The sequence below is a fragment of the Melanotaenia boesemani genome, chromosome 13 (assembly GCF_017639745.1).
Source record: "Melanotaenia boesemani isolate fMelBoe1 chromosome 13, fMelBoe1.pri, whole genome shotgun sequence".
NCBI lineage: Eukaryota > Metazoa > Chordata > Actinopteri > Atheriniformes > Melanotaeniidae > Melanotaenia > Melanotaenia boesemani.
Genome location: NC_055694.1, coordinates 35,363,596 through 35,483,770, shown reverse-complemented (window position 1 = coordinate 35,483,770; position 120,175 = coordinate 35,363,596). Strand labels below are relative to the sequence as shown.

General features: G+C 41.8%; 3 protein-coding genes across 14 annotated transcripts in view; 2 read left to right on the top strand and 1 right to left on the bottom strand.

Annotated features, from left to right (window-relative positions):
- Nucleotides 1–15,178: 15,178 nt before the first annotated feature.
- plagl2 (pleiomorphic adenoma gene-like 2) lies at nucleotides 15,179–90,214 on the bottom strand. 5 transcript variants are annotated; one of them, XM_042003128.1, is made up of 5 exons: nucleotides 90,015–90,214; nucleotides 33,537–33,611; nucleotides 23,640–23,775; nucleotides 23,067–23,554; nucleotides 15,179–22,264 (listed from the first exon to the last, which is right to left on the bottom strand). In XM_042003128.1, the coding sequence occupies exons 4-5, from the start codon at nucleotides 23,399–23,401 to the stop codon at nucleotides 20,830–20,832; spliced, it is 1,770 nt and encodes a 589-aa protein (XP_041859062.1). In that variant the 5' UTR covers nucleotides 23,402–23,554; nucleotides 23,640–23,775; nucleotides 33,537–33,611; nucleotides 90,015–90,214; the 3' UTR covers nucleotides 15,179–20,829. The 5 variants fall into 5 exon arrangements, with proteins under 5 accessions (XP_041859062.1, XP_041859063.1, XP_041859061.1 ...); XM_042003129.1 differs by lacking the exon at nucleotides 90,015–90,214 and adding an exon at nucleotides 33,720–33,853; XM_042003127.1 differs by lacking the exon at nucleotides 33,537–33,611.
- A 5,567-nt stretch (nucleotides 90,215–95,781) lies between these two features.
- On the top strand, nucleotides 95,782–109,213 carry pofut1 (protein O-fucosyltransferase 1). Of its 3 annotated transcripts, XM_042005024.1 has the most exons (9): nucleotides 95,782–95,932; nucleotides 101,796–101,878; nucleotides 102,403–102,472; nucleotides 102,814–102,935; nucleotides 104,217–104,399; nucleotides 104,579–104,691; nucleotides 104,816–105,008; nucleotides 108,294–108,536; nucleotides 108,615–109,213. In XM_042005024.1, exons 3-9 carry the CDS (start codon nucleotides 102,469–102,471, stop codon nucleotides 108,807–108,809), a joined length of 1,053 nt encoding a protein of 350 aa, XP_041860958.1. In that variant the 5' UTR covers nucleotides 95,782–95,932; nucleotides 101,796–101,878; nucleotides 102,403–102,468; the 3' UTR covers nucleotides 108,810–109,213. The 3 variants fall into 3 exon arrangements, with proteins under 3 accessions (XP_041860958.1, XP_041860957.1, XP_041860956.1); XM_042005023.1 differs by lacking the exon at nucleotides 101,796–101,878 and having other exon boundaries at nucleotides 95,785–95,932; XM_042005022.1 differs by lacking the exons at nucleotides 95,782–95,932; nucleotides 101,796–101,878 and having other exon boundaries at nucleotides 102,272–102,472.
- Nucleotides 109,214–114,701: 5,488 nt separating this feature from the next.
- The window catches only part of kif3b (kinesin family member 3B), a 12,132-nt gene continuing 6,658 nt past the window's right edge, over nucleotides 114,702–120,175 (top strand). Inside the window, exons 1-7 of one of the 6 annotated variants that reach the window (XM_042003837.1) lie at nucleotides 114,702–114,813; nucleotides 115,489–116,955; nucleotides 117,753–117,854; nucleotides 118,115–118,237; nucleotides 118,654–118,772; nucleotides 118,869–118,985; nucleotides 119,296–119,401. In XM_042003837.1, the coding sequence (XP_041859771.1) occupies nucleotides 115,555–116,955; nucleotides 117,753–117,854; nucleotides 118,115–118,237; nucleotides 118,654–118,772; nucleotides 118,869–118,985; nucleotides 119,296–119,401 (1,968 nt within the window). In that variant the 5' untranslated portion in view covers nucleotides 114,702–114,813; nucleotides 115,489–115,554. The other 5 variants (XM_042003833.1, XM_042003831.1, XM_042003836.1 and 2 more) reach the window with 5 other exon arrangements.

The following is a 120,175-nucleotide window of genomic DNA, read 5'->3' as shown; positions in this document are numbered from 1 at the left end:
TGACGGACATGATAATAGACATAATGAATAACATGATAGACATGTTGGATGCACATATTAATAAACAAAATGAAGGAAATAGTATTAGACATGATGATAGACATAATGCAATACATGATGAAGGACATGGTGATAGACAATGATGGACATGATCATAAACATAATGATAGACATGATGAAGGACATGGTAATAGACATAATGACAGACATGATGAAGGACATGAAAATAGACATGATAATAGTCATGATGAAGGACATGGTAATGTACAATGATGGATTTGATAGACATAATGACAGACATGATGAAGGACATGAAAATAGACATGATAATAGTCATGATGAAGGACATGGTAATGTACAATGATGGATTTGATGGACTTAATGACAGACATGATGAAGAACATGGAAACAGACAATGATGGAAATGATGATCGACATGATAATGACGAAGGACATGGTAATAGACATGATGAAGGACATGGTAATAGACAATGCTGGATATAATGATAGACATAATGACAGACATGATGAAGGACATGGTAATAGACATAATGATGGACATGATGATAGACATAATGACAGACATGATGAAGGACATTAAAATACACATAATGATGAACATGATGATAGACCTAATTATAGACATAATGGACATAATGTGGGATGCACATAATAATGAACATAATGAAGGACATGGTACTAGACATGATGATAGACATAATGACAGACATGATGAAGGACATGGTAATACACATGACGATAGACATGATAAAGGACATGGTAATAGACAATGATTGACAAGATGAAGGACATGGTAATAGACAATGATTGCCATGATGATAGACATAATGATAGAAATGATAAAGAACATGGTAATAGACATAATGATAGACATGATGATAGACATAATGATAGAAATGATAAAGGACATGGTAATAAACAATGATGGACATGATGATAGACATAATGACAGCCATGATGAAGGACATGGTAATAGACAATGATGGACATGATGATAGACATAATGACAGACATGATGAAGGACATAGTAATAGACAATGATGGACATGATGATAGACATAATGACAGACATGATGTAGAACATGGTAATAGACAATGATGGACATGATGATAGACATAATGATAGACATGATAAAGGACATGGTAATAGAAAATGATGAACATAATTATACACCTGACGATAGACATAATGGACATAATGTCGGATGCACCTAATAATAATCATAATGAAGGACATGGTACTAGACATGATGATAGACATAATGACAGACATAATGACAGACATGATGAAGGACATGGTAATACACATGACGATAGACATGATAAAGGACATGGTAATAGTCATAATGACACACATGATGAAGTACATGGTAATAGACATGATGAAGGACATGGTAATAGACAATGATTGACAAGATGAAGGACATGGTAATAGACAATGATTGCCATGATGATAGACATAATGACAGCCATGATGAAGGACATGGTAACAGACAATGATGGACATGATGATAGACATAATGAGAGACATGATGAAGGATATGGTAATAGACAATGATGGGCATGATGATAGATACAATGACAGACATGATGAAGGACATGGTAATAGACAATGATGGGCATGATGATAGACATAATGACAGACATGATGAAGGACATGGTAATAGACAATGATGGACATGATGATAGATACAATGACAGACATGATGAAGGACATGGTAATAGACAATGATGGATATGATGATAGACATAATGACAGACATGATGAAGGACATGGTAACAGACAATGATGGACATGATGATAGACATAATGAGAGACATGATGAAGGATATGGTAATAGACAATGATGGATATGATGATAGACATAATGACAGACATGATGAAGGACATGGTAATAGACAATGATGGACATGATGGTAGACATAATGACAGCCATGATGAAGGACATGGTAATAGACAATGATGGATATGATGATAGACATGATGAAGGACATGGTAATAGACAATGATGGACATGATGATAGACATAATGATAGAAATGATGAAGGACATGGTAATAGACATAATGATGGACATGATGAAGGACATGGTTATAGACAATGATGGATATGATGATAGACATAATGATAGACATGGTGAAGGACATGGTAATAGACAATGATGGACATGATGATAGACATAATGACAGACATGATGAAGGACATGGTAATAGACATAATGATGGAAGTGATGATAGACATAATGACAGACATGATGAAGGACATGGTTATAGACAATGATGGATATGATGATAGACATAATGACAGACATGATGAAGGACATGGTAATAGACAATGATGGACATGATGATAGACATAATGAGAGACATGATGAAGGACATGGTCATAGACATAATGTTGGACATGATGATAGACATGATGACAGACATGATGAAGGACATGGTAATAGACAATGATGGATATGATGATAGACATAATGACAGACATGATGAAGGACATGGTTATAGACAATGATGGATATGATGACAGACATAATGACAGACATGGTGAAGGACATGGTAATAGACAATGATGGATATGATGATAGACATAATGATAGACATAATGACAGACATGATGAAGGACATGGTAATAGACAATGATGAACATAATAATAGACATAATGACAGACATGGTGAAGGACATGGTAATAGACAATGATGGATATGATGATAGACATAATGATAGACATGATGAAGGACATGGTAATAGACATAATGCTGGACATGATGATAGACATGATGAAGGACATGGTTATAGACAATGATGGATATGATGATAGACATAATGACAGACATGATGAAGGACATTGTAATAGACAATGATGGACATGATGATAGACATAATGATAGACATGATGAAGGACATGGTTATAGACAATGATGGATATGATGATAGACATAATGATAGACATGGTGAAGGACATGGTAATAGACAATGATGGACATGATGATAGAAATAATGACAGACATGATGAAGGACATGGTAATAGACATAATGCTGGACATGATGATAGAGATAATGATAGAAATGATGAAGGACATGGTAATAGACGTAATGACAGACATGATGATAGATATAATGATAGACATGATGAAGGACATGGTTATAGACAATGATGGATATGATGACAGACATAATGACAGACATGATGAAGGACATGGTAATAGACAATGATGAACATAATGATAGACATAATGATAGACATGATGAAGGACATGGTTATAGACAATGATGGATATGATGATAGACATAATGACAGACATGATGAAGGACATGGTAATAGACAATGATGAACATAATGATAGACATAATGACAGACATGGTGAAGGACATGGTAATAGACAATGATGGATATGATGATAGACATAATGATAGACATGATGAAGGACATGGTAATAGACATAATGATGGACATGATGATAGACATAATGACAGACATGATGAAGGACATGGTAATAGACAATGATGGATATGATGATAGACATAATGACAGACATGATGAAGGACATGGTAATAGACATAATGATGGACATGATGATAGATATAATGATGGACATGATGAATGACATGGTTATAGACAATGATGGATATGATGATAGACATGATGAAGGACATGGTAATAGACAATGATGGATATGATGATAGACATGATGACAGACATGATGAAGGACATGGTAATAGACAATGATGGACATGATGATAGACATAATGAGAGACATGATGAAGGACATGGTAATAGACATAATGATGGACATGATGATAGACATGATGACAGACATGATGAAGGACATGGTAATAGACAATGATGGATATGATGATAGACATAATGATAGACATGATGAAGGACATGGTAATAGACATAATGATGGACATGATGATAGACATATGATAGACATGATGAAGGACATGGTTATAGACAATGATGGACATGATGATAGACATAATGACAGACATGATGAAGGACATGGTAATAGACAATGATGAACATAATGACTAGACATAATGACAGACATGATGAAGGACATGGTAATAGACATAATGATGGACATGATGATAGATATAATGATAGACATGATGAATGACATGGTTATAGACAATGATGGATATGATGATAGACATGATGAAGGACATGGTAATAGACAATGATGGACTATGATGATAGACATAATGACAGACATGATGAAGGACATGGTAATAGACATAATGATGGACATGATGATAGATATAATGATGGACATGATGAATGACATGGTTATAGACAATGATGGATATGATGATAGACATGATGAAGGACATGGTAATAGACAATGATAGATATGATGATAGACATGATGACAGACATGATGAAGGACATGGTAATAGACAATGATGGACATGATGATAGACATAATGACAGACATGATGAAGGACATGGTAATAGACATAATGATGGACATGATGATAGACATAATGACAGACATGATGAAGGACATGGTAATAGACAATGATGGATATGATGATAGACATAATGACAGACATGATGAAGGACATGGTAATAGACATAATGATGGACATGATGATAGATATAATGATGGACATGATGAATGACATGGTTATAGACAATGATGGATATGATGATAGACATGATGAAGGACATGGTAATAGACAATGATGGACATGATGATAGACATAATGATAGAAATGATGAAGGACATGGTAACAGACATAATGATGGACATGATGAAGGACATGGTTATAGACAATGATGGATATGATGATAGACATAATGATAGACATGATGAAGGACATGGTAATAGACATAATGATGGAAGTGATGATAGACATAATGACAGACATGATGAAGGACATGGTTATAGACAATGATGGATATGATGATAGACATAATGACAGACATGATAAAGGACATGGTAATAGACAATGATGGACATGATGATAGACATAATGAGAGACATGATGAAGGACATGGTCATAGACATAATGTTGGACATGATGATAGACATGATGACAAACATGATGAAGGACATGGTAATAGACAATGATGGATATGATGATAGACATAATGACAGACATGATGAAGGACATGGTTATAGACAATGATGGATATGATGACAGACATAATGACAGACATGGTGAAGGACATGGTAATAGACAATGATGGATATGATGATAGACATAATGATAGACATAATGACAGACATGATGAAGGACATGGTAATAGACAATGATGGATATGATGATAGACATAATGACAGACATGATGAAGGACATGGTAATAGACAATGATGATAGACATAATGATAGACATGATGAAGGACATGGTAGTAGACAATGATGGACATGATGATAGACATAATGATAGACATGATGAAGGACATGGTTATAGACAATGATGGATATGATGATAGACATAATGATAGACATGATGAAGGACATGGTAATAGACAGAATGATTGGACATGATGATAGAACTAATGATAGACATTATGAAGGAACATGAGTAATAGACAATGATGGATATGATGATAGACATTAATGACAGACATGATGAAGGACATGGTTATAGACAATGATGAACATGATGCAGACATAATGACAGACATGGTGAAAGGACATGGTAATAGACAATGATGGCATATGCTGATAGACATCATATGATAGACCATGGATGAAGGACATGGGTTAATAGACATAATGATGGACATGATGATATGAACATAATGATAGACATAATGAAGGACATGGTAATAGACAATGATGAACATAATGATAGACATAATGACAGACATGGTGAAGGACATGGTAATAGACAATGATGGATATGATGATAGACATAATGACAGACATGGTGAAGGACATGGTAATAGACATAATGATGGACATGATGATAGACATGATGAAGGACATGGTTATAGACAATGATGGACATGATGATAGACATAATCACAGACATGATGAAGGACATGGTAATAGACAATGATGGATATGATGACAGACATAATGACAGACATGATGAAGGACATGGTAATAGACAATGATGGATATGATGATAGACATAATGATAGACATAATGATAGACATGATGAAGGACATGGTAATAGACATAATGCTGGACATGATGATAGACATAATGATAGACATGATGTAGGACAACCCTATTCATTTAGCGGCCCGCGGGCCGCATGCGGCCCGAAAGCAACCCTGCAGTGGCCCGATAGCAAATGCCAAGTGATTGGAATTTGGGTCCGAGGACTACAGGAAAACACCTATTAATAGCAGTGACTTCCATAAAATTCCAACAGTATCACAAACATTGAACGCAACGTTTACTGTAACCTAGCAACTATCCCGCAATGCATTGCGTTGTTAAGAAGGCGCGTTTGAGAAGCAATCCGCAATAATTAGCATTAGCAATTTTACAGCATGTCCTTATCTACCCTGAAACGACGTATTGGCGAGGAAAATCGTCAGTTTAATCCTGCGTGGACCAACAAGTATTTGTTTATTTTGCCACCTAGTCCAAACGCCAAGCCGATGTGTTTACTCTGCAATGAGTGCGTTGCAGTGCTGAAAGACTATAATGTCCGAAGACACCACGTTGAAAAACATGCCGCGTTTCGGAAAAACTTTCCTGAGGGATCACATGAGAGGGTGGCTAAAATCCAGAGTTTGACTGCATCTTACAACCGGAGCTGTTCTACAATGAAGCAGACTTGCACAGCTCAGGAAAGGGCCACAGCAGCTTCGCTTCGCGTGTCATGGATCTTGGCAAAGAAAAAGAGACCCTTCACAGACTCAGAAACAGTAAAGGACTGCATGTTGGCTGTCGTGGAAGAAGTTTTAACTGACGAAAAAATGAGGACGAGTGTGGCATCTGCTATCAAACAGGTACCTCTGTCTGACACTTCAAACATTCGCAGGGTTGATATTCTTGCCACAGATGTATTCGAGACGCTACTAAAAGAGCTCAGAAAGGCTGATAATATGGCTGTAGCAGTAGACGAGTCTACAGATAAAACCGACACAGCCCAGCTTTGCATGTATGTCCGTTTTTTTGACAGCAACATTTTCAAAGAGGAACTGCTGGGTTTATTGCCATTAGATGGGCACACAACAGGCGAGGTACTGTTTGAAAAAATATCATCATTTTTTGAAGATAATAATCTGGACATGAAGCGCGTGTGCATGCTCGTAACGGATGGGGCTCCATCCATGGCTGGAAAAATTAGCGGCTTGGCTGCACGTTGGTCCGCTGTTGTGCCTCAGCTGACAACCCTGCATTGTATCGTGCATCAGACTGTGTTGTGCGCAAAACTGAGTGGTCATCTTAAAACGACAATGGACAATGTGATGGCTATTATAAACTTTATTCGCTCAACATCGAGTCTCCAACATCGTTTATTTCGCCAGTTGTTGTCAGAGATGTCTGCTGAGCACCAGGACCTGTTGTTGCATAATGACGTAAGGTGGCTCTCCAAAGGCAAAGCACTGGAGCGGTTCTGTGATCTCAGGGAGGGAATAACAGCTTTCCTCCGCAGCAGCAAGTTAAAAAGAGCAGAGACATACTTAACTCAAATATTGGATGACAACTTCATGGCTGATGTCTGTTTTCTGTGTGACATATTTCGACATCTTAATGATCTAAATGTGGGATTGCAAGGAAGGGATAAAACTGTCATTGATCTTGTAGAACAGATGGGTGCCTTCCAAGTCAAACTGGACATTTTTACAACTGACTTAAGCACTGGCAGAATGCTGCATTTTCCCACACTACGCAAAGGCATCACATCCCCCTTGCAAATCACTGAAGTGATAACAGGTTTCATAGCCCGGTTGAAAGAGAACTTTAACAGTCGTTTCGAAAGGCTTGCTCTGCCCACAGATGTGATGAGTTTTGCCAAATATCCCTTCACTGCTGCAACACACCAGGACTTGTCTGCCAGAGCAAAGGAAGTGGTACCCTCTATTGATGAGGGGAGATTCATACTGGAGCTTGTGGACATGCAGTCATCCCGAGCAATGGCTGACGAGCTTCACAGCAATGGACCAGCAAGGTTCTGGTGTAATGTCAATGTGCACCAGTTCCCTAACGTCAAGAAAGTTGCAGTCCACTTGCTCAGTATGTTTGGATCAACCTACACATGTGAATCAAGCTTTTCACACATGAACATGATAAAAAACAGCTCTCGTTGCTCTCTAACCAACAGTACTCTTCACCACTGCCTTCGGATTGCATTGACATCTTACGAACCAAACATCCGTGCTCTTATTCAAAACAAGAGGTGTCATTTCTCCCACTAGAAAAATCAAACAGGGAAGTGTTTGACACACATCTACATAAGTTGAGATGTAGTGCCTAATGTTAACTGCAACAAAACACTGTGTTGTAGCACAAACTAAATGCAGTTTTATGTCTTTTAAGTGACTGTTTTTTGTTAACTTATTATAGGTTCAATATTTAGGAAAGATATTTTGTTTTCAATTATTTAATTTAGTTGCACTTTATTATACACTTGGATGTCAGCTTTATTTCATTTAAGAACAATAGTAAACATGCGCTCAAGATGAGATCTGTCTCAGATGAGATCAAATATGGGCAGGGAAAAACTATTTTTGTTATTTCAAAAGAAGAAAAATATATCAAGTTCTGAAAAGTTGCTGTTAAGCAAGTTACTTTTTTATGCACTTTAAGAAGTAGCCAAAACAAATGTTTCTTATCTGCACATTAACATGTGCTCAAAATGTGTCAAAGTTATGTGTTTTGAAATGTAACATAAAGAGGCAGTATTTCAGCATGTCTAGTTTTAGCATTGCTCTTCTATTCTGTGCTTTTGGATGTGGCAATATGTTAATAAACATCCAGTATGTTTATCTTATCTATTTGTATTTATTCAAAATGGTTAACTTTACTCGCTGTCTGCTAAAATTGTGCGGCCCTGTTCATATCTTTAGTCCGAAAATCTGGCCCAAGTGAATTTTTAATTGAATTGCCCTGATGTAGGACATGGTAATAGACATAATGATGGACATGATGATAGACATGATGAAGGACATGGTTATAGACAATGATGGATATGATGATAGACATAATCACAGACATGATGAAGGACATGGTAATAGACAATGATGAACATAATGACAGACATGGTGAAGGACATGGTAATAGACAATGATGGATATGATGATAGACATAATGATAGACATGATGATAGACATGATGAAGGACATGGTTATAGACAATGATGGATATGATGATAGACATAATGACAGACATGATGAAGGACATGGTAATAGACAATGATGGACATGATGATAGACATGATGAAGGACATGGTTATAGACAATGATGGATATGATGATAGACATAATGATAGACATGGTGAAGGACATGGTAATAGACAATGATGGACATGATGATAGACATAATGATAGACATGGTGAAGGACATGGTAATAGACATAATGATGGATATGTTGATAGAGGTAATGATAGAAATGATGAAGGACATGGTAATAGACATAATTGGACATGATGATAGATATAATGCTAGACATGATGAAGGACATGGTAATAGACAATGATGGACATGATGACAGACATCATGACAGACATGATGAAGGACATGGTAATAGACATAATGAAGGACATGATGATAGACATGATGAAGGACATGGTTATAGACAATGATGGATATGATGATAGACATAATGACAGATATGATGAAGGACATGGTAATAGACAATGATGAACATAATGATAGACATAATGACAGACATGGTGAAGGACATAGTAATAGACAATGATGGATATGATGATAGACATAATGATAGACATGATGAAGGACATGGTAATAGACATAATGATGGACATGATGATAGACATGGTGAAGGACATGGTAATAGACAATGATGGACATGATGATAGACATAATGACAGACATGATGAAGGACATGGTAATAGACAATGATGAACATAATAATAGACATAATGACAGACATGATGAAGGACATGGTTATACACAATGATGGACATGATGATAGACATGATGACAGACATGATGAAGGACATGGTAATAGACAATGATGGGCATGATGATAGACATAATGATAGACATGATGAAGGACATGGTTATAGACAATGATGGGCATGATGATAGACATAATGATAGACATGATGAAGGACATGGTTATAGACAATGATGGATATGATGATAGACATGATGACAGACATGATGAAGGACATGGTAATAGACAATGATGGGCATGATGATAGACATAATGATAGACATGATGAAGGACATGGTTATAGACAATGATGGATATGATGATAGACATAATCACAGACATGATGAAGGACATGGTAATAGACAATGATGAACATAATGATAGACATAATGACAGACATGGTGAAGGACATGGTAATAGACAATGATGGATATGATGATAGACATAATGACAGACATGATGAAGGACATGGTAATAGACAATGGTGAACATAATGATAGACATAATGACAGACATGATGAAAGACATGGTAATAGACATAATGATGGACATGATGACAGACATGATGAAGGACATGGTTATAGACAATGATGGATATGATGATAGACATGATGACAGACATGATGAAGGACATGGTAATAGACAATGAAGGACATGATGATAGACATAATGATAGACATGGTGAAGGACATGGTAATAGACAATGATGGATATGATGATAGACATAATGACAGACATGATGAAGGACATGGTAATAGACAATGGATGAACATAATGATAGACATAATGACAGACATGATGAAGGACATGGTAATAGACAATGATGGATATGATGATAGACATAATGATAGACATGATGAAGGACATGGTAATAGACAATGATGGATATGATGATAGACATAATGACAGACCTGATGAAGGACATGGTAATAGACATAATGATGGACATGAGGAAAGACATGATTATAGACATAATCTTGATAGGCAACACCTTGAACTGGACCAGCAACTAGTTTTTTGGAAAACTGAGACTTCTCACTGATCCCAGTAAATCTGAGCTTTCTCTGTTCTAACTTGACTTTTTATGGAAACCCTTTTACTAGATGAAACCTACTTTCAAATTTTTGAAGTTTGTATATAGTTTAAGTTCAAAAATGAGCTTTTGATTGCTTTTATTTCCATGTTGCACTGCATCAATTCCACATCATCTACAAAGCCTTTTTATTAGTGAAATACTAGAATGTTCAACTGTTATGTCTAGACCACATTAGACCAGGTGGAGATGAGAAACAATGAGTACCATCAGATAGTAACGTGTACTCCTCATGTTTTCCTAAATTCTGTTCTTTGATGTTGTTGGAAGAATTGCACGATTAAAAGAAGAAGAAATTTAGAAAAGACAACTATGTAGCAAAGAGAAGAACATGTTTAAAATAAAAGGCTGTTCGACAAGTGTTTCAGAGCCCGTATAGACAATGTATCATCAGCATCTTCAAAATCTAGAAGAAAATATTAGGTTATTATCATACTTGGTGAATAAAAAAAACCCCAGAAAAGTGAAACATTTCACTTTAACCTCTGCATTTCTTGAAAATGTGCTCCAGTCCAGTGCAAACGGGCTATGGGCGGGCCGTGGTCAAGCTCTGCCCATTCACAAATCAGGCCATCCTATCCAACAACCAGCCTTTTAATCTTAATCGGTATACTTAAAATAAAATTTCATTTATTTAACAGCTAGAGGTACTAGATCATCATGATTAGAATCTGTTCCTGTTAGTGATCGTTCAGTGCTAAGAAAACTGAGTTGATCCGTCCATCCATCCGTCCGTCCGTCCACCCATCCACCCATCCATCCATCCATCCATCCATCCATCCACCCGCCCATCTGTCATCCATCCATCCATCCATCCATATCACAAAATCACACAATAGCGTACAGGTATATTATGCTCTCCATGTTACTGCAATGTTTGGTGTGAAAGCTAGCTTTAATGAATTACTACGGACATCAGAAAGTGGTTCAACAATAACATGTAGAAAGGAACATGTTTCAGGTGTCACGCTGCAAGGCTAAACCTCCTCCAGCAGTTTGGATAATTCTAACAATAGTACACGACTTAGCAAGATCGTAGCCATAGCAACCACAGGTTCGTGTTTCTCTCTCCATCCTCTGCCTCTGGAGATGCCGTCTGCAGCTGGATGAAATTCTGACCGACTCTGATCCATCCTCACTAAGTGCAGTAAGTCACATTTTACCACCAGTATTTTTAATCTGCTGCAGATGTTTCCTGATGTTTTACAGAATTGGATTAAGTTGCACAAAATGAACCAAGATCAGGTTGTTTGAGCTCACGTAGCCTTTCTCTAAAATGATATCCTAATCGACTACCTGTACAGGTGAGTTACTGAGTGTTCCTCTTTGGACGAGAAGTGTGTTGAGTGGAAAGATCGTGATGAAAACATGTTCTTGTGTCATGTACTTGGTTTACGGCAAGGTTTGGGTTCATGTTCTTGGTTTATGTTCATAGTTTAGATTCTTGGTTTCTAGCATTTAGGGTTCTGCTAGTCCTGTGCTGCTTCACCTGGTCTGATTTGCTTGTTCACCTCACCTGTCTAGTTTCTCCTTCTGTGTATTTAAAGTCCATGGGTTTCAGTTCTTCTCGGGCAGTCCACTGTTAACTGTTAGTTGATGTAGTCCAAAGCTGTGTCCCAAATCAGGGTGTGCCCACTTCGAAGTGCGGATTCGTGGCTACATGTGTCGTCATGGCACCAAGCACTGTCCCAATTCACAGAATTCAAAGGAACCTCTGAATCCAGCCTTCAGATCTGCACTTTGTTTGGCCCCCCACGAAGGCTGCTGGTGATGCATCCTTCACGGCCTCTTTTCTACCAGAATTCATTGCAGACAAGACGTTGAGCACAGAAGAGTACATTTTAGGTTTCAATAAAGTATATATATATACACTTTAGTTGAAACGTTACTAAACCAAGTACATTAAAAACATGTTTGTTAAATGGTGACATTAAAATTCTGTAATATTGGATATTCGTGGATTTTTAAGGGGTTAATGAAGTGTATACCGGCTGGAAAACAACCATGTTTTTAATTTTTTTGTTGTTTTTTTCTTCTTGACTAGGTAGGCTGTCCCATTTCATGAACGTTAAGCGGACATCGAAGTGTGTAGACTACGGAGGACACTGCATCGGCTACGTAGTCTACGCACTTCAAAGTGTGCAGACCCTGAATTAGGACACAGCCATAGCCACTTTTCCATCTTTTATCCACTTTTAATAAAGGCTTTTCATTGGTGACCAGCAGTGCCCTTGGTCACCTTTTTATTTTTTTTTATAGAATTATAAAAGTTATAGTTAAAGTATTCTATAACTAAAAATCTATAATTGTGGGTGAAGTATTGAATTATTAATCTGGACTTTGGCCTCTTAGAAATTCAAACTTCACAAGATAAGTGGGGCCCACAGCGATCAGCTGCCCGGCCTGGTCCTGGGTGTGGGTCCTGGGTTTTGGGACCTTGGTTCTGGGTCCTGGGTCTGGGACATGGGTTCTGGGTTCTGGGACCTTGGTTCTGGGTCCTGGGTGTTGGTGCCGGTGCCGGTGCTGGTCCAGTGTATCCCATGTGAAATTAAATATGTCAGATCTGGACATCAGCGAGCGTACCCTGGAGCGGTGTTGGTTGGACTGCGGTCCAGCCGGCCTCTTCCTCTCTGCTGAGCCGTGTCCTGTATAAGGAACAAACGGGCTGTGTTTCCAGACCGGATCTCCTTTATTGAGTTTAACTGAAGTTATTTACAACCTGCATCTTAGACCAGCCTGTTCATAGTTACAACAAAATGATAAAAAAAAAAAAAAATTACAGAGGAAAATTGCAAGATAGTTTTTTTCTGTTTTAAGTGAACAATGATAGTTAACAGAAAATTGCCTCGTATTGCCTAAAGAGGGACAGTAAAGGAATCATCGTAGCCTTCTAATGTTTTAATGAGCTCCTAAAGTGTCTGTAAATCCAGGTCGTTTTACTCAGTTAACTGGACCCTGTTATCTGGGACTGGTTCAAGCTTGACTCTTTAAAACATGGTTGTGCTTGTTAAAATATTGAATATTAAAGATTCTATGGTTGTTTTGATTGAAAAACTTTTTTAAATTCTTTCCAGGTGACCGGCTGAGGTAAAACCAACATGATGGATAAGGGAAGATAAATTAAATCCACTTTACATTTTCTCAAGATGATTTTCATGCACATCAGAGACGGGGAGGCTCTTCTGCCTTCCAGCTTTGTGGATGTGCAATGAGAAATCATCAGACTGGCCCTTTAAATGGAAAGGTGTCCCGTCCTGGTTAGTCCTTATTTCTGAAATGCTGAGGTTCTGGAAGTCTGTGTTGTGGCATATCGTCCAGGGTCCTCTGAAGAAAATTCTGATGCTAAAGGAGTTTCACTTTCTGAATTATGGCCTGGTTGGCATCCCATAAGTGTATGTGCAGGAGTAAGCATAGGTTTGCTATAATTAGGGCAGTCTTGACACTCAGCTATGCATGCAGACACGGGTGCAGCTCTGAGACATAATCCAGATGCTGGGTCAGTGTGTTGTGCTTGCTTCGGGACACACCACCGAGTCTGGATGGTATTTTAATCTTCTTGTGGAGTAATGTCTTTCGAGTTTGTTCCACATTAGTGACATGAAACACAGCTCGCATCATGTGTCCCCCTGCGCTTATACATGGCTTTGTCTGTCTTGTACGGTCTTATATCCTTTCCTAGACTGATGGGGAGCAACAACAGCTGATTGTTATCATTGCCGATGTCTTTCTTCCTTAAAACACACCTGCAGAATGCTGCAGACCAGCTAACTGACCAAATGTCAGCTTTTATAGACATGATCACACCGATGACGCAGCGTGATGTGTTGTCATTCATCTCACTTCAAACTCTGATGAAGGACAACTTATGTAGCTTAGTTTTGTAAAAGCTGAAAACTGCAGCATTTACAGTCTATCATCTTTAGGTCTGACTTTTCCTGAATGCAAGACAAGGTCTGACCATGTAAATTTTCCTTACATACGTGAAGAGATTTTAAAATAAAAGAAGAATGCAAAGAGGGTATAAAACTGCTGGTTTGTCTTTTAATCATTTCAACATAACACATGACAAGTCAAAGATACACGGTACTGTACAATACTCAGAGTTCTGTTGATGTGTTCTTTATCTCTTTGGATCAACCAATATACAAATCTGTCACTTAAAGATTGCAGCAACTGATTGCATGTGAGATATGTAACAAAAAGCAAGACGTATTTCTTTCTTTCTCCCAATCGTTTCCATGACTCTCCCTGTAGAAGATAAACTCCATGCTATGAAACATCGGGTCAGTGAAAGCAGACAGTTTTCAGTCACCGTGTTTATTCAAGAGGTGGCTTTAGTAGCAGGTGATAAAAGTAAAATGAGCTACGTCACTTAACAAGATAGACAAAGAGTTTGGAATGCAAGACTTACATGAAGCTAGAAATACATAAAACTACATGTGGATGTTGCCTGCAGCAGACATACCCAGTTCCTTACTAAAGGCAAAACAAAGGGGAGGGAGACAGAGCAATAAAAATCAAACTTTTCTCAGGTTTAAAGTGAAGAACAGATTCCCTTAAAATACGAGTACTGCACCTACTAGTAAAGAGGAAAGGGTGAAGGATAAGTGCATCCCTAGTAGGTGCAGGTGGAGGTAACGGAGCTACAGCCCGGGTGGAGAGCAGAACAGCATCCCTGTCAGAGGTCAGAGGTCAAGGTCGCTTTTTTTTTGCTGTTTCAGCCCAAACTACAGAAGCACATTTCCGCCAAAATGACAGAACTGGAGGGTTAGACGCGTAATCCAAAATGACGGAAACATTAAGTCTTCATTTTCACAATTTTGGTATTTTTATTCAAACCAAAAATTACATTTTGATTGCGACAAAAAAAGTTGAACTATTTCTTATTTAACTAGTTACTATTTGTAGTTACTCAGAATTGTTACTAGGTGAAAAAACTTTACTACATTTACAAAATTTACTCACAACATACTGGGGCAGGAACTAAAACTGAACTACTTTCCCAGGAATCAAAGCTTTTCCCTAAACATCCTAAAAACAATCACAGTTAATTCGCATTTTAGCCCAATTTAAATTCCCAAGCGGCGGATTCTCATTGGCTACAGAAAACGGGACTTCGTGGCATCCTGTAGATTCTTCATGGAAGCTAAGAGTCAAGACCTGTAAGTTAATTTAAAAACTACAAATGGTTAAATTAGCATCAATAAATGCTTTCTGTGATACTAGTATCAGATTTTTCTAGAGCTGTACCGAAGCTTAATGAATTAGAAATGAATGGGCTGGTTCTGGTCCCTTTTCCAGCCCAGTTTTCAGCGAACGTCTGTTTTTAAAACTTGTCCTGTGAAAATTAAATATGAAATTATTTTTTATTTCTGCAAACTCGCCTGACTGAGTCATTTCAGTCCTACGCCATCAACCGCCTCCGCTGGATTTACTGTGAAACCTTTATGCTTTATTTTTGTTGGTTTTTCTATCGCTGCTGTTTTCCGTCTTGGTTCGTTTGGATGAGTCATAAGAGATCCTGCAGCCGGAAAATCGGATGGAACACCACAGAATTCATCGTCCAATCTGTCCATCTGAAATGGATCCATCCGGGGCTTTACTGAATTTAAGGTATCTTATTATTTGGATTTAATAAAGTCACTTTCTAGCCACTTTATTTCCTTTTCTGTTTGCTATAAAAGGAGCTCCGTACGTATCCGGCTGCACCGTGTAGCAGCTACGAGTTCAACCAGACCACACGTCCATGTTCTTTAAATGTAGTTTATTACTAAATGTTAAGCAGCAACAATTAAAATTTCACATCCAGTTTCTCCCGTTGCAGTTAAAGCTGCAGTTCTTACATCCGCACAGCCGTGTTCTGACAAATGAGTCAGCATGAAGTCATCCCTTCAGACAGGTGGGTTGCCAGACTACGTGCTTTCATGCGGGCGGCCTGCGCTTCATGCTTTTTGTTACGAGGCGGAAAAATGGCCGGCATTGTTGCAGCAGATGTCCAGCGAGCGGCTCAGGGATTCAACGCTCTACTGAAAACGATGCTGTTGCTGTTTTCTACCAGGCTGCAGTTTGACATGATATATTCATGAAAGCAAAGCTGGTTAAAGAAAAGGAACAAGGAGAAGGGGGAGGGGCTTATGCAGGAGGATATTAGTGAAACATATATCAAAAATACTGTTATTCTTTTGGAGAAGAGAAATACACAAAAGTTGATAAAGTCTACACTTCAAACTAATGGCACATACATATACAGGATCAATACAAAATTAAAAACATATGAACATATAAGGTGAAATTTTAAAAGAAAAAAAATACTCTTTTTTTTAAGGTTGAAAGTGCTAGAATTCAGATTAGCTCACAGAAACCCGGGGAGGACAAACTTTATGCCAAAAGCTTTTCTTTCCTTTCTTTTTAGGACAAAATGAATATTTGCTATAAAAATATAAATGCTCAATTTGATTGCTACAGATTTGGCTTTAACCAAAGAAGGTTTTTCTTAAAAAACTACCTTTTATAAAGATCAAATTTCACTCGGCTTTTTTCATTTTTTACTTTTTACTGTAGAAAATTCTCAGAAAGGTGCTGACAGCTGATGTGTTGAGGATCAATCTAAAGTTCATCATTTTACACGAGTGATCCTTTTTCCATGCTGAGATTCAGCTTAAACCCAGATAATAAAATAGACGGGGTTAAACAGTCAGACTGTGCGGGAGCTTTTTCTACATCAGTGCTTATTTATTATATTCAGGGTGTTCCTGGTCGAATGATCATCAGCTGCTCATTGTCAGAGTTTGACTTCCCACAGTGTATATATATATATATATATATATATATATATATATATATAATGTAACATACTGTAATAAGCTAATGTTCAAAAATGTAGTTTCTTCTCCCGAGGTTTTGGTAAGAAAAATAAAATAATAAAAATGAGGTGATGTGTTGTGTTGTTTTTGAGGTCCTGTTTTATACAAACAGAAAATAATATATCATATGACAACAAACAAATAAACGAGTATAAGCGATGCGCCACGCCGGCAGTCACGTGACCCGCCTGCTGCTTTGAATGTCAAAGCTGAGGGTTTGATGGCTGCGCGCGCCCGCCCGGGTGTCACCGTATTTTCAGACCCTTTACCTTTCACTCTACGAAGCAGCTGAAAGCAGAGCAGGAGGAGAAGGAGGCAGAGGAGGAAGAAGAGGAGGAGGAGGAGGAGATGGGGCTCGGGTTGTGCATGTTGTCAGATCATCTTCGTAGTGGTCTACAGCAGCAGTGTGTGTCTTTTTCTCTTAATTTTCTATGATCTTTTCTTTTCTTTGATTCTTATTTGATGGTATGTGGGTCACCATGGCAACCACTGAAAACTAAGAAAGCGGGTTTTCTTCTAAAAATCAAATAAGGTTTCCAGATGGGAGACGAACACTGTCTGGCATTTAACTCTAAAAACTGCTGTTTGTTCAGCCTGGAATCTTCCTCATTAACATCGTGCTTGTATTAAATGTACAACTTTTGGAAGACAAGATCGAACAGACCGAACATGCAGCCGTTCCCACGGTAACTGGTAGAAAAAGATCACGCTGATATATGTTTCATGTTAAATGAATATTTTTCAGGTTTTGTTAAAGTAAAACAGAGTTCCTGCTTGTTTCCTGACTGAATAACAGAGGAGAGAAGTAATCATCACACCTGAGCAACAAGCATATTAATGGAAACACAGTTCAGGGATGCACGTTGATATCAGTGAGCCGTCATCTGCAGGACGCATCTCGTCACGAACATGCACAAAGGATCAAATTAGACTGTGGTTGTGGATAATTACCGGAGCGGATCATATGAAAATATACTTGCTTTTAATTGTGTGTGTACACTTGGTAATTTCTGCATCAGGTCATTTGTATTTGTTTAAAACATTGTGTGTGCACAGCCTCGGAAATTGACGCTATGTGTTCACAGGCTGCAATATGTGAGTAACCACTAGGGGCAGCGTTGGGCCCAGTTTGACAGAAGGTAAGTTAAGAGGACTGATAGTGGTAAAAATGGTGAAAAGGCTTGGCGTGCTTTCTTTAATGATCAATGAGCATGCCAGTATCAGTTAAAATCAGTCAGAAAATATCGTCACATTAGATATTGGCAAACATTCAATATGGTGCACCCCTGAAATAAATCAGAATGATCATTTAAGTCTAACTTTAGGTTTTACAGGCTGTAGGTGAAGGGTCACAGCTCCAGGTGCATCCCTAGGACACACCCTACCTACGTAACTCAAATCCTGCCTTCTATAAATACTTCCCATCCACACTTCTGATTTTACTAAACAAACTCACGTACACGAAGAGGAAAAGTTTGGGTATGACAGAGAAAGCTTGAGGGGAAAAGCTAATACTTCATCCTTTTGTTGATCAAAAAAAACAAAAAAAAGCAAGATACACACAAATGTAAACCTGCCGGACATCAAAACATCGTCACTTAGTTTTAATACGTCTAAAATACACCTTTACTGAGATAAGCATTTATAATATTCTTTTTTGAGATATTTCGTACACTGCAAGAACATTCTTTAACTCATTTTAACTCATCTGTCGCTCTTATTTATATTTTTTAAGCCATTCACATATCTCAGGGTTCATCAATACCATGATGATGCATCTTTTTAAAAGACTACCAAAAGATGTGTTTGTGGAAATGTTCCTAACATATAGTAAATCATGTGTTGGCCAGGTAGGAAATAGCTGCAAGTCTGATGAGCACGGAAACGTTTAGAGGGAAGACGATTTGAGGACGTTTCCGTTCCAGGCAGAGAAACCTCAGATCGTACGAGGAGGGCGGGAGGAGACCAGAACTCAAGTGCCTTCTGCTAAAAATAGCCTTTTTAAAAAAAGTGCTTCTCTTGAGGAACAGTAAAAGAAAGCAAGCGTAAAGCTCACACTTTCACATTTATTTTTCTGTCTTTTCTTTAGAAAAGGTGTTTTTAATCACTCACTCTCAGTTTTCCGAGGCGACCTGGCTCTGGGAGCTGGCCGACAGCACTTTTCCTGAAGGCGTGGATCAGCCGTGTGGCTAAACTCTCTCCTCTCCTCAGCCCGGTGGTTAGCATGCGCTGGCTCAAAGCTCAAGATGAGACACTTTCTACCAACTTCTTACATTTGGAAAAGAAAAATAAAACAAAATATTCACTTCAAACTATATTTTTTTTCCTGGGTCACAAGACAGATAATCTTCACTAAAACTTATCTTTGACTTTTTTTATATTATTACTTTAGAAAGTACGCAGTACCACGCCTTTTGGCCTACTGATCCTGCCTCTATACTACTAAGAAGGGGGTGGAAGGGAAGATAAAAGGGGAAATAAATGGAAATTAAAAAAACGTGGGTTAATACATTGTTATATCTATAGCATAAAGGAAAAAAGCCCAAATAAAAGCTGCTTCAACTTCTTTTCTCACCTTTTCCTTTTTGATCAAACGGGTTAAACTTCCTTTTAAGGCTCAATCAAAAGCTTTTGTGCGCACTTTCATTTAAGGCTTCTAAGTGTTCATGTACGTATTTATTTATTTTTTACTCCAATTCTCCAACTTTTTGATCAAGTCCTGTAAAGAACCGCCGCCCGACATATCTAAGGTGAGCCCGTGGAGGAGCCCATGTGGAGGCCTTCATGTCTGGGCAGCAGCTGCTTATCTTCACTGGAAGGCCTGGTGGAAGCGAGGCAGTGTGGTGGTACTAAGGCTGGAGCTGAACACTGGTGGGAGGGGGTGCAGGGGTCCGAGGCCCAGACCCCCGCTGGAGCTCTGCTGCTCCTGAGGTTGTGGTTGCAAAGAGGTAAGAGGTGCGGCATGGGGCTCGGCAGCATGCAGAGATGAAGAGGAGGAAGAGGAGGAGGAGGTCGCAGATGAGGTGTAGCCCATGACCAGTCCTCCCGTGCTCATGGGGGCACTGTAGGGAGGAAGGTTTAGGGGCAGAAAACCCAGCAGGTGGGAGAAGTCCATGTTAGCAGCACACAGAGACTCGGCGATCACCGCAGGGCTCTTGGACAGGAGGGGATCCCCGCAAAGCTCGTCCGCCAGGCCCGAGTTGGGCTCCAGTCCGTCCTTGGGGGGAGAGGCAGCAGCGTGGGGCTCTGCAGAGGGAATTGGGCCTGGCAAGCCACTCTGCAGATCCATGAGGAAGCTCTCCATCTCCACTTTTAAAGGCTTGTCCAGCAGGTATGAGGTAGATCCCAGCTGGTATTTGGGAGTTGGCTGGGGCTGGTGCTGGGGAGCCGCAGGCTGGTGGTGGGGGGGCAGTGGAGGGGAATGGTGATGATGGTGGTGGTGATGATGGTGGTGGTGATGGGAGTGTGGGTGGATTGATGCTGGGCTTTCCATGTGACAGCCCATGCCCATAGCTGCAGACAAGGAGCTGGGCATCAGGGAAGGGTGTGGGTGACCCACCCCAGAATTAGACATGGCCTGGAGATGGTGAGGGTTGTACATGCTCATCGGAAACGGTGCTCCACTGGGGAACGATTTGCCCATCATGGGGTCTTTGTTGGCCCCCATGCCGCACATCATGGGGCTAAGCTCCTCCTTCACAGAGCAGGGTGGAGACCCCGTAGCTAGAAGACCTAACATATCCGGAGGCTCCGTCTTAATCTTCAGCAGCTCCTGCGAGTGGCTCTTCTTCACATGGCGCGTCAGGTGATCTTTCCTGCCAAAGCGCTGGGCACAGTACTGGCACAGGAAGTCCTTTCGGCCCGTGTGGACCACCATGTGCCGTCTCACATCTTTCCGTGTGTAGAAACGTCGGTCACAGTGGTCGCAAGGGTGTTTTTTCTCCTTGGCGCCGCCTGAGGACTTCCCAGAGTGGCTCTTGAGGTGCTCCAGGAGAATTGGCGTGCTCTCATAACTCTGCATGCACACTTTACATGTTAAATCCCCTGCAGTTGCAGAGTGCATGGCCACGTGGCGCTTGTACCCCAGCTTGGTGTTGTAGTGCTTCCCACATTCCTCACATTTGAAGGCCTCCTTGTTGGGGTCATGGGTCTGCAGGTGGTTCTTCAGGTGGTCTTTGCGGTGGAACATTTTCTCACAGAACGAGCACTGATGGGTCTTCTGTGGAGAGTGTGTGGCCATATGCCTGCAAAGACCAAGACACCATGAAGGTGTTTATGATGATGTTGTCAGTCAGTAAACATTAACTTGTTAACTGTATAATATAATATTGTATCACGTTCACTGAAACCCTTGTCTTCATTAACAGTTTATTTCTCGCATGGCTATGCACAGACAACACAAAACTATACATAACAAATCAAAAGTACACCTTAAAGCACCACCATGCTTGAAAAGGAGCAGGAAGAAGAAAACTTATAATATCTGCCCCTTTTTAAAAACATAACACACCAATAAAAGATTTGTCAAGTTCTTGACAATACATAACGGAGATACTCATTTACAGTCTTAGCTGTGATTCAGCAAGTTCATATGTGTACATACATACACATACATACACCTTGCCTTACTGTGTCAGGGTAAATTCACCTGGAACACAGCAGTAAATTTTAATGGTTATCTCCTTTTAAAAGCAGAGGCAAACAGCCACGTTCATGTAGGAATGAGTAGAACAGACTGACTATAGGAGCAGCCCTCAAGCAGCGACAGAAACCTCCGTCCACGTGTTTGGGAAATGGTAGGTGGGTTTACCAACGCTGCACAGCTTACAGCGGGAAACCAAAACCGGAAGCTGAAATGAACTAAAAGTGTCCACAGAGTCGTGGAAGTCTGCATTCCGCCACTCTGAGTGGAGCTTCTTCATATGGCTGAAGGCCAACTGGACCCCTTTATTACAAGTAATCGATGTTTCAGGTTTACATGCATAAAATAAATGTGCAAATTGTTGAATAAAAGGATGTGAAGTGAGTGATGACGTTTGTAAGTACCTGAAGAGTTTGTACTTGGAGCTGAAGGCTTTGGGACAGTGTGGCTGCGAGCAGTGGAAGGGTTTCTCTCCCGTGTGACTCAAGGCGTGGAGGCGGAGCTTCTCCTGTGAGGCCAACAGGGCCCCACACACCAGACACTCGTTCCCGCTCGCCCTTCCTACCTCCTCTTCTTCCTCTTGCCCCTCTCTCTCTTTCCCCCTCTCTCGCTCTCTCTCTCTCTCTGTCCGTGGCAGCGGGGCGGTGCTCCCGAACAGCTTGGCGGCAGTGCGTCGTCCCTCTTCCTCCGGCGTCAGTGCGGTAATACGGTGTGAGGCATCGGCGGCAGCAGCTGCCATGGCAGCCCTAGAGTGCCGCTGCCATGAAAATCCACTTGTGGCTCCCCTGCCTCGCAGGCTCAATGTGGGTGCGGGAGTTTTCTGAAAAACAAGAGACTCAAAGCTCACAGGAAGGGCCGAGAATCCAGCGGGAACATGGAGGTAAGCTGGAATCTGTGTGAAGAGAAAAAGGACGGGCTTTCATATCAAAGCATTTGTGCCAAAACTCAACGCTTTTTCTAGCTAAACCTACTTTTACCTGTTGGTCAAAACGAGCTTCCTTCTCTCTCCCGCGGTTGCTCCTCTTCTTCACTGTGGTTTTCGCTCCTCCTCAACCAGTCCCAACAGCTATGGTTGGCGGTGAGTGGGAAAGACTCTTCTGCATCTTTACTGTCCTGTGAAGGAATTTAGAAACGAACAAACATCAACATCTATGATAGATCCAGCGTCACAAAACTGACTTCCAGCTACAGAACCTGCCCTCGTTTCTTTACATACTGGAAAGAAACTGGGAAATAAATGCAGTGGTTTGTTCAAACGATTGCAGGTGCAACAGTTTTACAGCTAACTAGCTTCAAAGCCAGTGTCTGATCAGATCAGGGCGATATGGCCTAAAAATAAAAGCTCTAATTTTTTCAAACCAAATGCATTGTCTGATTTTAAACAGTTTTGGAAATCCTTCCATGGAGAGCATTTTGGATGAGGTTTCAGACAACGGGAAGGTGGATCCTCAGAAGGCCCAGATGCATATCTCAGATCCTGCCTCAGGATTTTTTCTTGTCCAGTTTCTGATACACTGCACAGCGTGCTCAGATAAGCCGAGTTTTCAGCTCTTTCAAATTCAACTTGCTGCTGCAAAAACATTATTATTTCATATCTGTCAAACTGTTGTATTTGGTATTTTTCATAGATGCAACTAAAGAAATTTGAACAAATGACAATGACAAATGAATGTCTTTGTGACAATCTGTGGGCAACAGAGTGCCAGAAGGTCCAGTTTCAAATGGGGTCTTTCCACAGTTATCCTATGTGTCAAAACAACATTGGCCCATCCCTTGAGCTGGCTGCAATTTATGTGTTTGAATCATTCACAGATCAGTGTTAAAATTATCAAAATGATCAGGAATGCCAACCAGACTGAAGAGAAAAACTTTGAAAGATCTTCAGAAGGTCTGGATGCTTGGAAAGAAAATCCGAGGGAATGAGGGATGGCTCATTGCTTCTGAACAACATTGAAATGAATCACCAGCAAACTTCCCCTGAGCTCACTAGAGGGAGCTGAACAACCATTCACACCAGCATGAGGACAAGCCATCCCTCCACCATCGGATAAAAGTTGTGTTTGTGGAAAGATACGTAAAGACCTAGCACAAACACACAGCCTCATCGTGTGTCTGAAGATGACAGAACAGGGAACAAAGCCTTTTTTCTAGGTGTGTACAAGTATGCAGGTGTTATGAAACAGGATAAGGCCGCTGTAATCCTTGGGACAACACAACAACACACGCCCAGCTAGAGGGGAGGGACTGGGGGCGTACGCCACAGGCCCAGCGGCCTCCTAGAACCAGCTCTGCCCACCACGCTGAATTCAGCTCATTCCCACAATAACGGTGAGAAGTGCCGACCGCTAAAGCTGAAGCAGGGATGAGGTAACAGGAACCTGCACTACAGCCGTTATTAACCAGCTCTGCCATGGCTGACAGGACGGACACAGAAAAGAATAAATCTGGAGAAGAATAAGGAAATAAATGAGGAAAAATATAGAACAAATTTAATGTTTCTTTATGTCTTCATCTTTTTCTGTTGTTAAAAGAGTGTCTCATTATACAAGCTTCTGCTTCTGTCCATAACCTTTTGGTTCATCTAGTTTTTTCTATTTCTTTTTTTATGTTTTGTTTTGTATTTGCTTCCATTGGAGGAACCAATTAACAAATCAATAAAGAAGTAAAGAACAAATGTATGAAACAATAAATAAAATAAAAAATTAAAGAAATAAAAGACAAATAAACATGAATATTCTAATATTTCTTTCATTACATTATTTTTATTCATTTTTGCTCTTATCGCTGTTCTTTTCCACACACACACACACACACACATATATTTCCTTGTTTATTTCCAGATCAGAGTGACGTTCATGGCTGCACGCAACCATCAGCTGAGCAACGTTACGATAACTGGAGGTGCAACAGAGCGCCGCCTCACAAACATCAGAGCGAAATCTTAACACGAGGGGTTATAGGTCTAAAGAGAATTACATTGCTCACTTTTAGCATAAATTAGATTCTAGAAACAGATAAAAGCACAAAATTTGATTTAAACACTTAAAAGTTCAGTCTACACATGCTGAAATCCCATTGGCTCAGAGCAGTGAGCTGTCATCATTTATGACCTCTCAGTGTGGACAAGAAGCCCCGCCCCAAAGCAGATGATTGACAGCTTGGACCAGAGGAAATAAACAGAGAAATGAATAAAGAAATTTATGTAAAAGAATAGAGAAAAGAAGAGGGGAAAATAAATGAATCAAGTAAAAGAATGAAATTATGTGAACATAAATAAAAATATTAATATTTTGTGGCACTCCGATTGTTCCATATCATTTACCCCCGGTGACCTGTGCCCCTCTCTTTTTTCCAACCTCTGTGATTGCAAACACATTCCCCGGCTTCGCATGCAGAACGTTAAATGCTGTGTGAGGGTCAGTGAGTTAAGAAAGACAGGAATATGTTGGAATGTGCTTCGAGCTGTTTCACAGACGCTTCTTTTATTTGTTTACATAGAAATATAGGTGCAGGCACGTTTCCACAGACTGGGGCTTAAGCATGAGGGATACGTGTGTGCGCAACTAGTTCTTTTTTTCACACTTTTCAGCACATTCAGGCCTGTGTCTTCACGTATCTCAATGTGCACACGTGCATGAGTGTCCTCCTAATGTATGTGTGTTTACAGTGGTGGTTAAAAGGACCTGACAGCTGTGGCGTTGTGTGGTGGTCATCACCCAGCAGGGAGGGTGCAGGGGGGTGACACCCGTCCCATTGACCACCCTCAGGGAGCCCAGCTCTATTGTAGAGCCAACCCACGTCGCACATTCCTGGCCTGAACCATGCCGTGTCGCTCTACTCAGCGCACAACATCACATTACAGAACACACAAGGTCCCAGGCAAACCAGTACAGCATCACGGCAGAAACAGGACAATACAGAGAATTTACTGGGATGAGTTGAAACCTGAACACGAAGGGTAGCAAGCCATGTGGAGCTGAAGCTTCACACATGGCCTCTGCCTCCATGACGCATTTTAACCCACGTACAATTACTGCATGCATTAACATCTCCTCTCAATTTAAAATGTTTTAGCTTCCCAGTGTATTCATTAGACCACCTCAGTTATCCAAGTATCTTTACAGCTTGTGTTTTATGTTGACTCAAATTACTTCACGCAAACATGAACTGACTTTTTTTAAGAGATAAAAATTACTAGTATTGTAAAACAAAACGGAAATGTTGTATTTTATATATTAGCCACCTCTAGAGTCACCAGTACATGAGGAGCCAGCTGAATGGACTGCTCCTACCTTAAACACACTAATTTACTTTCCCTAATATTTATTTTATAATATCTTTAATTACAGATGAAAATGTCTTCAGCTAGCTGAAGAAAGCTAGCTGGAGACAGCCACGGTTAGCTAGCTGCACATGCCTTTCTTCCCTTTTGTTTCTCAATGCTATTTAAAATTTCTATGAACTTAGATCATTTCAACTCTCTGGCTGAAATTACATCTAATTCAAAAAAAGAAAATAACAGCTAAATTAGCTTAATATGTAAATAAATGCCAGCTAACTTTTTAGTCATTATCAGTGCTAGCTAACATCTCGTGGTTACTTTTGAAATATTTTACCAAATAATAATACTACTGGGTGGCTGGCCAAATTAGTTTTCTTCCTCCTTCATTTGACCGGATCAGTAGCTGCATGAGAGCCTCCAGCAGCTTCTCATCAGTCCCAGTTTTATTCCTTCTGTTCTGCTGTAGATAAAAAATAAATAAAGGAGTATATTGGAAATGTTCTGTGTGGTGCTGTCTGCAGGACAGCTATCACTGACATCACTTTGAGCTTTTTAAGACACTAATTTGGCTTATTTTCCTCTTGGTCAGTAATATAATTTTTCTCAGTTTTTAAAAAACACATACATCAGGTTATTCTGATCATCCCCAGAAACCTCCTGCTATTGTGTTGCTGCAGTAAATCCATCACCAGCGGTTTGCAGCGATGAGCATCACCTGTAATTTACATCAGTAGCTCCAGATGTTTCTCACACAAACACCTCAAACGCCTTTCACATAAATAACCTATTATTAGTACATAATTCCTCATGCTAATTCGTGCAAGGCTACAAATGATGAACATATTAATTATTGTCATTTGGATGATAGTTCAACCACATTAAACCTGGAACTGCTCTGTTAAACTAGTTTTTCTTGGTTTTGTTTTTTACCTGTATGAATTAACACTGGTTCAGAAGAAAAGTGAAAACAGGTAAACACAAGTAAATTGGGTTCATATTAATCTGTTAATTACAAAAGTACACATCTCTAAAAGTATAAATATTTATATGATCAAAAAATTTTTTAATTTCCTCACCTATGGACAAATTTATAAGATATCTCAACCAGCTCTGACGGGTTTTGTAGGTTTTGTGTTACTAATTCAAGCATGTAACATTACAACACATCATGATTTTTCAGCACTGAGAATGTGAAAAGAAAAATCAGAATTTGCATCATAATTATTGCATCGGGTGTTAAACAGCTTTTACCAGCAGAAAGAGGTGGTCTATTCTTGTCACTACTTTAGAGGAGGTGAGGAGAGACATTCGTAACGGATAATATCCGATGGTGATCAGTCTGGTAGAAAATCCTTCACTGTCCCTTTAAAACATGAAGGTAGCACCATGTCCAATTAGATTATAGAGCTACAGTCTGCTCCCTAGCGCACATAAAATACAGAAAACAAGGTTTGCGTGGTGAAGAAGGTGTTAATGATGTTACTTTATTCGGCTCTGAATCAACTGAGTTGTTATCATTTTCCTCTAAAGCAAAGTTCTAGCACCAATCAACTTTTTAAAAAGAAAACTGTTCTGCAACAACTTCCAGAAATGGTTAATAATCAAAACACAATGTAAAAAAAGTTTGCTGCTCTGATATCTTATTAAAAAAATATTAAGGAAAGAATTAATATAATTAATAATCATAAAAACAAGCAGTGCTTTCATTCCTAAATCTCATCAATGGATAATGACCATTTTGTTGGGTTCATAACTACATACACAAGTAGCAGGTTACAGGTCAGAGCACACAGCGCTTCATAACGGGCCTTTCAGTTTCCAGCAGCACAAACAGCACAACGTCAGCCACTAGTCGCTCTGCACCGTCCCATCACAAAGACACGAACGCTGCTCCAGGCCGGAGCTTCAGATGCCTCTGCAACATCCACCAGCACATCCACCAGAACATCCACCAGAACATCCACCACCAGAACATCCACCAGCACATCCACCACCAGAACATCCACCAGAACATCCACCACCAGATCATCCACCAGAACATCCACCACCAGATCATCCACCAGCACATCCACCACCAGAACATCCACCAGCACATCCACCACCAGAACATCCACCAGAACATCCACCAGCACATCCACCACCAGAACATCCACCAGCACATCCACCACCAGAACATCCACCAGAACATCCACCAGCACATCCACCACCAGAACATCCACCAGCACATCCACCAGCACATCCACCACCAGAACATCCACCAGCACATCCACCACCAGAACATCCACCAGAACATCCACCAGCACATCCACCAGAACATCCACCACCAGAACATCCACCAGAACATCCACCACCAGAACATCCACCAGCACATCCACCACCAGAACATCCACCAGAACATCCACCAGAACATCCACCAGCACATCCACCACCAGAACATCCACCAGCACATCCACCACCAGAACATCCACCAGCACATCCACCAGAACATCCACCACCAGAACATCCACCAGCACATCCACCAGCACATCCACCACCAGAACATCCACCAGAACATCCACCAGCACATCCACCACCAGCACATCCACCACCACATCCACCACCAGAACATCCACCAGAACATCCACCAGCACATCCACCACCAGAACATCCACCACCAGCACATCCACCAGCACATCCACCACCAGAACATCCACCACCAGATCATCCACCAGAACATCCACCAGCCACACATCCACCAGCAGCCTCTGCTTACTTCCCCTAATCAAAACGTTGAAAGCAGAACTGAACTGCCACTTTCCAACCGCCTGGGTGTCTTTGGTTTCTGTCCTGGATGAAAGAGCTTCCACATTCCTTTCCTGAGGGGTCAGAGGTCAGCCTCTGCACTGCCTGTCTGCCTGCCCACCACGGCTCCCACATGCTGTGTGACTGGTATTAACCCCTTTGCCGCCAGCCACAGCCACACAAAGCTTCAGGGTTGGTCAAACTCTTTGTGGTGCTGGTGGCGCGACTCTAGGCCATACTGGGCTGGACCAGAGCCTCTGCAGACCTGAGCTCCACAAAGCAGGACACAGCAACTGCTCACGCTGCCACACTTAACTCTATCAACAAACTAAATATAGAAAGTGAGTTCAGCGTCCTGAGCTTTGGTGACAACAGCCGGACGGGTGTGGAGAGGAGGAGGAGGGTGAAGCGCTCTGCTGCACCAACAGTTCGGCTGAAATTAGGAAAATGATGGTTGTTGACCTGAGAAACGTCCTGCAAGGTTACCCATTATAAATAACTGCTTCTTAATGTGAAAGGACGAGAGATTCTTTTTAGGCTTAAAATCACATTTAATGTATTTGAAATAAGGGTGGGACTTGATTAAAAAATGATCTAATTAATTACAGCCTTTGTAATGAATTACTCTTGATTAATCACATTTTAATCACATAACAATTTTTGCCTCAAAAAGCAACATTTTCTTTATTTAAATGTGTTTTAGTGGAAGACTGAATCAAATAACAGACACAGACATTAATATTATAAACTCAGCTCTAGTAATGTCTTGAGAAATGCATTTAATCACATTTCAGTTCAAAACAGTAGAAACAGAAATAGAAAACATCCCTGGTCCAAACTGAACAGACCTAAAGTTAAAGAGTCATTTTAGGTCCTTTAATCAGCAGCTCCAGCTGTTCTCTGGTTAAGAGTCTACAACATGTTACAGAACTTTAACTTTCTACATGTTCTCCTCCACACGCTTCATTAACAGCCATTAATATGTGACAGTAAGCCAGGACGTGATCAGCCAGCAGCAGCTTCCAGTCTGGTCCTGGAGCAGAGGGAACGTCTCTGGATCTGCAGCTAGAAGCTAATGGACGGGGAGGGGTCTGTGGATAGGGGGAGTGGCCTGAGGATGAGAGAGGGGTCTGTGGATAGGGGGAGTGGCCTGAGGATGAGGGAGGGGCCTGTGGATAGGGGAGTGGCCTGAGGATGAGGGAGGGGCCTGTGGATAGGGGGAGTGCCCTGAGGATGGGGGAGTGGTCTGTGGATAGGGGGAGTGGCCTGAGGACGGGGGAGGGGTCTGTAGATAGGGAGAGTGGCCTGAAGATGGGGGAGGGGCCTGTGGATAGGGGGAGTGCCCTGAGGATGGGGGAGGGGTCTGTGGATAGGGGGAGTGGCCTGAGGATGGGGGAGGGGTCTGTAGATAGGGAGAGTGGCCTGAAGATGAGGGAGTGCCCTGAGGATGGGGGAGGGGTCTGTGGATAGGGGGAGTGGCCTGAGGACAGGGGAGGGGTCTGTAGATAGGGAGAGTGGCCTGAGGATGAGGGAGGGGTCTGTGGATAGGGGGAGTGGCCTGAGGATGAGGGAGGGGCCTGTGGATAGGGGGAGTGGCCTGAGGATGAGGGAGGGGTCTGTGGATAGGGGGAGTGGCCTGAGGATGAGGGAGGGGTCTGTGGATAGGGGGAGTGGCCTGGGGATGGGGGAGGGGGTCTGTGGATGGGGGAGTGGCCTGATGATGGGGGAGGGGTCTGTGGATAGGGGGAGTGGCCTGAGGATGAGGGAGGGGCCTGTGGATAGGGAGAGTGGCCTGAAGATGGGGGAGGGGCAGCTCACTGAGAAGTAAACATGTTTTCACCTCAGTTTCCAAAGGTCTCCAATATCACCAGAAAAAGTTTCTAGATTTGTCACTAGTCGCTTCTTTGAGTCGCTAGCCATGTCTGAAAACTCACTAAACGTAGCGCCAACGTAACGTAACAGTGATTTAGCTGAGCTCTGATGTGTGTGTCAGTTTTGTCAGTGTACCAGAAATCGTGCACTGACAAACGTTCCGCGTTGTTTGGAACACAAACTGCGATTAAATGCGTAAATCTTTTCAACTTGTTAACTTTTTAGTAATTGACGCGTTAAGTCCCACCCCTAATCTAAAACATCATTTACTTGCATCTTTTGTTTTTCAGAGTTGATCTAAGGTTCCATTTATAGTGAATTTAGGCTGAAATATCTCTTGGCAGGATTTTCTGGTCTAATAGTTGATATTTTATCAAACTTTTGTTGTAACTCGTCAATAATGATGCTTATCTTGGCCAGACATTTACATTTCGACCTCATTGGGGAAAAAAGTGGGACCACAACAGTTAAAAAAGAAATGGCACAACGCTGCTTTTAAAAAGCTTCTAACAAAAGGAATCCCTGTTGCAAGCCTATGGGAAAAAGGACTTTAAAACATTTCACCACAAACGTTCCAAAACATGGATGTAAAGCAGCTGGATAAGGAGAGGAAGAGTGTGGGAGAAAGCTTCGGTGAATCGGGGGATCTGGGAGGGTAAAAACAGGACGAGGATAAAGGGATGATGAAGAAAAGGGAGGGAAAGCTGGAGTCTTTTGCAGCGGTGGAGTCAGGGGTCTTTGCACCAGTCAAGTGACTCCAGATAGAGGGTGAGCTGAAGATGGAGGGGGCGGGAGGTCATGCTTTACTAACTATACTGACCTGGATGAGAAGCCGGGAAGGGTTAGTGAAGGCAACATGGCCGCTCATATTCATATTGGTTCATTGTATAAAGCAGGTTAAAGTGGAAAAATGGTGAAGTTATGCTGGAAAACAGAGACCAAGCATGGGTAGGGGAGACTAAAAGGTTCAAACCTGTAATTAAATCTTTGTTAATCTGTACTACTGCCGTTTCCTCATATCCAAACAGTAGATCAGATCTATTTGTTACAAGTCAGGTTTTTGTTTTTCTAACCTGGACATGTTAAAATAACATAGACCTGGTTCTGTAGTCACAACACTGAGCCACACATTAATAAAACTGCATCATTTAAATGTGAATGTGAACTTCTTAGTAGAGGTTTAAATCACAGGTTTAATCACAATGTGCAATTCAATATTATATCAATTCAATAGGTAACTAACTGATGAAGCTGCTCATAAAACCAACTAATACAGAATCAGGTCTGGGTTAGAGTAAGGGGAAGAACTTTATTTAGATGTGTAAATATCAGTAAATGTGTTCCCGGTGAGGACGGCACAGAGCACAAACGACAAAGTTTCAGGCTGAACGTGAATCTCTGTGTGAGGAGGCAGCTGTAGCTGTAGACCTCTATCGATATGGGGAAATTTTCTCTGCAAAGACCAACTCTGATAAAGAGAAGCAGAACTGAATGAGAGGTTTAAGTCCAGACCACATCCCAAGAACGGCCATTTTACTTCAGTTTGGTCCCATCTCTTCTCATAGACCCCCACTAGGAGAACCTCAGGTTTCAAGAGGTTAAAAAACAGAAAGTCCAAAACGAGGAAAATAATTTCTGATAAGTAAAAAGTTATTATTGTTCTCCCTCACTCTCGCCATCCTTCCTCCCTCAGTTTCAGTTCCTCTCCTGGCTGAGGGTGAAGCTGGGGGGGTGAAAGGAAGAGCCTCTGCCATGCCGTCCCGACAGTTAGTCACATGGAGGGCGGCGGTGCTGGGTTCATGGCCACATTGAGCTGGGATGTGGCCATGAACCCAGCACCGCTGCCTGGTATCCTGGCTAAAGATAGCTGTGGTGTGTTGGGGGGGCACAACTGAAACCAAGAAACACCTTCACTGCAGCACCAGTGAAAATAACTTACCTTCCTTTAACTGACATTGGTTTCTCAGATTTCATGGCACCACTACAGAAAATAGAAGCTCGTTTTTCTGACGTTCTAAAAGAAAGAAGAAAGAAAAGATATTTGGTGGCCGTTGAAGTGGCGGGACCTCCATTTACTGCAGCTCACATAAGAGTCATTTTCTATGTTCCAAAGCGAACTTACAGCTTCATGTTATGATGCTTATTTGCTCCGAAAATCCTTGTTTCAGCGATTGGAACCAAACATTTCTTCGCTTTTTAAAATGATCATTGCGATCTGCAGATCAGCTGGTTTTCTGAGACCTTCTGTGACTTTCTAAAACGAGTTTCTCTGTGCGTCTGTCTTTATCTGCAGAAACCGGCCTGTTTAATGGCGTCCCTGATAAGGAAAGCCTTTGATAGCCGAGGAGTTGACGCCAACAACCTCAGCGCTGGTCACAAGGGTCTGTGCCACATACGCATTTCTTTCATCTGCTGGAGTTAACAAGGGTCACAAAGCTGACCACATTCAAAGCTGACCCAAATGTTACACCTGTACATAAGTGTTGAACCTCACCAGCTGGTCGGCTGCCTCTATGCACCAAGCAGTCTTATGCATGCTGCTCTCATTTCTGGTTGCATGATGGCGATTCAACCGGCTGAACGTGCATCTCTACCTTCATCTCTTCTGAGAGTGTCTTCTGCCCAAATGCCTCTGCTGCCCTGGCACACCTTCCTTACATGCAAGATGTAGCACTTCAAGTATAAACCAGCATTTCCCACCGCACTAACACGTTTCTTAACTAACCATGCTGGTTCATCCAACAGGTTACAGGCACTTCATCCTTTAATGATCCAAAAATCAGTGTTGAGTAGAAAAAAAAAAATGTATTTCTAAACAAACACCAAAAAAAAAAGCTTTCAGACTTTTGGAAACCCTGGAGAACTATCATTCAGGACAACTTTTAAAGATTATAAGAAAGTCTGGTTGCAAATATAAGGAAATGATGAGTACACAGAGAGACGACCCACAATCAAGTCTGCGGATTTTAAAGTGTGAGCTTGAACTTTCTATCAGTCTGCAGAAGCACTGCCTCCTCTGGGAGGCCGGACTGTTCTAGCTGAATGCTTATATCATTGTGCCAACACTGTGGTGCACGCTACATGTTCCAACATGCTCAGAAGTACAGTGTAGGCTTATGTTTGGCAGGAAATATTTACACTCCTGGTTTAACCCGTTAACATTTGATAATACTTATCATTTAAGAGATGAGAACTGGGGCTAATGGGAGCATTATTAGTTCTGCTGCCAGAAACCTAAACACTGGCTCAGTTTTGGAGGACCAGAAATGTTTTAATTAAACTTATTGGATTCAATCAACAGCTTCAGACTTTTGCACACTGGTGGACCAACGACCAGCATTTGCATTTCTAGAAACATCCTGCAGGTCATGGTCCTAGAGACCAGCCAGACGGCCTGAGAGGATCTGGGAACTTTATAGTTCCGATAGTAAGAACCACCAGGTGAGGTTTTACTGTCTGTATGTGGTAGGAAGTTGTGGACCAGTCTGGGGCTCAAAGCGCTTACCGTCTGAGATCCCTTTATAAACTGAACGTCTGCTCACTGTACAGAGATCAGATGTTTACTGACCCTGCTGGTTTTCACATTACTGTTGTGTTTAAAATCATTTTAACCTGTGGTAATGTCAGTGTTTAAATACGAGTGTGTGGTTTCACACGTGTGATGATTGAATAATAAAAAAATAATAAAAATCAAGGTGGGGTTTAATTAGGCCCGAGCACTTAAGGCGGTGCAAAGGCCTATTGTAATGCAAACGTTTTTCTTCTTCTTCTTATTCTTCTCTGAACTCAAACGCATTTTGGGGTACTGGTCATGCTCGAAAACTCACCAAATTTTGCCTGCCCCCCCAAAGGAATGCGTAAATTTACAATATGGTGGGGTGCTCGGGACTGTTTGGGCAAAATTGAACGAGAGCGCCACCTATTTATGGTGCCCCGCCACTGCATGTCATCAAACTTTATGAAATTCGCTACACATGTTCAAGTAAATCCTAATTAAAATCTAAGTTAAATCTAAATAAAAATCCTCTTGCAGTACTGCTCTAAAAAAAACAGGAAGTCAGCCATTTTGGGTCAAAGTCGCCATTTGGCGTTTTACTGACCTCGCATTTGATATGAACTCCTCCTAGAGATATATCGTACTGACACCAAAAGGGCCCAGGATCTTCAGAAGGCATGGGTGATCAAAAGTTATCAAAACTTTCTCAAAGGAGTAAGGGTGTACAGGGGGCTGGGCCTCAAAGTTTGATGTGTCGCCATGAAAGACGACATTGATATAACTCCACCAATAAATCAACATATCTGAACCAAAATGGCCATGTATGATGCTAGTCCCATCTTCAAGACAACTAGTTGGTCATTATTGGATTATGAATAGGCACGCCCGTGGGCGACAGGAAATCATGTTTTTTTACTCCAAGACCCACTTACTCAGACATTTTGAAAACAACCAGGGTCAAACTGGGTCAGACACCTGAAAACAAGTTGGTGATTATATCCGGTGAAAACTGTTGCTCTACGCTGCAAGGTGAGACTGTGGCGCCATCGCGAACTTCGATAAGACGCCATGACATCATAAATCATTATAAGTTCCTGAAATTTTCACCCAATCACCACCAAACTCACAGGGTTTAGTCAATGGTCCGGTCCCGAACACCACCATATGACCACTTCCGGTTTAGCCCTAAGCCCCGCCCACTTTAAACAGGAAGTGCTTTTTTGCAGTTGTCGTGGTCCTTCTCCTCAGGCATGAACCCCAGACACTTGAAAGTGCTTCACAACAGGTCAAACCCTTTCATGATACTACAATAAAAATCTCAAGTTCCTTCGCCAAACGTAACCATGGCGAATCTTGGTCCGACGCCATCAAACAGGAAGTACTTGTAACTCACCCGGTGTACCATCGATCTCCACCAAACTCGGCAGGAAGGATCGTATTCAGACGTGGAACTGAGCCAAATTGACATATGCTGGAATAGTGACATAGTGGCTCTATAGCGCCCCCTACAATATTTTGATCAACCAGCCCCGCCCCCTACGTGGACCGACATGCATGAAATTCACCACATTGATTTACTATGCCAGGATGCACAAAACTGTCCATTAGACCTATAGGCTAATTTCAACAGGAAGTCGGCCATTTTGTAAAACGTGTCATTTTCAGGGTCATTTTTGCCTGTTTCTTGCCATTGCATTTGAACGAACTCCTCCTACAGATTTTATCGTATTTACCTAAAAATCACTCTGAAGCTTCCAAAGGCATGTGTGATCAAAAATTATGCAAAACTTTCTCAAAGGAGAAAGGGCATGGCGGGGGCGTGGCCTCAAAATTTGATATCTCGCCATGAGAGACGAAACTGATATAACTTAAATATAAAACAACCTATCTTCACCAAAATGGCCACGTATGATGCTTTTCCATGCTGACCACATCTACATGTCCAAGATGTTGTCAACGCCATAGCCCCGCCCCCTGGAAACAGGAAGTACCACATTTTTTTACCATTGAAAACTTAAAAAACCTAACTCAAACTCATCAATATCATTCTTGAGACCTCATGAATAAAAATATCACAATCTTCTTACACCATCATGATTAAAATGGCTGACTGGGAGGTGGGAGGTACTGGTGAGCTGGAACGATTACAGACCGGTGGCACTTACTCCCAGCAAGCTGATGAAGACCGATGGAGCGCTCATCTTCAATCTCCTCAAGCCCCAAGTTGCAACAGGCCCAGGACCCCCTACAGTTTTGCCTGTCGCGCAGGTGTGGGTGTGGAGGATGCTATTCTCTACCTCCTACACCGTGTCCAAGTTCATCTGGATAAGGGGAAAGGGCACAGTTGAGGATCTCTTCTGGATTTTTCAAGTGCCTTTCAACACAATCCAGCCCCTGATGCTTCTGGACAAACTGAGAGAGATGCAGGTGGACCCCTGCTTGGTGTCCTGGATTGGTAACTACCTCACAGAGAGACCGCAGTATGTCAGGCTAAAGGACACCACATCTGACACTGTTATTAGCAGCACAGGAGCACCCCAGGGGACGGTGCTGGCCCCCCTCCTCTTCACACTCTACACCTCAGACTTCTGTTACAACTCAGAGCTGTGTCACATCCAGAAGTTTGCAGATGACACAGCCATCGTGGGGTGTATCAGGGATGATGGTGAGGATGAGTACAGGAATCTGGTCAGTGACTTTGTCTCCTGGAGTCAGATGAACCATCTCCAACTTAACACCTCAAAGACTAAGGAACTGGTTATTGACTTCAGGAAGTCCAGCCCACAACCACGTCCAGTGACCATCAGGGACAATAAGGTTGGAGATTGTAGACAACTACAGGTACCTCAGGTTGTGGCTGGATAACAAGCTGGACTGGACATGCTGTACAGATTACCTGTACAAGAAGGGCCAAAGCCATCTGTACTTCCTGCGAAGACTGAGATCTTTTAACATCTGCAGGAATCTCCTGTGGATGTTCTATCAGTCTGTGGTGGCTAGTACGCTTTTTTATGCTGTTGTCTGCTGGGGGGATACATGACAAAAAGGGTGTGCTAACAGGCTGGAAAAAACTCATCAGGTGGGCGGGCTCTGTGGTTGGCATGAAGCTGGACTCCCTGGTGACAGTGGCAGAAGAGGAGAACACTAAAAAAAATACTGGCTATTGTGAATGATGCCAGTCACCCTCTGCACCACTGTCATCAGTGCACAGAGAAGCCCTGACCAGTAACAGGCTGCTCCTCCCCAAGAGTAGGACCAACCGGCTCAGAGACTCCTTTGTCCCCCGAGCCATCAAACTGTACAACTCTGCATTAGGCAGGAGGGGGAGAAGGAGGGGGGAGAGGGAGGTGTGCAGTCCGCCTGATACAACACATGCACAGTAACCGATACAAACAGTTGTAATAACTTATACGTGCAATAGTGAACTGGGAATCTGTACCACCTCTACTGTGTGCAATGCTTGTTTATATTGTTTTATTTAACTTATCTTATTGTTATTATTGTTATATTTATTGCATTCTATTTGCCTCTATTTGCTTTGTACCTGTATATATTGTGTCTTGTGCTTGTCCTGCTTTACTGTTGGTGTTGTATTGCTACTGGTACCCAAATTTCCCTGAGGGCTCTCTGAAGGGATTAATAAAGCATTTCTATTCTATTCTATTCTATCCATAGTTATGGTGATGTAGCCATGCTACTAGCATCCATAGCTACAGGATATAGCCATACTGCTAGCATCCATAGTTACAGTAATGTAGCCATGCTGTTATCATCCATAGCTACAGTGATGTAGCCATGCTGCTAGCATCCATAGCTACAGTGAAAATAGCCATGCTGCTAGCATCCATAGCTACAGTGATATAGCCATGCTGCGAGCATCCATGGCTACAGTGCTACAGTGAAAATAGCCATGCTGCTAGCATCCATAGCTACAGTGAAAATAGCCATGCTGCTAGCATCCATAGTTAAGGTGATGTAGCCATGCTGCTAGCATCCATAGTTACGGTGATGTAGCCATGCTGCAAGCATCCATAGCTACAGTGAAAATAGCCATGCTGCTAGCATCCATAGTTACGGTGATGTAGCCATGCTGCTAGCATCCATAGTTACGGTGATGTAGCCATGCTGCTAGCATCCATAGCTACAGTGATATAGCCATGCTGCAAGCATCCATAGTTACGGTGATGTAGCCATGCTGCTAGCATCCATAGTTACGGTGATATAGCCATGCTGCTAGCATCCATAGCTACAGGGATATGGCCATGCTGCTAGCATCCATAGCTACAGGATATAGCCATACTGCTAGCATCCATAGTTACAGTAATGTAGCCATGCTGTTATCATCCATAGCTACAGTGATGTAGCCATGCTGCTAGCATCCATAGCTACAGTGAAAATAGCCATGCTGCTAGCATCCATAGCTACAGTGATATAGCCATGCTGCGAGCATCCATGGCTACAGTGCTACAGTGAAAATAGCCATGCTGCTAGCATCCATAGCTACAGTGAAAATAGCCATGCTGCTAGCATCCATAGTTAAGGTGATGTAGCCATGCTGCTAGCATCCATAGTTACGGTGATGTAGCCATGCTGCAAGCATCCATAGCTACAGTGAAAATAGCCATGCTGCTAGCATCCATAGTTACGGTGATGTAGTCATGCTGCTAGCATCCATAGTTACGGTGATGTAGCCATGCTGCTAGCATCCATAGCTACAGTGATATAGCCATGCTGCTAGCATCCATAGTTACGGTGATGTAGCCATGCTGCTAGCATCCATAGTTACGGTGATATAGCCATGCTGCTAGCATCCATAGCTACAGGGATATGGCCATGCTGCTAGCATCCATAGTTACGGTGATGTAGCCATGCTGCTAGCATCCATAGTTACGGTGATGTAGCCATGCTGCAAGCATCCATAGCTACAGGGATATGGCCATGCTGCTAGCATCCATAGCTACAGTGATATAGCCATGCTGCTAGCATCCATAGCTACAGTGATATAGCCATGCTGCTAGCATCCATAGCTACAGTGATATAGCCATGCTGCTAGCATCCATAGTTACGGTGATGTAGCCATGCTGCTAGCATCCATAGCTACAGTGATATAGCCATGCTGCTAGCATCCATAGCTACAGGGATATGGCCATGCTGCTAGCATCCATAGTTACGGTGATGCAGCCATGCTGCTAGCATCCATAGTTACGGTGATGTAGCCATGCTGCAAGCATCCATAGCTACAGGGATATGGCCATGCTGCTAGCATCCATAGCTACAGTGATATAGCCATGCTGCTAGCATCCATAGCTACAGGGATATGGCCATGCTGCTAGCATCCATAGTTACGGTGATGTAGCCATGCTGCTAGCATCCATAGTTACGGTGATGTAGCCATGCTGCTAGCATCCATAGCTACAGTGATATAGCCATGCTGCTAGCATCCATAGCTACAGGGATATGGCCATGCTGCTAGCATCCATAGTTACGGTGATGTAGCCATGCTGCTAGCATCCATAGTTACGGTGATGTAGCCATGCTGCAAGCATCCATAGCTACAGGGATATGGCCATGCTGCTAGCATCCATAGCTACAGTGATATAGCCATGCTGCTAGCATCCATAGCTACAGGGATATGGCCATGCTGCTAGCATCCATAGTTACGGTGATGTAGCCATGCTGCTAGCATCCATAGTTACGGTGATGTAGCCATGCTGCAAGCATCCATAGCTACAGGGATATGGCCATGCTGCTAGCATCCATAGCTACAGTGATATAGCCATGCTGCTAGCATCCATAGCTACAGTGATATAGACATGCTGCTAGCATCCATAGCTACAGCGATATGGCCATGCTGCTAGCATCCATAGCTACAGTGATATAGCCATGCTGCTAGCATCCATAGCTACAGTGATATAGCCATGCTGCTAGCATCCATAGTTACAGTGATGTAGCCATGCTGCTAGCATCCATAATTATGGTGATGTAGCCATGCTGCAAGCATCCATAGCTACAGGGATATGGCCATGCTGCTAGCATCCATAGTTACGGTGATGTAGCCATGCTGCTAGCATCCATAGTTACAGTGAAAATAGCCATGCTGCGAGCATCCATAGCTACAGTGAAAATAGCCATGCTGCTAGCATCCATAGCTACAGTGAAAATAGCCATGCTGCTAGCATCCATAGTTATGGTGATGTAGCCATGCTGCAAGCATCCATAGCAACAGGGATATGGCCATGCTGCTAGCATCCATAGTTACGGTGATGTAGCCATGCTGCTAGCATCCATAGCAACAAGGATATGGCCATGCTGCTAGCATCCATAGTTACGGTGATGTAGCCATGCTGCTAGCATCCATAGCTACAGGAATATAGCCATGCTGCTAGCATCCATAGTTACGGTGATGTAGCCATGCTGCTAGCATCCATAGCAACAAGGATATGGCCATGCTGCTAGCATCCATAGTTACGGTGATGTAGCCATGCTGCTAGCATCCATAGCTACAGGAATATAGCCATGCTGCTAGCATCCATAGTTACGGTGATGTAGCCATGCTGCTAGCATCCAAACATTTTTTAATAAGATGCTGATGATCTTAACTACTTTTCTGTTCTATTCTTTACTTGATCTATACTGAAGTAAAAAAAAAAGAACCCTTAGGTAATAAGTACACAAACTAGTGGTTCAAGTTTTTAGTTAAATATTTTTTGCTCTACAGTGACCAAACAGTTTGAGAAGATTATAGCTGCATGAGCTAATAGAGCTCCAAAACATAAATTAGTTATTTTACCCACTGTAGAATCAATAATAGTATTGTATGTGATAAGCTTTATGCCACTGGGGAGCGAATCTGAATTCTTTATATTTGAATTTGAATCATTCAATTTGAATCTGAATATGCCTGTTTGAATAATTGCTTCAAAAAACTGAATCCAAATGACCATATTTGATATTGAATCTTTGTTTTTTTTAATGTGTATTGTGGTAAAGTTGAAACTTTTGTATTTGAAAAATTCAGATCTGAAATTCAAATTCAGATCTGAAATTCAAATTCAGATCTGAAATTCAAACTTTTGTGCCACACATCCGGGACCTGATGTGAGGCAAAACTAGTCGATCGTAGATGGAGTAACGTCAGTTTTGTGCAGTTGTTCTCAACAGCTACAAGCAGAGGGAGGGCGAGGGGAGGGTGGCGGCGGGGACACGGTGGACATGCCAGTATCTTTATGAAATGTTGCATTTAATTTTAAATAGGTCGTCAACTGTCTTTCTGTCTTAGCAAGCAAGTAAGGTCACGTATCCGTTGATCGTGACATTTCATAAAGATACTGGCATGTCCACCGTGGTGTTTGAAGGACGGAGATTTAACGTTTGTGGACCCTGACCACTGCTGGTTGGGACGTTGCGGGACGACAGAATGTTTCTCCATTCTCGTCTCTCCTGGACTGACGGAGCCCAATAAGCCTGCAAGCTGCTTTAACAACGGTGCGCCGTCACAGACGTGATCTGGTGTGTCTGCAGCCCGGCGAGTTTCTGTTGCCACAGTTACCAACTAGCGTTAAAACAACAATTTACAACAATAAGGCTGTTTGACCGGAACTTCTTTTATAGGTGTCCATATGGACACCCTGCAGCCAAATAAGAATTGAGTATTCACCCAGACCATTCATGTTTTAATCACACAAAACAACTAAATGATGTCCCAAATACAAAACGGACTTAATCTTCCAAGGTTGCGCCCTCCTCTGGCATATGAAGGTCGCAGAAAGAAGTACAATGAAGGGGCTTATTCAGCCTACATTATGGTTATTGCATTGATTATTTAATATCAAAATGGAACAGATCTGGAAAGTTACTATATATATATATATATATATATATATATATATATATATATACATACACATATATATGTAGTATATTTTTATGTGTTAAAAAAAATAATGACACGTTTGTTGTTATCAATAAGCGATATTACTAAAATGTTTCCAAACCAATGCAAAAAAAAGCTGGTCCGTTATAGCTTACATGGTGTATGTACGTCACTTGAGGTGCAGATTAATCTGTGCAAACTTACACATATTTTTCTTGTATTAGGAGTTACCACTAATGTGAAAAGTCTGCAACCAGCCCACAGCAAACTGCTGAGACCGTTGAGGAAACGGTAACTACCGCTACAGAAACGGTAACTACTGCTACAGAAACAGTAACTGCTGCTACAGAAACGGCAACTACCGCTACAGAAACAGTAACTGCTGCTACAGAAACGGCAAGTGCCATTGCAGAAACAGTAACTGCCATTGTAGCGAAAGTGGTTGGCCTGAATCTTAGCGTCTCTCTCTCTCTCTCTCCCCGCCGCCACCCTCCCCTCGCCCTCCCTCTGCTTGTAGCTGTTGAGAACAACTGCACAAAACTGACGTTACTCCATCTGCGATCAACTAGTTTTGCCTCACATCAGGTCCCGGATGTGTGGCACAAAAGTTTGAATTTCAGATCTGAATTTGAATTTCAGATCTGAATTTTTCAAATACAAAAGTTTCAACTTTACCACAATACACATTAAAAAAAACAAAGATTCAATATCAAATATGGTCATTTGGATTCAATTTTTTAAAGCAATTATTCAAACAGGCATAATCAGATTCAAATTGAATGATTCAAATTCAAATATAAAGAATTCAGATTCGCTCCCCAGTGGCACAAAGCTTATCCCATAGTATTGAGTAGTACCGTGACCACCCTAAAGACACAATATTTGTTTTAATTTATTTAGTTTCACTTCTGAAAAAAAGTTAAAGATAACAGAGTTTAGCTGACATTAAAATTATTTTTGCTGCAACAAGGTGATTCCTAAAGAGCAACGTCTGCATAGTGGATGTTATGTCTTTTAACATTTGAGGAAACTGGACAAGTTGAGGACAAAATAAGAAGTGTCAGACCTTTAAAAAAAAATCTATCTATAGTAGATAAAGAGTATCTAAAAGTGATTTCCTTAAGAAGTAGGAACAAATCCAGCAAGGACCTGAACTAGGACCTCAGAGATGTAAATGTGGTTGTTCCTGTTGTCTTGGCAACATAGAAACTCAAAACTTTTGCACAGCCCTGTTGCAAATGATGCGCCACCATCAGTCGAGTGATGACACAAATGTAGTGAATTGTTTTTTATCCACTGCTGACATAATCACTCTGTGCTGTTTTACTGAACCCGTCGTGGTGCATTCAAGTACAACAATGTTTTTTTAAAACAGTAAAACCCATTTTGATCTTCATTAAATGAAATGTCACTTTGTTCTTGTTGTTCCTGCTCACAGAGACTTTGTATATGAATGAATTTTTTAAACAGATAAATTCAGACTTGTCTGCATCTGAAATGTCATTTTCATTACTAAAGCGGCAGAAAAGTACCAGAACTGGAATTGTTAGTACTGATTACCAGGTACCATTGCATTGCTACTGGGGACACTGCCTTTTCCCAGCAGTGACGATGTCCATCTTTAATGCCTTATTTAATAACCAGCCTTGCTGTTGGTATCTAAAAATGACCATCATCATTGTTCAACTTATTCTTTCCTCATGATAAAACAACTCAATGTGTTTTTGTTCTTTAAAGTCATTAAAAGCCTCATCTTCCCTTCCTTCTCCATTCACTCCTCTTCCTCTCTCTCCGGCTGTGGTAACTACAGACGGCACCTATCACAGTAAGCAGACTAGTTTCAGGTCTTCCACCGTAACAGCTGGTACACACAGCAACACACCTCCTGCAAACATAAACCACATCAGCCTAATGTCATGTTAACAAAGATGCTAAGTATCATCATCATCATCATCATCTCAGCCACAACTGAACTTAGCATAATCTGTTTCAATCTGTGGTATCCAGGCTTTGGGGCACATCTGGGTAACACACATCCTTTAACAATGACGAAGCTTGGTGGAGACTAATTAGAAAATTAACTGGCTCCACAAACAAGGACTTTTTCCCTCTTTGTCTCTCTCAGCACTAATTTTCTAAGAAAACATTTGGGGTGGTTTTAGGAAGAGGGATTTCTCTAGCTGACCACCTATCATCATCAACACGTCAGCTCAGGCTTACCCTGGAAAATGATAGCCTGCGCATGTGCGTGACAAAGCAGTCCTGCCTTATGCAGCAACACTCGGGCCTCAGGGTGCACACGTTTCTGGAGTTTTATGACTGAAACTGTGTACATACTACATACCTATTATTTAAATCTCAGCTGTAATGAAGCTGAACTCTTCCATGAAGCTGATTTTCACTCTCATTTTAGCAATTAACTGATTCATTTGCAAATAAAAACAGTTTGAAAAACAACTTTGTACATATAACAATGAAAGCAACAAAGCAGAAGCAACATTTTACTGACGTGAATCTGAGAACTCAGTGAGAAAGAAACAAATTTCAACAAAATCCATCGTTACTGAAAAGCTGAGAGAAAAAGACGCTGCAGAGGTTAAAAAAATTACAAACAAGATGCTAGAAAAACACAACCCATCTAAGCTGGTAGAGAAGGGCCGGACGAACACATGGCCTTTATACTGGGCTCTACAGAGCTTTATGAAGATGATCAGAACTCAGTCACGTGTCCAGATAGATCATGATATGTTGGCTATACTTTAAACAGCCTTTAAAAGACCTGAAACCCCAGATGGGCCGGAAAATATGAACTTGTTCTGTTTTTAAAGTCCAAGTACAGCAGGATCAAAGATTTCCACGTGCATGTTAAACAGTGGTTATTTAAACATGCTAAACCTTCAATATTTTCCCAAATCATGGATTTCATTGTTTTTTTCTGCTCAGATTTTATAATCAGATCTAAAATGACAAATCAATGATACAGTGGGAGTGTATAATGCTAGTACAAATCACTCCCCTCCTAAAACTAGAACGTTATAAACAGACTCTACGACGCATTAGCTTCAGATTAGCAGCTAGCGAGCTAACTGTTCAGTCTTCATTATGGAAATGCATCTTGCCTGATCCTGATGTGGGCTAGTTCAACGGCACAGAAAAATACAGAAGGAAAAACTGGTGAAGCTGAAGCATCAAATCAGACCTTGCAACACAACAGCTATGCTAGCAGCACATCAGTGAAGTCTGAGGGCGGCAAACCGACAAAGAGAACTGGAGTTTCATGTTTAACTACGGTCAGAGGACATAGTGTGGACTAACGCAGACAGCCCTGACCTCCTGTCTCTGTCTTTGCAACACCGCTGGCAGACTCACGCTTTTGGAAAGAAATAAAAAACAAAATAAATAAATAAATAAAATTAAATTTTAAAAAATGTAGGACCTGTGGTGGTCTAGTAGCAGGGTCACCATCAGGAAGAAGGATTGTTGGATGCTTTGCAGAGTTTGAACAAACTGTTTTTCTTAGAGCAATGAATGATTATTTATTATAAAAGGTTTGTAAATGTGATAAAGAGGCAGATATAAGTTCTTCTTTCTTTTTCTGCTCATTTTCATTGCTTCAGTTTATTGACTTTCTGCAGATTTTATTTCATGTATTTGTCTTTTAATTTAGTCAGTTTGCTGAAAATGAAAATGAGAAACCTAAACCTGCCAGCCAAATCCTCCACAGGGAGGACATCACAGCAATGTCCCTTTCACACTTTAACAATGTTAATAACTTCCTCCACAGCTTGATGGTGACTGAAAGATTTACATCTCCAGGGCATTTCACATCTATGCAGATAGTTTTTACTTGTTCGTGTCCTCATCATATCAGAGACAGATTGCGCTAAAAACAACTGAAGAATGAGTGAGGTGTCTACCATCTTCCTTTTTCATTACTAGTTTGTGCACAGAAGAAGCATGTAAATGGTTTAAAGGTATTTGCAACTTTCAACTCATCTGCATCTTTTTTAGGCCAGCTGAAATAAACGTGCACTCTCACGTCTTTTCCAACAAACAGAATCCTTCTTTTACTTTCTACTCGTAAACTACATGCATCTAGTTCTGCTCATCAGTGACCCTCCAAAAACTTCACAGGGAACCTCAAAGCTGGAGCACTGATATCAGTTAAACTACTACATCTGCTCAGTTTGCACAGCCAGTTTGCTCATTTTAAATCTTTTATATGAGCATTTGTTTTATGCAGAGGTGCATTAAGCTCATAAAACCCCATAAAACCAGAACTTTAAAATAAAATGCTCGTTATGCCTAGAACGGCTGAAGATTAATTTAGTGAACGGTAAGAAAAGCACAGGATATACATTTGCTTTACGAAGCTTTATCAGAATGTTGACATAAACCTACAAGCAGGATGAATATGAGGCGTGTGTGCACGTGTTAGGGTGTGTGAAGGAATGTGTGTGTGTGTGTGAATCTGGGGAAAGCCCTTCTGGCAGGGAGTCCTGGCCGTGACACGGAGCTCCACAGCAGCTGGAGATGTGGGCACGCCGCCAGTGGGCGTCACGCCAATCGCCCTCACCCGCTCTCTAACCCTCGCTTTCTTGCTATGTCACGTCTAAAGAGCAGAGCTTCTACAGACACAACAAACATGCTGACTCTTACAGTCGCTGCCCTCCTGCTTATGAACATACACACCACAGTATTTAATGCATTTAATAGTGTAGTTTCATAGAGCCAAAATCAGAATATCTGTTTGGTCTCTTCACCAAATGAGAGACCGAACATTAAGTCTCAACGTAAAGCATGAAACAAGAACAAAAAGAAAAAAGAAAATTCATGCAAATGGAGTTTTTGCATCATACAGCGTGAATATTCATCCATCCATTTTGTTTTCCACTTAAATTCTGTTCAAGAGCTGGAAGCTGAAGCCTATCCCAGCAAATAGCAGGGAGAGGCAGGTACACCTGGACAGGTACACCTGGACTGGTAATCCGTCCCAGAATGAACATTTTAAAGAGAAAGTACTTCAGAGGAAGATATGTGTGTCAACTGGTAAAAAATGGATTTATAAGAACTACTATTTGATCCTAACCATCCAGGTTGAAATGATTAGAAGTGACCAGGTGTAAGAAGTGAATTTACATCTTACGCTGCACCTTTCCACACAAAATATGAACATTCTCACTACTTAAAACCGCCAGTTTCAGCAAATGCTCTCAGACAACGTTCCTGTATGTAGTTGTGTCCATGTGGAGGCCAAGCGGCAACCTCCGGCGGTAAAAGGTGAAGCCTATGTGGAAGTCCAAAAACTGCAGTTCCCCCCTCATCCACTAGGTGCTCCAAAACAGAGCAAATCCCCATAGACTCCCATGTTAAAAAGACCAACTTCACAGCAGAAATAAACATGTTTAAAGCCTGGTACAAAAATCCATTTTAGGATTAAAAGGTCAAGTTTACCTTCATGACAACTGTTGGGGGGGGGGGGGGGCATAATTAGAGGCGTGTCCTTTAGATTGACAGGTATCCAATATCCGTGGCAAGAAGGGAGAGTACAGCACAACCGCGGTTTTTTGCCGTCTAGCATGCCTTAGCTTTAGCCCACCTACCTTCATTAGCCGTTTAGCTCAAGTTAGATCTGAGTTGGCTCAGTTAGCTCTTAGCTAAAGGCAACTCGGAGTTTGATAGACATCAATCATCCACCCCTACGCTCACAGCCTCCCTCTCAGCTCCACCACTTTGCCCATTTTTGGATTTTCTGGGAATGACGACACAGGTGACGCTGCCAAGATAGTGACAGTGGGAACGCCCAATGAGCTTCACTTTTGCTCTTCAGAAATCTACGGGAGACACCACGGAGGCTCCGCCCATCTATTATATACAGTCTATGGTTCACGCTGAGCCCCAGCTGTTCAAACTGCTGGGAAGCTGTGGCAGCTGCAGCCTGATTTTACAAAGGCAACGTAAGCTTAATGAGGTGATGGAACAGTTAGATGTAGCACCAGTAAATTTATAATACAGATGTTAGTATCGCCTGCCTTGCAGATTCAGATTTAATAAGATTTCTCTCAAAACACAAGGACTGGATCTTATTAACTTTCTAGTAACCATTTGAACCATGTGCCTGTTATTTTAGATCTCTGCTCAAATACTGCATCTTCATATTGAAATGAGTGTATTTCTGTGTCTAAGAAAGAGAACACTTGTAAGATTTGATAATGTCAGTTTGTGTGTTACTGGTGAAGAATACACGAAGATGGCACAAAGCACAAATAAAAGGTTTTAGGCTTGCCTAGAAACAAAAACAAGCACTGTCAGAATGAAAATGAACATGCGTTTGGAAAGATGAAGCTGTAGCTCTAAACCTGCCAGACCATAAATCAATACATGGACATCATCTCTGCAAAGACCAAAAAGACCAGAACTACAAGGCAAAGCAGTTTATATGTATAGCACATTTCATGTACAGGACAATTCAAAGTGCTTTACATAAAACAAAGACATTACAGATATTTAGAAATAGTAAAAGGCTTCAACACATAATCACAATAAAATAATAAATTACATTAAAATGATTAAAACCAAGAAAAGTTTAAAAAAAAAAAAAGTTAACATGCAGATTTCATGTATAGACAGGAGAAAAGAAATGTTTTTAACCTGGATTTAAAAATGTCTACATTTGGGGAAAGTTTAATCTCCACTGGCAGTTTGTTCCATTTGTTTGCAGCATAACAGCTAAATGCTGCTTCTCCATGTTTAGTCTGGACTCTGGTCTGGACTCTGGTCTGGACTAGTTGACCAGAGTCTTTGGACCTAAGAGCTCTGCTAGGTTTATATTCTCTGAACATATCACACTGGGCCTAAACCATTCTGGGATGTAAACAAGCAGAAGGGTTTTAAAATCTATTCCGTGACTAACAGGAAGCCAGTGTAAAGATTTCAAAACTGGTGTGATGTGTTCAGATCTCTTAGTCCTGGTTAAAACTCTAGCAGCAGCGTTTTGGATGAGCTGCAGATGTTTAATGCTCTTTTTAGGAAGTCCTGTTAAAAGACCATTACAGTAATCCAGCCTACTGGAGATGAATACATGGATGAGTTTCTCTTGGTCTTTCTGGGAAACTAAACTTTTAATTCTGTTGATGTTTCTGAGCTGGTAAAAAGCTTCTTAGTGAAGCTTTGATATGGCTGCTGAAAGTCAGATCTGAGTCTATCAACACTCCCAGGTTACCAACTTGGTCGGTGATTTTAAGAGCCCGAGTCTCCAGGTGTTTACCAATGCTGACCCTCTTCTCTTTCTACCAAACAGAATAATCTCAGTTTTGTCTTCATTTAATTGTAGAAAATTCTCCCTCATCCAGGTGTTTATTTGCTCCAGACACTGACACATTAAGTCTATTGGACTGCAGTCATCTGGTGACAGAGACACATAAAGTTGTGTATCATCAGCATAACTTTGATAATTAATGCTATAGTTCTGTAATATTTGACCCAAAGGGAGCATATACAAGTTGAACAGAAGAGGTCCAAGGACTGACCCCTGGGGGACTCCACAAGTCATGGCCACTCGTTCGGATTCATAGCTGCAGATCGTAACAAAATAACTCCGGCCTTCTAAATAGGACCTGAACCAGTTAAGAACCGCTCCAGAAAGTCCAACCCAGTTTTCCAGCCTGAAAACAGAATTCTGTGATCAAACACAGCACTGAGATCCAACAGAACCAGGACTGATACTTGACCAGAATCAGTATTCAACCTAATGTCATTTAACACTTTGACCAGAGCTGTTTCAGGACTGTGATACAGAGGTTTTAATCCATCCATCCATCCATCCAACAATCCATCCATCCATCCAACAATCCATCTATCCATCCAACAATCCATCCATCCATCCAACAATCCATCTATCCATCCAACAATCCATCCATCCATAGATCCACCTATCTATCTATCCATCCATCCAATAATCCATCCATCCATCCATCTATCCATCCATAGATCCATTAATCTATCCATCCATCCATCAATAGATCCATCTATCCATTCATCCATCCATATATCCTCCATCCCTCCATCCTCCTCTACCCTGCAGACAGCCTGGTCTCAGCCTGGTGAAGTGATGTCAACTTATCTCAGGGACATATTACTACATTTGTACCAACTTAAAACTCCAAGCTGAACTCATGCAGCTTTTTATTGTAGATTTACTTATTTCATTACTTATAGCCATATTTATGACTGTTCACTGGAACGATGTGGGAGGCCGTAGCTTAGGACTGCAGGGAGCTCCTGTTGATGATCAGAGCAGGAACTTAGACCTGGCAGAAGGATGGAAATTACTTTCCTAAACATGTTTAGCTCCACATTTCTCCATCTCTTCTCTGAAACTGTGATCCAGTAGTCTTAAAGTATTCTGATTAATTCAGAGTCATGATTGTCAATAAACTGTTGTCATGGTGACACACCTGTCCTCTGGGAAGTAAAGGTGTGTTAAACTGTCATTGGCAGCCCACAGAGAACTGATCATTAACCTGCTGCTTCCCCCAACAGGAAACCTTTAATCAACTTCTTCTAACTGGTGTACTGGTATTAAACAAACCAGTTTAAACATGCTAGTTCCAGTGTAAAAACAGCAAGTTTATGTGAACCTTTTATACCAGAACATTTCTTTCACGCAACAATATTTTACCACACCTACTAGAACTACTGATAACTTGATTAGATGAAGTGCTTTGGTTTCTGTAGCAACTTATTTTAGGAGTTGCCTCAGGCTAAATGAAGTTATTATAAACTGGCCTCGTGTGGATTACATACCTGATTAGTATTAATTATCAGCGCTACACTAAGTTCTATCTTTAAAAATGACTTTGCCATGGATTGCTATCATACAAATAAAGTTTGATTTAATACAGTTTGTTTGAGTATTACTGAAATGAACTGAACTAAATTTATTTGAGTTCAATTCAACTTAAACTTTCTCAGTCAGTATCTCAGGAACGCAGCTGGTTTTAACGTGAGGCTGAGATCAAGCAAGTCTTTTCTGGGAAACAGGGATAAATGGTGGATTCCTCTGAGATCGGCAGCAGCGTGGCCTGAACAGGCTGATGCCCCCACTCCCGGACCTGCACATGCTGGTTACTGGTTGCATGCAGCTTGTGAGCCGGTCCGTCCACTCTCACCTTTGTTTCCGTGGGCTGCTGCTGCCTCTCTGATTCAGATGTGGTCAGCAACAAACAATCTCTAAGTTTGGCAACGTCAGCTCAGCTTGAAACAACAGGCACTGTTTGACGGGCCTTTGTCTACAGAAATCTACAGGTTCAATGGACCTACAGCCATTTTTATTTTTTCTTTCCTTGTCCCTCCTGCCATGAAGCTAATGTTCCTCTGCTTTGTTTCTTGTTTGCTGAACTCCCTTCACCACCCCATTAATGTAATCTCAGTGTATTTTAAAAGGGTGTTTAGAGTGATGGAGGGAAAGGGATGAATGTGTGTGTTCAGTGGTAAAAGTTTGCCTTGTAAAAATAACATTCTTGCGTAAACAGGGTCTTGAAAAATGGGCAGTGGGCAGCCTGCATTCCTCACATTTTTTTTTTGAAACTTGATCATGTTCAGAAAATTGGGGGCTGCAGGCGGCTTCGGGCAGAAGACAGGGACAAGCGAGAAGAACGAGTGGTGACTGCAACATGGTGGCAGGAACAGAGAGATGAAGACGGACTGACAGGACAAGTTGAAAACAGCAGCATGAACTGGCTTTTCGTTACTTCTGAATGAATCTCAGTCTTAAAAAAAACATGGCCTGACACATATTCCTGCAGTTATGTGGAGCAAAGATGAGTCTTTGTTCTATAGCAGACCAGTTCCACTGGGTAATGGATCAGATGAGGACCACTCAGTCTGTGACGTAAGGGAAGTGGAGGCCACAAACCTACGGTCCACCATGGACCCGAGCAGCTGTAAAGGTATGCTCTGCAGCTTTTCTGACTTTTATTCTAAAGCCCAAAATGTTTTTGTTTTTAACCCCAGCGGACAAGGTTACATCCATGCCGTTTACACTGTAAGATAAGCAATCAAATGAAACTCACTGCACCAGTGTTTCCTACAAAAGGACAAAAAACAACAGGATGCCATCGTCACTGGTCAAAATGTCAAAAACGTCTACATAAAAAGTTTGTCTCATACAGTCCATACAGAAGGTAAAGGTAGTACCACGTTTAAATTCCACACCCACAAAAAATGGTCCCTTACTCTAATATTTGGTTGGACCTCCTTCATCTTTCATTCCAGCAGCTTCACCAGATTTTTCTTCATTCAGCTGCATTTATTTTCCACCCAGATCTTGGTTCAGGTCTGGACTCTGTGGTGTGTGGAAATGTTGTCTCCTGTTCCCTAAACCACTCTTTCACAGTCTGAGCCCCATAAATCCTGCACTGAGCCTGATGGAATAACCTGCTCATTCAGATATCCAGGTATCAGCTGTAGACCTGAGCCTACACCTGAGCCCAGACCTGACCCTACACCTGAACCTAGACCTGACCCTACACCTGAGCCTACACCTGACCCTACATCTGTGAGTGAAACAGAAATGAGCTTCTGTAGATGTTGGTCTGTGGTTAAGCAGATTTTACTGAAAACTAAAAAAAAATGCATCTTTGTCTTAAAGGATGTAAGAAGCAGGTCGTTGCAATAGCACGATCACTAGAGCTTCCACATAGCTCCTCCCACAACGCCACATAGCTCCTCCCACAACGCCACATAGCCTCCTTCCTTTATACAGCTTTAACACAAAGAAAGGAGGAAAGAAAGAAAGGAGGAAAGAAAGAAAGGAGGAAAGAAAGAAAGGAGGAAAGAAAGAAAGGAGGAAAGAAAGAAAGGAGGAAAGAAAGAAAGAAAGAAAGAAAGAAAGAAAGAAAGAAAGAAAGAAAGAAAGAAAGAAAGAAAGAAAGAAAGAAAGAAAGAAAGAAAGAAAGAAAGAAAGAAAGAAAGAAAGAAAGAAAGAAAGAAAGAAAGAAAGAAAGAAGTTATTCATTAACACATTCTAAATGAGCACTTTCCTTGTTCAGACTCCAGAGATGAAAACCCTCCTCTGAATGACTGAGATGCCAGAGGGTGGTCTTCCACCTCACTACCGCTCCATCACTAAATGTGTGAGTGTGTGTGAGTATGGGGTGGTGGGATGTTAGGATCCCTGAAGCTCCTTCTCTGGGAAAGGTTTAGGTTTCAGCTGGAGGGTAAAATGGTTAACAGATCCTGCAGCCTCCGTCCCAGTCCTCCCTGCTGCACGTTCATTCCACTGCTGGACAAAAGAGACCTGCAAACTGCTGCAGGACTGAATATCAGACTAAATGGTGATAAATAATTACTGGGATGTGGCGGCCATGCTGCCATCTAGCTGAGAAAGAGATCTACTAAAGGAAAATCCACCTGAATGCAGGCAAACTGATTACACATGACCCCAGTCACCCCACACAAAATGTTTTTCAGGCTGTCAAATGATTAAAATTTTGATCAGATTTATCATAGCTAACAAATTAATTATGTTTTTGTTAAGTTGCCTAATAATTATGCACAGTAATAGTCACCTGCACACAGATATCCTCCTAAGATACTAAAACTAAAAAAAAGCCCCACTCCAACTTCCAAAAATATTCAGCTTTGATATTTATGAGTCTTTTGTGTTAATTGTGAACATAGTTGTTATTCTATAATAAAATTAATCCTCAAAAATACAACTTGCCTAATAATTCTGCACACACTGTATACCCATTTCACTTATTTTCACCAGGGAAACCAATATACATTTCTGGCATTCAAAAACAAAACAAAAACAAATCAGTGACCAATATAACCACCTTTCTTTGCGAGGACACTCAAAAGCCTGCCATCCATAGATTCTGTCAGTGTCTTGATCTGTTCACGATCAACATTGCGTGCAGCAGCAACCACAGCCTCCCAGACCCTGTTCAGAGAGGTGTACTGTTTTCCCTCCCTGTAGATCTCACATTTGATGAGGGACCACAGGTTCTCTATGGGGTTAAGATCAGGTGAACAAGGAGGCCATGTCATTATTTTTTCTTCTTTTAGACCTTTTCTGGCCAGCCACGCAGTGGAGTACTTGGATGCGTGTGATGGAGCATTGTCCTGCATGAAAATCATGTTTTTCTTGAACGATGCTGACTTCTTCCTGTACCACTGCTTGAAGAAGGTGTCTTCCAGAAACTGGCAGTAGGACTGGGAGTTGAGCTTGACTCCATCCTCAACCCGAAAAGGTCCCACAAGCTCATCTTTGATGAAACCAGCCCATACCAGTATCCCACCTCCACCTTGCTTGCGTCTGAGTCGGGGTGGAGCTCTCTGCCCTGTACTGATCCAGCCACGGGCCCATCCATCTGGCCCATCAAGACTCACTCTCATTTCATCAGTCCATAAAACCTTAGAAAAATCAGTCTTATGATATTTCTTGGCCCAGTCTTGACGTTTTATCTTGTGTGTCTTGTTCAGTGGTGGTCGTTTTTCAGCCTTCCTTACCTTGGCCATGTCCCTGAGTATTGCACACCTTGTGCTTCTTGGCACTCCAGTGATGTTGCAGCTCTGAAATCTGGTAAAACTGGTGGCCAATGGCATCTTGGCAGCTTCACGCTTGATTTTCCTCAGTTCATGGGCAGTTATTTTGCACCTTGTTTTTTCAACACGCTTCTTGCGACCCTGTTGACTATTTTGAATGAAACGCTTGATTGTTCGATGATCACGCCTCAAAAGCTTGGCAATTTTAAGAGTGCTGCATCCCTCTGCAAGACATCTCACTATTTTTGACTTTTCAGAGTCCGTCAAATCTCTCTTCTGACCCATTTTACCATAGGAATGGAAGTTGCCTAATAATTATGCACACCTGATATAGGGTGTTGATGTCATTAGACCACACCCCTTCTCATTACAGAGATGCACATCACCTGATATGCTTAATTGGTAGTAGGCTTTCAAGCCTGTACCGGTTGGAGTAGAACAACATGCATAAAGAGGATGATGTGGTCAAAATACTCATTTGCCTAATAATTCTGCACACACTGTATGCCTGAAATATGCCTGTTTTTACTGTATATTAACAGAATGCCAATTCTTACCAATATTTAATGTGACCTGACCTTCACATGGGTAAACGTCACCTGTTAATAAAATATATATATCAATGGCTGTTTGTTTTACAAGTTTTACTTCACTTTTTTAATATATATATATATATATATATATATATATATATCAGATGATCACTTTAGTTGTAATAATCACTTCAATATTTCATAAAATCTAGACCTAAAAAAGGTCTCATCTGTGCCCCCCTTTTTCTGGTCAGTGCTCCTGGCCCCCCATCAGAACTTTTCTAGACCCGCCCCTGCATAGCTGCAGTATAAACTCTGTCTATCACCAGCAGCTACTGTGTTAGAGAAGGTCCTGCCAACAACAAGACTTTAGGGTGAACATGTGACGTGTGAACATGAACCGCTAGTTTCCTCCTTCTCAGCTGATCCATAAACACACGCAGCCAGAGAGAAAAGCCTATCAGCTGATCACCGACAGCCGCCATGATTCACGGAGCAACATGAGAGGAGGAGCCACGCTGCGAAGAAGACCGGAGAGCCACTAGATAGCCACGTTGCTGCAAAACGCAGAAAAAGCTGTTTGTGTGGAACCCTCACAACCCGAAAAGTGTGTGCGTTAACGCCATGATCCTCCATGGGGCGGTGCTCCTAGGTCCATAGAAGAGAGCCACGTTCAAGGGTTCATATGGGAATTTTGAATCCTAAAAGTGCAGGTGTTAGATTTTTAAATCCAAAGATGACACCATAGAAAGTAAATGTGCAAACAGGATCGAGGCTAAACAGGACTTTAGCCTGTCGTGTCACATAAACACAGAACACAGCACAGGTCTGAAGGGGAGAGGTCGGGTGGCATGGCTCAGTGGGTAGAGTGGTCATCCCGTAGCCCAAGGTTTGCCAGTTCGATCCTGGCCTGTCGGGATGGGGGGTTAGAGCCTTGCATGGCAGCTTCCGCTGTGACGTACATGTAAAGTGTTTTGGATAAAAGCGCAGCATTTACCACTGACCTATGAGAGGATGGTGCAGGTGGGTATCAGACCTCCATCACTGACATCCTGCTCTGGTCGACAACCTCCATGTAATAATGGAGTGTGTGCATGTCCTCTTCTTTTTGTGCACCAAAACACTTTAACTTACGGGTTTTTCTCCATAGAGAATCTAGCTTTCAGTCCCAAGTTAAATGACGCTGTAGTAGCTGAGCATCGATGTTAGCATCTAAAATCAGTCGTTTATTGACTGAACTGTCTCTCAGAGAATCTCCAAAACTAACAACACACACACAAAATAAAAAAGAGGAATAAATAATTAATTTTATCAGTTTTCACAGTGTCTGGCATCTCACTTCCACTGCAATTATAGAAGCAGCTGAAAGGCCTAACCCTCTAACCAGGTTGTTCCTTGGATCATAATTCAGGTTCCAGCTCATTGATAACTGTGCTGCTTCGGGCTCATAAGCTGGAAGAACTCACTTTACAGGAAAAACAAGGTTAAATGAAGAATTTCTACTGAGTTCAATAAAATATTATTTGCTAATTACATGTCAACTAACAGAAATTCTTTGCATTCTTCAGCTAGTAGACGCCATCATGTAGGAACAAGTTGGCATGTTGGTGAATCATAGCGTCAGCTTCATTTTATAGACGTGTTCTTAAACCGTTTAGTCAGATTAAAGACTACACTCCGCAGGTTTTGGCCTTAAATCGCTGCATTCTGGACATGATGCATAGTGACACATTTCTGAAGATGTTATTGTTCATCAGCTTCGTGCAGCGTCCAGCAGCATCCTGCAGCTTCCTGCAGTGTCCAGCGAGGTCCAGCAGCGTCCTGCAGCATCCAGCGAGGTTCAGCAGCTTCCTGCAGTGTCCAGCGAAGTCCTGGAGCTTCCAGCAGCTTCCTGCAGTGTCCAGCGAGGTCCAGCAGCGTCCTGCAGCATCCAGCGAGGTTCAGCAGCTTCCTGCAGCGTCCAGCGAAGTCCTGGAGCTTCCAGCAGCTTCCTGCAGTGTCCAGTGAGGTCCAGCAGCATCCAGCAAGGTCCAGCAGCGTCCTGCAGCATCCAGCGAGGTTCAGCAGCTTCCTGCAGCGTCCAGCGAAGTCCTGGAGCTTCCAGCAGCTTCCTGCAGTGTCCAGTGAGGTCCAGCAGCGCCCAGCGTGGTCCAGCAGCGTCCAGCCAGGTCCAGCAGCTTCCTGGGGCGTCCAGCAGCTTCCTGCAGCGTCCAGCAGCTTCCTGCTGCAGTACACAACAGGAAGCTGCAGGACGCTGTTGTTAAATAAATGTTAAATAAGAATAAAATAAGCGTTTTTCTATGTTTTCATCCAGCTTGACCTGAATGAACTCAGATGACTACATTGGTACTTACTGTAATTCAGTAGAAGTAGTATTTGTCAGAACAGGTGATAAACTTTGTACATGAAAGGAAAAAAAACTGAGGTGGACATCCACAGGAGGAAATTAGAAGAAATTAAATTCCCATATCAGTTTAATATTTTCCAGCTCAGACTAGAAACAGCTGCTGAATCATTTTAACCTCTGATAGGTCAGACATGAATGGAACCTTCTTTCATGCTTCCTGGTGCATATCAATACTTCTGAGTGAGCACAGAAACACACAACAGCAGCAGTTTTCTTTTTCTTTTCACATTCGCATTTTTATTTACCTCCAAAAACTGCTAGCAAGCCAATGTGTGTCAGGTCAGGACGAATAAATTCATTTCTACTGGTAGTTTTTCTGTTTCCACATTTTTCAAAATTCTCTTTCTGGTGCTGTTAGCAGGCATCGCTTCATCTGAATGTAGCCCAAGTTAAACAAATAACCACCAGTGAACTGATATTTGCTTATGTTGTTCAACTTTAGAAACTTTAAAAATGACATATGTTGATTTTTCTGTGTTTAACCTGGGCGTTCAGGACAGATCCACCGGGCCGAGAGCTCTGGGTTAACAACTGCTGAGCAAAGTCACTCACTGGCAGAATGAGACCATCCAACCGAACTGGCACAGTGAAGAGGAGGCAACGATGTGAGCTGATTGGCTGGGCCACACGGGGGTGGGGGGCAGAATCACGTGACCGAGTCCAGCAGAGAGTGTTATAATAGGCCCCCTCTCGGAGCAGAGAAGCAGAGGCTGGATGTGAACCAAAATCCCTCTACCACACACAGGCTGGCCATTGTTGGCTATTCACTGGACTCCATCTCAGGGCACTTTATCATTCAATTAGGACAGCTTTCACAGCGCACACCACAGAAAAGAGGCCTTCAATCAAACTGAAAACTTCACACTGGCCCTGGAGTGGACGCAGGGAGGGGACACCCAGTTGTCCCCACACTTCCATTTTCCAACTAGTTGTCCTTCACCAGGTCTTTGAGGGAGACGGAGGAGAGAACTGATGTGAGGACTGAAAGATGTGAGGAGAGAGAGAGAGGAAGCTCTGTTAACATGTTTGGTACGTCGTGTGTGGAATGCAGTGGGTGAGGGGTTAAATCTGGTAGGTGGAGGAGGGGAAGGGGTTAAATCTGGTAGGTGGAGAAGGGGGAGGGGTTAAATCTGGTAGGTGGAGGGGTTAAATCTGGTAGGTGGAGAAGGGGGAGGGGTTAAATCTGGTAGGTGGATGAGGTGGAGGGGTAGATCTGGTAGGTGGAGGAGGGGGAGGGGTTAAATCTAGTAGGTGGAGGAGGGGGAGGGGTTAAATCTGGTAGGTGGAGGAGGGGGAGGGGTAGATCTGGTAGGTGGATGAGGTGGAGGGGTTAAATCTAGTAGGTGGAGGAGGGGGAGGGCTTAAATAATAATAATGAGGAGACGTACGATTGAGGAAAAGAAGAGAAGCAGCTCAGAAAAGTGAAGAGCAGGAGACATGAGAAGATGAAAATGGAGAGAGCGGGTTGATGAAGGGGACGGGAGGAAGTCGCTTTCAGCTGATAACCACAAAAACTTTTCATTCTCAGTAAGTCAGATCCAATGTAAAGTTCTCCCCAACATCCCCCAGTTAACAGAAGATAGAGGATGCACACACACACTAACACACAGCTTCGGCTTTCATGGCTTGTTTCCATTTTAACCGGTGGGACACGCAGTAATCTGACAGGTTAGCTGCACAACTAACCGGGTATTTAGTCAATTAATATCGAGGTTTGAACTTCTAAAAATTAAAGTTTAAATATTTCTTATCTGAATAAATGAAATGACTAGAACTGAAATAAATGAAGGGAAATGACGTAGGATTAACGTACAGAGGAAAACTGGGCCGTGATCCAAATTATCCAAACATTACTATGAATGCACCAATAATAATAAAAACACACACACAAACAAAAAAGAGAATACAGAAAAGAGTATAAATTACATCTATTCTCCCTACAAGCACTTTCTCCAGTGCCTCCAGTCCAGAGGTATACACTGCTTTCCGTAGGCATTAACACCATAATACAAGCAGTTTTAGAATCCTCCAGTCTCGTGATGAACTTATATTAAAGCTTTCTAACAACAGCATGTGAGGTGGGCTCAGCTGACTGGCACCTGTCCATCAGGGACCTTCAGTAGGATCTGAAATGCATCATTAAATGCAACTTGCAGCTTATTAAATGAGCTTTATTGTAGCTGCACCATGAGTGGGCAGCGTACAGAGGTCAGCTTTAAACAACACTGTTTCGACATTATTAGAGCACAAACCTAATTTATGTACCAGCATATTTGCCTGTGCATACAATTTACACCGCTGTCTCTGAATATCATCATCATCACTAAGGTCGTTCCTGATTACATGACCTCGATATTTCCTTTACCCACAACATTTAGTTCATTTTCTCCCAGGAAGAAAGAGCGAAAAGCTGTCTTCCTGTCCTCTTTTGTCCTCACAATCATAACAACAGACTTTTTAGTGTAAATATCAAACTGCTGACCATCATCTGAACAAACTTAGAGCTGCTGCAGACCGGCAGATAAGGACACAACTAAGTCATCAGCATACAGAAGATCTCTCCCACCACACAGCCAGTTTGACAGCGTCCAAGTCCGACAACGTGTCCAAGTACAAGCTAAAGAGCACAGGTGACAGGACACCCCCACGTCTCAACCCATTAGTTACCAACAAGGTTTCAGAAGTTATATCATCCATCTAACTTGCATTGTTTGGTGTGTGTACCAAAAAAGAAGAAGCTAAACCAGGTTTAGAGGAACCCCTCGTAGCTGTAGTTTTGCAGTTTGCCATGCTTGATAAGGTCAAAGGCTTCGGAGCCTCTAAGAAGCACAGAAACATGGTAGAATTCTGCCATCTGTACACACTTACAGCCTCTTTTACAGAGTAAATACGCCTCTCTGCAATGTTTACTCTTAAACCCGGGCTGTTTATCAGTGGTGTGAATATATTCCTGAAATCTATCTAGTATCATCATTTCTAGCACTTTAGCTAACACACTGAAGCTAAGCTCTACAAGGCTAAAGCAATGGGTCTACAATTTTCAATACAGGATATCTTGGCTGTTTTAAAGGAACCAGCAGGACAGAGAGCATAGAGCGGGGCAACGTGGCACGCATCACCATTCCAGAAAAACAGAGCAAACTCCCACTGTGTGGCTAGCAAACCTCAGATGTTCTGCTGCGATCTGATCAGGACCACGTGATTTACTAGAGACCACTTTTTGATCACAAAACTGGCTTCATCAGTCCTAAAAACCACATTTTAATGAGAAACAACACTAATACTAAAGTCCTCATTTTTGACACATTTAAAGAGATCACTCTAAAGCTTTCTCCAAAGTTCAACAATATCTGCAGCCCCAGTAACCCTTCAAGACCAGAACGCATAGGTATTTACTGGTATTCAATCCCTTGACTTCTTTCCAAAAATCTTTCATAGGATTTTGCAACAACCTTTGGGCCAGAGAATTAGCTCTCAATGTGTGCTCGTTCCTTTTAATGAATTGCACAGCATATTTAAACCGTGCACCAGCTAACTTAAACTCACATGCCGGGCCTGACCTTGGTTTGGCTGAATGCCCATTTCTGCTCCCGTACGTACGTAAACAGCGACGTCCGTTTCAAACCGTGTCACGCGTCGCCGTCCGCATACTTCCATGTGTCTTTTGCGTTACCATGGTTATGAAGTCAGTTCCTCCACTAGGGGGCAATGCTGAGTTCAGAGTTCACTCCCGCGAGCCGACGTCAGTGTCCGACCCCGTTTCAGCAGAAACGCGTCGCTATGACGTTGTTTCCAACCGCCCAACACGCCCTAAACACTATAGTCTTTATTCAGAAGCTTGCAGAATTTCTGCAGTTGTTGCTTCACCTTTATTCTTCTTCTACTTTTTTGTTCCCTTCCTGATCCTCTTCTTCTCTGGTTTGTTTCTTTTGCTGGTTGTAGCACTGCTCCCACGATTTCTGGGGGTATTGCTCCACCTCCTGCATCAAGTGATGGATAGCTAAGCTCCATGAAAATTACGCGTCACCAGGAGATGGACGAACCTTTCTGTCCGTCTGCGTATCCGTTTTCTAAAGCTGCCATAAAGATGTACTGACGACCATTATTTACAGTTTCAGTGTCTTTTTTATTGTAAAATTCTCTTAGCATGAAAGAAAGTTAAACATTATTCTTTAGACTGCAAACATTACAGAAATGTTTTTGGTGCAGCTGCTTGAAGCTGCCCTTCATAGGAATAATAAAAATCTATATAATGGCTTTAATTCAGTCTCAATGTACACATCTAACCGGACTATTTAATGCAGGCTGCAGGAGGCTGTTCAGCGTTTTTAGTCAACCATCCAGCACAAAATATTACGGCTGTTTTTATTTCATTATGTAGAAAAAAAATGTTTCATTAAATATTTGTGGAATGGTAAAAAGAGAGACTCTGTAATGACGCTAGCTGTCCCTGAACACAACGCTGCTCACCTTCTTCACTGCTGCTTCCTCATCTGATTTCATCTGAAAAGGACAATAATTTAATATAAATATCTTGCTAAACATTCGTTGTTAAATAGTCTTGTTGCCATCTGCGTTTTCAGATCTCTGATGGCGGAATGATGTCACACAGCAGCTGATCGATCAGTGATCAGCTGATATAACTGACAGACGAGTTACCTTCCACTGATCTGTAAAGTCAAATTAAAGAGTTTCAGTACAGTAAAAACTCCAATTACTTATGAGCCATCTTGTTTTATTCTATGAAGTCTAGAAGTGGCTGCAGCACAAAGCTGGGGAAAGAAAGGAAAAAGCTCTGACACCTGCAGCAGGTGAAGAGACTGCTCTGGCTGGAACTTCTAAATGTTTTAGCCTCATAGTGAGCTTGTAGATTGGCATGTTAGTATGAATTTTATTGCCTTCTTTCCACGTGCTTCACCCTGAATGATGGCAGCACGATACGACCAGCATGAACATGCATGTCCGTAACCTTGGCTGCAGCAGAAACCGCTTTGAGCTCGCTGGGTTTCAGCGCACTGATGATGGGGACGTTTATTCCTACAAAGTCCCGAATGATGTCAAATCCAGCACGGATCCATCTCTGCACGCCAGCCTTTACAGAATACTTTCATCTGATCCACAACGTCGGAGTCTAAAAATAGAACACAAAATCCTGTGCGCTCAAAATGACCTCCTGTAGCTGAAAAGGGTAGAAATGATCATATTTCCTGTTTTTTTTACATGCTAAATATTAAAACTAGCTTTAATGAAAATTCATCTAGTTTTAGGAAAAGTCAGGGACCAGCACGGCGTCATGATTTTTTTTTTGGATAAAGTTACCGAATTTTAAAACAGTGAAAATGGCCGTCCTGGCCGTTCTTGTGTTAAATGCATCTAATGTATAGAAATAAAGAATCATCACAAAGATGTTCATCACTGCAGATTTCAGCTCATTTTGTTGCAGTCAGAAGCCGTGGAAACCATCAGCGCGTGGAGCTCACGGCCTCTCGCGACCTCCTGAAGCCACGCCCCTTTCCTCATCCCGGAACCCTTCTTTTCTGCATTTTTACTGACGTTAGGTTTAACAAACGGGAAGTGGGGCCAAGATGGCGCCGAGGATGGTTGTTCGTTGAAAGGCGTCTGTGGTTGTTTTTTGTGCGAATTCTAACTTTTGGTCACTCAAACTGCAGCTTATGGGTGCCACATCTCTTTTTAGAATGGACTATTAATTCTGGGTTCCCCAAAAATAAAAAAATAAAAAAAGAGACTTGGCTCTCCTCATAGTGACTTTACAAGAAAACTAGCTTAAGTGTTCATGTAGCTACGGGAAGGAAAGATGAGCGCTAACGCCAGAAACTCGAGGGAGAAACCACAAAAGCCCACAGCAATGGAAACTGATGAGAGGATTAAACGAGTACACGACTATACAAAAAGTTCTAACATTGTTGTGCCTGAAGAACAGAAAAGCACTCCAGGAAACAGCCCAGCAAGAAAAGCATTAAGAATGGAAGAACCGGAAGGTGTTTCTAACGCCGCCTTGCTAGCTGCAATCAATAAAATAGGTGAAACTCAACATTCTTTTATGGAGAAACTGGAGAGCGTCGACAGCGCCGTGAAGGACATCAAAGTTCAAGTAATTGGGATTACGGGCAGACTGGAGGCAGCGGAGGAGAAAGTCTGTAATTTGATGTCGGAGAATAAGATGCTTCGGAACATGGTGAATGAACTGGAATCCTACCAAAGGCGCTGGAATTTAAGGATATCCGGAATCCAAGAGCAGAGCGACGAGAACGTCAAGATGACGGTAATCGATCTCCTGTCACGCATCTCTCCTACCATCGCGGATAGGTTGCAACACTCGGTGGACGTAGCTCACCGTTTGGGTCCTCGGCTGAAAACGGGGCTCGGCTCTTCCCAACCACGCCGGATCATCGTGCAGTTCTTGGAGCGTACGACCAGAGACCGCATCTGGAGCGACGCCAAAAATTCAGAGGTTCTCAAACAAAAGAACATTAGAATAACAGAGGATCTGACACAATACACGAAAGAAGCAAGGGCCAAACTATGGCCACTGGTGGAGGAAGCAAGACGCCAAAAGAAGATTGCAGGTTTTAAAGGAGCCTTTGCCATCATCGAGGGAAAAAGAATTTCAGCAGATGACCTGCGTTAAGGTGATAGTAAATCACATCGTATGTTAAAAAGTTAATATTAGTAAATTAAAGATCACAAGCTGTCATATGATGGCTGAAGCATTGTTGCGAAATGTTCAGTGGGTTTCATAGTAGTTGCTGCTGAAGCTACAGGTATACTTATTGCAAGATAGAAAACATTAAATAAAAATTAAAAAGGAAAGCAGAAGCTCACGGGGATACCAGGCACCATATCGTTTAATATCTGAGTGCCACTTATGTTAAGAGTTTGCACTTGTTAACCTGATAAGTCTTTTTCTAATAAGCAGGTACGTTAATGTTTTCGTTGTCATGTTTTTCCATTAATGTTCGAGGGATTCGTGATATCACTAAAAGAAAAAGTTTATTTCTTTTCTGTCATTCCTTTAAAAAGAATATATATTTTCTTCAAGAAACATACTCAAGTAAAATGGATGAAAAATTTTGGCAAACTCAGTGGGGAAGTAAAATCCTTTTCAGTCATGGCAGTAATCATTCTGGTGGTGTAGCTATTCTGGTTGATAAAAAAATTGAAAGGAATATTCTGGAATATCAGTCCTCTGACGATGGCAGATGGATAGTTTGTGTCATGGAACTTAATGATACACTGTTTATACTTGGTAATGTGTATGGTTTTAATAGTTCTGCTGCAAATAAGGCCCTATTTCAAGTTCTTTCTTTTAAGGTCTTGCAGACAAAAGGTAAATACCCTACAGCCTTTCTGGTTATGGGGGGTGATTTCAATGAAGCCCCCAATAATTGCAGGGACAGATGTCCTCCAAGGACCACTGGCCATGTCATTAACCCTGTCATTGCCGAATTTTGCAATAATTTATCACTCTTGGATTCTTATAGACTCCTTCATCCTTCCTTAACTGATTCATTCACCTGGTTTAAATCTGATATGTCTAAAAAATCACGCATAGATCTATGGTTGGTTTCAGATAGTTTATCTCCATTTATTTGCTCTTGTGACATATGCCCAGCTCCTTTAACGGATCATTTCGGCATTTCTTTACTGCTTTCTAATGTTAAGAACACAAATAAGAGAAACTCAGGATATTGGAAACTAAACTGTTCATTCTTGGAACAAGAATGTTATATTAAGGCAATAAAAGACATTATTGTAAAATACAAAAACATAACAGAGATATCTATATCCCTAAAATGGGAATTATTGAAAAATGAGTGTAGAAGCTGTTCAATTAAATATGGTAAGGAACAGGCAAACTTGAGAATACAAACTAATACAAACACAGTCAAGAAAATTAACGAACTAATTAAAAGAACACAGATAAATGATGAGGAATTGAAAACACTTCAAGCTTTACAAAATGATCTTGATAATCTCTACCTCGAAAGAGCAAAAGGAGCCTTTATAAGGTCTAGAGCCAAATGGCTTGAATATGGAGAAAAAAATTCTAGTTATTTTTTTAATTTAGAGAAAAGTCGTGGCTCTGCAAAAAAAATACAAAATCTCTATGTGAATAATATCTTGTCTTCTGACAGTAATGTCATACACTCATTCATATCTAACTTTTATCAGAATCTTTACACGTCATCTTTCAATGTCACAGAGTGTGATTTGTTTTTTGACCAAGTCAATAGATTTATACCAAAAATATCTTCCCATTGTTTCTAAACATGTGAAGATCCTATTACTTTAGAAGAACTGGACTATATCTTAGCAAAAACACCATTAAATAAAAGTCCCGGCCCTGACGGTTTACCATTTGAATTTTATAGAACTTTTTGGACAGATCTAAGAGACCTTATTTTCATGGTCTTTGAAGACTGTTTAAGCTCTGGCAACTTGATAGAATCAATGAAACAGGGTCTTATAACTCTTCTACCTAAACCAGATAAAGATAACCGTTACATTGAAAATTGGCGACCTATTACTCTCCTAAACTCTGATTATAAATTATTAACTTCTTTATTTGCAAAAAGATTAAAACCCAGTTTAGAAGATATTATTTCAACATCACAATCAGGCTTTATGGCGGGAAGGCATATCTCCAACAACATACGTCTTATCCTGGATTTGATGGATTATTCTGATCTCATTGAAGAAGGGGCTATGATTCTGTTCCTGGACTTCTATAAGGCCTTTGATTCTATAGAGCATACATTTATATATACAGCCTTAGATAAATTTGGATTTGGAGCAAATTTTAAGAAAATGGTTAAAACTATTTATAATGGTATAAACAGTAGTGTTTCTCTTTCAGAAGGAACATCTAGGCGATTTATACTTAGTAGAGGCATTAGACAAGGTTGTCCAATCTCCCCTTTTTTATTTTTGATAGCAGCGGAACTATTGAACCTCTATGCTATAAACTGTATTGATGTGGAAGGTATCAAAATAGGGGACAAAACCATTTTGATGTCACAGCTAGCAGATGACACTTGTATTTTTCTTAAAGACGAAAATCAAGTTAAGAACATTCTAATAGGACTGGATCTTTTTTCAAAAGCTTCAGGTCTCCATATCAACACAGAAAAAAGTGAAATACTACCCATTCATGACTCCAACAAAACTGATATCAATGGAATTAAAGTGAAGCAGTCAGTGAGATATCTTGGAATATGTATCAATAAATCTGCAAAGGATAGACTGGATAACAACTTTACTCCGAAGATACAGAAAACAAAAAATATTTTCAACGGATGGCTTCAAAGAGATTTGACAATACAAGGACGGACATTGCTTTCAAAAGCAGAAGGAATTTCAAGAATGGTTTACCCTGCATTATCATTATTTGTAGACAAAAAGACAATGACTACAATCAACAGATTTTTGTTTAAGTTTATTTGGAAAAATAAGACTGAAAATATTGGAAGGAAAACAATGGTTATGGACTATGCAGAGGGAGGTTTCAATGCTATTGATTTCACAACTCTCAACCAAGTGTTTAAAATTAACTGGATCAAACAATGTCTGCGTGGTGGAAATACTCCTTGGTTTTTCATTCCGAACTTTTTATTTAACCGGTGTGGAGGCTTAAAGTTTTTGTTGGGCTGTGACTTCAACTGTAACAAATTACCAGTGAAGCTGTCAAATTTTCACAAGCAAGCACTAAACTCTTGGAAGCTGGCCTTTAAACATAATTTTTCACCTCACAAATGCATTGTATGGAATAATCAATATGTTCTCTATAAAAAAAGGTCCCTATTCAACAAAAAATGTGTGGAAAAGAGGGTAATGTGGGTTTCTAATTTCTTAGACAATGATGGAAATTTGATAAGTTATGAAGACTTTACTAAGAAAAACAACATCGGTATTACACAAAAAGAATTTTTAAGTATCATTAATGGTATATCACCCAAACTTCTAATGCTTATTAGGTCATCACTTCAGAACTCGCCTTTGAAGGAAGAGGTTCCTCGTCTTTTTATAATTCAAGTTTTTATTTTCTTTTAACTTTTACAATTTTAAACAACTTTGAACATACAGACAGCCAAAATATTTCACATTTTCTTATTTGGGCCCAAGGTCAAACTTTGTAGAAGGAAACAAAAAAAAAAAAAAATATATATATATACACATACATACCCATATAAGCAAATATGGTACACAAACATTTCAAAGTAAAAGTACCAAAAAATTGCCTATAAACAGAGAGAGAAAAAAAAAAAAAAAATAGACAAGTAGATTTACAAACATCCTTGCCTTTGATTCATTAATTAAAGATAGAACCCCAAGATCCGGAGAATATATCTAGATTATCTTTCAGTCTCGCCAGTAATTTCTCATATGAAACTATCTTTGTAATATTGTCCATCCATCTATCAAAACTTGGGGGGGAGGGATCCTTCCATACAGTAAGAATTACCCGTGCTGCCGTTATCACCCCCGTCTTTATGACCACATAGTGACCTTTTGTTATCCCTGGCAATACTGATTGATCCCCCAATAAACATAATCTTGGTGATAAGGGAATTTTTCTGCCAATCCACTCTTCCATACATTTGACCACCCTTTCCCAAAACGGATATACCTCTCCACATTCCCAAATGGCATGTAAAAGTGTTCCAGGAGCCAAATGACACTTCCAACATTTATCATTAAGCATGATCCCCATTCTTTTAAGTTTAGATGGTGTATAATACCATCTATGTATAATTTTATACTGAGTAAACTGTCCTCTAGCCTCCTTTATGTATTTACTAGAATGTGAAAGTATTGTTCGCCATTGTTCTTTATTTATATTACAACCCAGGTCTTTTTGCCACACAACCCTTAGGTTGTCACAAATGTCTTTTCGTAAATTATTTAAGATTTTATAAAATAAAGCTGCCTTACGTATTCCCTCTGTTACATTACAATAATCCACCACCGGATTAGATTTGTTGACAAATTTTCCCTTGTTAATGCAGTTTCTTAATTGCAAATACTTCCAAAAGTTTTCCTTCCTTTCTAAACCATATTTTTGGATTAGTTCTTCAAAAGAGATAATCACGCCATCTTTACAGAACTGACCAATTCTGTTAATTCCTTTTTCCCTCCACTCTTTCCAATTAACAGTTTTTTGACCAATTCGTACAGCAGACTTATTCCACAAGGAGGCATATGGTTGTTTTAAATGTGATACCTCACACAGCTTATGTACCTCATTCCAAACATGTTTAGAGTACATGATGACTGGATTACTAAGCACATCTAAACCAAAAGCACTTGACTCCTGAGATAGAATGTCCATCAGCGTATAAGGATTCACCAGCTCCTGCTCAATCCCGATCCATCTCGTTGCCGTGTCTGTTGACCAGTGTTTTGCCAACCTTGACATTTCAAATGCCAGATTATAAAGTCTTACATTCGGAAGTGCAAGTCCTCCAATTTCTCTTGGAGCCCACATCTTCTTGGCATTGATTCTTGGTTTTTTATTATCCCATAAAAATTCTTTTACCATCTTCTCAAATTGAGCAAATATGTCCGGCGGTATTTTCACAGGTAACATCATGGAAATATAGTTGAACTGCGGAGCCACTATCATTTTAATCACATTAATTTTCCCCCATAATGTAAGTTGTAATTTCCCCCATTTATCTAAATTTGTTCTTGTTTTAAGGAGGAGAGGTTCCATATTCAATCGCATTATTTCTTCTAAATTAGGACTTAGCAGAATACCTAAATATTTCATGCCTGATGGAAACCATTTAAAGTTAAAGGCTGTAACATATCTAGACAGGCATGTAGAAGAGAGAGGCATGCCTTCAGATTTATTCCAGTTTATTTTATATCCAGATATATTTGAATAGAAATCAACACACTTCAGTAAAGCTGGCAGGGACTGCACCGGGTCCGTTAACACTGCTAAGATGTCATCTGCGTAAAGGAACAACTTGTGTTCTCGGCCCCCTGCTGTCACGCCTTTAATTCCTGAGTCAGCTCGAATTTTTAAAGCTAATGGTTCTAGAAATATTGTGAAAAGCAACGGGGAGAGGCTGCATCCCTGCCTCATTCCCCTGGAGATTGAAAAGAATTTTGATACAAGCCCGTTTGTCAGAACTGCGGCCTTTGGATCTGAATATACGGTCTTCACCCAGGAACAAAAAACTGGTCCAAAACCAAATCTAGACAAGACTGTCATAAGAAATCCCCACTCTACCCGATCAAAGGCCTTCTCCGCGTCCAATGAAAAAGCTGCCACTGGGTCCAAGCAATCCCTGCTGCTATGGATTATATGCACAAGTCTCCTCATATTGTCTCCAGAACATCTGTTCTTGATAAAACCAACCTGATCACAGTCTATGATTGAAGGTAGAATTTTCTCTAACCGGGAAGCCAAAATCTTTGTTAGAATTTTGCAATCAACCCCCAAAAGACTGACGGGGCGATAATTTGCTGGATCAGAGGGGTCTCGATCTTTTTTAGGAATCAAAAAGATCAGGGCTTCGTTGAATGAATCTGGGAGGGATTTTGAATCAAGTGCTTCTAAATAAACTTTATGCAAGACTGGACTCAAAATGTCAATATATTTTTTATAATACTCAATTGGATAGCCATCTACACCTGGTGATTTCCCATTCTTCATAGTCAAGATAGCTGCTCTAATCTCTCCTTCGGTTATCGGCGTATCCAGTTTTCCCATTTGGTCAACAGTCAATTTCGGCAATTCTAGATCTGAGAAAAATAAATCGACATTTGTCTCATTAAGCATACCTGAGGATGTATACAAACTTTGATAATATGATTTAAAAATGTCATTTATTTCTTTTGAGGAAGTTATTACTTGTTCCTTCTTTTTAATCATTGGTATATTGGTGCGGTTATCCAGTTGTTTTAATTGTCTGGCCAATATTTTTCCATTTTTTTCCCCTCCCTCATAGAATGTTGATCTTAGTCGAAACAATGCATATTCTGCTCTCTTGTTATGAATATCATGTAGTTCAAATTTCTTTTTACAAAGTTCTTTATATTTGTCCTCTGAATAGTGCTTTGCCAGGTTTTTTTCCAACAGTTTTATTTCTTTCTCCATCCTGTTTTCTTTTTCCCGATATTCCGTTTTTTTCTTTGCGGCATGTGCTATTATCTTGCCCCTCATATACGCTTTAGATGCATCCCATACTAAGGCAACCTTATCTGTGGAGCCCAGATTAATTTCAAAAAACATTTTAAGATCTTCTGAAATCTCCTCACTGAATGATTTATCTTGTAGAAGCGTAGTATTGAGCCTCCAACGCCCCTTTCTTGACCTATCAACATTTATATTAATATGTAGTTCAACTGCAGCATGGTCACTTATAAGTATTGTCCCAATATCACAACCAATTACAGAGTCAACCAGGGTTCTGGATATCAGGAAGAAGTCTATTCTTGAGTATGTTTTATGACAGTGTGAGTAAAATGTGTATTCTCTCTCACATGGGTGTACTAGCCTCCATATATCTACTAAACCTATGTCTTCTGCCAGCATATGTATCGCTTCTCTGTCTCCAGGCGAAGACCGTCCACTCATTTGACTTTTATCAATTAATCCATCCATCACCTGGTTGAAATCTCCGGCCAAGATAATTTGACCCTCTCTGTTACCCATCATACTATTAACCGAGTGAAAAAATGTTGGATCTATTATATTGGGAGCATAAATATTACATAAAACAATTCTGACCCCATTGATAAGCGCCTCTACACAAACCATACGACCCTCCTTATCATTATATTTCTTTAAGAGCACAAAGCTCAATTTCCTATTTATCAGAATCATGACCCCATTTCGTTTACTGGAATATGAGCTGTGCAACACCGTCCCCACCCAATCCCTCTTAAATTTCTGTGCATCTTCTTCCCCTGCTATGTGAGATTCCTGAATTAGTGCTATATCTGTGTTTTTTGCTTTTAAATATGAAAGAACCTTCCTCCTTTTAATTGGGTCTCCGCATCCCTTAATATTCCATGATATTATTTTGATACACCTAGACGTCTCCTTAAAACTAAGTTAAAGCTGTGACCTGAAACTTGAAATGTATAGGCATTTATAAGAATGAACTGTATTACAATACCTTGGCCCATAAAAAAATCTGTCTGAACAAAGAACAAAACGCAGCGTAACATCGCTGAACAAACCCCCCCCCCTTTACCCTCCCCCGCCCGAGCCATCCCCAACTGTAGCTCGAGTGTCCCTAGTTTACCTGGTCCGTGAGACTAACTCTCGGGGCCTGCTCCCTGTAAAAGCCCCTCCCAACCCACCCTTACTGACCTTACAACGTTTACAGAAACACACACTTCTTTTTTTTTCCTGCAGTCCTTACGACGCCTGTAGCAGAAACCTTCGCGCCTCCTCCCCGTCAGTGAAGGTTTTCTTCTGGCCGTTCCATATAAACACGAGCGCTGCCGGGTAGACCATCCTGTGCTTCACCTGAAGCTCTCGGAGACGTTTCTTCGCCGGGCCGAACGCTTTTCTTTTTTCCGCTAACTCCTTCGAGACATCCTCAAAGATTGACAGCCTCGCCCCCTCCCAATCACATCCGCGCCTTTCCCTGGCCATTTGTAAGATCTTGTCTCTTGCAGAGGAGCGTAGAAAGCGCACAAGAACCGTCCTTGGACGTTTATTAGGGTCTGGAACAGGTGCGCTCGGGACTCTGTGGGCACGCTCCACCTCAAATTCAGCGCCCATGCAGCCGAACGCGTCAGCAAATAGCCTCTGCACATACTGAGCCATCTTCCCGGGTTGCACGAGCCCCTCGCTCAGATTCACCAAACGGACGTTATTTCTTCGGCTTCGATTCTCCAGATTCTCTACTCGTGCCCACAGAGCTTCAACTCTCCCGTCACATTCGCCCAACTTAGTCTTAACTTGTTTGCCGTCATCTTCCAGGTCGGAGATGCGCTGCTCAACTTCACTCATTCGCACCTGAATGCCTTCCACAGAATCCTTAAGGTCCTCGGTTGTCTTTTTAATAGTGGCCACATCGGCAGCCACATTCACCAGAATGTTATTCATGCTCCTTAACTGTTCGTGCAAAGCGCTTTCGTCCGATGCTCTGCTCGCCATATCGCTCTCAGTCCCCGAGAGTGTAGCATTAGCATCTTCAAGTGGCGGAGATTGCGCCATTGCGCTAGCTTGTTTCTTCGTAGTGAGCCGTGTAGCGGTTGCTCCTTTAAAAAAGTTTGCTTTGCCGGTATTTGACATCTTTTACCAAAGCTCGCTACTCCCAGTAGCAATGTGGTCACAAAAAAAGAAACTTACGTGTATAAACTTTGAAGTGTATGTTTCAAAAGTTTTAGAAATTAGGGTGGGTTTCGGGAGCCCCACTAATGTGCGGCCATCGCTCTCGGCTGTCCCACGTGACTCCCCGTTCCTCGTCTTTTGATAAATGGTATAGATCTGTTTGATAAAAAATGCAATAATATTCACATCAGAAGAACATTAATTTCCATGGATAGTATTTCCCCTAAAGCAATATCCTCATGGAACCGAATCTATCCAACTCTATCTTTACGTAACAGCTGGTCTGATCATAATAAATTCCTGATTCCAAACAAAACCAAAGAAATCCATATTAAAATCCTTCACAATTTCTATCCATGCAATCTCTTTTTATCGAAGTTTATGGACGTTCAACCAAAGTGCTCTTTCTGTGGTTCTGAATTAGAATCGATGGTTCATTTGTTTTTTAGGTGCCCCTTCATAATCACATTTTGGACTGATCTTGCAATCCTTTTATTTACTTCCTTTAATTACTTAATAGACATTAAAGAAGAAATGGTATTATTCCTGATATGCAATACTAAACTGGCCCCTTTAAATAATGCGGTTAAGATCTTATGCTTACTTGGGAAAGGATATATTCACAAGTGCAGAGTTACAGCTTCCAAACCAAAATTTATTAATTTTTGTGTTGATTTAAAGAATTTTATTAAATCTCTAAGCAAAGTGAAAAATAGCAAAGCTATCAAAACCCTGCAGCTTTTAAATAAGATTAACATTAGCTAGAGGAGTTCTACCACCCCACAGCTGAGTATGTAATTCAAATGGTTTTTTTTTTTTTTTTTTTTTTTTTCTTTGTCTTTTTATAATTTTACATAGGTTGTCTTTCTACCTCATTTATATTCTTTATGTTTGATCATAGTTAAATTTCAGTTTATATTGCATTATATGTCTGATACATGCAATGTCACACCCCTCACAAATGATATGTTAAAATGAAATGTCAAAATAACTTGTGTTCAAATGTCTGTTATATGTAACGTGTTAACTGTTGAATAAAGATTTATAAAAAAAAAAAAAAAAAAAAAAAAAAAAAGGTTTAACAAACGACCGGTTCTTCCAAACCAGACAGGACCAAACCATTTCATGCACTTTTGTGGGGGTGGTCGGTCAACATTGATATTCATTTTTTATTAGTTTACTCGTTTATTTCACTGCTATATTTTCATTTTCTTTAAAAAATATATATTGTTTCTAATGAAGGTTTAAAAATTATTTAAACATATTTTGCATTTCTTTTGGGCCCCTATGAAGTCGTTCATCCAGCTTTTCTTCAGTTTCATCCAGCTTTTCTTCAGTTTCATCCTCACTTTCCCTAATAAACATGTTCAGAGCAAAGATGACCGTCTTCTATCAAATAATAATGTCGTTCTACAAACACGTTATCGCCCCTCACAGTTACAAACAGCTGTACATAAAGCCTAACATGTCAGATAGATGGTAAAGAATTCCGGAGGATTTGAACGCAGCCAGATTTGCTTCGCTTGAGTAGGAAGAGTTAAATAAGCCCGACATGTAAGACGTAGCCCTCCGTTTATGTAGCAGGAACATTTATCTACGTTTAATACTTGAGGACGGCTTGAATGATTTGTCCTTTATTTCGGTATTTCCAGCTTCTGTGGGTAATTATAGAGAATGTGAAGAGAAAGTGTTAGTTTTAGTTTTAATTCTCCTGAGTTCTGACTGGAGGATGATGTCTCTACGCTGCTGCTGCAGCATCAGATCTCAGATCAGGTGTGGTTAATGTTGCATTCAGTGACTCGGTTACTCTCTGTAACATCCAGCTTTGCTCTCCTTTTCTCTTCCACTGAGGTAACAGGACAGCATTCCCATCCCAGCATGCAGCATGACCAGAAATGCTTTTATTTCACTCATCTGAAATAATTACGTGTTGAGTTCTGCACCTGTCCGAGTATTTCCTGATGAAGTGAAGAATGAGTGTATTTCTGGCCCTGCGACGGACAGGTGACCTGTCCAGGGTGCACCCTGTCTCACCTGCTAAATGCTGGGTTGGGCTCCAGCTTCCCCTCAATGGACAAAGCGGTAAAGATAATGGATGGATGTGGATATGTCTACCACTTCTTCACCTCACAGAGGTCCAGCCTCGCGGCCTCGTACTTTAAGGAGCTGCAGAGAAACTTGTCTGAAGGAGGTTAAGCTTGGCCTTATTTAGCTGAGCGGGGTGCGGTGGCAGAGGCCTTTCTCCGAATCAATGAAGGAAGGATGCGTCTGATCAGACACTGTGACTACACGCTGCTTTTTCTCCGGGTTCTACATAAATCAGGATGTTTTGCTCCTTTTTTAATGTAATAAAATAAGAATCTATTGCTTTGAGAAGTTAGAGATGACTAACCCAACTCCTGCTCGACACATTCATCCAACCTCAGACAGAAGGATCCATGTCTGCAGCCGAAACTTTTCACATTTTAACAAAGAACAAACCAAACTCATTTTTCCCTGAACAGTTTAATAAGGTCATAATAAACTGAACTGACTCGGATAAAATGTGTTTCTAAATTTCCTGAAACTGATTTTCTATCATTTGACAAATGAATCCTATTTAAAAATTTCATGTTTAAATATACATGTTTAAACATTAAACATGTACAAATATATACACACATATGTGTGTGTGTTTGATATATCTAAGTAAATAACCAAAAAGTACAAGTGATAAAATTGACTTTAAACAAAATTTTGGAATAAATGTGGAGAAATGCTGTTTTTCAGGCCTTCTTAGATTAAAACGGGTTTTAGTTTCTGATCAGACAATTTTAAGCAAACTTTTAATTACCATATTAATCTGTAAGTAGAATAATTTCAATTTGCAGGCCGGAAACTTCGGCCTACAAACACACTGAAAACAGTTTTAAACAACAGCATTTGTTCACAGCTTTCTACCTTCAACATGAAGGTTGTGTGTTGCTACAGATTAATAAGATGCATGAAAGTCCAGCATGTGTGAAACGTCTGTTTAACTAGTGAAACTATTAGTGCCTCACCCTGACAGTGAGGGTGCGACTACATGATGGTGAGTAGAAAGAGAACTGGCCTGTGGCACAGTAAAAATTATTTATTGTTGTGGCAACAAAATAAAAGCAGCACTTCTCAGAAAGCATCCCTCCGTGTTCCTTCAGACAGCAGCGACATGCAAACAGGCGTAAACACTCCAGACTCCAACGAACCAGGAGGAGAAAGCCTACATCTGTGCACCTTCTCCTGAAGAACGACGACACCTGCTGCAGCTTCAGCTCATTCTTCCCTTTCCTCCTCTCTGGTCTGTTCTATGCAAGAAAAGATAAACTCATCTCAGCCGGTTCTGCCACTAGTGATAAAAAATCTGTACCAACATGTGGAAGCAAGAGTTGTTCTCAGTTCCTCATCATCTGAAGTCTGACTCAAATCATCGTTCAATAAACATCACACAGCACACATGCAGCGGAAAGCCGGGACACCAGTGAGTCCGGAGCAAGAATTTCAGTTCCACAACGATCTCCGTCTGAGCTGCTGGCCTGCAGCTCGGCCCGGCTGATTCCCACCTCCTGCCTATCAATAAGCCACACCCACACACGCGACAGGAGTAATCAATAGGTTTTTCTGCAGGAGGTGGATAAACAGCAAGTTATTTTCCTTTAATAAAAACTGATAAACGTTAGCATAACCCAGCACATCTTCTCACATCAACGTTTATAAGCTAAACTTCTATAATCAATGAGAAAATATCAATAAACAAAAAACCAAAGTCTAATGTACAGAAAAGGGTCAAGTTTAAATTGTTTTCAGAGAGAAACACGTCAGCTGCAGCAGCTGCAGAGAGAAACCACTGCACAAAGAATAAAGCCCTGAAAGTTCTTCTCCTCCGACCTCTCGTGTCCCCGAACTGTGCAAAGCTAAAGCTAACTGCCGAAGAGCAGAGGGAACATCTTAACCCCTTCCAAGCTAGCATGGCTTCCCAGGATGAGGAGTATTCATACCAAACTACAGGAGCATTCAGCGACTGTATCATCTGCCACGGCCAACAATTTCACAAGTACTAAAATTTAGTGAGTCCTTTCCTCGTACTCCCGCTTTCCGCCACATGTGCGACAGGATCAACCATCAAAACCTCCTCTCTGGCTTCTGGGAGGGATTATTTTCCAGGTTTCCAGGTTGAAAACACCAGCACATCAGCTGTGTGCCGTTCAAAGATGCTGCTGTTCCAGAGTTTATACTGAAGTTACCTGCTCCGACTGGCTCTACTCAATTTAAGAAAGTTTACTCTCCAGAAACACCTGGAAAGCACATTATCTGTTACGCTTTAAAGCAAAGTGCCAACATTTATTTTCATTTGTTTACTCCTAAAGATCAATGTTTATTTCCATGGATTCAGCAGCAGGTAAAAACCATGAACTGGTCTTAACCACAGATGGTCGGGACTTGGTGTCCCAGTCCACTAACATTCATCATCTATAATTCCAGGACAAGTGGGTAAACTCCATCTGGTGCAGTGTATATTACAGCAGGTGAGCCGGCTGGGGTGGCGTTCCTTCTGCCAGCTCACCCCCTCACATCCCTTCTGTTTCCTAACAGTGTTTATTTCTAGCTGCCCCACTATGACTTCATCTGCAGTGGGTCATCGTTGAATCCAACAGACCATCCTCTATTCCCGAGTCAGCGAGTGCCGAAGTACAAGTCTATCAGTGTCTGAGAGACGAGCTCCTAAACCAACACTGTGTTTACTGCACAGAGAAAAGTCTATTAATAAATCTGTTGCAGACAGCCTGGCAGAAGTGGCCTGGGGGCTGAAAACTCAGTGTGGGGTGAATGGATGGATGAAGGGGCAGATGGACAGTGTGCAGGGGTAAAAGATGGAATAAAGGAGAAGAAAAGGAGAAAAATGAAAATACGTGGAGAAGTAGTAAGGAGTTAATGGGAGAAATATGCAGGAAAGGGGTGTGTGTGTGTGCGTGTGTGTGTGTGTGTGTGTGTGTATATAAACCATGGGTACTGGTTGATGGATGTAGGTTCTGAAAAGCCACAGCTGCCCTGCTCTTCCCAGAAAAAGATCCACGAGGAAAAGTGGCAGTATGTGGTTCAAGCATCTAGCATCCTCTTACTATTTCTGAGCGGCATGCTGCAGGACCCGTCAAAATGTGCACAGGTCCTCCGCAGCGTGCCTAAACGCGAGCATGTATGCATGTATTATTTTTAGCTTTGTGCTTATGCATAGTAAAACTAAAAAGTGAAGGTTCTTTTCCACTTTAATTAGCCTTGTAAATATCTTTGTGTGTGGAGTGCATGTATTCTGTCCTGCACATTCCTGTCTGTTTTCAATCAGTGTAATACACAGAAAAGCATCTTTCTTCTCTCTGTCACGGCTGCCAGATAAATTTAGTAAATGTAAAAGTGCTCTACTGACTGTAAAGGATGTAAAGAGTGATGTTTGGTGATGTTTCACATCTACAGGGCTTTATCCCAGCTAAACTCTACAGAGACAGGGTGATATAGATAATTTTTCATTATATTTTTGACCCTGCGATGGACTGGCAACCTGCCTCTCGTCTGCTAATTGCTGGGATAGGCTCCAGCTTCCCTGTGACCATGAATTGGATTAAGTGGTACAGAAAATGAATTAATTAGTTATTTTATCTAAATAGTAACTGGGTTACAAACAGTAACATAAAAATCACCGCTTTCTGGTCTTTGACAGCATCTCCACAACAAATCCATCAGAATCTTATCCGCTGCTGTACAGCATGAAAAGCTGTATTTCAAGCTAGAGCGGAGATCATTTATTAAAGCATGCTGGACAATTATAAACTTAACTACTGCTAGCTCAATTTAGCCATAATGAAGCCTCCTTCTCGTGTGACTATACATTCAATGACTATACAATGTGACTATACATTCACAGACCATGAGGCTAAAACAGACATTGATAATAGCACAGACAATGACGCTAGCACAGACAATGACGCTAGCACAGTCCATGATGCTAGCAGAGACCATGACCCTAAAACAGACAATGATACTAAAACATACCATTACGCTAGCACAGAGTGTGACACTAGCACAGACCATGACCCTCTAACAGACCAAGATGCTAAAACAGACAGACTAAAACAGATCCATGATACTAGCGCAGACCAAATACACTAAAACAGACCCATGATACTAGCACAGACCATGACATTAAAACAGAACATGACCCTAGCACAGACCGCTAGCACAGACCATGATGCTAGCACAGACCATGATGCTAAAACAGTCCATGACACTAGCACAGACCATGATGCTAGCACAGACCATGATGCTAAAACAGTCCATGACACTAGCACAGACCATGATGCTAGCACAGACCATGATGCTAAAACAGTCCATGACACTAGCACAGACCATGATGCTAGCACAGGCCATGATGCTAGCAGAGACCATGACCCTAGCACAGACCATGATACTAAAACAGTCCATGACACTAGCACAGACCATGATGCTAGCACAGACCATGATGCTAAAACAGTCCATGACACTAGCACAGACCATGATGCTAGCACAGGCCATGATGCTAGCAGAGACCATGACCCTAGCACAGACCATGATACTAAAACAGACCATGACCCTAGCACAGACCATGATACTAAAACAGACCATGACACTAGCACAGGCCATGACATTACAACAGACCATGACGCTAGCACAAACCATGACATTAAAACAGACCATGACCCTAGCACAGACCGCTAGCACAGACCATGATGCTAAAACAGTCCATGACGCTAGCACAGGCCAAGATGCAAGCACAGACCATGACGCTAGCACAGATTGCTAGCACAGACCATGATGCTAGCACAAGCCATGATGCTAGCATAGGCCATGACGCTAGAACAGACCTTAATAGCAGAGACCATGATGCTAGCAAAGACCATGATGCTAGCGCAGACCATTACACTAAAACAGACCCAAGATACTAGCACAGTTCATGATGCTAGCACAGACCATGGTGCTAGCACAAGCCATGATGATAGCAAAAGCTATGATGCTAGCATAGGCCATGATGCTAGCACAGGCCATGCCGGTAGCACAGACTGCTAGCACAGACCATGATACTAGCACAGGCCATGATGCTAGCACAGGCCATGATGCTAGCACAGGCCATGATGCTAGCACAGGCCATGATGCTAGCACAGACCAAGATGCTAGCACAAGGCATGACGGTAGCACAGACCATGATAGTAAAACAGACCATGACGTTAGCACAGACCATGTTGCTAGCACAGACCACGATGCTAGTACAGGCCATGATGCTTGCACAGAAACAGACCATGCACTAAAACAGACCATGACGGCTGGATAGCTCAGTTGGCAGAGCATCCATCTCTCATGTGGGAGAGTTCAATTCCCTCAGAGGACAAATATTAACATCTTCCAGTTGGGTCCTTAGGCAACACCCTTAACGCTACTGCCTAAACATTGTAGATCACTTTGGGTAAAAGCGTCTGCTAAAATGACTCAAATGTAATGTAAAACAGACCTTGATGCCAATACAGACCATGACACTAGCACAGAGCATGCTGCTAGCACAGAAAATTATGTTAGCAGTCTTTGATGCTAGCACAGACCATGACGCTAAAACAGACCATGAGTGTGTACTAAGGCTGCACGATATATCGAAAAAATATCGCTATCGCGATAATGGCATGTGCGATATGCGTATCGCAAAGACGTGCGATAAATTAATACCTTTATATAGTACTTTGTGCATTCGATGCATGCGTTTGGTGTTTATGTAGGTTTGACCAATCAGACACGACCTTAAAAGCGCACCCAGCCATCACCCCCCTAGATACTGTTCTCCTATTGGCTAGAGCAGACTCACAGGCGCTGACTCAGCAGGCAGCAGCAGAGGGAGCAGCAATGGCGGGAGTGGACGAAATGAGCGAGGACGAAAACAACGAACAACTCGTGCCAAAAAAGAATAGCACGTCTGCAATATGGGACTTCTTTGGCTTCAGAAGAGAAGACGTATCACAGACGCAGGTAGTGTGCAAGTCATGTCGGAAAATAGTGGCTACGTCGAGAGGAAACACAATCTACACAGTCACATGGAGCGCCACCACAAGAAGCTATATGATGTCTTAAAGTCTAAAACTCCCAAAACTACTAACGTGAAGGCAAGTTACAAAAAAACAGATCCGCAGACAACCATTAATGACAGTTTTGCGAGTGTCACTCCTTACGAGAAATGTTCGAAGCGCCACAAAGCTATTACCGCAGCTGTTACACGTTATGTAGCAAAATGTATGATACCCCTAATACCGTGGACAAAGAGGGCTTTTTGGATCTAATGAAGGAAGTGGACCGGAGATACCAGGTGCCGTCGCGAAACTACTTCTCCCAAGTCGCCATTCCACAGATGTACGAGGCATGTGTTGCGACTGTAAAGGCTGAGCTGCACCAAGTGGACTTTTTCGCCAGCACCACGGACCTATGGTCCAGTCGTACCACTGAACCGTATATGAGCTTTACTGTTCACTTTCTCAACAAAGACTTTGAACTAACAACACGCTGTCTGGAAGTTGCATATTTCCCTGAATCCCACACAAGTGAAAACATAGCCAGTGCTCTAAGGGATGTTTTAGCAAACTGGGGCTTGGAAGAAGAGAACCAGGTGTCTATTACAACAGACAACGGCGCTAATGTAGTAAAAGCTACCGAACTCAACAAGTGGGTCAGACTACAGTGCTTTGGCCACCGCTTGCATCTGGCCATCGGTGAGTGTTAATGGTTTATTTTGTTTAAAGACACACATTTTTAACATTACATTTGTATATTTAACATGTGCTTTTTAACTATAATGTTGTTTTGTTTCATTTGACTGTCAGTTGAGTTAGTAGTAGTGATTTAAATTAATAATGGAGTGTTTTTTCAGCCTAAATTAAATCTCCAATTGTCTGTCTTTTGTTTTCTTCCTTTACAGAGAATGCTGTTAAAGGTGATGAGCGCATTACTCGAGCCGTAGGTCTTTGCAAGAGATTAGTAGGCCATTTTTCCCACAGATGGAAGGAGAAGATGGCACTGAAAAAGGCACAGCAAGAATACCACCTCCCAGAACACGCACTCATCACAGAATGTCCTACAAGATGGGGATCCAGACAAAACATGATTCAGAGAGTTCTTGAGCAACAGAAGGCCATATGTGATGTTCTATCAGCAGACAGAAAGTCAAGGCATTTAGTTCCCATTTGGCAGGACCTAGATGTCCTGGAGTCTATTAACCAGGCACTGCAACCACTGCAAGAGTTCACAGACGCCCTCTCTGCTGAAAGATATGCAACTGTTTCATATGTGAAACCTGTACTTCACGTGATGAACACCTCTCTTCTTGCTGCCAAGGATGAAGACAGTGACTTAACAAAGAGCATAAAAAAAAAGATCCTGGACTACATGAACACAAAGTACGACAACCCAGCAACTCAAGAACTCCTGGACATGGCCTCCTTCGTGGACCCCAGATTCAAAGCTGGCTACATCAAAAGTGACAAGGTGCTCAACATCAAAGCCAGAGTGATGTCTGAAATTGAAGCACTTGTGCCAAAGGTAAATGTTAATTTGTTATCAAGTAAAAAAAATCACTGAAAACCTGAACTACATTTTATTTACATATTTTTTTTCTATTTTACTATTCTAGGAGCAAAACCCAGGCAGACAAGATGACAGCGTAGATCCATCAGAAGTCATCCAAAAGAAGGCCAAAAAATCCTTGGGCAGTTTCTTCAAAACATCTCCAGCTCCTGCATCTGTGGTATCATCACACTCTGTAGAGGCTGAACTCAACAACCACCTGGTGTCTCCCACCGTAGACACTGAGGAGAACCCTCTCACTTGGTGGCAACTTCATCAGGTCAACTTCCCACACCTGAGCAAACTAGCTAGAAAATACCTCTGTATACCTGCAAGCAGCTCACCTTCTGAGAGACTTTTTAGTGCATCAGGAAATGTTGTTACATGCCAACGCACTTGTTTAAAACCTACCAAAGTCAACATGCTTGTCTTTCTGGCAAAAAACCTAAAGTAACTGCTTTCAGTGTTAAGCACAAGTTGTGGTGAATGCAAGTTTACCTGTTACTGTTTACATGCTATTACATTAATGTTGAAAAGATTTTGTTACAGCCTGGGCACTTTATGTTTTCTAAGATTTTTTTTATTATCCTATTTATTTATTATTTAATATGCACAGAAAACCAGGCAAGTAAGGCAGTGTTTTGTTTCAAAGAGCAGTATGTTAAAGCTCTTGGTTCAAGATGCTCTTAGATGCAATTACGTCATTGTTACTTATACACATGGTTACATGTGAATAAAATGATTGATTAAGAGTAATGCCTTTTAATTTGTCAGCATGATAACAATTGTGAAGTTTAAATGTTTGCGCCACATAATAGTTTAACCTGAATTATAATTAATTAGATATAAATAGATATAGCCTGCTTATTTTGCCACATAAAAATGTATTTCTTTGATTAGGTAATGGATTTCTTTTAAATTAGTTAAATATCGCAATAATATCGAAATCGCAATATTCAACACCCATATCGCATATCGCATGTTTTTCCTATATCGTGCAGCCTTAGTGTGTACGAATGTGCAACCTATTCCCTACACAGTGCCCTTTATAGGGGTCATGCTATTTTGTCGGAGTGTCCAATGTCTAGAGAGAAAAAAGAAGGGCACTTAAAATTACCCACAATGCATCTTGAAAATCGTGAGCATCGATGGTCACTAGACAGGTCAATATAGACCACAATGCATTGCGGGCAGAAGCTCAACATGGCGCAAGGAGGCGAGCGAAATTACCAATAAGCAAACAAAGAAAGAATAAAATACAACATAAGGAATAAAAATAAAAATATATACACACAACTTTGGATTGGATTTGGAATGACACCTTGATGTGCGTTGTGGTTGCTGTGGTGACGGCAGTAGTCACATGGTTTGCAGCGAGGAAAAAATAGGCAGCTTTGTGTCCGAATTGCAGTCACTAGCAAAGACCATGACGCTAGAACGCTTTCTTATATAAATCTAAAGTTAGCTAATGCTACCTGATTCAGAATCAACAATCGATGTAGTCTTGCCAATGTCAATTATTTAAATTATCTATTAAATATATTTTTTAAATAGTCATTAAATTGCCATATTTAGTTAAACTGTGTGTGCTTCCTTTTACTTATTATAAAATCAATATCTGACCTTCTATTATGAAAACATTTGTAGAAAAACTTTCAGTTAGCTATGAGGACTAAAAATAAAACAATATTAAAATAATCGCTAAATAATTGTAATCAAGGTAACATGTTTAATTAATTGTGATACAGATCTGAGGTCATGTCGTCCAGCCCTAAAACACTGGCTAACTTTAAAGTTTGTTCATGTTAGCAAACACGGTGTATAACGATGTTAACCTCTGGCACATTCTATTGCTTAGTCTTGCTCTGAGTCTCTGATGAAAGAAATTCATATTGATATTGAAATTTTGCAAGAAAAACCAAGAAATTAAAATTGCTTTAGCTCTTTTTAATACTCTCCAATTTCTAAATAGTTGCAAAGAGTTTTAGGAGACTATTTTACCTTGATGGTTCATTATGAACTTTCTTTTTTTTTATTTCATTTCTTCTTTACCAAAATGCGGGACTGCTCAAAACTTTCTGCAAATTTCCCTCTTTTCAACATCGATTTGAGTGATTATACAAAACACTCAGAGCTACAAAGCTGACAGATCAAACCCTGGAATAATTCCTACTGTGTGATTCTGCTGCTGTCTTATGACTGAACCACAAAGGTGCAAAAAAAAAAAAAAAAATATCAGACTCAACTTTTGGACAAGATGTTTTCTCTTGCTCAAGTTTTTATGAGCTTCTCTTCCAACAGATTCCCAGCTATAAAATGAAGACGACGTGAATGAGGTTGCACTGATAGAAATGTGAGAAGGGATACAGCTAAACATGCCAACACAATAAAACATAGATACCACACCGTGAGAACTCCTGTCATCTGATGTGAAGAATCCAGGTGACCCGACAACAGCAGGGAGAACAAAGATGTGTGAGGAGTGAAATTTAAACCATAAGTGACATTTAGAACGCAAAACAAAAACGAGGCTCGTTAGAAGAAACAAAAGGAAGCAAGGGAGAGTGACGACATTTAATACAAAATCTCTTTCTAGTTGCTGGTTTCTGGTGTTCAACCACATAAAAAACCTAATATAGTAAAGCTTCTGCCACCAACAACCGGTGAACCATGAAAGTGCCTGGACAGCCTGAAGACAACGGCTGTCCAGGTGAACTTTGAAAGGATGTTTTTCTTTGGAATTTTCAGGAAAAAAGTTGATAAAAAGTTGATAAAAACAACTTAGAGAAAGACCTGATGATCTGGCTTATCTCTGATTGGCTGGTAGACTCTGTCCTACCGCGTGAACTCAGCGTCATCACGTTTCGTCTCCTTGCTGCAGGTATTTTCTGAGTGAGTTGGAGGGAGGGGACGTCTGTCTGGTCTGATGCCGACTGCACCACCACAGCTGAGCCGAAGTTAAGAACGATCCCAGCAGCGGAGTTTTCTCATGTCAGCAAGTCATTCCCACAGACAGAAGTTTCTGTTAAACCGCTGTCATTTCTCACCTGAAATCAGCTGTTAGCCTGAAATCTGGACACAGATTTCATTTTATAACACGATGCGGTTTCGCTGGAGAACAGACACGTTAAACAGAGGAGAAAAGCAGCTGGTCCGTAGCTACTACAGGTCCATGTTCTTTTCCTGGTACTTATCCCAGAGACTGTGTGATGTCCCTGAGCTCTTCTATTGTCATTATATTGTGTTTTATTTATTTTCATCCATCTTGATCTCATTTATTGTATTTGACTGATCACCGGTCTGTCAGGTTCAATGTCTGTGTGTTTTGTTAGGGAACGGCTAAAGCTGCCACGGCATCGATAAACCTTCAACCATGAATATACGGACTGGCAATTACAAGAGACAATACTTTCAGTTTTTTACATGTTTTCTGTACCAGTACGATACTTTTGTCACTAAAGGAAAATCTAACGAGTATACAGGGTGCACTAATAAAACATGAACATAAATACTGGGAAGAAATGTTTATAAGACTGTAATTAATGAATAAAGATCTTTAAATGATCAGACTAGAAATTAATGTGAGATTCTTCAACTTTCTTAAAGTGAATATTAAAAAGTATAATGAAAAATCCGGAGTATGGATAAGCCCGAGACGGACGTCTTCAGCATTTAGCGTTTAAATATCTGTAAAAATGACTTCTTACATTACACTCGATTTTACTTTTAGAAAACTTTTATTTCTTTTTAAGCATTTTTACAGGCTGCTTGTTATGTTGACTGCATGCCTAAAAGAAAGACGCGAGCTGCAGCGTTGGCCTTCTCCCTCCTTTCTCTCCGTTTGTCTTCCCAGCTTCTCTTCCGCTCCCTCCATGCGACACACAGCCCTCCTACAGCGACCTGAAGGACCAGCAGCTACTGTGTGAAACCTCACATACTGCAAACAAATAAATCTCGTCTTCTGCTTGTCCCATGACACCGAACACGCATGCATGTAAACACTCCAGCAAACAGAACAACACACACGGGCTCCTGTGATGCCTCATATTCAGTTCTCAGGCTGCCAGGATGCTGCAGCTCTGAGAAAATAACAAGTAGCACAATCTTCCTGCTCTTCAGCCAACATCTATTCTAGCATGAACCCAGTGTCCCCCGCTCCCTCCCCCGCATCCCCCACACCCCAGCCCCATCCCTGCCTCTGGAAGGTGAAGAAGCACAAAGAAAGGGATCAGAGCTTTTCCGATTCTTCTCTGGTTATTAACTACCATTTGTCCCCTCTGAGCCCCCCCAACCCAACTGATGCTCTTTTCTCATGGAAATCAGCCTGCTGTTGCTGCTGCCGCCACCACTGCAGCCGCTGCCCGCAGAGGTGCAAGGAATTGTGGGGGATTTTATGAGAAGACTTCCCTCCAACTCCAAAACAACTCTCTCTCTCTCTCTCTAACACACATATCAGAAGCACAGCCACGCACATCTCACAAGCATTGGTGTGTGTGAGGCGAACACACTCGCTCAATCACAAAGGCAAACATGAAACGTGCTGACTCTCAACCACAGGGGCATGGAAGTAATGGAAGGCCATGCATGGAAGTTAATGAGAAGAAGCTGGAAGAGCAGAGCAGCGAGGAATGCTCGGCCACCAGAATCACACCAACCATCAGGCCTTTACGGCTGCTTAGAAAATGTTTTTATTCAGTATGCACAGCCTAAAAATGCTAAATAAATTATCAAAAATATAAGTTTGCAGAACCAAATTCATGTCTACCATGAGCGCAACACCAGCTTTATCTGTTACTGCAGCCAAAACAACAACTCCACATTACACTTAAAAGGTTTAAGAAATGAAACCTGCAGCAGCCTGCAGGGCACATCCATCCCCGCCTGGCTGGCTAGTGAGACAGCAGCAAACATCAACACATGGGTCTCAACTTGCACAGCAAAGACAAAAACAAAGGCATTGTCTCGTGACAAGCTCACTTCCATTTCCTTATTATGTAGCTGGAGGCCTTGATGGCACATGCTACACCCAGGCTTGCAGGAGTGGAGTGGTGGGAAAAACCAACCTGGACCAGCGTCAGCAGGCTGCACTGGTCTGAAATCAGCTCATTACTGGATATCAATCAACACTTTTTGTTTACCACTAAAGGGCCAGTTGTAGTGCCGGTGTTCCTGCATGTGCAGCTCGCTGAGGTATTCCCTGCTTGCACACATGAATCACAGGCGAAAGCATCTTTTTTCTACATTAACTGTGAGAACACAGAATAATATTTACGGCACAGTTCAAGCTGATCATTAGCATCAACATGTAATGGCAGTAACTCTGCTTTTCTCTGCTTATTCAGGGCAATAAAAATCCATCTACAACTTTTTCTGTTTTCATGCTTTCTGACCAAATCTGTTGTTTCCACAAAAGCAGGCTCAACTCAGTTTCATTTATTTAACTCCAGCTCTCAACAACCTGACAGGCTGTCTTCCAGCTTTACTTTACCTTTAAAGAAGATTCAATAGTCTAATGAAGTTGGGAAAAAACTGGCAAATGAACTGAATAAAAGCTGCTTCTCTGCAGAAGAAACGAGTTTTCCTGCACAATGGCAGGATGTGTTTGAAGCTGCTGTCATGAAAACACCTTAAATAACCCAAAGTTCAGGCTGAGTTCACGCGGTTTGCTCCGCAGCCAAACAAACTGGGCATCTTGTAATGAAGGACAAAGCATCGCTGCAGCAGCAGAAACAGCGCAGCGCAACGCGTCTGCGGAATATTCTGAGGAAATCAGCTCATTTCCACTGAAATGACAAGAATAAAATAAATCAGAACAAACCTGCAGCAGCAGCAAGCTCTCAGTAACAAGTGCGTAAATTCAGCCCACACATTGAACCCAGTCACCCCCTCCCCCTTCTCTCTCTGGAAGGGTCTTGGTTGTTATTTACCAGCTTGCAGGGAAAGCGCACGCACACACACACGCACACGCACACACACAAACTTCCGATCTGTGACATAAACCATCACCAAGCGGCTGGACGAGCCAACCTGGCCTCGTGGGCTGATTATCAGTCCCCAAACTTTTCATCTAGAGAACACTGATGAGAAAAACTCCGCTTCCATAAACTGCGACTTTCCGCAAACTCTCCTGCTCTGCAGAGAAAGTTTGCGCACCGCGGGACGTCTGTCTGCGCTGCGTCCACACGCAGAAACATTCCACCAACTCACCGGATCGCCGAAAACTTTGCAAAGAACATCAAACGTCAACAGCGAGGGGCCGCTGGACAAAGTGGAGCAGCTTCACGCGCTCGCGTCTCAGCGGATTCATCGGCTTCGTGGGGCTGAGAGGCGATCGCGTCCGCAGCCGCGTGAAAGTCCAGGCTCCTTCCAAGCTGCCACAAACAGCGAGAAAAATAACAGCGAGGCTGCGCAAAGTCGAACTGCGCGACGGTAACACCGCGTTCACAGTTCAAAGCGTCCCGCACGTCGATGTGTCAGCCAGCACGAGCTGCAGAAAAGTTCTTTTCAAGGCCAGCATGCACGCACGAGGACGTGCAGCCGCATTATGAGGTCTTACAGGGAAAGAAGAGCAGAAAAAAACGAGCAGTTTACCCACCAAAAACTTTCCAGCCCCGCATTAGTCAGACTGACATGGAGTCCCGGTAAGCGTCCATCCCGGACCCCGGAGCACAATCCCGCCGTGGCAGAACCCACGAGATCTGCTGTTTGGTTATTTTTTCTAATTTTTCCAACAATTTTTCAGCGTTCGCGGCCTGAGCGCGTGCCTGGCTCTGCTCAGGCTGCAGTTCTGGGGCGGTAAGCATTGTGGGAGCGTGACGTCAGGCCACTTCACAAACTTTTTTTTTAAGCGACAGCAGCGAACCGGTTCTTCCTCCCAGTCCTCCCAGTCGCAGCTCCTGACCCAGTTCACACACCTGCACACACTTCCTACACCCTGCACATTCATCTGTGAAAAACAAATCCTTGAGCTTCTTTTATTTTAATCTCCTTTTCTATTTTTAAATATTACTCTTGTATATTTGAGTTCTTTAACTTTTCAGCTTCCATTCAAACAGATTTGATTTTTGCACGTTTATTAGAATCAGCGTCTGCATCTAATTTTAACAACAAGTTCGTTCCTTCTGAGGCTAATTTCTCAGCCTGTTAATGATGTTTTTCATTTGCTTTCTTTTTTTCTTTCTGCTCATTTGTTCTCGTTTCCCCTGAAACTCCAAGAGAAGAAGAGAAAATGTGTTCGTCCTTATTTTCACAACATGTAAAAATTCGTTTTCATGAATTCATATTTATCACTTCAACTTCCTGATAAATCATTTTCAAAACGAAAATGTGGAGAATATGACTGTTTGTAGCTTGTACCTGATACAAACCAGTTTTATTTCATTTATTGAAGTTTAATACTTTATTTTTATTTCATTTTATTTTATTTCAAGAATAGATTAAAAAGGGAAAATGAATAATTTTTTTATTTTAAGTTGTGAGCATTACAGAGCAGCACGTGTTAAAGGATAAGGGTGGAGGTGGTGATGGAGGTCCTCTCCCACCTTGTGTAGTTTTTTTTGGGGGGGGGGGGGGATTAGGTCCTGAAGGGGAGAGGGGTGAAAGGATTACTTCCAGGGCACATCAGCTCGTTTCCTCGTCACCCTGCCTGCCCCCGCACCTCCTCTCGGCCCTCCGCAGGCTCCCACCACCTCCACCGCGCCCGCAGGGTGTTTGTACAGAGGCAGAAAACGGGTGGGGGAGCAGGGGTCTTTAGTAATGCTGCCTTCAAGTGCAGTTTATGGCTATCAGAGAAAGATTCTTATTTTTTTCTTCTTCTTTTATTTTTCTTTTCTTTTTGTTAAAGACTTTAATAAAAACTAAAAGCAACATTTTTTAATAAAAAATGTATTATTATTTTTTAAAAATAATTATATTATGGTCTGTCTGTCATGCTGTTTGATTCAAAATGCTCCAAAAATTTCCACAAATCTTCTGGTTAGCCTTTAAAAAATTAAAACTGCGTTAAAAACTTTATTTATATATCAATTCATATTTAATTTTTCTTTTTATTGCGACATTTCCGACAGAACTTGAATGCATCAGCGGTCTCGGAGCGGGGCAGAAAACGCCTGTTGCTCAGTCTGGATGAAGATGAAGAGGAGGGGGAGGAGGGGGAGGAGGGGGAGCTGTGAGCTGGGGAGGGGAAGGTGCTGGAAACGCTGCGGGTTCTCCAGGCTTTACCTGCTGCTGAGTTCTTAAAGTTTAAAACTCCGTTTCTGCCCCTGAAGATGCTTCGTGGATGGAAATGACTTTTCTCCTTTTTATCCTCAGAAAATGAGAAAATTTTCTGTTTGAATTGCGGCCTAAATTCCATGTTAATTATTTTACAGGCGACGATTCAACTTAATCATAAGGTTCATAAACAGGCATTTAATTAGACGTTGTTAGTGAAAACTGAAAGCTTATTTAAAAGAATTATAAAAAGAATAATTGCTACAAGTGAAATATTTCACTCAGAAAATTCTGTTTAGATTATAAAATACGGGAAAAAAGTTTTAATAATTTCAGGTGCTCTTATTTTCAGAAAGTAATCCAGATAAATACATTTTAGCCGTTTTTTTGAGGTTTTATAACCAGTTTTTAAAGTAACTAAATTAAGATGAAGATGCCCTTTAAGCTCTTTTTATTTAATTTAACAGTCCCAATTTAATTTAACACATATTATAATTATTATAAACTGTCTTTTTCTTTTTAGCCCCTAAAACATAACATAACATATAATATCTGTTTTCTGACACAGTAAACTATCATAAAGGTGAGAAAATATCCAGTTATCTGGGTCAGATGTGAGAAAATGTCTTTAAATTTGCAATTAACCATTTCAGGGATTTAAAAGGGAGAAGATTTGATTTTTTCAGTAGATGTTGCATCAAAGAAATGAAAGTTGCACGAAGCCTCCGTTTAACCGAGTCCATTTTTAGACTGAAGAAAGTTGTTTTGTTGGTCTGAAAGCTGCAGAGCATCATGATGTGGGTTAAATGTGGGGATCCTGATCCCTGATCCTCTCTAACCAGGTCAGAGGCTGAGGGAAGAGCTTTTAAGCAAACTCGTGCAGGTTTTCATGTTTTATAAATTTCTGCATTGACTGTTTTAATTGGAGAAACACAATAATTTGGGTTTATCATGAGAATATTTAGATTTTACCTGAATTGTTTAAGAGAATGAAATTAAACTTGAGTATTGTTTCAGTTTTGTGTTCTAAAATAAATTAATTCTTTAAATCGATTAGATCTGCACATGTTATTTATAATAAAAATAAACAACAGCTGATTAAATCTGTTAAATTAACACATTTTAAACATTTTGATGTAATTTTTTCCTCTGAAGGAACCAGAAACACGAACTGTCTGAGAGGCGAATCCTTCTTCTGTTGTAAATTATTGAGTTTGTCCACATGCTTGTTGAAATTTGTATAAAAATCCCTTGAAAATGGAGGCAGAAGATGCACAGTTATTAAAGATAAAACAGGTTATAACAAGTTAAAACTACATTTGAAGATGTTTTCAGAGAAGCTCTAAAGATTTCCTGCAGGGGAAACATGCCTTCCCTGATAATGGGAGAATTCATTCCTCGGACGCTGGTTTACCTTCCAGCATTGAGCTTTCCCAGATGTGTACGTGGCGCTAACGGAGCTCCATACCATCAGAGAGGAAGCCGCTGGTCCCATTCTTCTCCGCTCCAGTTCAGAAGATGACTCATCCAACCACACAGTTTTCCACTTTGGTGTTTCTGAATCATCTTCACACATTCTTCGTTGTGTGATGGAGCTCTAACCTGCAGAAAACTGTGATCACAGATGATGATTTCTGGAAGTATTTCTGAATCCACGCAATGGTCGGCGGTCACATGTCTGAGGGCCAAAGGATGAGAGCATCCATACAGATCTTTCTACGGTAGACGCTCACACCCCTAACACACAGAAACTGGTGGAATTTTCTGTTTTGTTTTGTTTTTTTTTACATTGAGGAACATTTTTCTGAAATTGTTTCACAATTTGTAGATGCAGGTTTTTGCAGATGGCTGAACTTCTGAGAGGCTCTGCCTCTCTAAGGTGCTCTTCCCCCACTCCTTACTTTCTGCCCTTTTGTTGCCCTATCCCATCTTTTTAGAGATGTTGCATTAGATACAAGATGAAGGAATATTTGAATGGAATAATAAAAATCTCTAGCTTCCAACATGTGATATGTTGTATTCTGAAGAAACTTCTGGATTCTGGGAGGTCTGTTTTTACTGAGACTAAAGCTGAGATGCACACATTGCCTCTGGCTGATGTTGCATCAGATTGTGATGGGTGGAAACCACTTCACATGTAGTCCTGTAGACGTGTTCTGGAGGAGTAGCATGTGGAAACAGGAATGTTCATACAAGGACTTCTTGTGGCGGTTTTCCATCCAGCCCTCTGGTGAAATGTCCACAAGAAAAATGACCAGCAGCTGAGAGAATGTGGCTTCCTGCTCAGGGTCAGTATCTTGGAAGGGACTGGAAATCCACCCTGAAAGTCTCACCTCCAAATATAGACTTTATTCTGTCTACATTTTGATGCAAAGCCAACTCATGTACAACACGAGGTGAGAATGTGATCCTCCAGAGTTATTTTCATGTTTGACTGCAGGAAACGAGGTTTGCTGTGAGCCTGGGTTGATGGCGTGTTGGATGCTACCGCGCAGCCGGAGGAAGTCTTGCTTTCCCACTGCAGGAAGACGAGTTTCTGACTGCAAACAAAAACTCAAACCACCAAATATTTCTAGCCTGAGTTGTTGTAGATGGTGAAATTCTGCTTCTTTCATGCCCCACTGAGTGGCTTTTAGCTTTCGCTTGTCCATTAGCAAACCTGATCCTCTAAACTGAGCCTGCTCTGAAGCATCATGCTGGTATTTCAGCCATATTCTGCTGTGAGAACTTAACTTTTCATGCCACAATATTTTTCATATTGAGAAACAGATGGAAGAAGTTTGTGTCTTTCAGCTTTTAATGTGAGGATGCTATAAAACAAATAAAAACTGGACAAGAATAGACAATAGAGGACCAGATGGCTAAAAGATGAATGAAGTGAAATGATTTCCCAGCAAGAAGAGGGAGGCTTCTGTCATTGTTCCATTGTTTGTTTATTTGGATTATGGTGTGGTTGCTGCAGCCGAAGTCAGGTTGATTGCAGTTGTTGCACGGTGGTCTGTTATTTAGAGCAGTGGAGTGATTTTTAACTATCTTATGAAACACCACATCATGACTTCTTTTGTCTCCCTTGTCTCTCCAAACTGTCCAGAAAAGGGTTTTCCATCCACAGATTGCTTTGGAAGCCCAGCAGCAGAGGCCAAACCCCCTGAATGTCTCAGCCTACCACACACCTAATCAGGCCTGATTAGATGCTCCATAAGGGAGGAGAAAGCCAGCTTTTCAGAAGCTCTGATGACAGGACAGTGAAAAAAAGATGGGCTTCCTTAAATAAAGCCCTCACCAGACACTGAGCAGAAACACGTGTTCACTGAAGCAAAACAGAGTTAAAGCTTCTTTGTTTTAACACCATCTTAAAGGCTGCATGCAAACACACACATGCATTTACTGTATATCTTGGCACAACGTTTTCATTCTCATCTGCCCCACCCAAGAGATCCAAAATCAGCATCAGTCAGCACGTTAGCAATTAGCATGTGGGACAATTTGTTAACATCTGGAGTGTATTTTCTTGCCACCAAAACCCTGAGCAATCCCTTCTTACAGGGTGGGAAATGGCTGTGTGTGTTTTATGTTTTGTTTCAGACAGATGGGCGGTTTACATCAGTGAAGATGACCGATAAACAGCTCAGAAAGGAAATGCCGGGGCAGCTGTACAGATGAGGCTTCAGGTCCCAGTGAGTCTGGTTCATGGGTTTAGAAAGAAGAAAGGGAACAACTTTTCCTCTTCTTATTGGTACTGGATGATATTTGGGTAGAAAAGGAACAGAAGGGCCGTCATATTTGTGGTTTGATGGTCTCTGATGTTTGAAAATCATCTGACTCTCAAACACAAAATGTCACACAGCTTGCGATGCTGCTGAGATGATGCCTGCACCACGACGCCGTCACATGCTGCGAAGTGTGGCGTAACCTGCAGCAGCTGGCTTGAGATAAAGTCTGGGTAGTGCAGAGCAGAAGGCAGGGAGGTCTATCTGGGCTGGGACTGGGTTTTCTGAGATGAGGTGGGGTATCAGGGCACCGACAGCCAGCACCAGCGGCCTGCAGCAGGCTGATAAGCTGCTCGGGTGGAGCAGAGCGTCCTGTCCAGCTACACCAGCCCGTCTGTGAAGGCACGCCACAGCTGAGAGGAAGGCTAAAAATAACAGCAGACTTTGTGTTTCACCTCATGAAGGTTAATCAGTCGCTCTGCGTTGTTTGCTTGTTTGTTTGCAGGATTACACAGAAAGCTGTGGGCAGGTGTGCCTCATGTTTTTACCACTTTAGGTCAATAAAGATGGGCTTCTTAAAGAAACCTTCATGGTGAGTTAACCGGTTTTTGATTGAAGATAGTTTTGTTATTCTTGTTTTCTTCCACAAAAATATGGAGTTAAAATGTTTGGAACAGATTTTCTCCTCAAATATCTGTTCTTGTTTGGTAAATAACATTTTATTATAGTGTTAGAAAATTCAAGACAGACCACTAAACAGCAACATTGGGTCCAACTTGGCGTATAAATAAAGCGACTGGATTGTTTTAAATCTAAATAAATATGCACATTTTATGATGTTGGTGTTTGTTTCTGTGTTTGGCAATGAAAACCGTGTGTAGCATATCCGAAACTACAAGAAATTCATATTTGCAGTTACTTGTCAGACACATCTCCATCTCTTAATGCAAAAATAAATTATTTTGTCACATGAAAGTTTTGTTAGCTCTGCTGTTATTATCTTCGTCTATAAATAAATAAAGAATAAAGCATAAATCCCAGCTGAGAAAAAACAATTAACTTTGTGAAGCAAAAAGCAACAAAACTTAAAAAAGATTTCTGACAAGTATTTTGTACGTTTTGACCCATTTAAAGCACATTTCCACCTCACAGCACACTCAACACACACTGAGCAATAAAACCTTTCTTAAAGTTTCTTTATGTCATGGTTTCTATCCTAACATGAATCACACAAATAATTAATATTTTTTCAGATTACTTTTTAATTTCTCCAGTAGAAATTTAAACTAAAATGTTTTTAACCATACATATACATATACATATATATATATATATATATATTTGATCTCATTGGTATTTTTTTCTAATATCAGCCATTTTCTCTGGTGACCTTTGTGACTAAAAGTGTCTTATTTACCTTTAATAAAACCACACACACACACACACACACACACATTTACACATTAGTTTAAAACTATTCACTCTAACGTCAGCATTTCATTTGGAAGAAAAGTGGGGATATTTAAGAGTTTCTCTTCATTCTGCCAGGTTTCCCGTTGCAGGCAGACGCTGGGAATCATGGCCTTTTTGACAGTTAAATTATAGAAGCGTGGGCCTCTGAGAGTGATTTCTTTGGAAGTGTGTAAATTTTTCTGATTATCGAAACGTTGATTAGATTTGGATGAGAAACTTGTTTCACACACACACAATGGAAAAGAATTAATAATTATAATAAAAATCTTGGTGTCCCTCGTGGTCTCTCAGCTCCATAATATAAATAATAATGCCAGGATTTCCTGCATCTGCCCATTATGGGGAACCAGTGGATTTGGTGGAATGAAGGCATGGCCTGCTCTCCAGGCTGATGTGGCTAATGACGTGTAAGAGGTCCCATTAAGAGCCATGGAAAGAGTGGAGCGTACAATCAACAAGCACCTCAGGAAGCGGCTTGGAAAACCTGCTAGCTTCACATCAGTCAGGCTGTACATCAGATCTGGGCAATTATAACTACCTCTGTCATTCCTGGTCGAGGAATTCCAGGTGGCAAAGTGCAGGGATGCCGCGACCTTTAGGGACTCAAGTGACATTAAGGTCCATGAAGCCGGAGTACAAACCAGATCAGGACGAAAGTGGGATGCTTCTACAGCACTAGCCCAAGCAGAGGGACATCTTATGATTAAAGATATCATCGGAGGCCTCTGCACGGACAGAAAAGATCTGGGAATGACCCACTTCCAAAAGTGGAAAAAGCCAACCAGAGGGAGCTGACAGCGATGGTCCAGGCTGAAATAAGGAACCTGGAGGAAGAGATGAGAAAGGCAGGAGCAGTGGAACTAGGTTCCCAGGGTGCCTGGACAAGGTGGGATCTCCCAAAAAGGAAGCTCACATGGACAGACCTATGGAGACTCGAGCCTTCCGTCTTGCTATGCCACCCTACCAACTCCTGTGAACCTGCACAGATGTGAAATAAAAGACATCCCTATGTGCAAGCTCTGTGAGAAAAAGGGACATATGGCACATATGGTGTCAGGATGCAACATCGCTCAATCCCAAGGCAGGTACAGGTGACAGTCGGGCTCGCTGACATCGTAGGGCAGGCAAGAACCCGCAAACGCCAACCTACGGGAAAGCCACCGTGCACCTGCAATCTCCTTTGTGAAGGAGGGGGTAAAGTCAGCAGGGCCTCCTGCAGTCAGCTCAACAGTGGGAGCTGAGAGTGGACCTAAAGGGAAGGCTCCAGTTCCCGGATGGCGTCCACACAACCTTACAACCAGATGCAGTTTTGTTCTCCGCTTAAGGGAGGAAGATCCTCCTCGTGGAGCTCACTGTGCCGTGGGAGAAGGGGTGCGAAGAGGCACGCCAGAGGAAAAAGGAGCGCTGCAGTGACCTGGTGCAGGACTGCAGGGACAAAGGTTGGCAGACCCGGTTGTACCTGATCGAGGCAGGGTGTAGAGGCTTCCCAGCTCAATCAGTCTGGAAGGTCTCATCAGCAGTGAGGCTGACAGGGAATGAGAGGAAGAAGGAGGTGCGAAGACTGGGGGAGCCTCCTGTTGGCTATGCAGTAAGAGAGGGGAGGCAAGCTGGAAGCCAGGAGGGAGTGTGGGTGGCCACCTGTACTGACCCGCAGCAGGAGGGTGTTATGGTGGAAACACCCCATGACTGCTAGCAACCATCTGACCACACAACCTCCTGGCTAAAGGCTGCGGTCATTAAGCAATGACTGAAAGTAGAAGCATCCCAGGATGTATTTTACCACTCAGATATCCCTACTTTTCTTCCAAACCAAATGCTGACGTTAAACGATTTTAAGATGTAACAGCAGTGAGATTAATCTTAATGGAAGTCAATGGGACACGTTTGGCCACGAATGTCACCAGAAGGTGCTAAATTCTTCTGCACGGGATACTGCATAAAGTCACGGCACTTGCTGCAACACATCCAGAAAGATCACCAACAAAAACAAAACAGTTGAGGAAAATGGACAAAAATTTCACAAGGAAGGCATAAGGGATAAAGTATTTTTTAAAAATTCTTAGTTTATTTATTTTTCTAAGCTTGAATCCAGAGTTGTTTCTGAAGGCACAAAGCTGCCACAAAGAGATAGCTGGGAAAAGATTTCTCTCCTCTAAAATAAATGCCTGCAGGAAAACATGCTTAGTGTTTATATTCTGCACTTTTATCTTTGTTTTTTTATTATTTCAAGACAAAAATCTTTACTTTCTGATCTGTTCCTGGATTTCCGACGAATGAGCTGTAGAAATATCAGGCTTCTGCATGTTGTGTCACAGTTTTCAGCTGAACTGAAAGCCAGGTTGTCAGTAACAACAGAAAGGTCAACAGGAGGCGGATTGTTTTGAGGTTGACAAGCTGATTTCCCGCTTGTGAAAGGCCACGGGCGGTGTGACAGGCCTGTTTTTCTGTACCAGCAGTGAGATGGAGGCAGAGGTTCAAACAGAGAGGTGAAATGGGGAAACACGAACATGCCTGCATGTTCTGATGAAGAGCAAACACCTTCCTCTGAAGCATCACACGGTAAAGTTGCATGTGAGGAACTTAAAGATTCAAAAAGGGAAATGAAATAGTTAAAACACTAGACAGTGACGCATAGAAACATAAACAAGTAGGGGTACATTTTCATGCTTCATTTGGTTGTTTTCATCCACATCATTCATCCACCTGAATAAAGTCTTTCTCTGCTACTCACTTTCTGTTTCTTTCTCATACGCCGGCTGTGAGTTGTGGTTCTTTGCATTGTTATCATTGCTGTCATCTCTAACAATGAAAAACAGTGTGTGTTCAAGGGATGGGGGAGGAGCAGACAGAGAGAACGACAGGAAAAGAGGGAAAGAGCAGCCAGCTGTCGAGCATCAGAAAGAAGAAAAACGAGAGTGATCGAGTACAAAGAGAGCAGACGTTATGGGCTGGCTGAGCTGCAGGATGCAGGGAGAAGAAGTATCCTTAAAACAACCCGATCATACTCTTCTTTGTGAAGATTTGACTGAATTGGATCTAGATATAGAAACAAATCAAACTTTTTTTAGTTGCATACCATTTGTTAAATCTTATTACTCCATTCTCGGCTTTGATTATTTGCAGTAATTATCAACAACAAATTGTCTCTCAGCCTCACAGCAGAGGATAATCCTCCCTTAAACGCAACATATTTAAGCAATTATCAGTTGATTCAGTCAAACAAGGCAGGCTGGCAGACAATCCACTCATCTGAACATTTTGAGACGCACCCAGGCTGCATGTTGCCGTGCCGACCCAGCACATGGCCTTGGAGCATGTTGAGCACACATGTGAACATGTATTGATGAACATATAATGACAGAGCTCTGGAAGCGCTGCCTTCATTCCTGCCAAGGCATTATCACTGGACTGATTAGCTCCATCTTTCTTAGCACTGGTTTTTTTTAACCCAAATATTGACGCATTACTGCTAACGTACAGCTTTATTTGTTGTCATGGAATCAAGGAAAACAGTGTTTGGGTTGTACTAAGTCTTTTTGAATACACTAGCTAAGACCACAATCCCACTTTTATAAATCGTACTTTATCGTAAAGGAATTACTCCAAAGAAGTGTGAAACTTTCTAAAAGTGGCTAGCTTTTTTCAGCTAGCTCTGGCTAATGTTAGCCAAGACTTTATTCAATCCATTTTCAAAAATGGAGAAAAAATGAACCTTTAAATGATTCTGTAGACACTTAAACAACAGAAACTAGTCCCATTCCACAAAGCTAGCTAGTTAGCGGTTTCAAACACATTTCTCCCTCTGTTTCTCTTTATTAACCTACATGTTGGCACATGTTCAACTCGAGGAAATGAGCAAGCGGTTAGGAAACAAGCTATTTAATAACTGCTGGTTATCAGGGACTCAGAGGTTTGCTCAATAGAAACACTTTAAAGCAGGAGATAGCATGTTCAATCCTTCTGTCCCTTTTCTATCAGTTATCAAAAACAACCAAGAGATACTTGAACTCCTCCATCTGCATTTTTAGAGCAAAAAGTGTGGCCTCGTTTAGCCGTGTGGCTTTGCCTTTCAGCTAAAAACAACTAACATGTCGCCACAAGAACAGCATCATCTGCACAAAAGAGATGTGACCAGCAGATTCCCATGCCAGATGGATTCCTCTCGTCTGCTGCTGTCAGTAAAAAAGCCACACTTTAATATGTTTAATAGTAATAATCCATTCAACTAGTCTCACAATGGCCAAAAGATCTGACAAGGAAACGATGACACAGATTATTGTCAGCAGTCTATTCTGTCTCTGTGTGATTATTAGATAAATGAAAGAAAATATGATTTTTATTAAAGCAGCATTTGAGATATAAAAATAAAGAGCAAACAAATAGCATAAAAAGCAGTTTCACAACTTCAGCTCCTCATTATTTATCTTTACTCTTCTATTTTTATTATACATTATATAAGATTTCTTCTTTCTGCTCCTTTTCATTCAGGTGTTTAAAAATGTTGTTTTGAGTGTTTTTTTTTTTTTTTTATTTCTTGTAAGAAATTAAATAAATATTAAAAAGAAATATTTGCTATAAACATCCTCATTTAGGGAGAGCTGTGTCAAATTAACTTCAGTTTAGATTGAAGTGTTTCACACAATATTCACCCTGATAAACCAAAAAAGTTTTTAAGAAGAGGAAGAAGATCACAAAAATACGTCCCAGATGCTGCACAGCAGAAATGTAAAGTGTTTCTTGTGAAATGATTATTTTGTTTTTATCATTTTAGCAGCTGCAGAACTTTATTATGACCAAGTTGTCATTTTAATTGTTATATATGGAATATTTACAGTGTCCCTTGAACTCTGTCTTCAGACAGCAAAGCAAATTTACATGTTTTATCAAAAATTTAAAGGGGATAGGATCCCAGTGAGATAAGCTAAAACATTGATCTTAAATTAATCTAATTAGAACGTTTTCTTCTGCTTTTACTGTTCTAGTTCCTGATCCTGAAAGGATGCCGCAGATGTCTCAGATTTTCCCAGCAACTGAAAAGAGTTTGTGAGCAGTCAGAGCGTTGTAGGTGGGATTAACCTTCTGTTAATCAAGACAAGTTCAGGGTAGGGTACATACAGACACAACTTTATTCAGTTATCTTGTTTTTGCTTATTTTAAAGCAGGTTTTAAACCAATCTGACTCTCACAAACAATCGATATCAAATCAATTTTATTTATAGAGCCTTTCTTCATGCACAAAGCAACACAAAGTGCTTTGCATAATAAAGCCAAATTATGCATATTGAAAACAAAATTTAAAAGATTTCACACACCAGAGTGTATAACAAAGAATTAAAAACACACCTCATAATAGTTCACACACAATCGCACACAAACTCACACACACAAACAAAGCGCATGTTCCCACAGCTCAAGCCACTAGGTGGCAGCAGGTGCGCCTTCAGTCTAGTTCCACTGCTTTAACAAACCCAACGAAGAAGAAGACGAAGAAGAAGAAGAAGACGAAGAAGAAGCGTCAGAATGGCAGTTAGACAGCAAACAAATCAACTCCTGATACTGATTTGTTTCCTTTCTGTGCTTTTACGCCAGACTTGCCGGAGCTTCGCGGCGGAGCTGGAGTGGGATGAGAGCGGCTACGTGCTGTACTGTCCCTGCATGGGTAGGTCTCCCTCTCTTTGCTTCGTCCTGGGACGGAAACTTTGCTTCGTAAGTTCAGTGTTCTCCTGAATTATGACCAAGGTGTGTGTAAAAGGGCCAAAAAGCATCTAATCATCCGGTTTTAATTGGCAGGACGATTGTAGCCACTTAGCTCACAGCTTCAAGTTCAGATAAAAATTAACGACCTAACTGTCCGAAAGTAAGTTTCCACCGCACTCATCGAACAAATGGAAAAAGGATCCTCCACATGAGCCTTAGTCTTAATTTGGCATGAGAGGAAGGCAGATTTTTCTGTTTTAAATGACTTTGTGACATTTTAAGGTGCTGTATCTTACCGTTCAGGTCGCTTTGGAAACCAAGCAGACCACTTCCTGGGATCTCTGGCCTTTGCAAAGATGCTAAACAGAACCTTGGCGGTCCCTCCTTGGATAGTGTACCGCCATCACACCCCTCCATACACTAATGTAAGTGTGTATTTACCCTCAAAGACAAGCTGTGAAAGGTGTAGGTGCACAAAGCATTTTACATTTGGTTTTATACAGGCTGGGATATATAGTAATTCAGCCAACCATCATTTATTTATATACTGCCAGGTAAATGGAAATGGGTGCAGCAGTTTAATGGAGGAGCCATCCCTCCAGGTGACCCGCTGAGGTCCAGGTTCTGGGGAGGATATGTCCCTCCAGGTGACCCGCTGAGGTCCAGGTTCTGGGGAGGATATGTCCCTCCAGGTGACCCGCTGAGGTCCAGGTTCTGGGGAGGATATGTCCCTCCAGGTGACCCGCTGAGGTCCAGGTTCTGTCTTTTTTTTTTTTTTTTTTTTTTGGTGGATTGATTCGTAGGTCAGTCTAAAGTAGCTGAACAAACAGAAAAATAAATTCCTGACAATGTTCAGGTACAGGGACCAGACTGAAAATGAGTGGAAATGCAGAAAACGTCAAAAGGAAAAACTTTGAAAGACATCAAGAAAACCTGGAGAACGTCCCTGACCAGGTCAGATCACAGGCAGTGCAGCTTTTCATTTTCATTTCATTTATTTATTTGGCACATGTTAAAAGACATAATACAAAAAGTATTTATATAAAAACAGTACAAGTGCAGGGAGAGGCAGAAAACCCATACGGCTTATTTTATAGGCTCCACCTCAAAGTTACATTACAGGAGAATTACATTTTTGTTCATTTACAATTTATACAATATAAATTACAGTTCCACAAATCAATGGGATTTAATTAGAACTTTTTTCAAACATTTCTTATAAGATTTTAATAACCTATTACTTTCTGCCAGATGTGAAAATTGTTTCCATAATATGCAGCCTCTGTATCTTAAAGAAAACTGAGCTCTGGATGTGACATATTTAGGTACATGAAAGTGTTGTGATTGACGAGTATTGTACCTGTGAACCTCTGCATTAGTTTTAAAATAAAGTATAAAATGTTCGGGGATAGTACTTGGATGGAATTGCATTTTATACATGAAGATACACATTTGCATAATATTGAGATCATAAATATTAATATTAAGTTTGTAAAATGAACCATGGGACGGAGTCAAAGGCTTAGAATGAGTTGCAGTTCTGACAAAACGCTTTTGAAGGATCAAGATTTTATTGAAAGCAGATGGATCGGTGCATCTCCCAAACAATATTGCAATATGATAAAAAAGGATAAATCAAACTGTAATATAGAGTAAGTAAGCATTTTTCTTCTGTTGTTTTATTCCCTCTCTTCTCTCCTGCTCAGGTTCATGTTGCTTATAGTCAGTTCTTCCAGCTGGAGGCCTTGTCAGCGTACCACCGTGTGGTCAGTTTGGAGGATTTCATGGAGAAGCTGGCTCCTAGACACTGGCCCCCAGGACAGAGGAATGCTTACTGCTTTGAGACGGCAGCACAGCGGAGTCCAGACAAGAAGTCCTGCCCTATGAAGGTCAGAATTTTACAGAAACCTGTTTGTATTTATCAGATGATCTGTGACCGTGAGTGAAAGGAGGGTGAATTGCTGCCCTCTGCTGGCACAGAAGCAAGCAGGTGTTGGATTTTACATCAGACGTTCCTGATCCTGTGTGAACGCTCTGGTCTGAACTGATGGTTCTGTGTTATTTTCAGGACGGGAATCCTTTTGGTCCATTCTGGGACTATGTTGGTGTGGAATTTGACATGTCAGTTTTGTTTGGAGGGATTTCCTTTAGTGCCTATCACCAGCCCCAGTGGATGAAGAGGTGAGTGTATGACCCAACGGCTTCACAGCGCCTTCTCACAGCTGGTAGAAAAGTCACAAACAACTTGTTTGGGTGACTTAAAACAGCTGTGAACCGGTGAGTTCTTCTTCTGCTGTTTTAATAGGTTCCCTCCCTCTGAACACCCCGTGCTGGCGATGCCTGGCGCTCCCGCTCAGTTCCCAGTGATCGAGGAGCACGTGGGCCTGCAGCGCTATGTGGTGTGGTCAGACAAGATGGCGGAGGAGGGGGAGGAGCACATCGCCTCCCTGCTGACCAGACCATATGTCGGCATTCACCTCAGGATTGGCGTTGACTGGGTGAGCTGACACCCTGAATTATACCTCCATTTGTCAATGTTTACTAAAACCGAGAAAAAAATGTTTGTCAACTGTTCCTGGTTTGAATGATAATCGTTTCATAGAATACCAAATAAAGTTCTGTAAAAGCATCTTAGAAAGCTGAGCAGAGGACAAACCGCGGCCTCTGCAGCTTTCGGATCATGAAATTCCTGAGCTTAGATTTGATTAAGCTGCATTTAAATCATTTCTACATTGATTTAGTTAAATATAAATTTATTTAACATTTATTTGTTTTAATAAGCAGGAAAGCGGCAAGAACATGACAAGCATTTCTTCTCAGAATTAAACAGCAGAAATAAAAGTTTTATACTTCATATCTGATGCATAGTTTGGATAAGAACCTTCGAACTTTGATATTCGCTGCAGCCAGTTTGCTGCCAACGTCTGCTCACGGACCGGGATGGACGCTGAGGCCAGTCGCTCACCGTCCTGATGACAGCGCTGCACACTAAACGTTTGTCTGGTCGTCAGATGGGTTCATTTCAGTTTACTAGTGGAATATGTCCCCTGGTGGGATGCTTTCCACGTCCACAGAGACGTCCATGATGTAAATATCTGCATTAGCTGCTTGGCTTGTTTGTCCTCACCGTGACACCAGTTTCAGCTCTGTGGTGCTCAGAGTTGTCCAGGTGGCATGAATGAGCTCGTAAATCATCACCAGAACCGCTTGTCCAGCCGTTACTATAGCAGCAGTTTTCTGTGATTTGATTGGTCAAAAAGAGAGCGGGTTCTAAGTTGGGGACCAGTTTCATCCCAGCACTGGACTCTTCATCTTCAGCTCAGTTTCTTCATGTTTGCCGGCAGAAAGTAGCCAGTAGAAACATTTTATTTATATAGCACTTTTCACACCAAAGAGCAACACAACGTGGATTCAGCATGATCTACAAGATGTGACGTACACACACACACACACTAGTGCTGGGCAGCGATTATTAATCACGATTAATGGCATTGTTACACATAAATGTCCTTTTCCTCTAGAAGCAGGCCTCCTGCTAAATGTGGAAAATGTCATAAATTCTGCTTTACAAACACAAACTCAGGGGTGTTCAACCTGCGGCTCCAGAGCAGCAAGTGGCCCTCTGGACGTCCCACCATGGCTCTTAATACACGGCTAAACATGCTAAAGAACTAACTCATGTCTTTAAATACAGATATAATAACAAATACAGGTTTTTTTTTTCTTGTTATAATCGCACTGAATTTCCACAACATGACTCAAAGTACCAGGAATATTTCTGTTAATCTGTTTTCTTGTCATTAGTTTAATAAATAAAAATTCCCTAGTTTTCAAACACATTTCCACAAATATCTACATCTCACAGAAGAAAGTCCGTTCATCCTTTATTTGCAAAACTTTTGTTTTTTCTTTATTTTAAAACCTAAAAACAGAAATAAAAACGTGGTTTTTCTATAGCAGATATTTATCAGAATTTTTTTCCAAAAGTCTGGTAACATCTGCGTCTCTAAAGGAGTTTTATTTAGCTGGCTGAGGGAAAAATGTCTCTTTGGATTGGAAAGGCTGCAGACCCCTGCACTAAACACATAAACAGGTTTAGCAGCAGTTTTCTCTTTAAACAGCAACAGTTAAAATATTTCTTCATATATAAAACCAAATATTTATGAGAAAGAAGGATGAAATGTTCAGGATTTACTAACTAAAAGGTAAAAAGTCAGCAGGATGGATTTAAAGCTGTGAAGCTGCTTCCTTCTAAACACAGAAGGAACAATATGTGATGAATATCAGCATCAGGTGAACAGACAGAAAGCAGGATGAGAATCTCACAGCTTCTAGATGGTGAGGAGAGAGAAATATTCACAATATGCACAATAACTTCCATCCATGCACCTTCACTGCTTCATTATCCAGGTTTCTGGATATAAATTCTCTAAACTTTCATTCTTAGCTTGACTGTTTAGCTTCACCTCTGCACCTGCAGCCTCCACTACCGGGAGTTAAGGGTTAACATCTCGTTTCTGGGTGTAGCGTCAGGTCTGTAGATGTAACTATAAACATGTGTGGTATCCACAGAAAGTCCAGAATCTCAGTAAAACCATTTCTATCACCAACACACACAGTTCAGACAACAATAATTAAAAGAGCAGCTACACAAAGTCCGAAAACATATGTAAACACAGATGATGTCTCCCCGTGTCCACCCCACGGCATGAACACAAACAAACGGCTCCTCTACTGAAAGCTCACATCTCACAGATTCCACAGCTGGAAGTTTCATCTTAATATGACCAAGATTCACCGAACCAGAGACAGAAGAAAACCCGATTTATGCTGCACGTTTGTATTAGTCAGAAAACATGTCTTACCTTTGCTGTCTGGCATAAATTAAAGCTGTGTTTATTTAAAAAAATAAATAAAAAGTTTCTCGTTGTCTTTTGGGAGCAGTTTCCTGTCCAACAATCCCGATGTTCTGCCATCTGCATTTAGACAAAGAGAAACGTCGGTTCTTCTTCTTCTTTCTTAAGTTCCAGACGGAAAACGTGTCTTCATGTTAAAAAGCCGCTCTCTCCTGGTTACATCTTCACCGCCGCAGCAGGGAAGGAGACATGGACGCCATGTTTCTGTCATCAAAGCCGGCGGCCAGAAAAAAAAACCTTAATGCACGATTAAAAAAATGACCGGGGTTAATTAATCGTTAGTTAACGTGTGATTAATGCGTTAACGTGCCCAGCACTAATATAAAGATAATTATAATGAAATCAGAATAAAATGAAATGGAACCAGAAGAGTGAATGAAGTAAACGAATTTCTTGAAGATGCTTTATGGACAGATAAAAAGTCCTGCACCGTTTCCACACAGTCTTTATAGATGGAACAACGATGAGGATTTACTTCCTCTGTGGCATGTTAGCGCTCTTTCATTTAGAGGTTTCTTTACTTTGGATTTTTCATTCAATTTTATGTTTAAATTTAAGTAGAACTGAAAACTTGACCACAGTGTCAAACGACACACCGTAGTGGATCTGACATCATCGGTCTGGTTGAGACCGTCTAGAGTGCACTCAGTATAATCTACCCAGAAGTTGTATGTAAAGTAGATTTATCCATCTGTGGCAACAGATCTGCTCTGAAGCCTCTGGACTCCAGTCTCTGGAAGTTCTGGAGTCCAGAACTTGAGGCATTTTCACCCATCGCTTGGGAATCTTGTTTGATCTGGATGATTTAAGTCTTGAATCTGTAAAAGAATGCAGGTGAAAACAAAACTTGTGTTTGAACTTTTACAGCAAAATGCCTGCAAGCTGCTGAAGAGTGGCGACGCCGGGCCTCACTTCATGGCCTCTCCTCAGTGCGTCGGCTACAACCGGCAGACGGCCCGTCCTCTCACCATGACCATGTGCCTCCCGGACCTGGCAGAGATCCGGCGAGCCATCAGACTGTGGGTGAAAAAGACCTCAGCTCGCTCCGTCTACATCGCCACGGACTCCGACTCCCACAGTTCCGATGTGGAAAAGCTCTTCAAGGGCGAGGTGGGTCCGTCTGCTTCGTTTACTCTGTCCCAGAGACGCTAAAGGTGGTTAATGTGCGCTTCACCGCTGCCTCTGCAGGTGAAAGTGGTGACTCTCCAGCCAGACTCCGCCCAGATGGACCTGTACATCTTAGGTCGAGCAGACCACTTCATCGGCAACTGCGTTTCCTCCTTTTCAGCTTTTGTGAAGAGAGAGCGGGATATCCATGGCCTTCCGTCTTCATTCTTTGGCATGGACAAGTCCAGAAAAGTAAACCACAAAGAAGAACTCTGAGCATCACATGGCCACCCTCTGGACACTGATGCTGGATGACTGTCACGAGAAAAGAAAAGAAAGGAAGTGTTTCGACACCGCCAGCGCTGCTACCAAAAAACCCTCGAGTCCGATTCAGGTTCCTGCCGTTCGCTGCCGACAACGTCATGTTTGTCTGTCCACACACGTTGGACCTCACCAGACCCTGGAAACGACGACATCTCTCAGCGATCACGTTCACCCCTTTCACCGATTCAAACCTGGACCAAACACTGAATGCTCACTGAGAGGGATGGATGATGGATGGATGGATGGATGGATGATGGATGTATATAGGATGGATGGATGTATGTAGGATTGATGGATGGTTGTTGGATAGATGTAGGGTGGATGGATGGATGTAGGATAGATTGATGGATGTTGGATGGATGGATGGATAGATGATGTAGGATGGATGGATGAATGGGTGTAGGATAGATGTAGGATGGATGGATGGATGTAGGATGGATGGCTGTTGGATGTGGAATGGATGGATGTAGGATGGATGGATGAATGGGTGTAGGATAGATGTAGGATGGATGGATGGATATAGGATGGATGGGCGTTGGATGGATGGCTGTTGGATGTGGAATGGATGGATATAGGATGGATGCAGGATAGATGGATGGATGTTGGATGGATGTAGGATGGATGGCTGTTGGATGTGGAATGGATGGATGTAGGATGGATGGATGATGGATGTAGGATAGATGGATGGATGTAGCATGGGTGGATGTAGAGCCGACGGCTATTTTTAATGTTTAACCCGATAAATCTGTTCCTTCCTCACCTGAAGCTGAATCAGCTGATTTCCGAAGCCCTGCTGGACAGGTGTGCCGACACGACCCACTGAAATTCAGACGTTTGTATAACCGTCACTCAGGGTCACATTTCCAGTCTGTGGAAGTGATGCACAGGTCTTTATGAATAAACAGTAATGCTGTTAAAAAGGAAAAAATCTGTCTCATGTTTTTGGATAAAGAGGAAAAAGTTGATGGGAAAAGATTCATGTGTCTATTAATGAAAACCATAACCAAATATTTTATGAAGGCATTTATACACAGTATTTTTATCCCGTTTATAATTAATAAGAATCTAATAGAGAACTTAAAGTGGAAATGTGAGAAAAATGTGGTCTAAGGCCACCTGAGGACAAGATGGAGGAGGATAGCGGGATGCGGCGGCAGGAAGAACCGGTGATGCAGAGCTGTTTCCAGAAATGATCCCAGCGGGAGAATTCTGACATCAGTGCAGTGAGATCATCTTGTTCCCATTTTAAAGAAAGGTACAGAAAGCATCTGGTCTGATTGTGAGCTTGTGCCTTTTTTAGTTATACGTGGAGATTTGCTTCATTAGTCATAATTTTTTAGCTTGGTTTGGTTTGAATGGATCATTTGCCCTGAAGATGGGTTGAATGTCTGGACCAAACTTAAGGATTTACAGCAGGATGGTCTCTTAGAAAAACTGCCTTGATTTTCCGTGTGCGGCTTGTCTCAGGATTACGGTAAGAGCTGCCTGGGAGCTGAGCTGAGGGATTTGTTTTGGTTTACAAGTGTATGAAAATAATTTAGTTAAGAAAAAAAAACAAAGTTTAATCTCCACTTTATACAAAAACACGGTTCACCAAAGTGCTTTACACCAAAATAAAGACAGTAAAAAGTTAAACAGTTTTAAAGCCACATGGAAAAAACATGTTTAAAGCAACAACTGTCCATGGTCATAATGGCTTCATATGAAACAAGCTCTGTGCACATAAAACCAAAGATTACTTTCACATTAGATTACTTAATTAATCAGAGGTTCCTGAACAATGAGCCCAACTATGCCGCAATGGATTTGTATTTCTGGATTTCTAATTTACTAAATAAAAAAGGCACACAGTTTTACCAACTTTTATTAAGATGAATAAAAACATTGAGGCATCTGTACTTCAGCTGTACATAAACTGACAAGCTTCTCTTGTAAAACAAATGAGCAATTTACATAAAAATATTCACAATGAAAACATGAGCTATCCAGTGTTATGGAATATAGATAGACTTTTTATTTTCTCAGTTATCCTGACAAGATGCAGTCATCACACCGGCTTAAAGATTGTGGTGGTGACACGCGGACAGAGGCCGCACGGGGGCCGGACAGAGGCCGCACGGGGGCCGGACAGAGGCCGCACGGGGGCCGGACAGAGGCCGCACGGGGGCCGGACAGAGGCCGCATGGGCCGGCCTTGCTGTCCAGACTCCAGTCTTTCTGCTGGCTTGGTATAAACTAACCCTAACCCTGCTGTGTGCCTTCTACTGACCATTACCTAAAATCAGAATGAAAGACTGGTAAAACTTCTGCTTCATTTCTCATTGTGCCTTTTTATTAAATAAAAATTTCACAACACCAGACGGGTGACTTCCCGAGTCCTCACATGCTGACCACACAGATGATGCAGTTTGCGTCGGGAAAAGCCTGCACCTTGGAGCGAATCTCCCACCTGAGCAGTGACAGATGGAAAATCAACTGCAGCTCCAGTCTTTTACCAGAATCAGAGTTTTTACTGCCCAGCCTTGTGTTGTTGTGTCACATCTAACATCAACGAATAGAAATCCACCTACAGCAGTTTAGCAGCAGGAAGGGCGGGGGGCCATTTACATGCATGAACACACCAACCTGTCAGTTTCAGCGTGGTACACCAGAACTTGTCGAAGACCCTCTCCATGTTGTTTACCAGCAAGCACGTAGATGACGTCATCAACTGCTGCACATTCCACCGTCATCCCGAGCCACAGAATCGCTGCAGCATCGTGCCACTCGTTACTCCCAATGTCATAGTATTCCACTGATCTCAGCTTCCCTACAAAGACCAGAGACCATTCACACCAACGTGCTGCTACAAACAGTGGTGCTCATTCAGCTCTGAGCAGCGGTTTGTTACCTTGAGGACCCTGACAGCTCCAACAGCATAAATCCGGTCTCGGACCACCACCAGCCCGTGGTTCTTCCTGGCCTGTTTCATGGCACGCAGCACACTCCACCTGGAAGAGGTGGAACTGGATCAGAACACGATCATTTAATGATGCAAAGCACTGTGCTCCAATGAGGGGACCCAGTCGCAGGTGCTTTTCAAGTGTTCTTACACCCATTGAAGGCAGCTGTTAAAGCCACTGATGAGCTGAGAACCTCTGGATGCAGGATACTCCAGAGGTGTATTCCAGTCACCTGGAACCAAAGCTCAAAGAAACATTTGCAGTGGACTCATTTCCTGCCGTGATATAGAAGGAAGAAGCGTTCCTGCCCAATTCCATGATGCAAACACCACCGAGTCTTCAGCTGCTGTGGGTATAAAGGGAGGAAACTCACAGTGTGGCCACCATCATCCCCTGACCTCGACCCTACGGACGAGCATCCCTAACAAAGGAAGATCTGTGAGGGTGGGGGCAGCAGACCTTCATGCAGCTACTTTGACAATTCTGGTCTTCTCATATCCAGGCAGAAACTACAGATGGAAGTCCATCTGTAGTTTCTGGATAGGAGAGTTGGGTAATATCAAAGAAGAGTTTCTATGTTAACACGGAACTTAATGATGTAATTCAACATGCTGGCTTCCGGGTTGACGTGAAAACACTGGTTTCAAGGAGTTGTGCATGCTACTGGAGGCCCCTCCCTCGTCCTCGCGCCGCAGCCCGGTTCTGCAGGAAGAGCAGATGTCTTCTGCTCCGTAACCTGCCTGAAGCTGCGTTAGGTGCACTGGTGCGACGAAGTAAAAGAAGTTAGTCACACTTCATAAATATGGTTGCACTCTAGAGCCCTGCATTGGTGTGAGAATAGTCAAGTACAATGACTGCCCTGTAAACAAGAGAACAAGCTACCGATGTTCAAAGAACAGACCTGCAGAACGTCTAAGGAGCTCCTGCTGAAGACCACTTCAAAAATGACAGGTTTTGCTCCAGTTATTCTCTAGTGTGTGAAACTCATTTATTGCAGTTTTTCTTCAAGTTATGATAAATCATAGCAAAAAAAACAGTGAAAAGCTGCATACCTGGTCGTCACTGCCACCACGTTTATCCTGCTGTCGTAGCTGTGTGACATCCAGCTGCAGAAACTCTGCCATCTTTGAGACACTGGTGAAGTGATAGGGCAAAATGATCTGCTTTTGCCTTCAGCTCTGGACAGTAAACGAGCTCTGCAAGGGCTGAAATACCTGCAAGAGCCCACAAGTCTCACTCACAATAATAGTTACACAACTAGAAGGCTTGTATTTGTGGTGTTCTTGTTACCCAGGCAGTTCGTTGCATCAATTTGTCCTTTAAGGAATTCTGCACAAATCCTCTTCACTGGATCAATCTGGTACTGGCTGGCTGCATGCAGCAATGACTAGACGTTACTCTTGTTCACCGAGATTCTGTCAAGAGTGATGGATTAAAAATAAATTCTCCAAAATGTCAAAATCACATTTTATGTTTAAAGCTTAATGATTTCAGGCTCTGCTCCGACGAGCTCCACCTCAGGAGACAGACTCCATCATGTCAGCTGCAAACAAGCAGAGTTAACGATCAAAATAACGTAGCAGCAAGACATATCCTATAACTTCTTTCTGTAGCAGGTCCATGAAATATGTTTGCAAAATAATCACATTTGAGAATTTGTTTGTCCTTACTGGTAAACAAGAGGCGGAAGAATTCGCTAGCAGCAGCTAGCACCACTCTATGGGCAGAAAAATGCCTCCCTTGAGCCACCAGGGTCACATCACAGAAAACATTTAGGTGTTGTGGACGTGCAAATGCAATACAACTACGTTTTGCAAATGAAATGAAATTGCAAATGAAAATACCTGTTACGGAAGTACAGACTTGTACTCACCTGTTTTCTCAGATTATTCATGATGCCCACCATACTAGACGCTAGCTGCAATCAGCACTAGTGCAACAGTTACTCCAGCTCTTCTCAAAGCCTGGTTCCATCTTTTCAGACCCCATCCCGTTACGTTAGGTTGATTATCTGGTCACATAAACACACTCTCAATTACTGCCAGCTAAATTAACTCAAGCATGACCGATAACAAAACCCAAGTCAACCCTGCTGAAATTTGGATTCTGTTTTTCTTTGTGCTCCATCTAAGGGTGGTGAAGTGATCAAAATTAGTATTTAAAATACACCGAGGACACTTCTCTTGCAAAGCTGAGAAACTGATGGATGCCAACCCAATGACTGGCAAAGAACAGCTGGTACACACCAACTACTGGGTCAAAAAGCAAACCCAAATGCAAATTTAAAGATTGCACTTAAGGGACTAACTAGCTGAAGCAGCACGAGCTATGTTACTTCCAAGTCTTGGAGAGCTTCGTTCAGCTGTTGAGGACTTGATAATGGGCAGGTTGCACCTCTATACAGGAGTGCCTTGCAGGCCAAGCAATTAGGCTAATTATCACTAAGACTGCGGAGCCAAAGCTAATTAGCTTCTGAATAATGACAATAGAGGTTATTCCCAATCAGCAAAGAATGTTTGGCCCAAATGTGGACCGTAACACAGCTATAAGTGCCCAAAGTGGCCCAATAAGACCCCAAAATGGCTACTGTCAGGGTGTAGGACATATATTCTCCCTTATAAGTGATCAAACATTACCTGTCGAAACAGAATGAACCGTGTAAACATAATGCATCAAAACTTCCACATTTCTCACTAAAAGGTAAATTATTATACAACACCAGTGTTTAACTAAACAGGGCAGTCAGCGCAAACCTGTTTCCCTTTAACTTTACCTGGTTTTGGAAGGTTAAAGTAAGAAACCCGGAAGTTGCGCCTGTTTTTATAGCTCAGTAAGCTCCGCCCCCTTCAGGGGTTGATTGGCAGGTTTTTTTTTTTCAGCACGTTCTAGTTTTGGCCATTGTCAGCATCCGTACCCTAACTACCCGAAGAGACGCGCAGAGGTTTTTTCTGGCATGACAGGGAATTAACCATCGACGGTTCACTTGATCGAAATGGGAGTCTTGGATTAGCTAACGTACGCCTCTGGTGAACCTTAAACGATACTTGTTGTGTGTGTGTGCGCGTGCGTGCGTGGGTTAAAGCTGCAGTTTTAGGGCATATTTATTATTTTCGTTGGATGATATGTTTAATTCATACGCAGCCTGTTTCAGAGTGTTAGCCATGTAATGCTATCTGATTCGTAGCGTAGGTTACCAGTGTGTTTGCCGTTGCTAGGCCGGTGTTGTGGACTCGGTAACGGCTGTATTTAACACAAGCTAACGTTAGCAGAGCCGTTTATTCGACTAACTGTTGTTATATTAGCTGAGCGGCTAGCGATCAGCTTGTCAGAGGATAATAAACGGCTCCCAGCGGCTGTCACTTAACCTGACGTCCCAGCTTTGATTAGCATTTGGTTAGTTAACCTAATGAGCTTAATTCAGTTCGCTAATTTAGGGTGTTGGCGTCGAGCTGTATTCTGCACAGCCCCGGATGGTTCATAAATATGAAATGCTATTCTTGCCAGTAGTTAAAGTTATTCTCCTAAACTTAAGCGATTGTTGTGTTTTACTATTCTATCTGTAAAAGTTGGAATAAACTGTTTAATCCCAACTTCTTGCTCTAACAGACCTCCCAGCTTGGCTGCCGATAAATGATATGAATCTCTGATTGTGTCTGCCCCAGCTGCTGCAGATGTGCTCATTTCTTCCAGTGAGCTGTTCCTGAAGGGAGAGGACACAAGGTGCCAAGCAGCGAGGCCTGGCAGCCACTTCCCACCATGTCCAAGAGCAAGAGCTCCGAGGCAGTCAAGGTGGTGGTCCGCTGCCGCCCAATGAATGACAAAGAGCGGGCTTCAGGCTTTGAGAGGATGGTCTCTGTTGATGTCAAACTGGGCCAAATTATTGTGAGGAACCCTCGAGAAGCTTCAGCCGCTGAACTTCCCAAAATCTTCACTTTTGATTCCGTGTATGACTGGAACTCTAAGCAGATAGACCTGTACGATGAGACCTTCAGGCCCCTGGTCGACTCTGTTCTTATGGGGTTTAATGGGACAATTTTTGCTTACGGCCAAACGGGCACAGGGAAGACGTACACTATGGAGGGAGTGAGAAATGATCCAGAAAGGAGAGGGGTGATCCCAAACTCCTTTGAGCACATATTCACACACATTTCACGTTCCCAGAATCAGCAGTACCTGGTGAGATCATCATATCTAGAAATCTACCAAGAGGAGATCAGAGACTTGCTCTCCAAGGACCAAATGCACCGCCTTGAGCTCAGAGAGAGGCCTGACACGGGCGTATACGTGAAAGATCTTTCATCCTTTGTCACTAAGAGCGTGCGGGAGATCGAGCACGTCATGAATGTGGGCAACCAGAATCGTTCAGTGGGTGCCACTAACATGAATGAGCACAGCTCCCGTTCTCATGCTATCTTTGTGATCACGGTGGAGTGCAGCGAGCTGGGTGTGGATGGAGAGAACCACATAAGAGTTGGCAAGCTGAACCTGGTGGATTTGGCAGGCAGTGAAAGACAGACCAAGACTGGTGCTCAAGGGGAAAGGCTTAAAGAAGCTACTAAGATCAACCTGTCTCTTTCTGCTCTGGGTAATGTCATATCTGCTCTAGTGGATGGCAGGAGCAGCCACATCCCTTACCGAGATTCAAAACTAACCCGTTTGCTGCAGGACTCCCTGGGGGGAAATGCCCGCACTGTAATGGTGGCCAACATCGGCCCGGCGTCCTACAACGTAGAGGAGACCTTGACAACGCTGCGCTATGCCAACAGGGCTAAGAACATCAAGAATAAACCACGCATCAACGAGGACCCCAAAGACGCCCTGCTCCGAGAGTTTCAGGAGGAGATCGCGAGGCTGAAGGAGCAGCTGGAAAAACGCGTAGGGAAGAAGAAGAGGAGGCAGCGGAGGAGGGCTGGGGATGGGAGCGACGGAGAGGATCTGGAAGAAGGGGAAACGGAGGAGGACGACGAAGACGGAGACGATAAAGGGGACTACTGGAGAGAACAGCAGGAGAAGCTGGAGAAGGAGCGAAAGGCCATCATGGAGGACCACAGTCTGGTGGCTGAGGAGAAGACTCGGCTGCTCAAGGAGAAGGAAAAGAAGATGGAGGACCTGAGGAAAGAGAAGGAGGCCGGAGAGATGCTGGCAGCTAAAGTCAAGGTAAGCTTCCTGCATTTATCTCAACGCAAAGAATTTAACCCTTAAACCTCCATCAGGTCTCCCTGAGCTCCACCTCCTCCTCCATCAGGAGTGGTGGTGTGTATCTCTGTGGGGTAAACTGTGATGGACAGCAACCCTTTAGCTTAAGTTTTCCAGCATTTCTATCCCGTCCAGGAGGTTTACAATCCAGCCACTAAATGTAGTTTTATTCAGAGACTCTATCTGGTAAATCCACAATGATCCATGATAACAGCATTATTTATCACATTTCACCATAAAAACATCACCATCACTACTATGTTGCTAAGAGACCTCTATTTAGACCTGGACATGATGATGAAGCCACTTCCTGTCAGACTTTCCACCAATCAGAGAGCTTAGATTGACGGTAACGTCCAATCAGGAGCAGCCAAAGATCAACCAGTGAGCAGAAAGTTCTATGTGTGTGTGAAAAGAAGAAAAATAATGCTCCTCTATGGCTGGAATAAAGCCAAGAAGACGTTTCTGATGCACGGTGGCGCCACAAAGCAGCTGAGCTGGAGTTGGTTTAGTGAGGATAGCAGGTAAATAGTAGCAGGAATAACTGGAAATGAGGAAAAAGTGGAAACATGGAAATAGTTTCTGTTGTGTGTTTGTTTCAATAACAATATTTTTTCTCCTGAAAGCCAAGACTTGAGAGAACGATGAGATGAGAAAAGGTTTGGTCACTGTTGATCTGTGTGTTATTTCTACAAAGTTCTGTTAGTAATAAACTCTGCTTTCTTCTTCTGGTTGGCTTTTTGTTTTCTTTTGTTCAGGCGATGGAGAGTAAGCTTCTTGTGGGTGGGAAGAACATTGTGGACCACACCAACGAGCAGCAGAGGATGCTGGAGCTGAAGAGGCAGGAAATAGCGGAACAGGTAAAGCAAACATGAGTGTGTCAAGTCTAGAAACTAAACTCTAATGAATGGCAGTAAACCAGCTTGCAGGGACTCAGTTGTGCTTGAGAGATAAAAAGATAAAAGTTCAATAAAATGCTCTTGAATTTGAAAATTGTTGTAGCCTCAGTGGATCGCCCCGCAGATGCTTGACAGGTTTCACTTTTAGGAGTTTGGAGAGCCGGTCAGGGAGGGGCTGCTGTCTGAGGTTTGAAGGCTGTGGTCGGTGTGTTTGCTTCCAGAAACGACGAGAGCGAGAGATGCAGCAGCAGGTGGAGAGTCGTGATGAAGAGACTCTGGGGCTGAAGGGGACCTACAGCTCTCTGCAGCAGGAGGTCGACTTTAAAACCAAGAAGCTGAAAAAGGTAGTGGCTGGGAAGGAAGAAGGCACTTTTAATCAAGCTCATGAAGGAACAAAGGAATTTGTGTGCTACAAATAAAGTTAGTCGAACACTGAAGATTCTCCAAGAATAACAGATTCCAATGAGAAACCTGATTTTTGATTTTATCATTTTCACACAGACCGGTACTTTTACACACATGTGCCAAAATGAACCCCTTTTTTATTCTTTTGAATTAAGAGTCGACTGAAATGAGACGTAATGCTGAGTTTTTAAATCAGATCCTGAGAAAAGATTGCAGAAGTGGGTCAGGTGCTATTTCAAGTCGGTTAAAAATAAATAACTTTCTCTGTTCTGAGTACAACAGTTGGGCGTCTCAGCCAAGTTCTGAGTCTTTTTATCTGTCATATTAAGTCTGGTTTCCCTCCTCTGTCCTCCAGCTCTTCAACAAGCTGCAAGCCGTGAAGGCTGAGATCCAGGGCATCCAGGAGGAGCACATCAAGATGCGTCAGGAACACGAACAGACCCAGAACGAGCTCACCAGAGACCTCAAACTCAAGTATGGATCCGGGTTATTACCCTCTGATCTGATGTGTCTCTGTGTTTAATATGTGCCCCCTCTCCAACGTCGCGCGTGTGTGTGTGTGTCTTTCAGGCATCTGATCATTGAAAACTTTATTCCCTTGGAGGAGAAGAACAAAATCGCCAACAGGGCTTTCTATGATGATGAGGACGACTGCTGGAAAATGAAACCCATCACACGTATAGAGGAGTAAGTTGCAGAAGAGGCTTAAACTTGAGCTTACACAGTACGTTTCTGTGGCAGTAAAAAAACAAAGTGGAATGATTGACAGGCCTGGAATTAGTCTGATGCCTTAAATAATTTCAGATCCAACCAATCAGGTGTTGGCTAGAAGCTGGGATGTTGATTTAAAACATCCGTAGTCTTGTTTAGTGTTGTTGTTTACATGCAGACCCTCATCTTTCTATGCTGAAAGAAATCTTGTTGCTTCCTTTATGAAAAGAGCTGCCACACAAATATTTCAGCATGATTCTGTTTCCTTCCCTGTGTGTCGCCGTAGTGACCATCAGATGATGTCCAGGCCTCTGTCTGCAGTCGGCTACAGGAGGCCTCTCAGTCAGCATGCTCGCATGGCCATGATAATGAAACCTGACATGAGATACAAAGTAAGTCGTTCTTCTTCTTGTCCCTTTTTTATGGATCAGTGTTTTCAGTTGTGTAGCATAAACTCCACAATGTAGGATGACGGCGGCAAAGACTTATCAGTAATGACCTCCTACATCAGTTTGTAAGGCAAGCAGTGGTTGTTGCCTTCTGATGCTGAGGTGGCGGTTAAAGACGCCGTCTGGCTCCTAGGTGGCGGTTAAAGACGCCGTCTGACGCTGAGGTGGCGGTTAAAGACGCCGTCCGGCGCCTAGGTGGCGGTTAAAGACGGTGTCTGACACTGAGGTGTAGGTTAAAGACGCTGTCCGGCGCCTAGGGGGCGGTTAAAGACGCCGTCTGACGCTGAGGTGGCGGTTAAAGCCGCCGTCCGGCGCCTAGGTGGCGGTTAAAGACACCGTCTGACGCTGAGGTGTAGGTTAAAGACGCCGTCCGGCACCTAGGTGGCGGTTAAAGACGCCGTCCGGCGCCTAGGTGGCGGTTAAAGACGGCGTCTGACGCTGAGGTGTAGGTTAAAGACGCCGTCCGGCACCTAGGTGGCGGTTAAAGACGCCGTCCGGCGCCTAGGTGGCAGTTAAAGACGGCGTCTGACGCTGAGGTGTAGGTTAAAGACGCCGTCTGGCTCCTAGGTGGCGGTTAAAGACGCCGTCCGACGCTGAGGTGGCGGTTAAAGACGCCGTCCGGCGCCTAGGTGGCGGTTAAAGACGCCGTCTGACGCTGAGGTGTAGGTTAAAGACGCCGTCCGGCGCCTAGGTGGCGGTTAAAGACGCCGTCCGGCG

Bases quoted from the DNA above. Each gene is read 5' to 3' on its own strand.
- plagl2 (XM_042003128.1), bottom strand. From the start codon at position 23,401: ATGGCAGCTGCTGCCGCCGATGCCTCACACCGTATTACCGCACTGACG. The intron at 22,265-23,066 runs GTACTTACAAAC...TGGTCTTTGCAG, and splicing joins TCCAAGTACAAACTCTTCAG to GCATATGGCCACACACTCTC.
- pofut1 (XM_042005022.1), top strand. From the start codon at position 102,334: ATGGCAGTTAGACAGCAAACAAATCAACTCCTGATACTGATTTGTTTC. The intron at 104,692-104,815 runs GTGAGTGTATGA...CTGTTTTAATAG, and splicing joins CAGCCCCAGTGGATGAAGAG to GTTCCCTCCCTCTGAACACC. The intron at 105,009-108,293 runs GTGAGCTGACAC...GAACTTTTACAG, and splicing joins TCAGGATTGGCGTTGACTGG to CAAAATGCCTGCAAGCTGCT.